At 39.9% G+C, this 144179-nt stretch overlaps 1 protein-coding gene across 2 annotated transcripts; it reads left to right on the forward strand.

Moving 5' to 3' along the window:
* Nucleotides 1-499: 499 nt before the first annotated feature.
* On the forward strand, nucleotides 500-92778 carry LOC126470335 (alpha-1,3-mannosyl-glycoprotein 2-beta-N-acetylglucosaminyltransferase). Of its 2 annotated transcripts, none has more exons than XM_050098123.1 (12): nucleotides 500-638; nucleotides 1742-1870; nucleotides 10263-10374; nucleotides 14724-14809; nucleotides 16491-16718; nucleotides 16961-17099; nucleotides 44963-45191; nucleotides 45316-45420; nucleotides 45568-45658; nucleotides 51504-51674; nucleotides 69732-69862; nucleotides 87194-92778. In XM_050098123.1, exons 2-11 carry the CDS (start codon nucleotides 1763-1765, stop codon nucleotides 69843-69845), a joined length of 1383 nt encoding a protein of 460 aa, XP_049954080.1. In that variant the 5' UTR covers nucleotides 500-638; nucleotides 1742-1762; the 3' UTR covers nucleotides 69846-69862; nucleotides 87194-92778. The 2 variants fall into 2 exon arrangements, with proteins under 2 accessions (XP_049954080.1, XP_049954079.1); XM_050098122.1 differs by having other exon boundaries at nucleotides 562-1376.
* The last annotated feature ends 51401 nt before the right edge of the window (nucleotides 92779-144179 follow it).

Consider the following 144179-nt stretch of genomic DNA (forward strand, 5'->3'; position numbering starts at 1 on the left):
TGAGTCAAGTCACGCATAATTTTTAAAATATGAAACAAATATTGATGTGATTTGATTTCTATCCGTTTTCTTGTTTATACAGTTAGCAAGTAGCATTAAGTGGGCCGATGATTTCCGATTTTTGTAAAAATATCGTGCTTTTGGGCTAAAGTAAAACGTAAAATGGAAAAAGAAATACGTAAAATGAAATATCGTGCGCTGAATTGATTTTCTTTTCGTATTGCTAATCCAGTTCCCGGACTGAAGACCCAAACACTTTAGTAAATATCTGTCTGAAAAAATCCAGTGTTGTTATTATTGTTGTAGCTCCGCCTCAAATAAGAAATAATGTTTAGGTCAATGGTATTAAGGTGAATCATGAACTTTACTGCACACATAATATGGAATGTAAAAAATTGTGTTCTGCGTTAGCGTATAAATTGTTTACGTATGATAAATCAAAATATTAGGTACCAGACTACCAGTGGTAACTTGTTTACAAATACACTCGGTGTGATCTTGTTCAAGTTCTTCATCTGTGCACGATGTTGTTAGTGTTTAGATGAACTGCTTTGAGACGTCAGCAGTAGATATGCACACGTACTATAGTTTTGTGCGTACGCGGAAAAGTAACGCGTTTGACGCATAAACTGGCAGGCGTAAGTATTTTTTTCTGTTCACAGCTGATTTGCACGTATATGGCAAAGGCAATAAATAACGGGAAGACAAAGTTCGAGCGCCAGTACAATCTTTCCGGCCCATAGTTACCGAAGAAGGATGCGCTACACAGTGTATGCAGTTGGAAATAACAGATGACAGCGTTTTTTGTTAGCAGTACCTGTCATTCGGTTTCACCTGCTTTTATTCTATACAACGTTTAATGCATCGGAACTGTTTTGGTACTTCGTGTTCCACTTCTGCAGTTGCGTGAGACATGACTTTCCGTCAATATTGTTGTTCGTCCAATCTTTCAAATTGACAATGTTTGTTGTATTTCAATGAAATATATGCCAACAACACCGAAGTGAACCGTGTGCAGATACTTCGACCACGCTTTTCTGTCCTCGAACGTGAGTTGTGATCTGTCAAAAAGTCCCATACGTGTTACATTGCACCCGGGTATGTTAACAGAACATGTTTTCGATCTACGACGAATGCTGAAGGAATGGAAGAAGAGGAAAGTTGTGAAGATATCTGTTGAAACCGGCAGTATTCTCAGTCACCGAAATGAGGTCTCCGAGAAAATTTCAACACTTTTACAACCTGGCATCCTGGATATCGTACACAAACCGCATGCAAGAATTGAATGTTGCACGATGCATACTTTGTAGCTTTCCTGCTTGAACGTTGTTACGACAGTTTCTTCAGAGCTCAAACTCTTGTTTGTGTCGTTAAAGGTTAGTTGTTGTAGTTCTTGTATTAAGTATCGAAACCTTTATTCCCAGTCAATGTGTTGATCCTCTTTGCATAATGTTGCTTGAAGATGTAGCAAATGGAACTGTACATATAGCATTAGCAAAAGGTTTGAATCAAGATTTGTTGCTGTTTTGGTGTATAATTCTGTGAAGTAATGTAGTATTTATGTACATTAGGTGCTTATACTTATGTTGTCAGTAGCAGGCTTCTTTTATTTCGTGTAATTCATTTTGTAGTGCATACGATTATTAGTTGATGGTATCAGAATTGCAAGTGACACCTCCAAAGAAATTTATGCGACTTTTTCACAAGTAAATTTGGTTGTGGTTTTTATATTATGTTTCAGATGATGTGACGACAAATTGCCATGCGCAAAAATCAATTCTTTGCATTTGTGTTTGTGTCCTTTTGTTTGTGGACTGTAGTGACATATTATCTGTTCCAACACCGACCTCTCGGAACGCGCTTCCCAGATGTAAGTATTGCATTGATTTAGTAATAACATTGTGTTCTTGCTATGAAAAATTTCTATGCTTTGATATGTCTGTGCTTGTTATGTGTTCAGTGTTTGTACTTTTTGATAACTTCAGTGTTATAGCTTTGGTGGATGTCTCCATGCTTTACATTCTTGATACTGACCCCATATGGTGTGGGCATTTTATGAAACACACATGGCAACCTGTTATGACAGTGCCTGTGGCACCCCATACAGTTATTGTGAGAAGTGTTGTAGCACAGTCGTTAGCTTAGGCTTGGAAGGTGGGTTCACTTTCTAAATGATATAGGGATTGTAGGAATCTGCCTAAATAACCATCATGTAAATGAAAACAAAAGTGGATTGTAAATTTAAAATACTGAGGCTTACTCTCTCATATTGGTACAATAGAGAGAACTGTGTATCATTATAAATTTGACATGATGTAAAACTCTCCTTCCTTGCCAAACTGAACTACCTTTTTTTTTTAAAAAAAAAAAAAATAGTGATCTCAGAAGTTCTGAGATTGTCCCTTTCCTGCCCTCCATCCATTAGTAGTGCAGTAGGCATAAGCATAGTTCATGTTATTAAAAGTGGGTTGTAGATGTTTTGAAATTGTAATATTGATAGTTAAGAAAAATCTTGTTACTATGTAGTGGTCATGTCCTTTGGTATGATAAAAGTAAAGTTGTGAGGTCATGCAGAAGTCGTTACTCCAGCACTATTTCAAAATAACAAAAATATGAAAATCATAATATTTACATATCAAAAGCTGTATAGTTAAGTGTCTTTATTGTGATGAGGGGGGGGGGGGGGGAGAGAGAAAATTTTAACCTAATGAAACATCACAATCATGCCTTTTTCCATTAAAACAGTGGAAAGTCCATTCTTTTTCATTGTGCCCATTGCAACTTAATGCCTCCTCTACTACATCACTATTATTCAAATCTACATTTAAGTTGATAAGAATTGCCGGGTCGACAGAAGCGTCCGATCCTACGCGTCGGCTTTGACCCGTGACGTAAGGGTGTTGTGTGTGACGTCATGACGGCGCGGAGTTTGGTTTGAGTGTGGCTGTCTCCAGTTCTGTTTTATCTTATTTTATTTACTTTTCTGATCTGTTCGTTCTATCTCGTGAGATTTTTTTAAATTTAAAAACACTTATTACTTATTTTAATTATCTGTTTCCTCCAATTTCCGTTTTAGTTTATTATATTTATCTTTCTGACCTGTTTGTTCTATCCCGTGAGATTTTTTTTTTTTTTTAAGACAGAAAACACTAATCAGCTACTGAAGCATCTTTATCTTCTATGGGTTGCAGGGGTTACGACCTCTGGGGAGGTGAGTGGGTATTCATGCATGGCTGTCTTCACTTACACGTTGTAGCTACGCAAGGCGTCTAAATTTGTTTATATTTAGTTTGCCCCCCCATCCAGAACACCCCATTTCCCGTGCTTGTCCCGTTAGTGTCATTAGGCTTGTTGTGGAAAGTGTGTGTGTTTGTTTTTGTTTCCGCCATATTTGTGACGTCATGGGTCAAAGCAGACGGGCGGGATCGGACGCTTCCGTATTTCCGAATTGCCAACATCCACATACCCATTTGTGGAGTGCATTTATGTTGCAGTTCATGAGTTTGTACACAACAAGTTGATTACAGACATTATGGTGGTACTTGGTACCAGTATCTTTGATATGAAATTTTATTCCTTTCATCTGTAGGAGAGAGACTGTATTCAAAGGAAGCTTTCACAGAATTATTTACTGTTTTAAACTATCCAAACCATTATGTTTCAATTGGAGTGTACAGGTGATGTACAAATGTTTGTCTGTTCACACAAATGGAGACACAGCTATGTATGTAGATTAAAGCAAAAGCCATTTCATTACAGGACCATATGTGCAATTTTTGGTACTTGTCTTTACATTGTACCCTGAAACTGACTAGACTTTTGTTTGTTTGTGATGCTGTAAAGTGACACAGAATTACCTTTTTTAAAAAAATTTGGAACTATCTGTGCTCACAATCACTTTATAACAAGTAAATGCATCATGTCGGCTTAAAAACTGAAATGAGAAGTCTTTCTGATAACACAGGAGAAAATATTTTGTACCTAAAGGGTGATGCAGTGGAGCTGTGCAGATAACATGAAAAGAAAAACAGGAAAGTTGGACTTTGTTCGAGTAACTCTGGAAATTGGGATAAAGTTACATTTTGAGTAGTAAGGCCATTCCATGCCAAGTTGTCTAACTTCGGGAAAAGGTTCCCACGTGGCAGTCACCGATTTTGCTGACTTTCTGTGTGAACATTTGCCCATGTTCCCAGTGAGCATTGGTAAAGTTTCACTTTGATCAGTATAATATTTCCAGAGACAGCCATTTGTTTGACTCCATAGTGCAGCTATGTAAAAGTACTGCCCTGAGTTTTCAGCAAATTTGAGCATATTGTCATCTCTGGCAATATTTTCTTGAAAGAGACAAAACTAGGCCATCTTGTACAACTCATTGCACTCTATTAATGAAAACAATAAAAAAACTATTTCTTGAGCAATTTTCATATGGATCATTTGAAGCAAAGTGGGCTGAAAAAAAAGAGACTCTTGAAAAAATGTGTAGTTTAGCTTTTTATACCTCCGGAAGTAATTGTGGGATAAACCTGACTGAAACTTTGCAAGTTATAACTCGCCAATACAAGGTTTTAGAATATAAAATTTCATTCCCCTACTGCTTTCCAACAGTTTACAAATTGAGGGCAAATTTGAATATTTTTGTAAAAATGTCAAAAATGGCTGCTTGTAGCCTGTCTTTTGAAAAGGGGGGGGGGGGGGAAGGGGTCTCTCCTGAAAACTTTTTCAAAATGTTTTCATCAGAATGGACATGTTCTTAAAAACTAAATTTGCTTTTGCAATGCAAGTATATAAAGCCCTAAAACACGACAACAAGATGGAGGTGTACTTAAAATATGCCCATATTCCACTGGTCCTCAAATTAAATCTGACATTTTTTATTGTTCTACAGCTGTTTAGTACTTTTTGGGGGAAGGTAATGCTAAAGTTCTTCACGAGGTGGAAGTGGGAAGTGAGATTGAGTTGGAAAAACAACAACTGATCTTGACACATTTCAGCCTGTTTTTCTGCTATGATAACCACTGAATCAAACTGGTTATGCACTTCACAATTTAACTGTAACTACCAAGGTGCTGGACATTATGGTATTAAAATTGTTGCATAACAAGTGCAACAGACATTGTATAAAGTGCCTTCAAGTTTTACACCACTGTCACATTAAGTTTTGAGGAAGTTCATAATAGTCTAACTGACATTTTTAGTAAAGACTCTTGTTATAGAGAATTTTGAGTATGTCTTTTTTATTGTGAAATGCTGTTGGCATGCTTGTTTAATTTCAGTGTATAAAGTATAACATATTTTTCTTCATATAGTTTGTGGTTTATGTGATGTGATTAAAAATTATTTAAATATGTTGTTATGGTCCATGGTGGCTTAACAACTTCAGGCTGTTTTTCAGGTCAGAAAACTCGTGCATCCCCGTTACCATTGGGGCAATGCACAATAGTTGTGCATCAGCAGTAGCCACCAGTGGATTTCTTTACCACTGGATCCCAAGCCTGATGATTCATTTCTTTGTGTGTCAGAGGACAGGAGAGGCTTGTGGCTACAGACTTGAGTGGAAATTTTTAGGCCTTCATTTTGTGCACGCTTGTTCTGATAGGCCACGCTGCTTACTTTGAATTCGGTTGGGATTATGGAAGTGTCCGATTCCACCCGTCTGCTTTGACCCCTGATGTTATCAATGTGGCAGAAATGGCTTTTCTGAGCGTCTCCAATATGGCGCCTATGATGGCACTACATACACACAGCAACAAACACGAAAATACGTATAAATAAGACAATAACATCTCTCTCCCAAAATAAAATCATAGTAACGGGACAACTGCGGGAAACTGGGATTTTTGGGAGGGGCCAAGCTAAATATAACAGAAAAAAAAACCACCAAGATCCCAAAACACACAAAATGATGAAAAAAATAATGAAAATCTACAGGAATCGGACACTTCCCTTGAACTATATAGGTCAACCGCAGCTGATTATACCAAAACACCAACGCCTACAGCAAAAACTACGGAAATTGGAATCAGACATTTCGCTTGACCACAGCTTACAATACCAAACCATCAATACCTACATATAAAACTACGAAAATTGGAATCGGTCTTTTCCCATGACCTATATAGGTCAACCATAACTATTGATACGAAAAAATCAATACCTACAACTACAAAAAACAAAACCAAAACCATGCAAAAATTCAAAAGTCAAACACCCTTGCGTAAATTGAGACGCATTCAATACACAATAAATACACAAAACGTTACAGCTCGAGAAAAATAGACCCAAAAAAACAATTATTTACCATCAAAAAATTGCGGCGCTGCCGAGTAGATCAGACATCCCAAAACACACACACACACACACACACACACACACACACACACACCCCTGCAAACACAACCAACTTATAAACTGCATGCTGTAATGACATCACACCACAAAACCCTTACGTCATGAGTCAAAGCAGACTTGTGGAATCGGACATTTCCATTGACCCCTTCCACTGACATTTGCACAGTGGGGAGAGAGAGAGAGAGAGAGAGAGAGAGAGAGAGAGAGAGAACTGTTCATGATTGTCAATAAATGCTGCACACTGTTGTGTCCAGCAAAAAATCTATGGGTCCTTCACATACCATCTGCAGAAAGTCAAGGCAATAGTTGTGAACGTGTGCCCACAACAGTACTATGAACTCCAGCCACAATTCAACTGGCAGTTCAACTTATATTGGTCTCTCCTGTGCAATCAGGTCAGTCCATGAGTGATAAGAATGGCATACCACTTTGCAGTGCCATTAAAGATCAGTTTCTCTGCGGTATCTTTGAGTATCCTGCTGTGGCAATTAAAAAGACTTACTTCTTCATACACACTTCCTGCTGGAAATCTTGTGATATTACATCTTCTTGTAGCTGATGTCTGAACCACTGTTATCTTCAGGTATATGAGAATGTAGGTGTAACTGTTGTTCAGACAGCTCTTCACACATAAGAATGACATGTGTTCAGTGTTTGCAACTCTTTGTGAGTGCTGGGAGTGGTTTGTTTCGAGTGTGCATGGCCCCACATCTGTTATTGACATCTGCTATTGGATAGAAATAGAGAATAATTGATACAGAATTCTGAAAGTCTTCTGTAAGTACAGTAGATTTCTCAATACCACATGGTACTACTGACATACAGTAAAATGTAACAAATGCAGAAAATATGATTAACTGCATGTACATGGAAAAATTTTTGAAAACTTGATACCATCATGCAACTTTCTGCTCTTCTCTCAATTGCTTTGAGTGTCAGTTGACACACAATATTTGAAGGGAAATCTTTCTGAGTACAGTCATGCTGCATATCTGCATCAACCTTGCTGTATGCATGCAACAGATCTTTTGGCACACGGTACATTGTCGACTATGATTTGAGCCCGGAATATGCAAATTAAAGTTCAGGCTTTGTCGGTCCATCTTTGGTAATTAGTAATGTGTTCCATACCTACTTATCAGGACACTGGAGTCACTCTAATGAAACTTCAGTACTCTACAATGCCCAAACCATTAATTTATGAGCATGGGTTCTCTCTTGGAAGAATAACCCCTCAACCTAATATGCCTATCTAGTGTCACTTTTACACATCCTCTATGGAAACAATTCTTAATCAAAGGTTTCATCATATTGACTGTACCTACTTGTAATGTGCATTGTGAAGCTCGCTGCTTGCTAAAAGCTCATTAGTTTGTGTATTAATTACATCTGAATGTGGTGTTTCCAGCTAACTAATTTTTTTTTTATGTTTTGTAGGTGCCCAGGCTGTCAAACACAAATTCATAAGAAACCGATGCCCCATAATACAAATTTTCCACATGGAAGCTTCAAGTAGCCCAATCAAATGTGAATGATGATTGAAATGTATGACGTATTTGTCGAGGAAACAGTTGCTGCTGCAATTTGTTACCCATTATTGCTACACTTCTTGGTATAAAACTATGCCAAGTGAAGAAAGAGAATGGGTAAAAAATTGCTGGAACTGTGACAGTCGTGGAGATGATTAAACTAGAACAAAAGTTAGTGATACTAATGAAGGAAATCATAAAGGGAAATAATAAGCACGAAACAAGTATCCCATTAAAAGTTGACCAAAATTATGCAGAAAGTAGCTGAAGAAAAATACAGTTAGTAAGTTGATGGTATGTGATTTGTGGAATCACAGACTGAATAAGCATTTAAAATGGAGGAAAGAAAGAAATTGCCTCCAAATAAATCAAATGCCGTACTAAAATGTGACATTTCAGTGTGTAAGTTCAGTGTTATAACTGGAAACAACTCTGTAATTATATTTTTGAGTAATATTCTGCAACAAATTCGATATGGAGTTGCATGAATGTTTGAACTGTTCACGGTATATAGGCTAAGTAATTTACTGGGTAGACTGATCAAGCAACTGTCATAGTATTAGTGAAGAAGTAGAGGAATTGGCATGTCTACCTTCTGGTTTGTGTTAGTAGTGTAGTGCTACTTTTGGTCAAAGGGGTCTTGTATCAAATGTTTCAGTTGCCATATAATTTTTGTTCTGGTAATTACAGGGCGTGACAATTGTTTCAGTTCTTTTCGCTGACATTTGCTCAGTGAAGAAGAGTGAATTTTATAGAACCAATGTGGCAGTCAGTCTTAGTGTTGCATGAGAAAATTGTTCATCTCATATATTCAGTACCCCTCCAGATTCCAGCTATAAATTACTGTAAAACATTTGGAGAGAGAGGTTGGTGAGGGGGGGGGGGGGTCCATTCTACAGAATAATAGCAACCCTAGAATTCTTTGGAAAATCCAGCCACAAACATGGAAAAAATAAACAGGATATCCATGTGCGTAACTCCCCGCAGCTGTGTGGCAAGCATAACAGATGTAAATAATGTACATTTTTGAAGCTAAAATGGCAAGTTATTAAGAGAAAGCAAGAGAAAAGTGTACAGGGATGGGACGCTCCTCAAAAACATATGATTTAAACACAGTTCGCTTCGTAGCAGAAGTGTAGCTCATGTTCATGTTCTACAGCTAGAGTAGAGCACAGTGCAGGTTTCAGCCTGCCTACCCCTGCCTTGCAGCCTGCTCATATGGTACATGTGCCAGCCCAGCTGTCTCACTGCACTGTGAAGCTGAGGGCAAGCTGCTGGTCCAGCCCAGTGGGATGACATGCTTTGTCAACTAGTCACTTCCTCAGCCCACTGAAGTTACTCATTGGATCAACCTGTTGCCTCTACTGCAGTTCATTCTGCATGCCTCTACAATGCCCTGAATTTATCCTTGTGTATTATTATTTCAATTAACTGTACAGTTTTACGTGGGCAGCAGTTTAAGTGAATGTTTGAGCTTCACTCTAGTGTCAGTTTATCCAGTCTTTTCATATCCACCCAGTCACATTATCTACATAGATAGCTCTTTTTATGCTCAGAAGAGAGTATATAATACCAACAATAATCACAGAATATCTTTCCCTTGGATAGACTCTTTAAGTCTACTTATTAACAATCCAAATAGTGCATATCAAGAATATCATACATTGATGGAGTTAAAGACACCACATTTTTGTATTGTGGAATTACTGATAGTCACAATGTAAGAAACCAGTGACACACAGTAGGAATCAAGTATGACACAATCTCATATTTTCTCCCCATAAGTTTTGGGATGTTGCAGATAAACATAAGATGTTCTGCAGCACATGCAGTGAGCTAGAGTGATTAGTCTGTAACCAGCAAGCACAGCATAGTGTACTGTTGAGTTGGTGGGTTGGATACTATCCTGCCACCTATGGTGTGGTAAGCTGCACTTGGCCCACAACTGTAGCGTGTGAGTCTGTATGTGCCATTGCATGTTTTATGGGCAAGACAGCTTGAAACCTAAACTGTGCACAACTCTAGCATCAGCCTCTCACTCTTTGAAAGCACTGGAAAATTTGAAAGCTGAAGCAACTGTGCACCATAAACTGCATGTGACGTACATTTTTGTGATCTTGTGTATATGATAAATTGTAATATAACCTTTATACTCATAATTGTGATTTGACTCAGAATCCATATGCTTAGTAAAATTAGGAGCGAGGATGAGAATAGTGTGTCATGTCATTTGTGTATGATTAATTTTGAATATAAAGATGTTTGATACTTCTTATATCTGAGCTGTTTTCTAACAACTATAAATTGGTGCACACATACGTTCGTGCACACGTATGTAAATCAGTAAATACATGAAGAGATCATAGCCTTATGATTCTGTTGCAGAAGGCATCTGTTGTAGAGGACCCTTTAGCAAGACTGGAAAAAAAGTTGAAGGAACATTTAAAAGCCAACAAAAACTTATTCAGAGAAATACAGGAATTTGTTTTTAAGGAAGGTAACAATATTTTTTTTATCTCAAATATTTGAAGGCTTCATATTGTTGTGATTTTAAATATTTAGCTAAGGTTTGAAGAAATCACAAATATCCATTTGATTCTCAAGTTTTAAAGAAAAACGTATTTAAGTTGACATTTACATAATTATTGTTGTTCAAATAATATTGTTTTTAATAATTAGTATAAATAATAATAATAATAATAATAATAATAAATATTTTTATAATCTTCAAATTTCATATATTTTGCATTGCTTAAATATGAGAATGTTTGCAATACTAATCAACAATATTAATTACAAAGTTGTACTACAAAATGGGGGTCAAGAGATATGAAAAGCCAAGCTAATTAGAGAGATTGTTGTATAACTAACATGAAATCTTGAAATGTAACATATCCCATAGGCATGTGGAAATAGATTATACTACTGGAGCAAGATGGGAAACTGTCCCACAGAGGTAGAGATCAGGAGGACGAATTGGATACAGAACAGTGACAGATGTTCCTGTCTCATCACTTTCTTTCGTACAATACCATATTGCCATCAGTGATAGGACTTGCTTGTGTTGTAAATACTCCCCACCCACCTTCCTCCTCCTCTTCCTCCCCTACTGCTGTCACTTTTTCCTATATTGCTGTCACACCTAACATTTTGTGCCTGACTGTTTCTCACCACATCTTGTATATCTTTACTGTTTTGTTAATATTCAGGACTTCTTGATCAGGGTAACTGGTCCAATCTGAGAATCTCATTTGTTTCCATTTACATTGCCTTATATCCATTTGCTTGCGGCATTTTTGAGAGGCTTTCTTGAGTGTTGTTTGACATGCTTCTTTTTTATATCCAAAAATATGAACGGGAATAGAAAAAAAGAGCTACAGGGTTTGAATGTAAGCTTGGAAAAGTGTTCATAGAACTTATTTTAAATTCGTAATCTAGCTGCTAAACTTCCACACTAACAAAAGAAGAGTGGTAGCTTGGTTTCTTCTAATACCTGCTTATTCAGTGAAGCATTTTTAAAGGTACTTGGTATGTGGACATCTACCCTGTTGCCAAGGTTTTACAGGCTGCAGATGGCTGTTAACCAAACATCCAAACCATTATCTAGTTGGACATTGGTTTTCATAAATCAAGGGAAAATACCATGAATAATAACTTGTGAAGTTGTTGTATTGAACATTTTAAAAGTATCACTCTTGAACTCAAAATACAGCATAAATAAAATGTGAAAGCAGTTTCCAAAACAAAGAAAATATGTTTGAACTTAAAAAATGTTTGAAATTTACAGATGGATATGTTTGTTTTATAAAAAAAACTAACAGTATCAGTAGGGGATTTTTTTTTTTTTTTTTTGGGGGGGGGGGTTGTTTACCATTACCATGAGCAGCAAATACTAAGAAGCTGGCATCAATGGTAGTGGCATAAGAGAGCAGTTTTTATTGTACTGTCGTGGGCCCACTCTTGCCTGGGATTAAAATTTTATGAGAAATGGGTGTCACTCATCCTGCAGGCCACTCTTAGTATGACAATGAGCTAATGAGGAGTGTGTGAGCAACAAAATACCACCAAAGAACTCCCCAAACTTAATAGAATTTGGGTCAGATTATTGAGTTGGCTACTTCGTGCACAGAATTGTTCATTGTTGAAGATATGAGTTCACAAGATGTGCCCTGTTGCTCAAGTGTCATAAATTTATTAGTTATTGTACTGGCATAAATATCAACATAAGCATGACAGTTGTTATTTGCATACAACTGCCTTGTCACAGTTACACGTGGAAAGAAGTGGATGTTTTTGCATCTACTTGCTTCCCTTACACAGACAATATCTCACGTGAAGAAATCTGTATCACAGATATTGGATGGGTGATAATAAAATATTGCTTCTAGTCAAACTGAAACACAAATATTGTCATTTCACAGTTAGAAGTTAGACTCATTTGTATAGTGAATGGTCCTCTCCATTGATGCACAGTTGAGTGGAATTGTTGACATACAACTGCAAATACTGCTTCCTGTGATGAGTGATGCACACGTGGCTGTCTTATAAGCATGTCTTCTAAGTAGAGTACTCGGTGATACAATCCATCAGACTTCTTGTAACAAGAGCAGATCACGATTAAAACCACATAACAGCAAATATTAGTCACTGGTTAATGTCGTAGACATTGGCTGAACTTTTCGGATGCCAACCCTATGTTTAGAAATTGATGCTGTAGTTTATCAACAGCACAAGGATAAGCATTTAATTGACTCTCCACACCTGTCCAAGTTTGTTGTGTCTCTAACATCTTGGTGGCCCTTAATCATAGTTGAAATCATAAATGTAGATTCTACCAAGTTATTTCTCTCTGGTAGACTCCCTCCCTATTGTAGCACTGACTGTCATTCTACTCTGTAATATACTACAGGGTTATTACAAATGATTGAAGCGATTTCACAGCTCTACAAAAACTTTATTATTTGAGATATTTTCACAATGCTTTGCACACACATACAAAAACTCAAAAAGCTTTTTAGGCATTCACAAATGTTCGATATGTGCCCCTTTAGTGATTTGGCAGACATCAAGCCGATAATCAAGTTCCTCCCACACTCGGCGCAGCATGTCCCCATCAATGAGTTCGAAAGCATCGTTGACGCGAGCTCGCAGTTCTGGCATGTTTCTTGGTAGAGGAGGTTTAAACACTGAATCTTTCACATAACCCCACACAAAGAAATCGCATGGGGTTAAATCGGGAGAGCGTGGAGGCCATGACATGAATTGCTGATCATGATCTCCACCACACCTTATCCATCGGTTTTCCAATCTCCTGTTTAAGAAATGCCGAACATCATGATGGAAGTGCAGTGGAGCACCATCCTGTTGAAAGGTGAAGTCGGCGCTGTCGGTCTCCAGTTGTGGCATGAGCCAATTTTCCAGCATGTTCAGATACACGTGTCCTGTAACATTTTTTTCCCAGAAGAAAAAGGGGCCGTAAACTTTAAACCGTGAGATTGCACAAAACACGTTAACTTTTGGTGAATTGCGAATTTGCTGCACGATTGCATGAGGATTCTCTACCGCCCAGATTCGCACATTGTGTTTGTTCACTTCACCATTACGAAAAAATGTTGCTTCATCACTGAAAACAAGTTTCGCACTGAACGCATCCTCTTCCATGAGCTGTTGCAACCGCACTGAAAATTCAAAGCGTTTGACTTTGCCATCGGGTGTCAGGGCTTGTAGCAATTGTAAACGGTAAGGCTTCTCCTTTAGCCTTTTCCATAAGATTTTCCAAACCGTTGGCTGTGGTATGTTTAGCTCCCTGCTGCTTGCTTTATTCGTCGACTTCCGCGGGCTACGCGTGAAACTTGCCCGCACGCGTTCAACCATTTCTTCGCTCACTGCAGGCTGACCCGTTGATTTCCCCTTACAGAGGCATCCAGAAGCTTTAAACTGTGCATACCATTGCCGAATGGAGTTAGCAGTTGGTGGATCTTTGTTGAACTTCGTCCTGAAGTGTCGTTGCACTGTTATGACTGACTGATGTGAGTGCATTTCAAGCACGACATACGCTTTCTCGGCTCCTGTCGCCATTTTGTCTCACTGCGCTCTCGAGCGCTCTGGCGGCAGAAACCTGAAGTGTGGCTTCAGCCGAACAAAACTTTGAGTTTTTCTACGTATCTGTAGTGTTTCGTGACCATATGTCAATGAATGGAGCTACAGTGATTTTATGAAATCGCTTCAATCATTTGTAATAGTCCTGTATTCCATTATCTGTTACGTACCAGTGATAAAAGCAGATTGCAATATCACCAGTTGAGTTGTGATGGTTTGGCACAACGTGATGCTAATAACAATATACTCAAAATTTGTAGCAATCAGTACATGCTTATACTGTTTTTGTGTTTTGTTTTCAATTTTTGAACTCTGTTTACATTTTTTTGTCTGTCTTGAAATGCACCTATAATTTTTACATTACCCTGAAAACTTTACACAGTATGTAAAACATGTAAAGGTCCAGACTTCCATCAATGGTGCTATTTATTTCTGTTTTTTGTAGCATACGGCTGCTTCCTGAAACAATAATGATAATTGCATGCCATGTGCATTTTATTACATAACACAATGCCATTTTAAATATGGGCATAAACCCACATTGCATAGAATTACACATTTTTGTGAATCGTAGTGGCATAAGAGGGCAGTTTTTATTGCACTGTCATGGGCCCACTCTTGCCTGGAATTAAAATTTTATAATGAAGCAACACAATAAATCACTCGTCATATTTGTGCTTCTTTCATAAGTTACTGAAGAAGTGTCTCTTTATCTCAGCAATATATAAAAATGTCGTAATTTTTTAGCTGCAAACAACCACATTGGAGAAAACTCACTTGTTGGGAATGAAGCTCAGAATGAAGTCCTGGGAAGTCGACAGAAGAATAGCAAGGTTGGTTTCACATTGGCACAGGTGATTTTAGAACACGGATTCAGATTCTAGGTATCTTGTGTATGTTAATTTACTAGTTTTTCATCAGTAGTCTTCTTTTATATGAAGTTAATAGTTTTTGCTACATAGTCCATTTTTTTCTAAATTAGTTGCGAAGCAAGCAATTGAATTTTGTAGGTCATGTTTCATTTTATTATAATGAATTCTTTCAGTTTTCTGAACAAAACTATACTAATTATGGAACAAACGTTAGTGATAAGCCACTAATGTGATTTAAACTGCAATTCTGACCTGTGAATGGTTAAAAAAAATTGAAAAATATTTGATCTGTTGTAAAATCAATTTGAAGTCAAAATTGTGTATTCACTCTAACTTTGGATGAAAAAGAAGCTAGTAATGTGATAGTTAAAAGCTTAAACTCTCCTTTTACTGACAAGACTGGTGTCTTTCTCCTAGATGACAGAGACAGAGATTCTCTCTCTTATATAATATCCAAAAATTATTTGCAACAATGACTGGCTCGTTATTCGAAGTTGAGGCATGTTATGTTTTCCAGTTTCTGTGAGCCCTTTATGTAATTGCATAAGAAGCAGAACATTTTCTTATATGGTGTTGAATCATACATGTGACAAAGTTATAATGAAGTATGTCGTTATAAATAGCATGTTGTAATTAAAATGTATGTGATATTTTGTCATGTGGAACTGGTATGGAATCATTAAACATGCACACTGGAAAGACAAAGACACAGAGAGAATCATTTTATAATTTTATCGTACACCATTCATGAACGAAACAAAGAGGTGACCAAATGATGCTGGTACCAGGTACCTTTAATTGTATGCTGGGAATTGGCTTGTGGTGTATAAACGTGTCAAATGCATATGTTGGACAAGTTTTATTTCAACTTGATCCCTATCTAAAACTCTTTTTAAGTGAAATGACAGAACAAAGTTTTACATAAAAGACCAATTGAGTGTCATGACGAATTTCTGTGTGGGCTATTGTAATATATTCAGGACATAATTTTTCTTTAATTATTTGAGGAATTTTGTTATTGACAAGAAATTGAAAACTTTGGCAAGCATTTTGTATAGCTGTAGTTGGGAAGGAAATGACTTACACTTTGTAACAAGGTGTGTGTAAAGTAGACTAGTGGTAAATAAATAGAAAGTATACCACATAATTTTAATCTTCTATCAGCTATCTGTAATGAGCATACAGCTGTTCATTTAAAATATGTGCCAAAAATAATGTCATCCCAAAATAACTGACCTGTTTCAGGGTTTTTCACAGTTGCATCATTATTTTTCATATTTTTAACATCAGTGTTATGGTTTCTATACAGAGAGCTTAGCTTAATGATAATTATACCTTTGGATATGCACAGAATGTTAAGCATTTGATGATTGTTACTAAATCTGTCTTCTCATTTCTGTCTGCATGATACTTGTAAAGTAGTTTGTACTTTCCTAATGAAGAATCTTATTTTACGCGTCCTGTAGTGGAAATGGTACAGTGCACGTAATGCATGGTTTAATAATTCATATAATAATTATCTGTTTGTGAGCTTCACAATTTAGAATTGTATGTCTGCCTGCATGGAAAAGCTTTAGTTACATATTTCTTTTATATTAAGATCTAACTTGACTGAATAAGGCTAACTCCGTTGCTGTTCTAGGTTGAACAGTTGAAAGATATTGCGCAACAGAAACTACCAAATGGTGGCCCTGTCATTGCTATAGTTGTGTTTGCGTGCAATCGTATTACCGTCAGCAAGTGTATTGATCAGTTGGTGCGTTACCGTCCATCACGCCATCAGTTTCCTATCATTGTGAGCCAAGATTGTCGCCATAAAGCCACAGCTGATGTTATTGATTCATATAGCAATGAAGTTTTTCATATAGAGGTAAATTACTTTCTCATCTTTGTTGTGTGCTGATTATTATATACAATATTTAATATCTCATTATGTTATTCAAATTGTAAAAAATCTTCGGAAACAAATGTATGTACCTTTTATTAGTATTTACCCTTTTATTTGGCATTCCATCTTTGTTGAAAAGTGTCAGTGTTGGTGTATTATTGTATTGTGTTGTTGACTAAACACACTGGCCAGTTAATTTAAAGTTTTGTTCAACTTTATCTTAGCAACCTGATCAGTCAGAGATTGAAGTACCTCCAAAGGAGAAAAAGTTTCGAGGTTATTTCAACATAGCACGGCATTACGGTTGGGCTCTAAACGAAACATTTTTCAGATTTGGGTTCAACACAGTCATCATTGTGGAAGGTAACATATTGCATTATTACTCACCTTCTTTTTTTTCTGTCTTTTCTTCTTTTGCAATGTTCAATGTAGTTTGTGTTCTTTACAGTCTGTGGACAAAAGAGTATATTGTGGGACTTGACTGCAGCTTCAACTGGATAAATAACTAAGGCATAACTAAAAACTGCATTTGTTATTTTTACTGAAAGCACATCGTCACAGCCACTGTAGTGTGAATGCAAAACATTTCCACCATATCTGATCTGTATATTAAGTTTATTTTTGAGCTACATAATTCCTCTTGAACTTTTTCATGCATATCACTATTAGCACTCGCAAGGACACAGATAGTGTGAACCCAGTGCTAAACAGAAATAAATGATTGTGTTTGATATTTATACCTCTCAGGTGTTTGTCAGAGAATGGTCTGCTATGAGTCTGGAATAGTTTGATAATTTTTATCGTTTTGTCGGTCTCTGTGTCTTCACTAACAATGGATATCAGTATCAGATGAATCCGTCAAAAAAGTGTACAGGCTGTACGAGGGAGCAGTAAAGGTGATGCCCGGAGGAGCAGGTGTAGGTACCTCCTGGTTGTTTTTTTTTTTTTTTTTTTTTCCCTACTGGTATTCTCGCTTTACACCTTAGTCTCCAGAAGTAGGAAGCTGTCGGCCTGTGTGTGTCAAGCTGAACCTGGCAAACTGTTCCATTAGACACTGCTGTCTGTCACATGTATGCACAATGCATTACAAAGCAGTCACTTGAAAATTATATGATACCCAAATTCAGAAGATAGCACATTGCAATAAATATTTTATAGCTGGAAGTAAACAATCATTTATTTAAACATTATTATGGCTGTGAAATCACCTGGAGGTATTGCTTTTGGGTGGGGGGGGGGGGGAGTTAACAGCTTTGGGGAGGGAAATAAATATGAAATATAACATTTTATGCAATTTATTGCTGTTTAATTGTCATGTTCTGTAGGCCTGGTATCTGAGAAACCGTTTGAAGCAGTGAGAAAGCTTTTAATTAGCTTTTCTCAGATACCTTCATTCAGAAAGGTGTTTCTTTTTTTTTTTTCCCCAGCTTGGCATACATACTTCATCCAGTCTTCCACCACAATGTAATCAGTAGCTTTCTCAAGTAAATTCAGCACATCTTTCATTTTGATGTACAATTTCTGGATCATAAATTTTCTGTTGGACAATATTGACAGTGATGAGGGGGGAAACCTCGTACATCTACATCTACATTTATACTCCGCAAGCCACCCAACGGTGTGTGGCGGAGGACACTTTACGTGCCACTGTCATTACCTCCCTTTCCTGTTCCAGTCGCGTATGGTTCGCGGGAAGAACGACTGTCTGAAAGCCTCCATGCGCGCTCTAATCTCTCTAATTTTACATTCGTGGTCTCCTCGGGAGGTATAAGTAGGGGGAAGCAATATATTCGATACCTCATCCAGAAACGCACCCTCTCGAAACCTGGCGAGCAAGCTACACCGCGATGCAGAGCGCCTCTCTTGCAGAGTCTGCCACTTGAGTTTGCTAAACATCTCCGTAACACTTTCACGGTTACCAAATAACCCTGTGACGAAACGCGCCGCTCTTCTTTGGATCTTCTTCTATCTCCTCCGTCAACCCGATATGGTACGGATCCCACACTGATGAGCAACAGTCAAGTATAGGTTGAACAAGTGTTTTGTAAGCCACCTCCTTTGTTGATGGACTACATTTTCTAAGGACTCTCCCAATGAATCTCAACCTGGTACCCGCCTTACCAACAATTAATTTTATATGATCATTGCACTTCAAATCGTTCCGCACGCATACTCCCAGATATTTTACAGAAATAACTGCTACCAGTGTTCGTTCCGCTATCATATAATCATACAATAAAGGATCCTTCTTTCTATGTATTCACAATACATTACATTTGTCTATGTTAAGGGTCAGTTGCCACTCCCTGCACCAAGTGCCTATCCGCTGCAGATCTTCCTGCATTTCGCTACAATTTTCTAATGCTGCAACTTCTCTGTATACTACAGCATCATCCGCGAAAAGCCGCATGGAACTTCCGACACTATCTACTAGATCATTTATATATATTGTGAAAAGCAATGGTCCTATAACACTCCCCTGTGGCACGCCAGAGGTTACTTTAACGTCTGTAGACGTCTCTCCATTGATTACAACATGCTGTGTTCTGTTTGCTAAAAACTCTTCAATCCAGCCACACAGCTGGTCTGATATTCTGTAGGCTCTTACTTTGTTTATCAGGCGACAGTGCGGAACTGTATCGAACGCCTTCCAGAAGCCAAGGAAAATAGCATCTACCTGGGAGCATGTATCTAATATTTTCTGGGTCTCATGAACAAATAAAGCGAGTTGGGTCTCACACGATCGCTGTTTCTGGAATCCATGTTGATTCCTACAGAGTAGATTCTGGGTTTCCAAAAACGACATGATATGCGAGCAAAAAACATGTTCTAATATTCTACAACAGATCGACGTCAGAGATATAGGTCTATAGTTTTGCACATCTGCTCGACGACACTTCTTGAAGACTGGGACTACCTGTGCTCTTTTTCCAATCATTTGGAACCTTACGTTCCTCTAGAGACTTGAGGTACACGGCTGTTAGAATGGGGGGCAAGTTCTTTCGCGTACTCTGTGTAGAATCGAATTGGTATCCCGTCAGGTCCAGTGGACTTTCCTCTGTTGAGTGATTTCAGTTGCTTTTCTATTCCTTGGACACTTATTCATGGCCCATTTCTGTTACTATGCTGTCAGGTTCAAATTTATTGTAAAAGTGCGCATGACTTCCTCCAACTCTGACTTTGCATAGCAACCCAAGCTTGAAACAAGTTTCTCTTCAAGCCACTTTGCAATTTCTTCCTTCTTTGTATTTGACTTAAGAATTTTCTCCTTTCTTCTTAAATGCTAACAAACATGTAGATGACACAGTTCCCTTCTAAGCCACATAATAAATCTAGCTGGGCTCACATTCAGGACAGCGATTCAAATGCCTGTCTGGCCATCTAGATTTTGATTTTCCATGATTTCCCTATATTGTTTAAGGGAAATGCCAGGATGGTTCCTTTGACAGGACACATCCAATTTCCTTCTTATCCTTCCCAAGTTGATGCTTGTACTGTCTCCAATGACATCTTCAGTCGAACATTAGACCCTAACCTTTCTTTCTTCCGATAAGGGAAATGCATCTATATTTCAATTCAGCTACCTATTTCTGAACTGTTGAAAATGAAGCATCACACTTTCTATTATATTTCGCCAGCTTTGGATAAGTTTCAGCAGGGTAAAAAAAAAAAAAAAAAAAAAAATTTTAGGGCAGTTTGGTTTTCCAGTTTATTTATTTGAACAAAGTACACACTAAAAACTACTTGAAAATGCCTTATGAACAAAAATTCTCTGCAGATCTGTTTAAAATGTGAATTAATTCATATCAGTGCCAAAAACATTCCAGGTGGAATGTTTTTCTCCGTGTTCTCATACTATATGAAAATAATCCTTTATTGCATTGCATTGCTGTTAATATGTTCATATACTGCTAGTAGCATATACGTACTACTTTATTAGTTTTCATTATGTTGACCATTCACAACTGTCTTATCACTTACAGTTTTAATGTGAATGTCACATCACATCTTTGTGCCAGAAGTCTGTACTACTGTTTAGTGTGAGCAGAAAACTCTGCGCAAACCCTGGGGATTTATGTGCTGGAGGCAGTATGTCCTATTGCATCAGCTGACTGTTGCCATACTGCGGGCAATTGCACTGGCTAACTGACAACATCGCCCCTTTCCACACTCACTTGTACTTTGTTGTCAATCACTTTGTTATTCTGATCCAGGTACAGAGTATAAATTTTGTCATGTATTTGTAACATGGCTGGAGGTGTTCCTTTAGCTATATACAGCTTGCAGATTTGAGATTTTCCTCTTCCAGTCTTGCTGGAAACTCCACTAGAGTAAAAGCAGTCCATACTGCTGCTACAACATCTGTTGCAGCAAATGTGTGATAGTATGATGATCGTGCTGTAATGCTTGTATGTGTCAACATAACTTAACCAATCTTCACTCTTCCACAGCTTCAACAGCATTTCTCCCATACACTTCACATGACCTTCCTGGCTGTCGACCTCCACCTCTCTGATGTCTCCATCCATACCTCTGTCAATATAAAGTCCACTAATTACCATCAGTAAGTACATTTTGACAGCTGTCATCCCTTCCACACCAAAAAATTACTCCCATACAACCTGGCCACCTGTGGATGGTCTACCTGCAATGACAAGAATTCCCTTGCCCAGTATGTGAAAGGACTCACAAAGGCCATCACATAGAGGCACTATCTCTCGAACCTAGCCTGCAAACAGATTTCATGCACCATATCCTAACACACCCCTAATCCTTTCATCACCCCAAAGAACCAGCTGCAGAGGATCCTGCCCTCCCACCCCCCTCCTCCCGGTCTCATCACCCAGTATCATTCTGGACTGAAGCCACTGAACCATGTCCTTTACCATGTTTTGACTATCTATCATTGTGCCCAGAAATCAGAAATGAGGGGCACCCTACCTCTGCTAAAGTGGTATTCTACCACCAGCCTATCCTACACACCACCATAGTCCATCCATATGCCACTTCCACTTCCAACCCTTTGCCACAGGGGTCATATGCCTGTGGAGGACCCAGGTGAAAGACTCGACAGATTTATGCAACTAGCACATCCTACTCTTGTCCCGTCATAGGTTTATCCTATCCCATCAGAGGCAGGTCCACCTGTGAAAGCAGCCATGATGTATACCAGATCTGCTGCACTTTCTTCACAGCATTTTGTGTGGGCATGACCACCAACCACCTATTCACCAGAATGAATGGTCACCAGGAAGATGTAGCTCGCTCAGTTTTAGTGGGTGCCTCACAACCTATGCCTTCTGAATCCCCCCTCCCCCAGCACCAGCGTTTCTGAGCTACAAAGATAGGTGTTATACCTACAACACATCCGTCATTCCCTCAGTCATCCTGGTCTTATTCTCCGCTAGCATCCTGCACAGACACACTCTCCCAACACTCTCCCCTTCCTCTGTTTGGTCACCAGTTTCCAATCGACTCCACCATGTCATCGTCAGTGTAGATTGCATGAACACACCAGTTCCAGTAACCTTGTGTCTTCTTATGCACCTGCCGCCTCATTCCAAGCCATCAGCCATGCTTCCCACCCCCCCCCCCCACCCCCCCTCACTCCTTGCCTCTTTCCTCCCCTAACCATGTGCCTGTCAGTGACTTGACACTTCTACTGTTTAGTGAGATGTTTTTTTTTTTATTTCTAAATTATTTACATGTGTCTGGCAATGAGTTAGGTTAAAGAGAGAGAGAGAGAGAGAGAGAGAGAGAGAGAGAGAGGGAAATATCTAAGAGGAGCTGTAAAGCTCACAGGTCTAGTCAGTCAGAATGAGTCAAGCTAAAGAAAGGTGTGTATCATAAAAAAAGCTTATTGTTAGTATTGAGAGGTCCAATTGCATGGCAAGTCAAGAAACGTATTGCATTTTCATACATTTCATACATACATCTCACTTAAAAATTGTAACAGTAAAGTTGAGAGGAGATGTGGCATATGTGGAGCTATACTGAGTGCCGTACTTTCCATTCAGCATCCATGAATGATACTGAGACTGTAAAATTGTCATTTTATTGCAATGTGTATTGCATATAGGGATACAGTGTGTTCACTTTACCTTCCATGAGGTAAATCTGTAGACAGGTAGCTCTTGTTAATTTTACCAAATTACAACGCTCCATGTTATATACTTAAGAGCAATGCTCATATAATGTGCTGTGCTGGTTTACAATATTTTACCCTGGGAATAAAACTGTGCAGAGGTTTATTGCACATCTTTTGAAAACAGTGTGAAGAACACTTTCTAAAATGGTTGTAGGTTCTTATTGTATGTACTCTACAGTTAATTAAACTCCAATTTATGTATCCACTGTGGCACACAAATAGTAGACTCTGCCGAAAAGGCTCTTGGAATGCATGAGCCCAGTCATCTAGTCATGTTAGAGATCCACTTGTCCCTTTCTAAATGGAAGAATTTTGCATAACAGCTACAAGAAATTTTATAGCATTTCTGGATTACAAGTCTGCAGTGTCATAATGTAATTTTAACCAAAAAAGTGACTGTCAAATGTTCCTAGAAATATAAATGATTCTGATAATTCTATGTATGTATGAATATTGTTGTGCTGATGCAGGTGTCTCCCAGTAAAACCCATGTACTGAGACAGGTGCAACCTTATTTTGCAGATTTTGTTTGTGATCCCTGCCGTGTCGTGTGAGGCCTGCTTTTAGCAAGACAGCCATAAACCCTTCAAACAGGCAACCATAAAATTGGTGTCTGCCAGCAGGATCAATATTACTCCCCTTCATACCTATAAAATACCATGATGTTCTAAAATAAATTACAGAAGCAAATATTTGCTACATTACTCATCCTTTTGAACTGCTTTTAGTGAGTAGATAACAGAGCAATTGATGCTGTGTGTTGCAATACAAGCCTAGCCACCTAGCCCACTCTTTTGCCTGCTATATACCTCCTGTAGTGTTGTGTTGATTGAAACAGCACTGAATGCAGCTCATGTTCACTGTCTCAGATGATATATTTCACTCCTGAGAACTTACAAAGCCACCTATGGTGCCCCCTCTATTTTTACACTCAATGAAAATACAATGAACTCTCATAGTGGAAGAGGAATTATTGATAAACTGAGAAGAAGTAAGAAGCCTGAACAACAAGTAACAGCTTCCATCATTGGCAGAATAGTATATTACTTCTGACCAGTGACACACAATAAAGAAAAAAAAAGGTACAGATGAGGTGAGACTGAACAGCTAAAAACACAAGAAGTTAGACGAGTAGCTGTCTGAGGTCACTCATTGTTGTTCTTCTTCAGTCTTCTGTCACCTATCTTCCAACAGGTCAGCATATATCCTTGTACAGTGATGGTTACTGTCTGCCACACATGCACCGTACCAAAATTACAGGCAGCAATTGAGCCACTACCAACACATTTGCAGTACTGGCTAACCCCAGGAAAGCAATGAACAATGGAGGCTACACGATAGACCCACAAGGGTGGAACTCTAACTTTTCAGCAGGGCTGATGTTTGAAAGCTCAAGGAACCTCCTAAGAACTCTGGATGATAGGTATGTCTCTTGGTAGGATTCCCTTGAGGTGCTTTTCCATTGCCAGCCTTCAAGAAAAATTGCACTTCCAATCTTTTCCTCATTCCTCAGAGTACCACAGTCTTTATAGTAACTGAGCAACAGCTTTGAAAAAACTGATAGGAGCAGCTTGAGCTCTTGGTTACGGCTCACAAATGACAAGTTCTAAACATGCATTGGAGAAGACTGACACTACAGGTGTGTGAGCCTAAAAGTTCTAAAGCCATACGTATCATTCCCAGTCACGTCCAGGATTTATTTATGCCTCTTTATGTGACTAACCTCTGATAACTTTATGTGCGATGCGTGCTAAGTTGATTGTTGTTCAGACACCATCTTAAACCCTATATCTTTACATAACACATTAGATAATAGGGTTCATACATCAAGAGAAGAGAAAACCATTCCTAATAAACTATTTTAGCATTCAAACTAACAACTGGCTGAATGATGCCTCCCTTTCAATGTGGAAAGGGTAGTTTCTATAGAAGGGGTACTACAAAATATATGAAGCCTGTTGATTATATAGTTCCTGCTCTGATGTTTTTAATGGGCAAGAAGGAAAATGATTCTGTGGAAGACGAATAAAAATAAGACATAGCCCTATCTTCAAAGTCGGTAAGAGGTCTTTACTCTATAGTAGTACTGTGCTGAGAAATAAATACTATAAGCGTCCTCTGTGGAATGAGAGAGATCAGTTGCCACAGAGAAGCACCACATCGTATGCTCCATACTACTGACATTACTTTTTCATCGACAAGAATGCAGCATGTCAGAAATGGTCACAATGTGCAGCCATTTAGAATCTACATTTGTTCACAGTTTGCCATCTTTATGTCCATTGCTAATGTTTATTGTAAATCATCCTGGAAACTTGTTATTCGTTACACCATTCCTTAAAGAAGTATCTGCAATGATGTAGTATAATACTTTGACTTCCACCAAGCTAATTGTCTGTGTTTATCTCAGTCGTTTCTAGCATATTTACTGTCTTAACATTTCTCATTATTGTACCTTGATCCCTTCAATTGCACAGAAACCTGTTTCTGTTGCCTTTGCGTAGCAATTTCAGTCTTCATGCAGTTTGCAATTTTAGAAAACAGCTGAAATGTAAATTGAACAAATCATCATCTACCATTCTGAAACTGTATTCAGATGATGAGGTTATTGGCACAAATATTTGAGGTAGTGGTCGAGGCTTATAGAAATGTGGCAACAAAGTGAACCTTGTGGAAAATTTTACATGTATTTAATGTATGGGTATCGTGGAAATGATGTCTGCCACAATAACAATAAAGTATTAGACTACAGGCGGTATAGAGCAGGCAAAAGAGTGGGCTAGGCTTATATTGCATCGTACAGCATCAATTGTTCTGTTATCTAGTCGTTAAAAGCAGTTTAAAAGGATGATTAATGTAGCAGATATTTGCTTCTGTAATTTATTTTAGAATATCATGGAATTTTGTAGGTATGAAGGGGAGTAATATTGATCCTGTGGCGGACACCAATTTTATGGTTGCCTTTTTGAAGCGTCAATGGCTGTCTTGCTAAAAGCACGCCTCACGCAACATGGCAGGGATCACAAACAAAATCTGCAAAACAAAAAATGGGATTGCACCTGTCTCAGTACAAATATCTCAATCTTTCAAGAGGAGACTGATGTCTGTTTTCTTCTTAGGCAGTGGTGAAAACATATTCCTTTACTCTCAAGAAATTATGGTACAAAGAATAATGCCTCTTTCCTCCACTTACAAAGCCTGGAATTGGCTGTCAGTCTGATGGGTACCAGGGGCACTTGGGAATTTAGGAAATGAGTTAGTGGATGTGCTAGCCACAGTGCTGTACACCCTGCATGCTATAGCCTTATGTTAGTGGGAAGACCGAAAATAAACTGTGGCTGGGAAAATCAGCTATTTGGCTATGGTGTACCACCTCCTGTTCCACTGAAGTGTGATGAAGTCCTGTTCAATTGACAACAGATTGGCATGTAGCACATGGTTTCCTCCTCTGGTGAGAGGACCCACCATTGTGTAATACTTGTGCTGTACAGATTTCAGTATGCCATCTTCTATAAATGTATTTTATATTGAAACAAGTGAACAAAGGCTAGTTTACAAACTGATCTGTCCTCTATTTTAGTGAATGATGAGAGGAACATGGTAAGACATTTAAAATTTCATTAAGTGTTTGACTTGCTCCTTAAATTATGTGGGAGAAGGTTTTAATGTGTTGTCAGGGTAACTACCTCATCCAGGAGTTTGCTTCCTTAAAAAGAAATAACACTAAAAAACCACACAGTCCTTGTTTGTGCTTTACTATTTTTCCTGTTATTCTACAGTACAATTAGGATGTTAACAATGTATTTTAAAATTGACAGTTTTACATTCTGTGTGATTGGGTATAAGTGGTTAGGTGGGTGTGTGGAAAATGGAGGAGTGTAAGTTTGCAGTTCTAAGTGAGTTTGTAGTTTATGAGCTTTTAGTTTTACCAGTTTTAAACACATTCATCTCAGATTGCTTTAAAAGGGCTGCTAATGAATTTGAAGTCAAATCCCCTAAACATACATAAGTGACCTTGTGTGCAAACTTTCTTCGTACTAGGTAGCTCATAACTGATAACCAGGACCTGATAAATAGTTGGCAAAATGTGCTAATGCACAATGCCTTCTAACCCTGTGGTTCATCTTCTGGTGCGTTCACAGTCAGAACATTCTTTTACTTTGACTGTTGCCTACTTTTATAACTATTATCAAAAAACTTCTAAATTATTACTTGTGTAACAAATAAGTCTAAAAGATACTTTAATGACATTTATATGTACAGCTGCAAGTACACCTACTACAAATATTCACAGCTCCCCATCCCATTTTTCTCCCCATTTATCAGCATATCACTTAAACTGTTATATATGTATGTAGTTTTTCTTTCTATGAAAGCAATCACAGAAAACATGTCAAAGATGCACAATAGAATCATTGAAATCTCTTTTGTAAAAGCACTCTGACACAATTAGAGGAAAAACATTTTATTAGTACAATCTGTTCTCATACCGGGTGCATCCCTAGGTGATGGATAGGGTAAGGCTCTCCAGATATACATGGCTGGTGGGAAATAAAATACAACCCATGGACAAACACAAAAATCAAAATCCAAAGATGGCTGTCCCCAGATTTGACAGACTTTGGTCAGCATCTGTCCCCAAGGTTGGGGGGGGGGGGGGCTGAGAAAAATCTCCAGGGCTAACAACCATGGTTTTAAACCAGTTGTTCTAACAATAGGAGTCACTCCACACATAATATTACCAATCATTGAAGAGTGTGATGTGAAACAAAGTGTGCGAGTTGACAGTTGGATTCTGTGGAGCCTGCAGAATTTGAGAGGCTATTTGGAGTGTCTTGGAATATCAAGCAAGATTAAGTATAGGAAACCAAGTTACATAGCTACTTTCAATACAAATTCTCTTCTAAAAACTAGAAAATTAAAACACCTTACAGACACCCTCAAGAGCACAAAATTCTCATAACAGCAGTACAAAAAACCAGATTTGTAGATGAAAACAGTTTTTATTCTGGAGGCTTCAGAATATACAAAGTAAAGGTAGGCAAAACAAATTATGAAAAACAGACTGCATCTTGGAACTGACTTCATAATAGACAAAAATATTTTGGACTCCATTATCAACTTTGAATCTCAATCCAAAAGACTCTCCAACTTACCTTCAAGTCTGCTAATAAGTATATACCATCGTGAATGCACATGCCCCATAAATATGACAGTCGAAAAGACAAATGAAAGGTGGAATGTTTTTGGGACCAGTTCAGTGATGATTTGCAGAAAATCCCAGAAAAACACAATGCCCTACTTTTGGGATGCTTCAGCACCTAGGTAGGGAAGGAGAAGAAATGCAAACAAATTTCTGGAGACTACCCAACACATAACAGAACCAACCAAAATGACATCAGACTGATAGAATTATGCCAAGCACACAACATGATTCTGAAATCTACAGCCTTTAAAAAGCTACCTTGAAAACAAGGAACACGGGTCTCACCAAACCCACACGTAGATGAATTCCAACTTGATCACATGACAATCAAACTGAATTTCCATAAAGAAATACGAAATTTCAAAATCCTTAGAGCAGCCACTCTAGATCCTGATCATTACCTTTCTAAAATAAAACTCAAAATCATCCCTAAAAGGAAAAAGGCAACCAGTTACCCCAAAAGAAGAAAATATGATCCAGAAAAGATAACACTCCAACGAGTTTCCCCTCACAACTAAAGACACACAAAGTCAAAACTGGGATGAAATGGAAGAAAGCCTAATAAGTAGAGCCAAACAATTAGCGCCCATAATCAAAGTCGGAAACAATGCCTGGTGGACAGAAGAATGTGATAGACTGCTTGAACTAAGAAGAAAAGCATGGCAACAGTGAAAGTCACAGAAGAGTGAACAGAACAGACAAAACTTGAATATAAAATTAGTGATGAAAAAATCAAAAGAATAAAAGAAGCCCAATAAGACCACCTCCTCTTTCAGGTCAATGATGACTTCACCAAAAACAACACAAAGAACTTGCTTTTTTAAAAAAAAAGCAAAAAAAAAAAACCAAATACAGTTCACTTACTCTACAGCTCCAAAACAAAAATGGAAATACTGCTCACAACAACAGGGATATTTGCAAAATATTGGCAGAGTATTTGAGAAACCTTCTTAACTCTAAAGAACCCATAGAAAAAATGGATCTCAACAATAACCAGTCCTAAATCTGAACCACCCTCCACTGAGAAACTACAGTCAGTCATCTCAAATCCTAAAAACTGTAAAGCCTTGGGAGGAAACCAAATCACAGCTGAACTTTATTGAAATGAAATGTCAACAAAAATGCCATAGACTCTCTCTGAAACATCTTTGAAGAAATCTGGGCAAATGAAAGAATCCCATATGAATGGAAGACAGCTCTCATCCACCCATTCCATAAGAAAGGGTCCAAAACAGATCCCAACAACTACAGAGGGATCTCATTCCTAGATGTAACATACAAGATATTCTCTAAAGTCCTACTAAACAGGGCAGAACTGCAGTTAGTCCATCAACTTGGAGAATACCAAGCAGGTTTCAGGAAAGGGAAATCCTGCCCAGAAGAAATCCTAAACCTTAAAGACCTTATGCCCTACCAAAAAGCAAGAGCAAAATCATATGTTATCACTTTAATTGACTTTCAGAAAGCATACGAATCAGTAGACTGGGAATCTCTCATCTCTTTAATAAAACAAATAAACCTAGACAACAAAATCTCAATTTTAATCAGAGAAACACATAACAAACACATACTTCAAAGTCAGATTCCTGTGAAAAGTCTCCAACCCTTTTGTGGTTAAAATTGTTGTATGACAAGGAGATGGACTCTCTCCACTGCTACTTAACTGTGCCGTTTAAAAGTAATCAGAGAGTGGAACATGAAGATCCATAATGGAATCTGACTAGGAACAAAAAACAAAAGCATCAAAGTCAATTATCTAGCCTTTGCAGATGATGGCCGTAATTAGCCAAGACCTGGGAAGAAGCCAAAGAACAGACCCTCAAACTACAAAAAACAAGCTGAACAAATAGGTGTCTCATAATCTAATTTGAAAAGACCAAGATAACGACAAACATAAAAAAAACCACCAAAACATTTTAAAGTGGGAGAACAAAAAATTGAAATCATCAAAGAATTCAAATATCTTGGAGAATGGATCAGCTGGAATGCCTATGAGAAAAAGGCAATGAATCTAGAAGAAGTAAATTCGAACTGGCCTTTCAACTCACCAAAAACACATATAACAAAAAGTCCCTGTCATGGAATGCAAAAATAAGACAATACAACACAGTAATCAAACCGGAAGCCCTGTATGCAGCCGAAACATAGTCAGACACAATCCATGGCCTAGTTGAAATGTCAGAAATCAAAGAAAGGAAGATATTTAAAAAAAATCCTTGGCCCCAGGTTCCACAACAACGAACTGATTGAAATCAAGTATGAAACCCTTTACCAAAGTACCAAAAAATTTTCAGCCGTAGTGAGGAAAAGGAGAATTGATTTTTATAGACACATCTTCAGAATGAACTCAAATAGATTAAAAAAAGAAAAGTTGTCTACTTACACAAAAAAAAAAATAATTGGTGTAAGGAAATGGAGGACGACTTGGAGAACTACAAATTACAGAAAATATGCTTGTGGAGGAAAAGGGGGCAGAAAAAAAGGCAAGCAAGAAAGAGAAGTTCCAAGTCAAAATGAAAACCAAACAAACAATTCAAATCACTGAAAAAGAAAGGAAAGCAAAATCAGAAAGAATGAACCAATAGTGGGATAATTGAAAGGCACAGAACATTAAAAACTGATTTAACATACCCAAAGTAGGGTGAAATGATGATAGTAGTAGTAGTACAATCTGTTTCTAGTGTGTTTACAGAAATATTTTTGTGTAATAGTTTTATGAAATCCCTACACCTACATCTACACTTAAAACTTTGCAAACACACTGTGAAGCGTGTTGCAGATGATTCTTTCCATTGTACCAGTTATTAGGGCTTCTTCCCATCCCATTCACATAGGGAGTACAAGAAGATGACTGTTTGAATGGCTCCATGTGTTCTGTAATTAATCCAATCTTGTCATTGTGATCCGTATGGGAGTGATATGTAAGGGGTCGTAGTATATTCCTCAATTCATCACTGAAAGATTGTTCCTGAAACATTGTAAATAGACTTGCTCTGGATAGTTTGTGTGTGTCTTCCAGTGTACATCAGTTCAGTTTCTTCAGTATTTCTGTGTCTCACTGCCACAGGTCAAACAAACCTGGGACCATTCATGCTACCCTTCTCTGTATGCAGTCAGTATCGTCTGTTAGCCCTATTTGGTACAGGTGACATACAGTTCAGCAGTATTCTAGTAGTAGTGATTTGTAAGTAACCTCTTCTGTAGACTGACTGCATTTCCCTAGTATTCTACCAATAAACCATAGTCTGCTACCTACTTTACCCACAATATAACCTTTTCTGTGGCACTAGGAAGGAATTTAAATTTAAATTTTCTGGAGGATAGTTACTGAAGATCCATACTAGTATCTTACCACTTCTTATAATCTGATTCCCTTAGTACAATTCCCAACCAGGGTTATGGGTACCAGCAGCACTGCTATTGATAACATTTTCATAGATACTACCACATTAGCAAATCGTAGTATAAATCCAATATTTAATGACCTTTCAGATCATGATGCCCAGTTGCTTACATTTAATATAGTGGGATCTGATTCAACTAATAACAGGAAGTGGGAAATTATACGAATAATAAATGAAACAGGAATTGAAGGTATAAAAAGCTGTTTGAAGAATACAAACTGGAAAGATGTATACAATTCACCCGGGATAAATGCAAAATAGTCATTTGAAAACTGCTGCCCTAAGAAAGTAATCATAGCAAATAGATTAAATGTTTCAAAACCTTGGCTTACAAATGGAATAAAAGTATCTTGCAAAACAAAGAGAAGACTGTACTTAATGTCAAGGGAAAATGATGACTACAGAGCTAAGTCACATTACAAATTATATTGTAAAATTCTAAACAAAGTAATCAGAACCTCAAAATGTATTTATTTTCAAGAAAAAATAAATGCCTGTAATAACAAGATAAAAACTATATGGAACATAGCAAAAAGTGAAACAGGAAAAACTAATCAGGCAAATGAGGAAATTATGTTAAATGTAAATAATGAGTTGATTAGAGATGCCTCAAAAATTGCAGACACTTTCAACAACTTTTTCCTTTCAGTAGCAGACAGCTTAGGTTTGCATAGTTCCTTAGCAGACAGCTTAAAATATTTAGAAAATGCATTTCCGCAGAAGTTTGACAAAATTCAACTATAACCTACCTCACCGAAAGAGATTTCTAATATTATTAGCTCTCTTAAAAACAAATGTTCCAGTGGTTATGATGAAATCAGCACTACCATAATTAAATGTTGCTCCTCAGAACTTTATGACAGATTGAATTACTTATGTAATGAATCCCTCCACTGTGGTACTTTTCTAACTAGGTCTCAATATGCTATTGTCAAACCATTACACAAAAAAGGAGACAAATCATCAGTGGAAAACTTCTTTCCCATTTCATTATTGGCAATATTTTCAAAAATGCTTGAAAGGGTTATGTACAATAGACTTTATAAACACTTAGTACAGAAAAATATTCTCATTTGCAATCAGTTTGGATTTTGGAAAGGACTGTCAACTGATCAAGCTATATTCACTTTTACAGATGATATATTAGAATCAATAAATCAAAAGTTATTACACTTGGAATATTCTGTGATCTGGTTAAAGCTTTTGATTGTGTTAAGCATGATATCCTTATACAAAAGTTAAAATATTATGGGATAACAAGAGTAGCAGGCTCATGGTTCTGTGTGTGTGTGTGTGTGTGTGTGTGTGTGTGTGTGTCAGGCTTACCACATAACAATAGTCATTCAAAATATGGACAAGGGGTGCCCCTAGGGCTCTATTCCAGGTCCCATGTTGTTCTACATCTACATCTACATCGATACTCCGCAAGCCACCCAACGGTGTGTGGCGGAGGGCACTTTACGTGCCACTGTCATTACCTCCCTTTCCTGTTCCAGTCGCGTATGGTTCGCGGGAAGAACGACTGTCTGAAAGCCTCCGTGCGCGCTCTAATCTCTCTAATTTTACATTCGTGATCTCCTCGGGAGGTATAAGTAGGGGGAAGCAATATATTCGATACCTCATCCAGAAACGCACCCTCTCGAAACCTGGCGAGCAAGCTACACCGCGATGCAGAGCGCCTCTCTTGCAGAGTCAGCCACTTGAGTTTATTAAACATCTCCGTAACGCTATCACGGTTACCAAATAACCCGGTGACAAAACGCGCCGCTCTTCTTTGGATCTTCTCTATCTACTCCGTCAACCCGACCTGGTACGGATCCCACACTGATGAGCAATACTCAAGTATATGTCGAACGAGTGTTTTGTAAGCCACCTCCTTTGTTGATGGACTACATTTTGTAAGCACTCTCCCAATGAATCTCAACCTGGTACCCGCCTTACCAACAATTAATTTTATATGATCATTCCACTTCAAATCGTTCCGTACGCACACTCCCAGATATTTTACAGAAGTAACTGCTACCAGTGTTTGTCCCGCTATCATATAATCATACAATAAAGGATCCTTCTTTCTATGTATTCGCAATACATTACATTTGTCTATGTTAAGGGTCAGTTGCCACTCCCTGCACCAAGTGCCTATCCGCTGCAGATCTTCCTGTATTTCGCTACAATTTTCTAATGCAGCAACTTCTCTGTATACTACAGCATCATCCGCGAAAAGCCGCATGGAACTTCCGACACTATCTACTAGGTCATTTATATATATTGTGAAAAGCAATGGTCCCATAACACTCCCCTGTGGCACGCCAGAGGTTACTTTAACGTCTGTAGACGTCTCTCCATTGATAACAACATGCTGTGTTCTGTTTGCTAAAAACTCTTCAATCCAGCCACACAGCTGGTCTGATATTCCGTAGGCTCTTACTTTGTTTATCAGGCGACAGTGCGGAACTGTATCGAACGCCTTCCGGAAGTCAAGAAAAATAGCATCTACCTGGGAGCCTGTATCTAATATTTTCTGGGTCTCATGAACAAATAAGGCGAGTTGGGTCTCACACGATTGCTGTTTCCGGAATCCATGTTGATTCCTACATAGTAGATTCTGGGTTTCCAGAAATGACATGATACGCGAGCAAAAAACATGTTCTAAAATTCTACAAGAGATCGACGTAAGAGATATAGGTCTATAGTTTTGCGCATCTGCTCGACGACCCTTCTTGAAGACTGGGACTATCTGTGCTCTTTTTCAATCATTTGGAACCCTCCGTTCCTCTAGAGACTTGCGGTACACGGCTGTTAGAAGGGGGGCAAGTTCTTTCGCGTACTCAGTGTAGAATCGAATTGGTATCCCGTCAGGTCCAGTGGACTTTCCTCTATTGAGTGATTCCAGTTGCTTTTCTATTCCTTGGACACTTATTTCGATGTCAGCCATTTTTTCGTTTGTGCGAGGATTTAGAGAAGGAACTGCAGTGCGGTCTTCCTCTGTGAAACAGCTTTGGAAAAAGGTGTTTAGTATTTCAGCTTTACGCGTGTCATCCTCTGTTTCAATGCCATCATCATCCCGTAGTGTCTGGATATGCTGTTTCGAGCCACTTACTGATGTAACGTAAGACTAGAACTTCCTAGGATTTTCTGTCAAGTCGGTACATAGAATTTTACTTTCGAATTCAATGAACGCTTCACGCATAGCCCTCCTTACGCTAACTTTGACATCGTTTAGCTTCTGTTTGTCTGAGAGGTTTTGGCTGCGTTTAAACTTGGAGTGGAGCTCTCTTTGCTTTCGCAGTAGTTTCCTAACTTTGTTGTTGTACCACGGTGGATTTTTCCCGTCCCTCACAGTTTTACTCGGCACGTACCTGTCTAAAACGCATTTTACGATTGCCTTGAACTTTTTCCATAAACACTCAACATTGTCAGTGTCGGAACAGAAATTTTCGTTTTGATTTGTTAGGTAGTCTGAAATCTGCCTTCTATTACTCTTGCTAAACAGATAAACCTTCCTCCCTTTTTTTATATTCCTATTAACTTCCATATTCAGGGATGCTGCAACGGCCTTATGATCACTGATTCCCTGTTCTGTACTTACAGAGTCGAAAAGTTCGGGTCTGTTTGTTATCAGTAGGTCCAAAGGTCCAAGATGTTATCTCCACGAGTCGGTTCTCTGTTTAATTGCTCGAGGTAATTTTCGGATAGTGCACTCAGTATAATGTCACTCGATGCTCTGTCCCTACCACCCGTCCTAAACATCTGAGTGTCCCAGTCTATATCTGGTAAATTGAAATCTCCACCTATTCCTATTCCTATTGTTCCTATTATATATTAATGACCTTCCATATGCAGTGTCACAAAATGCAAATTTTGTCTTATTTGCAGATGATACAAGTATTGGTATAAAAAACAGTACCTGTGAGCTCACTGAGCAATCAGCTAATGAAATATCTGTATCAATGGGTGTTTCACAGCAAATGGATTGTCACTGAATTTTGACAAGACCCAATACATATAGTTTAGTACCTCACAAAGAATACCTGGCCCTATAAGTATAATGTATTCAAACAATGAAATTAAAGCTGTAGACAGTGTCAAATTTTTAAGGCTACAAATTGACCACAACCTAAATTGGAAAACTCACACTCTAGACTTAATGAAACGCCATAGTTGAGCAACATTTACAGTACGCATGATAGCACAAATAGGTGATTTAAAATGAAGAAGTTATTTTATTCAGCCTACTTCCTTTCACTAGTGAGTTATGGAATCATCTTTTGGGGAAACTCATCTCACAAAGAGAACATTTTCAAAACTCAGAAACGAGTCATTAGAATTACATTTGGTGTCAGTCCTAGATCATCATGCAGAGACCTCTTTAAAAGAACTGGTATTCTAACTACTACTTCTCAGTAAATATACTCATTGATGTCTTTTGTCATTTCCAACATGTCTGTTTTTACAACAAAAAATGCAAAACATGATTATAATACCAGATCCAAAAACAATCTGTATAAGGACTATAAAAGCTTAACATTAGTACAAAAACGAGTCAAATACATGGGTACTCATATAGTCAATAACTTATCAAAGCATATCAAAGGTCTTGTAAGTGATAAAGATTGGTTTCAGAGTGAATTAAAGAACTTCCTGGTGGCCAACTCCTTCTACTCCATCGATGAATATCTTCACAATGATTATAGCTCATAACTCTGTCTGCATTAGAATTGAACAATATCCATATATCTGAGGAAAAAAAGAAAAAAACCTTTGACTCTTTCCATATCGCAGAGACTTCTCTCCAAGGGATCCATGGAAAAGATAAATGTAATGTAAGGTAAGGAGGGCAGGCCCATTGCTGAGACCGTCTTTTACTCCCAAGAAAAATCTGCAGTACTCATGTAATGGCAGGCTGAGTGGACCTGGGGTTGTCCTGGAGAAACTGGAACGAGGAAAATTAATTGCTTTTATCTGGTATTGAACCTGGGACCTCCAGAGCTAGAGTCTAGTGTTCAACCCTTTTTTTATCTTATTTCGTCTATATTGTTCATTGAATTTGTTCGTGGCAGACGTCCGATGACACTAGTTCATGTTGTTCATTGATCCGTTCACTCAGTTTATTACTAGCTAAACCCTCTGACCGAACTCGCTGAGCTACCGTGCCGGCTACCCACTAGACCACAATGGCCTCATGAGCCTATGTGGTAGCTCCATTTTGTACACCTACAATCAGAATCCAGTTGTGATTCATTAATACTGTAGTCAAAGGATACTACATTTTTTCAGTTGTGAAGTGCACAGTTTTACACGTCTGGATGTTTAAAGAAAGTTGCTAGTCGTTGCATCTCTTTGAATTCTTACTAGATCCTACTGAATATTTGTGAGACTTTTTTCAAACACTACTTCATTGTAGATAAATGCATCATCTGTGAAAAGTCTGAGGTTACTATTAACATTGTCCACAAGGTCATTAATCTACAACAGGAACAGCGAGGATCTAAATGTACTTCCCTGACATACACGCACGCGTTAGTTAGTCAGTGAATCACCATCCATGTTAACATGCTGTGTCCTCCCTACCAAGAAATCTTCAGTCCAATCACAGATTTAGTTTGATAGCCCACACAGTCATGCATTTTATAATAAGCATAGATGTGTTACCAAGTCAATAGATTTTCAGAAATAGAGAAATACTGCATCTACTTGACTGCATTGATCCATGGCTTTCAAGAATTCATGTGACAAAAGTGCAAGTTGGGTTTCACCCGATCGAGGTTTTCGAAATGCATGCTGGTTGACATGATTGATGTCATTATGTTTGCATTTGTGTAGGATGTGGAGTGGGGTTGATGTCAGCATTGGAAAGGTGTATAAAAGTAAAAGAGCTACCTAGAAATATTTGGATTTATTCGAAATGATGGTATACAGAGAGGGCTCATCCTGGGGAGTGGAAGTTACAGGGTGGCTGCCAGTCTCAGATTGGGGCCTGATTATGGGAATAGGCAGTTCACAGAGTGCAGAGCCAGAGGCTCTGCCTCCCAAGAGAGATTTCTGCTCTAGTCAAGGTCTGGATTACAAGAGAATCAAGTGACTGTGTTTTGCTCTCCAGAACTCTCCAATGACCAAACATTATTCCCTCCTCCCCATGCTCCAGCATGGTTGAAGGCATCTCCTGTTAGTGGCTTTAACTGGACAGAACTGTCTTGGTTCTGAAAGGCAGGCAGCTTGGGTCACATAGGCATGACAAAAGTTTATGTTGAGAGAAAACTTATTCCTCAAGGAATATGCAGTTTTTTGTGTTGTCTAACAAATATTAGTCTCGTTGCTACATAGTTTAACCAAAAGCTAAAAACATAAAATACATTGTCAACATAACAAAATACTTAATTCTGTGAAAATCGCTGTATTTGGGTGACAATTATAATGAATCAACATCTGAAGCAAATCGGCTGCCATGAATGTCTTCTTGGGGGGCTCCAAAAGTATGGGAATTGCATGGGGAGAGATCAGGACTGCATGGAGAATGTGTAAGGGCTTCCCAGCCAAACTTCTGCAGCGTACTCTATACCACCTTGGCACCATGTGGGCAGGCCCACACATTTGACGAACCTGCCACACCTGGGTACAATAATGGTTCCATAGGCAACCACAAACATTTTTCCATGAAGGAATTGACCATCTTGTCTCACAGTGGAGCAAATGTATTAACAGATATGGCAATTACTTTTGAAATAATAAACAGTTTACTTACTTTTTATCCATCATCTTATATTCATTTGAATGCCTCTTATAACAGTCGAACAATAACACAATGCTCTGTAAAACTGAAGGATGGGATCGATAAAGTACCATAACATATTAACTACTCTGTGGAAAAGATTGAAAGTAGAGGAGTTTGTTGCCAGAGGTGTCCAATTCGTGCACAGAAAGCTGGATTACGGGAGTGGCCCCACAACATGGGGCAGTAGAAGGAGCAGGAAAAGGCAGTATTTGTCAGTCAGCAAGCAGTCACAGTGCACTGTGGTGGTGTTCCTCACGACATGGCCTCGAGACAACGTTTGGATACCTTCACATGGGGAAGTATTATTGGAAAACTGGAAGAAGGATAAAGTGTAATGTGTGTAGACGGGAATTTGGTATTGGTTTCAGCATTGTTTCACATGCATGTGGAGCATTCTGAACCCGAGGTATTACTGCTCACAGGAAAGGAGGTGGTCGACCATGGTCAACTACAGCAGCAGACGACTGCTACATAGTGCAGCAGGCAAGAAGGGACCCACAACAAACAGTGGATGCAATTGGAAACACATTTAATAAGGCTGCAGGCCATGCAATCTCATGCTCCCCAGTGACATAGTGAGTGCATGGGGGTGATCTCTGTACCCGACAACCAGTATCATAGTGTTCAATTACACCCGTACATCAGCAGCACTGTTTGAATGATGCCAGGAGCATAGAGACTGGACCAATGAGGAGTAGTCACATCTTCATCTCAGATGAGAGCAGATTAAGCCCAGATAGTGAATCTTGGTGTACCTTCATATGGCAAGAGGTGGGAACATGCAGGGCACCCAAGAATGTTGTCGAACAAGATGATTTTGGTGGCCAAAGTGTTAGGGTGTATGGAGGAATAATGTTATATGGACATGCTGACATTTAAATATTTGAACATGGTCCTCTCAACTGTCAATGTGATTGTGACACTGTACTCCTTTCCCATATGAGTCTTTTCAGTAGAGCATTTGACCCCGAGTTCATTTATATACACCGAAGAGCCAAAGAAACTGGTACACGTGCTTAATATCATGTAGGGACTCTACGAGCATGCAGAAGTGCTGCAACTAGGTGTGGCATGGACTCAACTAATGTCTGAAGTAGTGCTGGAGGGAACTGACACCATGAATCTTGCAGGGCTGTCCATAAATCCGTAAGAGTACAAGGGGTGGAGATCTCTTCTGAACAGCATGTTGCAAGGCATCCCAGATACGCTCAATAATGTTCATGTCTGGGGAGTTTGGTGGCCAGCAGAAGGGTTTAAACTCGGAAGTGTGTTCCTGGAGCCACTCTGTAGGAATTCTGGATGTGTGGGGTGTCGCATTGTCCTGATGGAGTTTCTCAAGTCCGTTGGAATGCGCAATGGACGTGAATGGATGCAGGTGATCATACACGATACTTGTCAGAGTTGTATCTAGATCTATCAGGGATCGCATATCACTCCAAACTGCACACACCCCACACTATTACGGAGCCTTCACCAGCTTGAACATTCCCCTGCTAACACGCAGGATCCATGGATTCATGAAGTTGTCTCCATACCCATACATGTCCATCAACTTGATACAATTTGAAACAAGAGTCATACGACCAGGAAACTTATTTCCAGTGATCAACAGTCCAATGTCGATGCTGACGAGCCCAGGCGAGAAGCAAAGTTTTGTGTCATGCAGTCATCAAGGGTACATGAGTGGGCCTTCAGCTACGAAAGCCCATATGGATGATGTTTTGTTGAATGGTTCGCACGCTGACACTTGTTGATGACCCAGCATTGAAATCTGCAGCAATTTGTGCAAGGGTTGCACTTCTGTCACGTTGAACTATTCTTTGCAGTTGTCATTGCTCCCATTCTTGCAGGATCTTTTTCTAGCTGCAACAGTGTCAGAGATTTGATGTTTTACTGGATTCCTGATATTCACGGTACACTTGTGAAAGGATCGTACACAAAAATACTCACTTCATCACTACCTCAGAGGTGCTGTGTCCCATTGCTTGTGTGCTGGCTATAACACCGTGTTCAAACTCACTTAAATCTTGATAAGCTACCATTGTAGCAGCAGTAACTGATCTAACAACCGTGCCAGACACTTGTTGTCTTATATAGGCATTGTCACCGCAGTGCCATATTCTGCCTGTATACATATCACTGTATTTGAATATGCATGCCTATTCCAGTTTCTTTGGCATCTCAGGGTAGATGCAGTATTACTTACCTGCATTGAACATGGAGTAGTTCTTGGAACAAGGGGATATTTGGCGAGTGGAGTGGCCTGCCTGTTCCCCCAACTTAAATCCCATCGAGCACATGTGGGATGCACTAGGGAGATGCATTGTGGCACCTCCATGTGCACTAATGCGGAGGAATGGAATGCCCTGCCACAAGAACTCTCTACCATCCTTGGTGGCGTATGGAAGCACATTGCAGAGCATGCACTGCCACCCGTGGTGATCACATGTCTTATTATGAGCCATGTTGCGCCTTTTGTTATATCCAGGAGACCATCGTGAATTTTGGTGACGTCAGTGTAAATATTGACTCTCAATAAAAGCATTATTTCTGTTTGCCTCATTGTGTATTTCTTTCAGTTACTTTCTGTATCATACTGCAGCAGTTCTTCGTATAATGGTCCATGTTTCATAAAGCCTGGCAGTGATGCATCATGCAAAAGTTACTTTTGTCCTTAAATTTTGCACACTGTTGTATATGAGCTCTGGAAACAACAATGGAAGAAAATCTTTGCAGCAGTTTATGTAGTACTTCTTTGACATGTTTGCTGTGAACATCACTCAATAATTGGAAAACAGTATACATATTTAAGTTTTGGGACATTAAAAGAGTATAAAAACAAAGCTGCCACTCTTCAGAATGAGTACTTTGTGCTGCGCATTTAAAGTATATTGGGTTGAAATGGTTTCATTACTATGGAACTGTTTGTTTTTCTTTTTACCCTGAACTTTGTCTTCACACCTTGCAAGTTTAATCAAAATTAGTAGACTCTGTGACAGTGGAAGATCTGTTCACTGCAGACATTTTCTAGCATTACCAGAAAATGTCAGGCACTACATCTGACACAAAAGCAATGTTACTTACACTGCAAATTGGGTATTTAGCAGATATGTTTTATTAACAGTCGTTGACATCCAAGAGTATGAATCTTGTGCATGCACGCGCACATGCGCACACACGCACTGATTCATTTTGATGAAACTTCTTGCACTGTAAGGACATAGAACACAAGCAAAAACCATTGTGCAGTAATATGGCATGACAAGTATTTTCTTGCTTCCATGGTTCTCGGATGTACTGCCAAATCCAACTGTCGAAAGTCCATGATAATTTGGCAGACAGCTGTCCTTCCACCATCGGGTGGTGGTGATGGAATGAAATGTCTTCTGCGAGCTTGCGGTATTTATACCTGCTAATCCAGAAGTCAGGCCCTGCCGGCCCTGATTGTGGGGGGTGCATGCAGCTACGATGGTGGAGGGGAGAGCATCAGTTGCCATCCACGCACCATCTCTGTGCATCTTGCGTCCAGGTGTCACTTTTTGCTTTCATGGTGCTTAGTATTAGCTCCATGTCCCTACTGATTAAATTGTCAGTCATTATAATTTCAATTGCCTCTTTGAAAATGGAAAAATGCAAATGAAGTCCCATGCTTAATGACAGAGCGTAGGGGAATTATGTGGGAGACCCACACCCCCGTACTAGGCAAGGTCCTAATGGACGTGGTTTGCCGTTGCCTTCCTCCAACCATAATGGGGATGAATGATGATGATGAAGATGACACAACACCCAGCCATCTCGGGGCAGGTGAAAATCCCTGACCACACCGTGAATTGAACCCAAGACCACATGCTCAGGAAGCGAGATTGCTACCGCGAGACCATGAGCTGCAGACTCTTTGAAAATACAGTCTCAAAATTGATTGATAGTAGCCAGGGCTTTCATTTACTTGTAATGTGTTTTATGTGCATTTTCAGTGCAGTGTTCTGCTATTGCAGACTTATTGGGCTGCAGTGTATGGATGTGGCACTCGTGTACTATAGGTCGATCTTCAGTCGTGCAGATTGTTTGCCCAATGTAAGTTTTAGCCTCATTCCCACAAAACTTGGTACACCCATGCTTTTTTTGGAGACCCAGATCATCTTTCGCTGTCCCTAATAAAGCTCATGTTTTGACTGGCAGGTGGAAAACTGTTATTATGTGGTGTTTACACATTAGTCTGCCAGTTTTTGACAAAATAAAATGCCAGTTTTCTGCCCGCCAGCCAAAACACAAGCTTTATTAGGAACAGAGAAATATGACCTTGGTCTCAGAATAACAGGGATGTGCCAGGTTCTGTGGGAATGGAAAAGACGTTGGGGAAGATATTGCACAAATAATCCATGCAACTGAAGATCGATGTATAGGATGTGAGTGCCGCACCTGCTTGCTTCAGCCCAAAAGTGTGCAATAGCAGAATACTACATTTAAAATGGATATAAAATGAATTAACAGTAAACAAAAGTGCTAGCTACCTCTGATAAATGGTGGGACTTCATTTTCTAAGAGGCAATTGAAATTCATGTGACTGATTATTTAATCAACAAAGACACTGGTTTCCGAATGAACAATGGATGGGAGCCACTGTTGCAGCTGCACACAGCCCCACACCAAGCATGGCACAGTGCCCGCGAGACCTAAACTCTGGACTGGCAGGTATAAATACTTTGAGCCTGCACAAGACATTTCATTCCATCAGCACCACCTGATGAGGGTGGAACAGTTGTCTGCCAAAATGTCATGAATTTTGGGTGATTGGATCTGGCAGTATACCTAGAACCATGGAAGAAGCATGTAGCTGGGAAAGCCGCAGATCACAAATATTTTCTTAATAATGTGAGCAGTTTCACTTTTATTTTGACAAAGTAATATTTTAAAGTAGTTTTTTAGAAATTTAGGAATTGTGGTAACAGGCTTTGAAATGCTCAACGACCTAAGTAATAGTATGTTATGATTCTAAGGAGCACCTGAGGATTGTTGATGCATTTTGCTTTAATAAATAAAACACTTTGTAACCAGATCCTCATATTCCATCACGTAGATAAACTAGTTAACATTAAAAAAGACATTATATTCTATGTTGTACGTCAATTGGATTCATTCTTACAACAGCTAAGTGAGTGGGACAGCTGAAAGAATGTTTGAGCTAAGCACATTCGTTAGCATGACAGATTGGCCTTATAATCACTATAAGTGATTACTGATTAACTTCCTTAGAGAAAAAGAAGTGGAAAAAGTTTTTCATTCAATTGGGGAGCAAGTGTGATTTATGTTCCATGCTCTTCTTCATTTTTGGATGATAGGAACCTGTACAATCTTCTTTTCCATTAATTTTGCCATGGTTATTTGAGGAAAGAAATACCAGAAATTCTAACTTTCCAGTCTATTCCTCCAGTTACAGTTACAAGTAACTGACTTAGCGACAACTGTTGTGTTGGAAAGAGAGAACTTTTGTCACTGCAACATATGAAATAGTTCAGTATAATTTGTGAGTGGGATATTGTCAGAGATTGTAGTCACTGCTGAGATCATACCAAGTAAGGTAGTTCAGGATTAATACATTGGAATCCCTTTAATGAGGAATGGGGTTCAAATTGCAGTCTGGCAATGTAGGTTTTGGTTAATTGTGATTTCTCTAATTTAAGACAAATTTGGGCGTGGGTCCATGAGAAAGACAAGATCAGTTTCCTGCCACATCCTTGTCCTTGCTCTGCCCTCACTGCAAATAAGATTTTAACCCATAATCTTCCTTACTTCATGCTTTTCAGGCTTCATGCTGTCACAGGGTTTTTCACATGCTTCCCTGTCAAGGTTGACCACAGAGTACCCTAATTCAGGTAAACCACTGCATCCTGATCAGCTATCATAGACACTAATGTGTTTGTAATGTTGTGCTATTGACCATCACAAATTTTAACTATGGATAGGTGGGATACAGTGCACCAAATAACAATTCACTGGACAGCAAAAAGTGGTTGAGCAACCATACCACCTAGAACTTGCAAGGGGATACAGAAACCACTGTCCTACATGTGCATCCCTTCTTGCTGCATACAAAAGAGCAGAAAAATTAGTATTTGTGTGCAGGACTACTGCCATTGAATATTAGAAGCATGGGAAAAATCAGTTATTTTGATAACTCATATTTCATATTGGCACAGAGTATGGGTATGTTGAAAATTACATGAGGTGAATCACCCAGCTTGCAAACAGAGAATCATTCAGGCGGAGGATGAAAGTATTCTCATGTGGAGGATGTTTACACGGGATGATTAAGGGACCTTTGATAAATGTCATAGTCTTCTATTGGTGAATGGCGAAGGAGCCTACAGACTCATAATGTGCGTCCATTTATTCACCTATGAAACCCTGCAGCCAGTCTGTACCTACAGTAAGATAGTGCACTACCCTATTATTTCTGCATTATTTGATTTCAGAATGGTTTGAGGAACACTCCATAGACATAAGGATGCTTGCGTTCTTTTTTATCTTTGTATTTTAGTTTCTTGGTAACTTCTGTGGATAACTTCTGTGTCAGGATACATTTACAAAGTGGTGTTAAACATGGTATTAGTTTTTTATAAAAAATGTAGTTTTATGAAAAAATACATTGAGAATTGTCCATAGCTTTTACTTTAACATATGCACTTTGTATTGCAGATGATCTCGATGTTGCTCCAGATTTTTTTGAGTATTTCTTGGGTACTTACTCACTTTTGCACATGGATCCTACCTTGTGGTGTGTGTCAGCCTGGAATGATAATGGAAAGGCTGGTCTTGTAAATGAATCTGCCCCTGATCTCTTGTACCGTACAGACTTCTTCCCAGGTCTGGGATGGATGTTGACCAAAGAACTGTGGAAAGAACTGGCTCCAAAATGGCCACTGTCGTAAGTTCTTTTTCCTCTATTCATCTTTGCAAGCTATCTGAGACAAACACATTTAAGAAATGACAACTATGATTTGATTTAGGTTTTGAAATTGTAATGGAGTTTGAACTATTTAATTTTTCAGTTACTGGGATGACTGGGTCAGGCAACCTGATCAGCGAAGAAATAGGGCCTGTATTCGGCCAGAAATATCTCGAACGAGGACATTTGGCAAAGTTGGAGTTAGCAAGTATGTTGTAATAATTATATGCTTCTGTTTGGGTTATCTCAAAAGTGTGTTCTATTTCTTTTTTCTGAAAAATTTAGTTTTACTGTAGTGTTACACTTACAACATGAGCAATTAATATTATTATTTTTCTGTGTTATTATTTTTCAGTGGCCACTTCTATGAAAAACATTTGAAATACATTAAACTTAATGAAAAGTTTGTGCCTTTTACTAAGATGAATTTGAACTACCTCTTAAAGGTAAGATATTTCACCAATATTACTATTTCCCTGACACTAGATCTTAGCAAAATATGTACTGTATGGCATAACAAAATGTGTAAACTGCAGGTAACGTACTTCACTCCTTAGGGAAAATAGTGCCCTAGAATATTTAATGGTGAAATCCCAATGAGTGTGACTCTGTCAAGACTGAAAAAAAAATCCAGTTATATATACACATGAACCTGCAAAAAGCATATCAGTATTCAAAAACACCTGCTGTTGTCCTGAACTGACATGTAAAATGAATCAGTTAGTTACATGTTTCATAGACCATTTGGATGATTCTTTGACTTGAAATTATGTGGAATGAGTCAGTTTACAGGATATGTGTGCATGATTAGTATTAACATTAATGAACACATTACTTATTTTTGGTCACTCTCTCTCTCTCTCTCTCTCTCTCTCTCTCTCTCTCTCTCTGTCTTCCTACCTGTCCTACCTACCTACCTACCAATCTTTTCTGACTACCAGTGTTTAAATAGAAAATCATTGGTGGAACAGTGGAATAGATGTCCAGCAGAAGTGATGTTTACTTAGATTTAAAATTTGCTTTGCTACCTGTTAGACATTTTATGGTATTGGGCAAATGATAAAAAGTTTTTATTCTGCACATTGAACTCCTTTCTGAGCCTCACATAGCGTTGATGTTGAATTATAAACGTTATTTTTCCCTCTAGTGCTGTAGGTATGGATATCACTGATCTTGTCAAATTGTGATGGATTATTTATGACACATTTCATTAGTAAATATATGTATTGTGATGGCGGAGTTAAAATGCCTAACTCCTTGTAGAGGTGTCTACACGACATCCATGGGTAAACACCACATATTAGTCTTATTGCTCGCTTTTGTGCAATCAGTACTTTCGTCCTGAGTCGTGACTTACACCAGAAAATTATTCCATAATACACTATCGAGTGGAAATATGCAAAAATATTTCAGGAGCTTAATTCATTTCTTTCGGAGGCTAGCAGTTATACAAAGAGCAAAAGTAGCTGAACTTATTGTTTGAGAAGCTCAGTACTATGCTTCTTTCAGTTAAAGTTTTCATCAGTATGAACACCCAAAAATTTGGGAGCACTCTTCATGATTTACTGACTCCTATTCATGTGCAACATCAATTGTTGTATGGCTACTTGTTGTACAGAACTGAATATAGTGTGTTCTTTTGAAAGTTAGGGAAAGTCCATGTTCAGAGAACCAGTTAATAATTTTTTGGGAAACATCATTAAAAATGTCTTCTGTTGCTTTCTCTCTAATGCGATTTATTATACCACTAGTATCATTCCATTTGATGAATGTTAAGTGGAAGGACTTTCACACATATAAAGAATGGGAATGGACCCAAAATTGAGCACTTTGGGAATTCCTTTGATTTCTCCCTGGTCATAAAAATTTTCTCCACTGCCAGCATTTTTTGAATTATTCAGCTTTATTTTTGTTTTATTTGTTAAGTGTGATTCAGCTAACTGTGCGTAAAACCATCAATTCTGTAAAACTTCAGTTTTTCCCAGAGAGAAAATTCCTTGGAAAGAGTACAAAGAATACCAAATGGGGATATTTTGTTACTTAAGGCTTGTACTGTTTTATGAGTGAATGTATAAATAGTATTCTCAGTTGAGAAACCCTTCTGGAATCCAAACTGTAATATGTTAAGTAAATTGTTTATACTTAAGTATGAGACTACTCTGAAGTTCATTACTTTTTTGAATGTTTTGGAAAAAAGATGTTAGTAAGGAAATTGGAAATTGGTGGTAAGGTCTTATTGGACCAAACTGCAGAGGTCATCGGTCCCTAAGCCTAGGCACTACTTATTCTAACTTAAACTAACTTACGCTATGGACAACACATGCACCCATTCCCGAGGGAGGACTCAAACCTCCAAGGGGGGGAGCCCCATGGACCATAACAAGGCGCCTAAGACCACGTGGCTATCCCGCCTGGCTGTTAGTAAGTAAACTGGAGAATAATTATCTAAGTTTGCTGTACCATCTTCCCTATGAAGAGGTTTAACAGTTGTGTATTTTAATGTGTCTGGAAAAATTCCCTGTGCCAGTGATGCATTACATATATCACTAAGGACATTACTTATTAAGTTGGAACACATTTTCATAATTCTGTTTGAAAGTCCATCATCAACACGTGAGCTTTTGTTTTTTTAGAATTTTGTAATTCTATTAATTTCAGTGAGGAATTTTGGTGCTATGAATAGTCGCTTAAAGTTTTGTTGACTGACATTAATGTATTCTATTGCTTCTTCAGCTGAACCATTTAATTCTATTTTTGCTGCTACATATAGGAAGTGGTTGTTAAAAATACTTGCAGCTTTTGAATTATCAGTCACAACATTGTCATTTACTTTAATTGTTACAGTATCTTGTACACTGACAGGCTGTTCTTTCCCCTGTTTCACAGTATCCCATATAGTTTTAATCTTATTATCTGGTTTATTTATTTCTGTCAGGATGTAGATACATCTGGACGTTTTAATGACCTTCCTTAAAATACTACAGTATTTTTATGTAGTATGCAAATGATACCAGATGTTGACATACTCTAGCCTTTATATAAATCTCCCTTTTCCTCTTAAATGAGATTTAAATTCCCTTAGTGAACTACTGCTGTCTTTTTTCTTTTTATTTTGTTTTTGTGTTTTGTTTTTATGGATCTTATGGATAACTTTTTAGGAAAGCAGCTTTCAACTGTTGACACACATTTACTATTGAATCAGTCTCTTTCTGTGTATACCTTATCCCCTACCACTTCTTTAAACATACTTTTAAAATATTGCATCGTGTTTTCATTAATAAGCCTCCGTGCTTTGTATGAACCTGCCTCAGGGCTATAAGGTATCATATTGTTTATTTCCATCAATTGTGCATCATGATCAGATAATCTATTAACAATTGCGTACACATTAATTGTTTCTGCCTGAGCACTGCATATAAAAATGGTAACAATCAGTGTCCAGCTATCTTGCTGCATACAAGTTGGAAAATTGACTACTGAAATGAGATTGAAACACCCAAACAATGATTCTAGTTCATCATTCCTGTACATATCTTTTAAAAAATCTACATTGAAATCTCCACAAACTATTAACTGTTTCTTCTTGTCTGACAGGTAGCTCAATGGTGCATCTAGATGTTTCATAAATAACTAAAAGTTTCCTAGAGCAGTTCTGTAGACTGTTGCAATTCAGAAGGTGGTGTGACAATCAGTCATCATATTGTTGGACCCTGCTTACTGGTTTCATCTCTTTTTGCTAAATGACACTTAAAATTCCCCAGGGTACTTTGTATATTCCTCATGGAATTAATTGTGCATTTATTTAGTAGAACAGTCTGGGCAACCTTGGCATATGGAGCTCCTCGATTTCAGTATGTTATAAAAAAAAAAGTGTGTATATTGTGTACAGAGATCTGTCAGTTTGTCGCACCTCAGTATGTCATGTGAGAAAGATCTGCCAGTCTTTGTCGTGGCATCATGAGGGTTGTCTTGATTGTGGTACAACCTTTTGCCAAACGTATGAGTGCTTTCTGTGACTTCCAAACAATATTAAAGATCTTGTACATTGCAACTGACTAATCTTCTCCTCTTGTCCTTACCTTGTAGAAAACATTAGTAAACCCTTCTTGAGTTAATACGTTGATTTGTACATTGAGCTAAAGAACATATTTTCTCACAATTACATTGCTGTATGCACTGAAAACAACATGAAACATGTATAGTGTAGATTGGCATAATTTACCTTTAACATTTCATAAAGCATAAGCCCTCATCAGCCAGAAGCACTTCATGTCTTGAAAGTTTCACTTTTCATTCTAAAAGTATAAGCTTGGAAGAATTTCGATTTTCAAGAAAATCTTAGTTTTTGTTTCATCTGACCTGTTTAGATTTTTAAATTGTGATTCAAAACAATTTAGAATCAGTTTTGAATTTAACTAGAACAAGTACATTTAATTTACTTTCTTAAATAATAGGTGGAAGTTGAATAGATTTTAAGAAATATGTTTGCCTGAAAATTGGCAAAAATGTAACTGTATGAAATTACTGATCTGAAAGATAAAACTTCTGAGCAGTGGAGGAGTTCATGAAGGATGTGACAAGAATGGAGTTCATAGAGGTTATGATTGATTCCTCAGGATATAAGCAGTCAAAGGAAAATGAACATCAGTTCTTTCTATGGATTCCAAGTAATGAATGTCTTTTTTATAGTAATGAGAAATATTTTTTTAAGTTTCAGTCCATAGTTTGCAAAAACAAATATAATGGTAATCAGTTGTCCTAGGTTACATATAAATAATTCAAGGAATAGCAATTCTCTGAATAATTCACCAAAAGTTGAGGTGGAGCGGTTGTGTTGAGTGGAGTGGGCGAAGGGAGAAAGGAGGTGAGGAGTAGGAGGGAGGGAGGGAGGGAGGGGGGTGGGGAGAGAGAGAGAGGGGGGGGGGGGCAGAAGGTACTGGGATAAGAATATAGCTCCTGTGAGCTCATTCTGGCTGCAGAGAATCTTGTATTTTCCATATAGCACAGGTTGTGAAGCAGCCATAGAAAGCCAGCATTTGTGTGTAACACTTGATAGTCGACACTTCTCTTGGTCACAGTTTTGTGGTGACCATTCGTATGGGTGGACAGCTGATTGGTGGTCGCTCCCACATAAAATGCTATGCAGAAATTACAGCAGAGCTATTGTATGACATGACTTTTTGCTCGGGTGGACTTACTTCTGATAGCATGGGCCTGTAACAGGATTGGAGAAGATGTACTGGGTGGATTTATTGGACAGGTCTTGCCTGGGACTTCCACAGTGGCATGACACATGTGACAGTGGTTCTCTTCAGATGGTGCCAGTTGTTACATGTACTCACTGCCTGAACTCCAACCGGTCTGGTTGCCCACCCTTAATCACTCATGACTTGGAAACATGAGAGATCATATGGTCTAGGATACTGTGCAGATTGGGTGGATGGTGGACTACCACTTTGGGTGGGAGGGGGGATTTGGCAGGAAGGGCTCTGGGTAGGATATTCCTCATTTCCAGGCATGATATAAGCAGCTGAAGCCCTAGTCTTGTTGAGATGCAATGTAGGCATGTTGTAACCAAGTGGAACAATGTGTGAAACTATTTTTAAAACCAAGGTTTTTTGTATGAGGATTACGATTAGTTTTTGACCTAGCAAGTTCATATCTAATGATATTCAGAAAACCATTGTGTATATTCTTTTCTTTTGCCAGTTTTGTTAATAACAACGTTTAGTTTAGTCACATTAGGAACTTCATTGTCCATCAGCTTGCCACTTTATAGTCAGTATGAGTGAGTCTCTTGAGAGAGAGAGAGAGAGAGAGAGAGAGAGAGAGAGAGAGAGTGAGTGAGAGTGCAGAGATGATTTCGATATTTTGTTTGGTGAGAAGAGTACCTCTGCATTGTATTGGGTGCTACTTTTAAGCAGGTATTTAAAACCTGCCTTTACTCAGTAATACTTCATGTGTTCATTTTCTGTTCCCATAGTTTCTGTTGTTGCTTTGGTAAAGTTAAATAAAAATCAAAATAAATTATTTGGTATTTATTTACTTGTTATCTCTGAGTCAACAGCTGTCTGTTCTTTTGAGTCTTGAAAGCCAAAGATTATGGTGCTCTCTGCATCCCCTTATGGTGTTCTCCTCTGATTACACATGTCGTTTTAGGAAGTTTAATAACTGTTTTGTTGCACTAAAATACATTGTATTATAAGTTTCACGTTTCTGGTGGTTATATTACTTTGTTACTTTTTTATGGCTATATTGTGAGGCACTTCCGTATATTAATATTTTTTACAGGATAATTATGATGTCCAGTTTGTAAAGGAAGTGTATGGCAGCCCAGTTGTAACTTATCAAGAACTAAAGAATGGGCCCATAGTACATGATGGACCAGTACGAATACCATATTACACGAAGGATAGTTACAAGAGGACAGCAAAATTACTCGGATTAATGGATGATTTTAGAGTGAGTGACTTATTTTCACCATATATGATGTATTTATCTGGTTTGTGTTACTCGGCAAGGCAAAGTGGACATCTGGCTGTTGCAAGAATTAACTTGATCATGTGATGAGGTACAATTGCATTCCAATTCAAAGTAGCACTTGTTATCTTGCAGTGAGAGCATAAATTTTGATTTTGGAAAACAGCTTTGTGGGAAGCCATGACAACTTTCTGTTAACGTCATTCATTAATGACAATGAGAATGAGGTATTGGTGATAGTGGCAGCAGAGAAGGCAACAGAAGGTGCAAGCAAATGTTGATAAACAAAATTGAAGGAAGTCAGTGGTGTGCAAATTACAGAAGGTGGGACGTGACACTGAGTGGCGCAGCATTCAAGTATTTGCTGTAAAGTAGAATAAGTAAACTGCACACAATAAATATTTCAGTGATGATATAGGTAAATGTGTTATTAAACAGCAATTTTTGCAATACAAAATACCACAGTTGCAAAAAAACTCACAGCTCCCCCCCCCCCTCCCCCCCCCCCCCCCCCCCCTCACGACTGAGAAAAAGCTGTTTCATCTACGGGATTTGCTTCTAAAAGTTTCCACAATAACTAAGTCATTATGTGCAGATGGGAGAATGTACCAGCCGAAAGACCATTCTGCAGTAGACTTTTTATGAAAACTTAACATATTAGAATTAAAGTGGTCAGTGATTCATTCAGACTAACTGTGGATTCATAAGAACTGCACTGTGAATATTGCAAAGTGACTGTGTCGAAGAGTGTTGGCTAACAATAGTGCTGGTCAACATTTCATTGTTATGAATGCACAGTTTCATTTTTTGTTCACTTCTCAATTGCTATAACAGGAAAACAGATTATCATGTAGAAATAGAGAGAGAAAAAATTAAAGATACATAGAAGCAAGGAAAGCCATTATACTGAAGTAGCACCAGCCCACTGCTGTTTAACAAACATAAACATATTCCATAGTAGGCTGTAATGAATAAAAATCACATTATACCGTACAACAGACCACATTTATGTTTATTAAACATCTGGAGGCTGTGGATCCCCACAAATACAAAAGAAATTTTAATCACTGCTGTTTTTTCCACTGGCAAAATTTTGCAAGAAAGTTGTTCCCTACCTACTTCTGCCTTACCGTACAGATTTAAATCCCAAAGATCTGGTCTGCAGTCTTGCAAACAATAAGCTCTGTAGTTGTAATAAAATCAGGCATCTCACTCTCTAAGTTGAAAGAATAAAGGCTATCATCTTTGCTACTAATAAATGAATGTCATGCATTACGGATGGTGTGTGTGCCAATACTTTTACATGCCACTGGCTGGATGCACAATGCCAGTGCTGCAGTCTGGCAAGTGGACTAGGTTGGGGTGGGGGTTGTGTCAAGTGGGATGGGTAGAGGAGAAAGGTGGGAGGTAGGTGGGGGTGGGTGGATAGTGGTTTGGAGGGAGGCAGCAGGTTTGCGTGCTGAAGGTTTTGGGGTGGGTGTGTGGTTGGGGGTGGGGAGAGGGAGGTATGTGCACGGGCAAGGCATGTGATGCATGGGTGTCAGAGCTGGTGGGGAGAGGCACCCGCTGAAGGTGACATGAGGATGTCAATTGGGAGCAGGTAGTGGAGCGGAGAAAGGGGGAACTCTTGGGTGGAGTGTGTGGGACAGTGAGTTACTGGAGACTGAGGCCAGGACAATCTGTATAGTTCAAAGAAGCTGTTGGTGGAGGGAAGGATCCAGGTCTTGTGAAGCTGCCACTGAAATTGAGCATTTTATGCTCAGCTGCATATCGTGCCAGCAGGCTGTCAAATTTGTTCTTGTTAGTTGTCCAGTTTAGCTACTTACTGCAGATTTGTTTCTTTGCATACAGCTTAGTAGATAATCTGTTCAGAGAAAGTAATTTTGTTGTATATAGAAATGCTTACGTAACGCCCACTTCTGATGAAATTGGTGAGGATTTTTTTTTTAAACAAATAACATTAGCATAAAATAGAAGATATTCGGGTACATATATAGCTAATTATTCTCCTAATATGTCAAAAAGTTTTGAGAGTTTTGTACTTTATCTTGATTTGAGAAAGATGGGCTTTCATTTATACTGTCGCACTGTGTCCAGTATTTCAAGAAGCTGGGCCTCATGAGGTAACATACTTTCATACTCATGAGTCAAGAGATGTTAGAAATCCACACATCATGAAATGCAGTGATAATATGTGCACTAGAAGGTGCCCTGGGAACATAGCGACTTGTTTCATTATGATGGAGATTGATACTGTGGAAGGAACCATCCAACTTTTATTGTGGTAACACCTCACATTGCTAGACAAATGCTCTTTGTGGCCCATGGTGGTGGTCCAACCCTTCAGCTCAGTTTCTTTCACGTATAATCAAAGTCTGGGGAGCAAGGCGGCCACTCTAGATGTGTTAAGTCTGTATGTCTGTATATTGCAAGTACGTGTGCACCATGTCAGTACTGAATGGTTATGCCTGTAGACTGCTACTGTTACAGTATCTCCAGAAAACAGGTGTAGCAATGTACATGCCACTGCCTTGGACAAGAACACTGGGATTGAAATATCACCTTTTCCATTACATCACCCCTGTATGAACCAGATGTACTTATAATGACAGTAGCTTTCAGTGCTTTTGTATCTACATAGGGCGTGACAATGCTGCGAAACAGTTACTGTCAGCACAAATGTAACTGTAATAGTAGATGGTAGCTCAACCAAATAGCCAGGGAGCTAAACCCCAGAAGAGGAAACAAAACTTGACGTGCAAGTCAATCTATGGGGGAGAACTGATGGGTACGGCTTATCACTGCCGATAGGGAACATCAGAATCAATGGTTCTGCCCGTACAATACTTTGCACACACCTTCCATGACAGAGTGCCACATTGCTCTGCCATGAGACTCATACTCGCTCATCTAATTCCATATTAATGGTTGCTGGCAGGGATACTAAATACTGCCATCCTTTAAGGACACACAGGGTTGAAAATAGCCCCATTTGTGCCATGACCTCTATTAAACTGGAGAGGGCGTGACATTCCCCGGCATTGAATCTATCCCTGAAGTAAGCAATGCTGATGCCTCTGGAGTGGTGGAAAATTGTGAAAGCTGACGTAATGGCTATTCCATCTGCATCATTAGGGGTAAGGCCACAGCCACGGGTGAGTGGGGGAAGGAGGTACTGGTTCCAGTTCCATGGGCTCCGCAGCTGGAATTACAGTAGTGTTTGTCGCCAGTGTCCTATTCTGCAGGCAAAAGTAGGACAGTGGAGAGCGTAGTGGGGATTGCAGTGGGCATGCATGCTGCCACACTCTGGAGCCTCCTACTGAGAGAACACCATGAACGACCCCATCGTCCAAATGGCACAGAGGTGGTGGCACTGTGGGTCCAACAGATTGCAGATGAAACTGATTGGAATGATGGGTCAGCTGCTCCAAACTGATATCCACGACAAACAAATGCTGAGCCTTGTGGCTCACCACTATACCAGGGAGCCACCCCTCCTGGCAACCGAAAGACCTTATGTGGCATACCCATCAGGAAAGCTCTGTGGGCCGCGACAGTCTGGGGCATGCAACTTGGTTTGCAACAAAGCGAAAAGACCCCAAGGCGGGTGCCCATGTGGATGCTCCTACTGAGTTCAGCCATTTCCTGGTGTTGCCCAGTGCGTGATGAAAAAACTAGACACTGCATTATTGTGGAACAAGGCAGATGTGGACTTCATCTGGGTCTTGAGCGTTCAGTAGAAGCACTCCGCCATTGAGTTGGAAGCTGGGTGAAACAGGTCAGTAGTCAGATGCTGGATACTATTGCAAATGCAGAAATCTTCAAACTCCTGTGGCTCAAATTGCCAACCATTATCAAATACAAGGGTCTAAGGGGAGTCCTCTGTAGTAATAATGAAAGGCAGTGGATGAATGGTAGCTGTTGACATTTTGGAACTCAATTTGCCAACATCCAGGAAATTGGACAAATCATCTACTATCAATAACCACATGCTTCCCAAAAAGGAACCCATAAAATGGAGATGCACCCTCTCCAAACGATGCTCTGGGACTGACCAAGGGAAAAACTGGAACTGCGACCCAGTGTAGTTCTGTGCACAGGTCACATAAGTCCACACCAGATGTTCAGTATCATGATCAATTGCTGGACAGTAGATGGGACACTCTGCCAAAGCCTTCATACGAGACGTACCCCAGTACAATGCACTCCACAATTGGTGTATTAGAGGATGCAATGCTGGAGTGACAACCACTTGACAGCTTTGCTCCTCCATGGCAAACATGAAACACCATTGGAATATGTTCAGGTGCCCATGTAGGACAAAAAAGTAGGCCACACTGACCCCACTACCATAGGGATGTCCTTGGGTAATCCGTTCTGGACTGTCGAAACAAATTTCCTAAAAAGTTGGGCAGTGGATGCAGTGGTCATGAGCTCCTGTGCTGTCAAAGGAAAATCAAGCAATGTCTTCTCCAAGGTATCATCCAATGTGAAAATGAGAGCCTTCTGCCAGTTGAACTCTGAATTTGGTTTCACTGGAAACTGTGATAATGCATCCGCATTAGCATGCTGGATGGTGGACATGTAATGAATGTCATAGTGATAATTACTGGGAAAGAGCACCACCACTACAATCTGTAGGTATCCTATCCATTAGCTTGGAATGAGGGTTGAATAAGAAAACCAGCAGCTTGTAGTTGATGATAAGTAGGAACTTCACTCCATACAAGAAAATGGAAAAATTTTTCAATGCAAAAATGATAGCCAAGGTGTACTTTTCCACCTGTGAATAATTATGTTGTGCCATTGAAAGTGTCTTCAGTGGGTAAGCAATAGGCTGCTCAGTGCCATCTGGGTTCCAATGTGAGAGGATCACACTATGCCATTCTGGGATGCGTTGGTGGCCAGAGTTAATGGTTTATCCTGCATAAAAGAAGCCAAAACACAAACAGAGCACAAACACTCCTTGAGGGACTGAAAAGCCTGTAACATTCCATGAATATTAAAAATCTGACATCTGTTTGGTGAAGCCAGTTAAGAGGAAGGCAGATGTTCGAGGTCTAAAAAGTATGGGATATCCTTCAGGTGTTGTGCTTGTTTGTAGGCATGAGGCCATCTTTACTAAGCACATAACCCAAAAAATGCATTGTAGGGAAATAAACTACATTTTTCTGACTTCCAACGAAGTCTGTTCTCCAGGAAGTGTTGGAAAGTTGCATAAAGATTTCATAAATGCTCCTCTTGTGTAGAGCCTGTGACTTACATGTCACTGAGGTAATTTACAAGACAGGGAATGTCCTAAATCAACTGCTCCAAATACCATTGATAAATTCCTGCCACAGATGAAATTCCAAAAGGCAAGCGATTAAACTGGTAAAGCCCAAAGATCTTGTGAACCACAAAGAAACTCTGAGAACCAGTGCCCAACGGCAACTGGAGGCAAATGTCAGGCAAATCGATGCCTGAAAAATATTGGTTCCCTGACAACTTCTTGAATGCCTCCTGATGCGGAATACCATATGAGTCAGCAACACATTGCATGTTGGCTCTTCGTTGACAAATGCCACAGAGGTGCATCGACCCATCCGGTTTCTGAATCGCCAACAAAAGAGTGCCCATTGACTTGATGAAATAGGAGAAACAATTCTGAGGCCCTGCCAATGTTGCGACTTGACCCTGACCACATTTCGCATGGCAAAGAGAATAGGTTGGGGGTAACAAAGTTTAGGTGTTATTGACAGCTTAAGCATGATGAGTGTCTCAAAATTTTCTGCCCAATCCAAGTTATTCTCAAACAGTTTATCATGTAGCTGTAGTAGAGATTCCAAATCTTGAAAGGTGACCAATTGAAATGCTAAGTGTATGTCAGTCTGGAAGCCAAAAACAGAAGTGGTGTTTAACCCAAAAAATATTTTGCACCAACAGTGAATTAACCACTTACTACACAAGTTGCCATTCCAAATTCTTATAGCATGCTGATACAGAGAATTGCTTCCTCAAAGGAATACACTGTTTGCTATAACACACAACTTGACATTGTGCCATTGCAGTGCAGGACAGCCCCAGAGCCAGTACGTGTCTAGTCTAATGAGGCTGACAGTTGCTCCCATATCTTGCTGAAATTCAATAGATCAGTCATCCATGACCAGTGTTAGCAGAACACACTGGGGGCAAAGCTAGTAGGGTTTCAGAAACAGCTTCTAAGTCCAGGGAAAACACTGGTCCCTCTGAGAGCCATCCTGTGGCCTGTCAACTGTGACAAACTGATGCAAAATGGCCGACTTTCCAACATATCCCACACACAGCATTTAAATACAAACCCATGTAATATGGACCACATGGCAATTGGGGCAGCACCGCCAAATTGCCCATTGAGTGGATTCAGATGTGGAGGGATGCCTAGAACCCAAAAAACTTTGCGAGTGAGGATAATGACTCTTCAACTTATGTGTACCCTCCAGGCTTTCTGTGGGCAAAGTCAGGGAACACCATGATAGCACCATGCTCAAATCATCAATGGCACATCAAAGAGTGGCTCATCAGAAGATACAGTCACATGGCCAACACTACAGTGTACCAGGGGCTGTGTACCACACATGGCTAACTTCCACACGTGCCAATTGTTGGAAAGTACATCCCTTTCCACAAAGTTTATGTGATTCGGTGATCTGTGTAATTTCGCTGAAGGAGGTGTCTGACTAGCCAGTGCCTTAGTTCAGACTTTAGTGCCAGGTGCTATCCAAACAATCATGTACCTAATTAGCAAGTCCATGTAAGGTAACACATTGGGGACACTCGAACTGATACTTGCACAACAGACCTTGCAGGCCAGCAATCCAGGCCGCTTATGATTGCCCGGGGCACTTGTGGTGCTGGTTCAACTGCAACCGTACTGCCACCACATGGGTTTGATATCCAAAATATTGTGACAACAGCCGACAAGAGCTCATCAAAGTTACGTTTCTCGTGCTTCGTGGAGGGTTTCAAATTTTGCCTGATTTTGTAGAACCCCACACTACTTGACAATAATGATGTGGCCTTATCAGTGGTATTGAAGATAAATCCTACCTGGCAGTGAAGCGCCAACTGGTGCAGATAATTCACCCACCAATCTGCAGAGTCATTGGAACCGGCGAATAGCAGTAGGGGAGAAGGCTTCCCTTCAGGTGTCTGGCCCACTAGCGGCATGTTGTGAGAGTGGAGCAAGTCTACAGTCTGTTTGAGTAGTTCCTGCATCTGGTCCTGCTGTAACTTTTGTTGCTGCACCTACTCCTGCCAGCATCGCAAAAATGTCAGGTCCATGGTGGCTACAAAGTAACACTAGGGGGGGAAAAAAAAAAGTTCACACACACACACACACACACACACACACACACACACACACAGGAATGTCCTATGACACCACTTCTGTATCTGCACATATAATGAGAACATCTTTCCATGCTTTTGTATCTGCACAGGGTGTGACAACCCCATGAAACGCTTGCTGTCAGTACAAATGTAACTATACTATCCAATGGTGGCTCAACAACAAAGCTGGAGATATGAACCCTGGAAGAGGGAATGAAATTTGATGGGTGAGTCACTCTACAGGAGAACAGAGTGTCCAAACATCACACAGAGTTGAGCATGGAGATAAATACAGGCATGATCAATGTGACTGACTGAACACTTGTCACATGGAAACAGAGCAAAAGCCAGGTGCGAGGTAGTTGAAATAAGCATAACTGATGGGCGTGGCATATAGCTGCTGGCAGGTGAACACCTGGGTCAGTTGTCTTGCCCATACAATGCTTGACATGTGCTGTCCATGGCAGCATGCCATGCTACTTTGCCATGTGACCCAATCCAGCTCACTTGCTCCCATAACGATGTCCACTGGCGGGGATACTAAGCTTGCTAAACTGGTACTCATCCATCAACAGGACTCTACTCCAGTGTCCTTGTGTCCATTCATGGTGAGAATTTGCTGATTAGAGTAGATTAGATACACATTTTATTCCATAGATCCATAGTGAGGAGACGTTGAATGCTTCATAAACAAGAATACGTAATACACATTTATAAAAAAAAAAAAAAGATGTGTTAATGTTTATTCAACAATGCCTAAGTGACATGCTCCATGGAAAAGAATCGCAGGACGGAGGAGGAGTTGTGTGACATAAATGAAAATTGGTTGTTGCGTTTCTGCATCTGAAAGATTGTTTCAATTCAGATTTCACGCCAGTCACACGAGAGTGGCTCAGGTAGTGCCGCTATGAAGATGACGATCATATTTGCTTTAAATACATGCTGTAATGGTCATGAGCGGTAGCTACCTTTGAGATTGGATGACTTGATGTGAGTCGAGAAAGTCTTTAAGGTGATGAAGATGCCGTTATCACCATTTCACTCAGTTTGTACAAGGTCTTGTAATAGAGCTTTAAGAAGCTGGATGTTCTTTCTGCAATACTACAGAAAGACGTGGCAAGAATGTAACCACTGTACACGATTGCTGGCAGTGGTGGCCACGAGAATGTATGATCGCAAGAAGACCAAGATCCGGAGACCACATGGCACTACTGAGAGGGAAGTCCATTATGTTCAGTGTATGGCTCTGGTGCATATTAATTTGCATCTGGAGCAGCAATTTGAGCAGCAGTTGGCATCACAGTGACACAACGGACTGTTACAAATTGGTTACTTCAAGGACAGATTCGAACCAGACACCCTGTAGTGTTCATTCCATTGGCACCCAACCACCTTCATTTGGGACTTCAGTGATGTCTAGTGAGAGTTCATTGGATGGCAGGGTGGAGGTCTTATGTTTTCTGATGAAAGCTGGTTCTGCCTCAGTGCCAGTGATGGCCATGTATTGGTTAGGAGGAGGCTAGTTGAGGACCTGCAACCAACCTGTCTGCATGTTAGACACACTAGACCTACAATTGGAGTTATGGTCTGGGGTACAATTTCGTTATTATCCCACGCATCCTGACTGCAAATTTGTATGTCAGTCTTGTGATATGACTTGTTGAGCTGCCATTTATGGGCAGCATTCCAGGGGATGTTTTCCAGCAGGATAACGCTCATCCACATACCGCTAATTTAACCCAACATGCTCTACGGGGTGTCAGCATGTTGCCTTTGCCTGCTTGAACACCAGCTCTGTCTCCAGTTGAGTGCATATGGGACATCAGACAACTCCAGTGTCATCCACAAGTAGCATTAACCATACCTGTATTGACCAATCAAGTGCAACAGGCGTGGAACTACATCCTCGGAACTGACATGTGGCACCTATACAATAAAATGCATGCTTGTATTCAACATTCTGGCAGTTACACCGCTTTTTAATGTACCAGCATTTCACATTTGCTGTGGCTTATCTCATGCTGACATTAACCTGTTATCTTGCAATGTTAATCACTTAAGTATGTTATCTAGACAAATTTACTCCAGAAATTTCATTACTGTATGTTTTGGTGCCGCAGTTTTTTCCCCTTAAGTGTATTTTCATTTAAGAAGTAATAACAAACTTGTCACAAATCTCATAAATGTTTAATACACTGTGCTGGCTATGATAATCCCTAGGCTATTGTAGCTGCACATCACCATTCAGAAAATCAGTTTATGACACTTATTCATGTTGATCACATTACTGCACTATTTGCAGAAATCAGATCTTGTGTAACACTGTATTTGACATTATTATTAATGTATACATGAAGCAGTTCTACTAAGAAATTTGTCAGTGTAGTAGAAGTTGCCCACTAATAAGTACTGTAGGCTCCTATTATACTGAACTTTATTAGAAGTTAAATTGTTGTATGGCTGCTGACAAGTTGTTGAAAATGTGTATTTCTGAATAATCAACACATTTCTCTACCAAAGTAAGTGATTTTAAATTGCTATGGAAATTAGTCTTATTTTAGTATTGATTCAATGAACTGAGGTGTTAGTTTGCAAAAGAGATACATTATTTGACATACTTTATTAAGGAAGAAATATATTCTACATCTACATACATACTCTGAAAGCCAGTGTATGGTTCATGAAAGTACCTTGCACCGCTACTACTTATTTCCTTTCTTGTTGCTTTCGAAAATAGAGTGAGGGAAAAATGACGCATTGCTATTTGAAATGTATGTTGATGGCGGTGGAATCTGCAGTCAACTTCAAATGTCAGTTATAAAAATTCCCTCAACAGTTTTTCACCAAAGTAACATCATTTCCCCTCTGCATTTGAGATTAGAAAGCAATTCTGTAATACTCACTTGGTGACTGAACCTACCAGTAACAAATCTAGATGCAAACCTCAGAATTCTCATATTTCTTCTGTTGATCTGACCCAATGGAAATCCCAGAAACTGAAACAGTAGTGAAGAATGGATCACACTAGTGTTCTATACACGGTCTCCTTTACAGGTGAACCACACTTTCCTAAAATTCTCCCAGTTAACTGAAGTCAGCCGTTTGCTTTCTCTACTACTGTCCTTACATGCTCATTATTGGGAAGCTGTATTTAGTATCTCTAGTACCTTGAATAGGCCTCTGTTGGACATTCTTGAATTCACCACACACACAATGCAAACTACGTGCTTGGCCTGGTGAGTTACCCCAAAAAATCATCCCATATGATATTATGCAGTGAAAGTACGCAAGCTTTTTTAATTTTTGTGCCTAATGTGTCTGTCATCATCTGCATTGTAAATAAAGACATGTTTAGGTGCTGCAGCAGTTGCTCCCAACTGAATTCCTCATGAGTTATGAATTCAACACTGTCAACCTTTTCTATCTGATAGTCATCATATTTTATACATATTCTGGAAAGAAACATCTTAAAACTTATGAGGTGAATATGGTGTGTCTGTTCAGTGTTGAGTGACAAAGGGTTGGCTGGGAACCTTTCGTTGTTCATGAAAATTTCATGAGCCAATCCTCCTAAAACTAGGTTTGGCTGTTGCAATTTTTGTGTCATCGGAAAACAGAATAAACTCAACATCTAGTAATGTTAAAGATCAAAGATAATTAACATACACAAGAGAAAATAATGGCCCTAAGGTAGAATCTTGTGGGGACACTCCATGTAATTTGTTTTCAGTTGGCTGCTAACAAATAGCTTAATACAAAACTCTTTCCTGTTCACACCCCTATGTTTCCTGCCGGACACATATGATATGAATCATGTGTGACATTTGCTGTTACACCGTAACATCACCATTTGCTTAAAAGGATATTGTCACATCGTAGCTACAATAGGGTCCAAACCTGAAAACGGTCATTGACGAAGTACAACACTTTGTACTGAAAGCACGTTTCTTACGAACACCAGTGTACAGCCAGAACAAAACTGAACTCATGGACGGAGAGTGCCACTGTTTATACAAACACTGAATAATACAGAATGTACAAACATTCCAAATGTACAAACATTCCAAATGTACAAACATTCCAAATGTAATTTATTTCAAGAAGCTTCAGAAATGATAAATACTAAATAGCAAATAACTACAGGTGGTTAGGTTTGTGCCAGTTACCAGCAGCACACCAGCCAGTGGTGCTAATCGCTACACTGCAGTGTGTACACCACAGCTCGTGACATAGCTACCTTTCCTGGAGAAACAGAGACTGCTTGCTCCAGAATTCCTCATTGAAAATGACAACAGTGCCTTGGATCTAGATCTTGTCAGGGCTGAGCAGCTGCCACCAGCTGCCCAGTATTGCGGCTGCAGAGGGCACTCGTAGTACTGAGTTGCTGAAGGTGTGGCTCAGTGGGTGTGCTCTAATGGATCTGCTGGATCCCACATGACCGCTATCGGCATTGCATGGAAACTTGCTGTTCCATTGCCAATTGTGTGATGTGGCAGTAAGATGGTATTAATATGTGAGACCCCAGAAACATAATCCAGGCATAAATAAGTTATGTTAAGACTTCAAAAAGTTTTGAAAGTGGATATATCACTGTGATGTAGCAGAAGCACTTTAAATATGGTGTGTGATTATTGAAAGGAGCAATACAGCAATGCGTAAAGCTATTATTTATGGTGATTATGAGATTAATAAAAACTGATTGTTGTCTTGCATAACTGTTCTCTGTGTGCCAGAGATCTTTGGGAGAGGACTGCAAACACCAACATGCCTCCCACAGCATCTCAAATATCCTATGTGTGATTCAGATGATCCTCATAATGATGACCATTCTGTGCACTATGTTTCTTGATGTTGAAGACGTTTGCTTTCCAGATGAACCCTGTGTGGTGAAGCATTGTTGTCCTGTACTATAGAATAGTCACCTATTAGACTGAAATAAATGTTACATAATTCATGTCAAGTCTACACAGTCACAGTACCATTTAGAAAGACATCTAATGACATACTGCCTCCCACAGAGGCAAAGTTTCTTTTAAAACCATTCCTTTCACAGATATTTGTCAGATAATAATTGGTTCTGGCTTAGCATAATGTCCTCCATTGGTCAGATATCCAGTGCCCATTTTGGTGTGTCCACTGCAGATCTTCAGCAAGCTGTGAATGCACTCGTGTAGTTAATTGTGTCATATACATATCAGCTTCATGAAGTCTTCTCAAAACAGTAGTTAATGATATAATCCTTTTGGTGGCTGAAGCAAGGTTTGACCAGTGTTTAGGCGGGCTTTATTTAGCTCATGTTCCTTTCCTTGTGTAACTCCAAATATTGATTTTTGGTGCCTTTCATAGCCAGTGGCCATTCTTGTCTGAACCTCATGGTTGTTGAATGTATATTATAACTTGTTGCTACTGTCTTATAAATAAGAGAAGGACAAATACTATGGATATTTATACATGTGGTCACCTCTGTCGGAGTTTGACATTCATTCATTATGCCAATGCCCATTCCCCTACTTCCCCAAAAATTGCACTTTTTCTTATAAATGATACTGTGGTGCCATTAAATCAGGTTTGCTTGCATTCACAAGCATGTTGTTTTCTGCTATGTATGAATGATGCCAGCAAATTTTACAGACATTGATTTGGCTATACTACTATTCCTCAAAAAGGACGACCTGATGGGAGAGAGAGCTAGAGGAAGCGTATGTAATTTCCTCAGTACCGACTACCACTCCTCGCCTCTGTCACTTACAATGACTTTACAAGCAGTTGCTGTATCAGTGCATGTCTGTCATCTGTTGACAATATGTTTCTTTTACTTTCATCTTGTGCATACTTGCATAAATGTGGGACAGAGCACTCACTTTTGTACAGCAACTGGGTCGTTCTCTGCCATTGATCTCTCACTTTGCTCTCCAGCTCTTGCTCACACTGCTCAATGGGAAGTGGTTGATGTCTTGCGTGGAAGTGATCACTTCCCGATCTAGATTCACCTGCCAGATGGGGTGGAACCCGAAATGAAACTGCCATGATGGGTGCTGGGCAGAGCTGACTGGACATTTTATAGCCAGTTGGTCCAGTCTGAACATTGTGTGAATGCCGAGGCATGTTGTTGTTGTTGTTGTTGTTGTTGTTGTTGTTGTTGTTGTTGTGGTCTTCAGTCCTGAGACTGGTTTGATGCAGCTCTCCATGCTACTCTATCCTGTGGAAGCTTGGGCATGCGTGGATCATATTACCAAAATGATCCTCCGCACTGCTGCAGCATCCATTCCACAGTCCACGCAACAACAGAGGAGGCAACCTATCCCTTGGTGGAGTGCCGAATGCTGCTCTGCAATCAGGACCAAGTGTGCAGCTCTGTGTAGTTTCAAGTATCGGCCAACTGCAGAAAATCTTGCAGCCTTTCAGGTGGTAAGGGCAAAGTGTCGCTGAATTATTTGAGAGAGCAAGAAAAGGTCGTGGCAACAGTTCCTGAACACCATTAATCGTTTGAAAAAGTTCTATTGTGTGAGAGGCCACCAGGAGAATTTCTGGGAGAGGAAGCAGGTGCCCCATGGCTGCTGTAATGGGGAACGGCACTCTCCAAACCAATCCATGAGGCATTGCCCAGACTATGATGGCGTATTTTGCTACAGTTACTACAACAGCCAATCAGGATCCATGTTTCCAGTTTGGACTTCCAGTCCACCTCTGATGAAGATTGAAACTGCCCATTTTCCATGTGGGAGCTGGATCCTTCATTGTCTGTGGCTTGTGACACATCCCCTGGTCATGACAGAATCCATTAAAGTATGCTCCGGTACCTCACAAGGTGAAAGAAAGATATCCTCCTCGCACTTTTTAATGCCATTTGGGCATAAGGTCACTTTCCCGAATTGTGGCGTGAGGCAATTTTAATTCCTCTTTTAAAACATGGGAAACACTGTACATGCTCAAGTAGTTACCATAGTGTTGCCCTTAGTAGCTGCATGGGAAAGTCTGTGGAGTGGATAGTCAACTGCTGCCTTGTCTGGATCTTTAGAATCCAGGTAACTCCTTAGTCACTTTCAGTGTGAGTTCAGTAGGTATCGCTCCACCTCTGACAATCTTGCCCACCTGGAGGCACCTATACAACAGGCTTTCCTATGCCGGCATCACCTTGTAGGCATATTTTTTGACATTGAGAAGGCCTGTGATACTACTTCGAGGCATCTTGTCCTGGAGCAACATCATGAATGGGGTTTTTGTGGTTGTCTTCCCATGTTTGTTCAGCCCTTCCTCTCACCATGATATTTTAGGTACCGAGCCTGATTGCTTTGAGAAGGAGAACGGTGTCCCTCAGGGCAGTGTTTTAAGTGTGACTGCCTTTGCCATAGCTATTAATAGCATTATGTCCATAGTGAAAAGCCCTGTCCAGTGTTCCTTGTTTGTGGATGACTTCTCTGTATTTTTCTCTTCTTCAAGCCTCGCAATGACAACATGTCAGGACCGATGGCCTTCGTAGTCTGGTCCCTTCAACCCCCCACAAACCAACCGACAACACGTCAGTTGCAACAAGCTCTTCGACATTTGGATGAATGGATGCAGAAAACTGGTTTTACGTTTTCTACCGAGAAATCTGTGTGGGTTCTTTTTAACCATTCTCATTCCATTTTAAACTTTCCTGGATAGAGGATGAGGGACACTGTCCTTATTTTAAAGATACAGTGAGGTTTCTGGGTCTGATATTTGACTCTAAGCTTACGTTGGTTGTTACCACATCTTAAGGACCTGAAAAAATGGTCACTTACAGCTTTAAGTATTTTAAAACGTCTTAGCCACAGTACGTGGGGAGCAGATATGACTTGTCTGCTCCTGTTTTACAGGGCATTTGTGCGATCTCAGCTCGATTATGAGTGCACAGTGTATGGGTTTGGAAGACTTTCTTATTTAAAGATGTTGGACCTAGTGCACCATGGAGGGATTCGGTGGGCCACTGGGGCATTCAGAACAAGCCCCACACCTAGCCTCTGTGCAGAGGCTAGTGAACCACCACTTGACATCAGGCAAGGGCTACCTACCATGCGCCAGGTATATAATTACTGCCCATACCTTACACACCCACCCACCTACCATACCATTGCTCAGCCTCCACTGGAAAGACTTTTTCGTAACCAGCAACAGTCAGTGAGGCCCAATGGGATTCGTGCACAGGATTTCCTTCTAGAGATGGTGTGGCCAGTTTTCATGTTTTACATCGCAATGGGAGCAGATTTCCACCTTGGCTTCTCCAGAGGCCCAGGCTTATTTTAGACTTGATGAATTTTAAGGAAGATTGTATGTCAGATTTTACATTTCAATCTCTCTTTTTTAACATTTTAGATATACATCTAGGTTTCACAGTAGTGTACACTGATGGCTCCAAACAAGGGAATTCCCTCGGCTGCTCTGTCGTGTTCCCCAACTATGTCACCAGGATTTGCCTTCCTGTCGAGTATACTATTTTCTCAGCGGAGCTCCATGCAATCCTGAAGGCACTGGAGCAGATGCGTCGTATTTGGGGCAAACAGTTTTTCATTTACTCAGATTCCCCCTAGTGTCTTACAATTGTTACAGAACCTGTACCCAGCTGAGGGGTTGGTCCGGCTGATATATTGACCAACTGTACTTCCTCCAATGGTAGGGTAAGCATGTGTCATTCTGCTGGATGCAAGGTCATGTAAGGATATGGGGAAATGAAGAGGCTGATCGGGCTGCCAAGGAGGCCTACAGAGGACAGGACGTGGCACAGTGTCCCATTCCCTTGCAGGCTGTTGTTTCTACACTGCACAGGGAGTGCATGCAGTTGTGGGATGAGGAATGGCTGGCAGTGATAGCCAATAAGCTGCTTTTAGTGAAGTCAACAACCTGACTGTGGCGTTCCTCCTGCCAGTTTCTCAGGTGGAATGAAGTGACCCTCACGCGTCCTAGAATTGAGCACTAGCTTTTTACTACTACGAGACAATCCCCCATTTTGTGATGCTTGTGGCGTGCACATCTCTACTCACCACATTTTAATGGAGTGCATTTTATATTGTGATGCAAGGGCAGAAGCAAATATTGGGGGGATCTACTCTCTATTTTAGCTGATGATGAGAGGAGTGTGACTAAGGTTTTAAAGTTTTGTTATGTGTCTGGACTCTGGCCTAAACTTTAAGGCTAGAGGTTTTAGTGAGTTGCAGGGTGCCTGGCTTCTCCTTTTTTTATTCTTGTGGTCAGCCATCCTTGTCCATCTGCTGTATTGTTATAGCTCCTTAACCACTTTCTTCCTGTGTCATTAATGTTTTACCACTGATGCAATACTTCCTTCCATGGTTCTGTGCAGGTGTGCCCATAGTTTTCCAACTTTTGTTACCTACATTTTACGTGCTGTTTTATCTTCCTGTTTTGTGTATTTTACTGACACTCGTCTCAATCTGTTTTCATGCAGGTGCTAAAGACCTTGCTGCTGTGTGCCCATACAAATATGTCCATATCGAGAGAGCTTCACTACAGCAAAAGTGTGTCACAAAATACAAGGAGCATGCCAAAATGACAGTTATTGAAAGATATTCATCACACAAATAAACAAAAATATAAAAGTGCAATTTCAAAGCCATTAGGTCATCTCTTGGGTTGACTGATGAGTCCAAAGAGGACTCATCCCTGGAGGTAATGGAGTAAGAAGTCTGTGGAAGGGAACCAACAAGTCCCTCCTCTAAACCCACAACTGCCATGTATCTGTAATCTCGGAAGGAAGAAAAGGCAAATGTAGAAAAAATGTCGCAAATAAAGTGGCTCTCATAATGCAGTGGAACCTAGATAGTTCAGGCTCCGTATGAACCAATTGAAAATTTTGACAGGGGGCAGACCACTGTGCCTGTGTCTACAAAAGACTGGTGCCCTGTATCTTGGGTTACTGCTTGCACTCAAGGAGAGAGGGCAATTGCAACTCATGTTTTTGCCTTGACATTTCACCAGAAGATGATGAGTGTGACTGTAGCTCTCTGCAGAAATTTACCTGGGAGGGCAGGGCGGGGGGTGGTATAAATGAGTTGGTCTTTGGTCTGTTTAGAGATGTTATGCCACAAGAATTAAATTTTGGCAGTTACACAAAAAGTTATATACTGGAGACGTGAAAGTTATCCATGGTGTATGACAATTATGTAATGACTAAAACCTCTGTACTCCAGACTCAAGGTTGAGGGGTTGGGGGGGGGGGGGGGGGGGGTAAGGATGACATGCCCCTCCTTGTGGATACCTGTTAGAATAACATTTTGAAGCATAACAGTTTTACACTGCCATTCAGCTGGTTACCTGAACAGTTTTCATGAATGTTTATATATCTAAATAGAGCCACTCTTCTGCCTTTGGCTTTTCAATACTTTGACCAGTATCATATCTGAACATATTGTTTTTTATCTAATACTTTTTATTTACAATTTTTATTCTTTGGTTTGTATTTGTAATATAATAATGAAAACACTATAGCTTAGTATCTGTTACTTATATTTTAGCTTTATGGTTTTGATATTTGTCGTTGCTCACTACCAGCATATTTAATAAATGTTCAGAGAAATCTTAACTCATTTTCCTTCTTAGTTATATTTATTGAATGAGTGGCTGCCTGAACATAAAGTTTTTAGTTATTTATTGGAATTTATTTCCAGACAGATATTTGAAGGTTTGTTAATGCACTTAACTATGTTTATACAGAGTGGTGTCCCACGTACTGGATATCGTGGTGTTGTGAGCTTCATGTACAAAGGCAGGAGAGTATATTTAGCACCAAATGCCAACTGGAAAAGTTACGATCCAACATGGAGCTAGCATAGGGGAGACTGTAGGTGAGTGTGGAATATATAATTACTTAAATGAATATCATTTGACTCTGATATTGAATTCACATTGTCAGAGAATCTGTATGTCTGACGTACTACATTTTGAAGCTGAAGCAGTCATAAGTGAAGCTGAAGGCTATGCAGGCTGGGTTTGATAGGCCATGCTATGGAATCCTAAGCAGGAATGGAACAGGTTGTATAATATAAGAGACAGGGAGACCAGAAGAGGTGAGGAGCATTCATCAAACTCTTTATTAGAGAGCTTCTGCCATATAATGATTGCAAGTGACCACATGGCAGTGCTGAAAATGATAAAGCTCTTCAGCTGTCCTTTCAACACTGTGATATTGGTGTTGTGTCATGGAATTTTTTGAAGGAAGGTGAATTGAAATTTGAGGTGCTGTATTGTGGGAAGGTTACATTGGGATGCTTATGTGGCAGTGGGTGGTCAGTCTTGATTGGCAGGGATTGGGAGCAAGAACACACAAGGTTTTTTGTTAGTATGTCAGTTGGGAGGATGACAGAAATGTTTCTACTGTACATTGTGAGAAAAGGTAATCGCGCCTGTAACAAATACAACATTATTGTGTGAAGCTAAAAATGATTTTTGGAGATGACTGAAACGTCTTTAAAGCACAGGATATGGAAGTAAGCATTGTAAAAAACTGTAAATGGGGTAATAGGCATCTAACAAAATAATACATAATAAAACTTGGGATGGTAGAGTTCAGGCTCATTCTGTGCACCTGACGTCACACACTCTCCGGCAGCCAGTGTGCATTCAGTAGTGTTTTCAGTGTTCTGCTGTGAATGTAGTAGCCAATGTGAATGTTTTACATGATCGTAATGAGTTATTTAGTGAATTTTTATTCCATTAGTTGCAAGTTGTCATGGGAGATGATTGGGATAAGTGATAAATTCTATTTAAGCAAATGAGGGACATAGTTTGCAGGATATGAGCTTTCTTCAAGCACAAAGCCCCTGTTTGCATGTACCACAACTCTTACTTGGCACTGGCAACACTGCATGCCGCAGCCATGCATCGACCTGCACAGACCACCATTGTTCACAAATCGGACTATAAGAGCCCTTTGCCTTTTTTCTCTTGTGTTTTTGTTGATATTTCCAATTTTGTGTTTGCAGTGTATAGATAGAGCCAGCCCAAACAAAATTTATTTAGTATGTTTATATGTTTAAACTTTCCATCATTGTTGGGGCTATGTGGACTGCAGTCATATAATTTATTGGGAAAAAAGGAAAAACTGTCTCAGGTTGCAATCAATGTTCTAAATTTTATTATACCATGATTGATTTCAAGGCTTCTTGTGTCCTCATAAGATGTAACTGATGCATATACATCAAATTGTTGTGTGATATGTTCATCTTTGGACCATATCTTACTGACATCAGTTGTCCTTCAACAGTGTGTTTTGGCAAACCAAGGACACACTGTACCACGCACGAAAAGAAACCCTTACTACTGAGGATGTAATTTTTTGACTGGTTTTATAAGCCCTTGGTTTGGTGGTGCAAATTATTGAAGGACAACTAACATCAATGAGACATTGTCCTGTGATGTAACAAATATGTTAAATTGTGGTGTAATGAAATGAAGAGAGTTTAATTGCACTCTGAGGCAGTTTCTTATTTTTTCTTAACTGCTCATGGGTATTGCATGTGATGCCCAATGTTGAAGATAAAACTTGTTTTGGTTATTATAACAAACAAGTTGTTGCCTTAAATTATGGTTTTATGTCTATCAACTGATGGAGCGACCTCAGATTGGTCTATTGTTATATTCATTTGAAGGATAATTATTGACAGTTTAGCACTGCACAGCATGGTTAGTGCTAGATGCAATCAATATTCTTAATGTTTTCTCTCTGTCTCAGTAAATATCCTTGCACTGAATTATGACACCAGACCAAGTTCAGGTTTTAGTATTAATTTAACACACCAAATTACAATTAACACAGCATTTTGTTTGAAATGAAAATCAAAATTACTTTTTCAGTTGACACTGGGTGTCACTTGAAACATATGAACAGTTTTTGTTATGTACAACACAAAAAAACATTTAAAACAGATTTAGAAACCTTGGAGAAGTCGCCTGTTGACTCTTGGCAGGGAAACCTGTTACATGATCAAAAGTAGGCATATTATCTGAGATGAGTGAAAGAGATTGAGTGGAATGTAACAAGTCAAAATTCATACGCTAGATAGTTACTTAATCCTATGACTATATCATTTTGTTACTTAGAGAGATTGTCCTTGCAAGACTGAACACATCTTATCATCTTGCTGGAAATAATAGGATGTATCTTAAATATTGTTGAGAAATAAACTTTATTAGCAGATGCCCGAATATATTTGTAGTACTGGATGGAAGCCTGTAAAAGAAGTATATCAGACATTAAATTAATTAGATCATGTGCAGTATGAATAAGTTATAATGTGTGTTACTTAAGCAGGAGAACCTTTTAGGCCAGGTGCTCATATGCTGTTAACATATGAAGCACTAACCTGTGAAACAAGGAGATGACCAGACTCAGGGACCGAGCGGGGTGGCGCAGTGGTTAGACACTGGACTCGCATTCGGGAGGACGACGGTTCAATCCCGCGTCCGGCCATCCTGATTTAGGTTTTCCGTGATTTCCCTAAATCGCTCCAGGCAAATGCCGGGATGGTTCCTCTGAAAGGGCACGGCTGACTTCCTTCCCCATCCTTCCCTAATCCGATGAGACCGATGACCACGCTGTCTGGTCTCCTTCCCCAAAACCAACCAACCAACCAGACTCAGGTTAAATCCATGTGCCTGACAAATGATGCTTGGCCTGTTACACTTGCCATTCAGAATGTGATGTGGTTTCCTACAACAATTTAGGCAACTACATGGCTGCTTCCACAGTTCATATACATTAGGCATAAATAGTTGAAATTTAGAAACCCATGACACACACAGACAAATGTCTCTCTTTTTTTCTTCTCACCTGTTCCCTCGAATACTTCCCCTTCGTACTTTTTTATATCCTCCATGTTGTGCATTTTTACTGCATTTCACTTAAAGAATGAGCATAGGTTTGGATTGAACACAGCCATCCACAAAAATTAAGTGCCTTTGTACAGGACTCTTCTATTACAAAAATGATGGTATTTTTTCCAAAACATGCACTGATCAGAAAAGTTACAGGTCCACACAAAATATCTTGATAAGTTTTGGGGTGAATATGTGCCTGGTTCAGTTTTGGATACATCTACTCAGCATCCTCATGCCCGCGGAGTGTTCTTCAAACCATTCTGACACAATTGCTTAATTACTTTGTTGAAGGTATTTCTCATCTGTGGGGTACGCCAAGAAAACACCCAAATGTACTTGATTGGACAGTAGATTTTGTATAATGTGCCAGTAAGAGGTGATTATAGGTGTTTCAAGGATACCATTTCATCCCTTGCAAGTACTTTTTGTGTATGAATACCTCTACACAGGGCTGAACAGTGACCTGTTGGCAAATGGGATGTCTTCTACTCATGGGTTTTGAGTTACTTTGACACTGTCATCCACTATGTACCACCTTGTGATAGGATTTATCAGTTCATATGAGCCTTTTTTGATGCTTTTGGTATTCAATGGCAGTGTTTTGTGCTCATGCTATTCCCTCTGCTCTGCTTTATGTAGTAATCATAGGTAGACATTACAGAGAGAGGGTTCTAGATGGTATGACTGCTCACTGGTTGTGCAGCATTCAATTGACAGGGGATTTGCTCCACTGAGATCGATGTATGTACTATTAAAATCCAAATAGTCATTGGCAACCCCAGTCATCAACATGCGGCCCACAGAAGTTGACAGTGCAGCAGTGGCAGTTCATCAAGGTATGGTACACCTGTCAACTTCAAAAAGGGACCAGCATATTGTACAGATTTAAAAAAAAAAAAAAAAAAAAAAAAAAAAAAAGTGATTAGATTTTACAAAAGGAATAGCCTGTGCAAAATACTTGCACATAAACAGACAGTGAATATTTGACCTCTGTTGTGAATAGTATGATAGACAGAGGGAAACTCATCAACAAAGGACCAGTGACTGTAGCCCATAAAGATATTATTGATGTAGGTAACACCAGATTTCATTCTGCTGCAGTAATGAGGAAAAAATTTAACTGATTTTTTCATGGGAACTATTGACCCATTCATAGTATTTCCATGATATAACATCAAGAAAGGGCTGCCATTTTTGCTGATTAGATATCATCACTGTCCAAACCTTTCATAATAAGGATGTGAAAACCACATTAAAAAGCTTCGTGACTGGATAACAATTCTTTTTTAAATTGGTATAGGATAATTTACTGCCGATAGTGCAAATTGGTTGCTTACCAAGACACACTCCAGACAGCTGGACTAAGTGTAACTCACTGATACAAAGACTGGCTGACTATGAAACAAGAATATTGACTGAAGCCTTGAAGGCTGTGCTGGCATGTCATCAGCACCAAATAGGACGGAACTGGGAGGAAACTCACGTGTAGACTTTAGTGTGAATGAGAGCATAAATAACAATATTACAGATGACACTTCTTGGCAAATTAAAACTGTGCACCGGATCAGGACTCAATCCTGAGACCTTTGTATTTCATGGGCAAGTGCTCTACTGTCTGAGCTATCCAAACACAACTAGTGACGTGCCCTCACAGCTTTACTTCCATCAGTACCTCATCTCTTTCCTTCCAAACTTTACAGAAGTTCTCCTGCATAACTTGCAGGACTGGCACTCATGGAATAAAGGATGTTGTGGAGAGGTGGCTTAGCCACAACCTGGGGAATTGTTTCGAGAATGAATTTTTACTCTGCAGCATTGTGTGCACTGCTACGGCAGAAGAACTTTTGTGATGTTCAACATTCTGTACCTAGTTATTAAACAATTTCGTAAATGACCCAGCTGAGAGAACAAAGTGAGGCAGTGCAGTTGTTGGCACACTGGACGTACATTCGGGAGGATGACTGTTCAAACCCTCATCTGGCCATCCTGATTTAGGTTTTCTGTGATTTCCCCAATTGTGTAAGGCAGATACTGGGATGGCTCCTACAAAAAGTCACATCTGATTTCCATCCCTATCAGTCCCCAATCTGAGCTTGTACTCCATCTCTAATGACCACATTGTTGAAAGAGCATTAAATACTAATCTCCTCATCGTCAGAGAGACACCAAGCTCATGGAGCTATGCAATAAATGTATGTGAGTATTGCTATAAGTGTCCAGGTGCAGAAAGATACTATCAAAGAACAATGAGTTCTAAAGAAAAAAAAATTTTCCGATCGTATTTCCCTCAGAAACATTGTACATAATAGCTTTATAGATTGTGTTGTATTAACTTTAGTAATACACACACACACACACACACACACACACACACACACACACACACACAAAAACCACTGTCTTGCTACAGAGGTTGGACACACTTGATGGGAGAAGCAATCTGGGTGGTGTGTATAAGGAGGAGGCTGGGGCAGGGAGACGGAGGGAAAGCATGGTAGGAGTGGGGAACTATAAAGTGCTGCTTATGGGAGCACACAGGGACATTGTGGGGACAGGGTAAAGCAGGTAGGTGCAGTCAGGGGCCAGACTGGGAGGACAGGGGTGGGAGGTCAGGGAGTGGAAAAGGAGAGAAGTAAAGATTCTGTGATGCATTGGTGGAATAGAAGACTGTGTAGTGCTGTAGTGGGAGCAGGGAAGGGGATTGGTGGGTGAAGGACAGTGACTAACGAAGGTTGAGTCCAGGATTGGGGGGTGGGCATTACTGGAACGTCAATGTTTTGCAGGGAGAGCACCCACGTGCGCAATTCGGAAAAGCTGGTGTTGGCAGGAAGGATCCAGATGGTGCAGCCTGCAAAGCAGTCACTGAAGTGAAGAACATTGCATCGAGCAGTGTGCTGAGCATTTGAATGTTCTAGCTGTCTCTCGGCCACAATTTGTTGGTGGCCATTCATGCGGACAGACAGCTTGTTGGTTGCCACGCTTATGTAGAATGCAGCTCAGTGGTTGCAGCTTAGCTTGAGGATATTGTGTGGATTTGGTGGGCAGCGGAATACTACTGTGAGAGGGGTGGGAAGAAGAACATGTAGGATATTCCTCATTTCAGAGCACGACAAGAGGCAGTCAAAACCCTGGTGGAGAGTGCGATTCAGTTGCTCCAGTCTTGAGTCATGAGATGAATACTCCTTTGTGGCCAGAGAGTAGGGCTTTGGGAGCTGGTGGGTGACTGAAGAGATAAAGCATGGGAGATCTCTTTCTGTACGAGGTTGGGAGGGTAATTTCATTCTGTGAAGGCTTCAGTGAGACCCTTGGTCTATTTTGAGAGGGACTGCTCATCACCACAGATGCAACAGACATGGGTGGCTAGGCTGTGTGGAAGGGACTTCAGAGTCTGGAATGAGTGGTAGCTGTCGAAGTGGAGGTATTGTTGGTGGTTGGTAGGTTTGATATGTACGGAGCTACTAATGTAGCCATCTTTGAGGTGGAGGTCAGCATAGAGGAAGGTGGCTTGTTCGGTTGAGGAGGACCAGCTGAAGTGAATGGGGGAGAAGGTGTCCTCACCTTCAATCCAGATCACAAAGATGTGAACCTGAACCAGGTGATGGGTTTAGGGTTCTGGATGGTTAGGAAGGATTCTTCTAGGTGGCCCATGTATAGGTTTGCATAGGATGGTGCAATGCAGGGGTGCTCATTGCCGTACCATGTTGTTGTTTGTAGGTGAAGCCTGAAAATTCCATATTATCAAAACCATTCTCAGAAGTGCTAGAGGAAGTTTTCAGATTCTTAAACTGGGAAAAAGGAGGAGGAATGAGTTACATGAACATATTTGAACCACCACTCTTTCACTTAGTGTGAGTTAACCTAACTGCAAAACCGTATTCTATACTTGGAGTCGTATTGAAGGAAGTTAATTTGATTGCTGTAGAGCTGATATTATGGGAAATATTCCATTGATGTACACTGGGCAACATTTAACTAATGTGCTTTTTCCCTTATTTATCATCAATGTAGACAATATGATGGGCAGTTCCATTTCTCATGGGAAATAACTTTTACAAGTAGGCACTTTCACTGTGCTAATTATCAGTATGGCAGTGGCAGAATATTTACAGTAAACAGTCACAGCTAGACTCCGACACAACGTACAGCTGAGCATATTGACTTCAGTATGTACATAAGCTATCAGTACACCATGTCTTATGATAGGTGACACAAATAAACAAATGTTCCCTAAAACACTGTATTGTTCAGTATTGGCTCGAAGTAAAATTCATAATGTTTAATACAGTTCAGATGCTAATTGATCACACAGGTATACTGAATGTGTGATTACTGGCAACAAACATCCACATATATGTTAACTGAGTACATAATTGCAGAACACAGCCAAGATGTTGCTCATAAAATAAGTGGGCACAGGCTTCTACACAATACTAACTAGCTTCAAGTTCCTGAACTTTTGCATAGAAGTTGCCTCTAAGATTACCAGGTGCAGACTGAGGATTTTGGGGTGAGGTAGGAGTTATAAAGACTAGTGTATGAACACTGTCGTATTTTGGTTACTACATAATCATTTGGAAAACAGATAGGTTACATTTTGTTAATGGATGAGCTGTATGTAAAGATAGTAATTTGGTACAGAGCCGAGTGGATGGTCTGAATCAGAGGTTCAGACAGTCCTGCGACCATGTAGGCTGCAGATTCCTCGACTTGCGCCATAGGGTGGTGGGGTTTCGGGTTCCACTAAATAGGTCAGGTGTCCACTAGACACAGGAGGCAGCTACACGGGTAGCAGGGGCTGTGTGGTGTGGGCTGGGTGGTTTTTTAGGTTATACGGTCTGGGAAAAGATCAAAAAGGGCTCCAGTCTCAAAGGGTACCGGGTAAAGAAACGACGAGAATCGACCAAGCAACAGTCGGTATTGTAGTTGTAAATTGTGGTAGCTGTGTAGGAAAAGTACCAGAGCTTCAAGCGCTGATAGAAAGCACTGAAGCTGAAATAATTATAGGAACAGAAAGCTGGCTAAAGCCGGAGATAAATTCTGCCAAAATTTTTACAGAGGTGCAAACCGTGTTCAGAAAGGATAGATTAAATAAGGTAGGTGGTGGAGTGTTTGTGCCTGTTGGTAGAAGTTTATCTTCTAGTGAAGTTGAAATAAATAGTTCCTGCAAATTACTGTGGGTAGAGGTTATACTCAACAGCTGTACCAAAATAATAATTGACTCCTTCTACTGACCTCCCGACTCAGATGATATGATAGCTGAACGCTTCAAAGAAAATTTGAATCTCATTACAAATAAGTACCCCATCCATACAGTTATAATTGGTGGAGACTTCAATCTACCCTCGATTTGTTGGCGAAAATACATGTTCAAAGCCGGTGGTAGACAGAAAACTTCTTCCGTAATTGTACTAAATGGTTGCAAAAACACACTTGACCTCTTAGCCACAAATATTCCTGATCTAATAGAGAGCGTCATGACGGATACAGGGATTAGTGAACACAAGGTCATTGTACTGAGGCTCAAAACCATATCAACCAAAACCACTAAAAATAAACGCAAAATATACCTATTTAAAGCAGCAGACAAAAATTTGCTTGATGCCTTCCTAAGAGAGAGTCTCCATTCCTTCCTAGCTAATTATATAAGTGTAGACCAGATATGACTCAAATTCAAAGATACAGTATCAACAGCAATAGATATATTCATACCACATAAGTTAATAAGAGATGGGACTGATCCACCATGGTACACAAAACACGTCAGAACACTGTTGCAGAAGCAACAAAAAAAGCATGCCAAATTCAGAAGAACGCAAAATCCCTAAGACTAGCTAAGTTTCACAGAAGCTCGAAATTTAGTGCGGATGTCAGTGCGAGATGCTTTTAATAGTTTCCACAATGAAATATTGTCTCAAAATATGGTAGAAAACACCAAGAGATTCTGGTCGTATGTAAAGTACACCAGTGGCAAAAAACAGTCAATACCGTAACTGCGCGATGGCAATGGAAATGTCACCGATGATGGTGCCACTAAAGTGGAGTTACTAAATACAGTTTTCCTTCGTTCCTTCACGAAAGAAGACAAAGTAAATATTCCAGAATTCGAAACCAGAACAGCTGTTAGCATGAGTGACATAAAAGTAGATATCTTAGGTGTTGCGAAACAACTCAAATCACTTAAGAAAGGCAAGTCTTCCGGTCCAGATGGTATACCAATCAGGTTCCTCTCAGAGTATGCAGATACAATAGCGCCTTTCTTATCACTCATATACAACCACTCACTTGGTGAAAGGTCTGTACCTAAGAGACTGGAAAGTAGCACAGGTCACACCAATATTCAAGAAGGGAAATAGGAGTAACCCACTAAATTACAGACCCATATCACTGACCTCAATTTGCAGTTGGGTTTTGGAGCATATACTGTACTCGAACATTATGAATCACCTTGAAGAAAATGATTTATTGATACATAACCAACATGGATTCAGAAAATATCATTCTTGTGCAACACAGCTAGCTCTTTATTCCCATGAAGTAATGAGTGCTGTCGACAAGGGATCTCAGATCAATTCCATATTCCTAGATTTCCAGAAGGCTTTTGATACCATTCCTCACAAGCGACTATTAATCAAATTGCATGCATATGGAGTATCGTCTCAGTTGTGTGTCTGGATTTGAGGTCACTTTCCATAGTGATAGACAGTAAATCATCGAGTAGAACAGAAGTGATATCTGGCGTTCCGCAAGGTAGTGTCATAGACCCTCTGCTATGATCTAGGTGATAATCTGAGCAGCCACCCTTAGATTGTTTGCAGATGACGCTGTAATTTACTGTCTAGTAAAATCATCAGACGATAAATTCCAATTACAAAATGATCTAGAGAGAATTTCTGTATGGTGCGAAAAGTAGCAATTATCACTAAACAAAGAAAAGTGTGGTGCTGTCATCCACATGGGTACTAAAAGAAATCCGATAAATTTTGGGTATACAATAAATAACAGAAATCTAAGGGCTGCCAATTTGACTAAATACATAGGAATTACAATTACGAGCAACTTAAATTAGAAAGATCACGTGGATAATATTGTGGGGAGGGCGAAACAAAGACTGCACTTTGTTGGCAGAACGCTTAGAAGATGCGACAAACCCACTAAAGAGACAGCCTACATTAGACTTGTCTATCCTCTCCTGGAATATTGCTGAGCGGTATGGGATCCTTACCAGGTAGAATTGACGGAGGACATTGAAAAAGTGCAAAGAAGGGCTGCTCGTTTTGTGTTATTGCACAGTAGGGGTGAGAGTGTCACTGATATGATATGCAAGTTGGGGTGGCAGTCACTGAAACAAAGGCGGTTTTCTTTGCGGCAAGATCTATTTATGAAATTTCAATCATTAACTTTCTCTTCTGAATGCATAAATATTTTGTTGACACCCACCTATAAGGGGAGAAATGATAATCATAATAAAATAAGAGAAATCAGAGCTTGAACGGAAAGATTTAGGTGTTCCTTTTTCCCACGCGCCATTCGAGAGTGGAATGATAGAGAAGTAGTATGAAAATGGTTTGATTAACCCTCTGCCAGGCACTTAAGTGCGAATTGCAGAGCAACGATGTAGATGTAGATATGTGGTGAGTTAATAAAATGTAGGAGGGTGTGTTGAAAATTAATGCCACCAAATTTTTTATGTGAAAACTCTGCACCTTTTTTAAAAATAAAACAAACATTATTAACATTCTACATCTTGATTCTTCATGTACACATATTTGTAGCCCTCTAACACCACTGTGCTCCAAATTGTAGTGTGTAACACGGCAGTGTGTAATGCAACTATGTTGGTGCCTGAGAAACAGCATGCTGTAATCAAGTTTCTAATTTGAAGAGTTCATCCACACTTGGAGCAACCTCCCATTCAGCATGACAATGCCAGACCATACACAAGTGCTGCGACATCTGCAACAGTCTGATGCCTTGGGTTCCCTGTCAGTGATTACCCTCCATAAAGTTCCGACTTGGCCCCATCCAATTTGCATCTGTTTCCAAAACATAAAGAACACCTTCAAGGGCTTCACTTTGTTAGTGATGAAGTGGTGCAAGCAGAGGGAAACACTGAACAGTGACAGTATCAACAAATTGGTCTCTTGGGAGAAATGTGTTCATCACCAGAGTGACTATTTGGAGAAATGAATATGTAAACATGAAGAATAAAGATTTAGAATATCAATAACATTCATTTTATATAAAAAGCCTTAATAGTTATAACAAAAAAAGAAGAAAAAAATTGGAGACATTACTTTTCAGAACATCCTCGTAAAAGTTCATGTAACCATTTTATATGTCAACATTGGGAACAATCATTTACTAGTACATACACCATTTACAGACTTTTAAGCATTTATGCACATTTATAATTATTTGCTTGATTGATTAAGGGTGGTAGGCAGACGAATGGGCTGACTTGGATCAGGAAAGGCACCACAGGACATTTTAATTTCCACTGTCTATAATTTTACAAATAAATTCATAAAACTTTGTCAATATGACCAGGAGGGATTCAGGATTCACACTCATAGCAGTGGAAGTCCAGAAATAAAATAATTTTTTTTTACATGTGAAATTTCATCATTTTTTTCATTTACTATTGGCTGCATTTGTTGCTATAGGTATACTTTTCTTCATAAGTAAGAGATATTCTTCAATGAATTTTGCACAATATACAAACCACACTTACAGGTGTGTGAAACTCTAGAATTTATTTAATTTTTTCTCAATTTTTACCACAGTTTTTAATGGATTTGGAAAATTCTAGAGTTTTGCGTTAAGGAGTTTGTGTTTAATAAGCATACCAAGTTTGAAAGTGATAGGATATTTATTTTGGATGTTACATTTACCTAAGCACAGAAATTTGTTTTTTGCTGAAAATGGCTGTTACAGTTTCTGCTTGTATTTGGCATTCTTTTAGTACAGCCCAACACCATAAGCAGGTTCTTTTTCATTTTCTAAATCAGTTTTCTTTCTTTTCACATTCCTATGATGCATTCTTCTTGATTTTATCACCTCCAAAAATGATTTATCTGCTTCCACTACAAGCTCTCCGTCTATAGCATACAAAGCTTTGATGCAATGCACTCTGGGCTTAATTCCCATTTTCTTTAAAACATATTTCCTGCTTTGCACACCATCAGTAAAACATTAAACTCCATCGTAAACACCAATAGCAAGTGCATTTCTTCCCACAAAAATGGCTTTTGGCAATCTATCCCATACACATTGGTTAAAACTTTCATTTGGATTTTGGGTACCACCATGAAGACATTTATTCAATAATTTTTCATTTGCAAGGTCCCTGAATATAGGTTTGATGGCTTCCATTACAGCAGTTGGTAGAGAATTCCTGTGATGATATTCTTCACCACCAGCAATTGACCTTTGGTACACACACACACACACACACACACACACACACACACACACACACACACACACACCAATATTCACTGCCTTTTGGGCACAAGTTGTGGGTAGGGTTATAATCTGTGGACATTTTGCGGAAGTTTAAGGCCCAAACTGCTTGCTTCATATTTTTCAAGTCCCCTGTGTTCCTTCTTATTGCCAGGCCATAATATGTCTGTAGCTTGTCAATTTCTGCATCCGTCAGTCGCCCTCTCCCTTTTATTCCCTTCCCATCAGGTAATTTTTTTCGTAACAAATTTTGTCTCAACCTTCCAAGTCTAGTGCCAAGTCTTTTCTGTACACATCCCACACATTCTAACTTCTGCACAATAGTCTCAGCTCTATATGGATCACATTTCTGAAACTCAAGGAAAGCTTTGCTATCACCATCACCAAGACACTTCACATATCACAGGCCACGGGAGGCAACAGATCTGGTAAACTGCCCTTCCACTTGAGCTTTTATAGTTCATATTATATTGATCATCTGGAATCCCTTTCACGCAGCTATTACAAAATTTGCTCAACATTTCAGCATCTAGTACTTTGCTAGTGTCAGCAGATGTTGTAACACCACCATTCAATGAAGTGTGCCCTCTTTTTTGCCAGGTACCATCAAAAGTGGCCACTATGGCCCTGTCACCATCATTTTCGATAATAGATTCTTCTGCAACACTGTTCATTGATGATTCTGCAACTTGCTGGAGAAGGTGAAGGATTCAGCACATGCCATATGCTACTCTCAAATTCATTCATAACCTTTGTTTATGATTTTAGATGTTGTGCAAGATGCACAAATGTTGCATTTGCTGCATATCACAGATATGTTCATACCAAGGCGTTTCCTGGCACTCTCATCTTCCACCACAGAAACACACTTCAAATGAAAGCAATGCTTGCAGATAACATTGTCCAATATTAACTGTGACAGTATGTTAACATCAACAATAATATGACATGAATGTTCAGATTCACAGCCTCCATTTCGATTTGCACAAAAAATAAGTTTCCTTCTTGAAGTACTCGGCAGTGGTTTTTTTACTGGCTCTGAGAGGTTGCAGTCTTGAGACACTGGTGTAACATTTGTGATAGCCCCCTTTACTGTGTATCTGTTGCCCTGGTGACGTTGATTACGGTTGAAGCAATGAATTCTAGGCATCTTGTGCGATAATTTGCCACAAATGAACACAAAACAACACAGCCAAATGAAAATTGTTTCGAAATTCACACCACCACACTGCAAGCTTTTCAAAACAGAGAACAAACAAAATCAATGATCAAAACAATGCACGTCGATAGCAGCAGAGAAAGTATCGATATCAATAGTCTTTTGTTTCACGTATGACAATCTCTGGCACAAATATAAACATTCGAATTCTACAGAGCAGAATACACTTATGAACGACAGAAGAATGCTGTGCAAAGGGGTGTGATTCTGCATCTTGGTACACTTAAGACCAAATAACATGCCTTATAATCTCTCAAATATATATGTTTTATACATCAAACTATTCAGGAAGATGTGCACTACAAAATAGGCATATTTTTGAAAAATTGGATTTTTTAAAAATTTTTGACGTCCTACTCCTCTTAATGGAGGATGTTATTCATGCCAGCAGAGTTTGAGCACTAAAAGTACAGTGATAAAAGCTGTAATGTAACAAGTACAATGGCTAAATTCACAATGGAAACTCTAGGTGCTTCCAAAATTTAATGTTAATTGTCTCATAAGATAATTAGTTTCAATTAAAATTATGTTACTATAGTGTTTGGATGCCAGTCTTTCTAATGAGTAGTACCTATGTATCTAAGTGACTGATTAGTTCATACAAAATCTATCCTTACAGGTCTTTATGATAAGTTCAATTATTCATTACTTTTAATTAATAAAGTTTCCAATACAACTAAATATGCTGTTGGAACCAGTTGACCAACAATTATCATAGGAAAAATTGAGTTAGCAAGAAATATAGTGCGATAGTGTGAATAGTGTTTGGACAGATTTGGGCATTTACTACTCGTACCCAATGATTGTAACTAACTTCAAAATGGAAAAAAAAAAATGAATTATTAGTAGAAGTGCCATAAGAACAGATGGAAAGATTCTAGATTGCTCTGTTTCAAGATAACATGCTGTTTACCTCTAGGGGAGGTAAGATAAACTTAAACAATGAGTGGAAGAATGTAATAGAGTATGTTTGGAAGTAGGCCTGAGAATCAGTTATAATTTGACAAAACCAATATACAGTTAACAGTTGAGTATAAAGTAGTACAAAGTGACTCTGAAGTCATGTAACCAGTTGATGACCTGATATGTAAAGCAGTTTAAGATAACAACTGGATGGACAGGAAAGAAAAAAAGATTTGGGGTGTTTTTCATAAACTACATCGAGCATAAACTCAAATTCATCACAGTGCTCTTCAGATCTCTGTAGTGTGATTCTGGGACTATGATATAGATAGGTGTCCTTAAAAATAAAGTGACTGGTGAGGAAGGAGTCTGTCAGAGAGAGATGTACATGATCAACAATGATATTAACATTAGAGCTGGTCAGTGGATTCAGTTATCCATTGAGTAATGTGGAGTACCAGGTACTGTGTGCCCACTGGTTACTTTTGGTGCTGCTGTAGATGCAGATGAGAAGTCTGGGTCCAGCCAGAGCAAATAAAATGACAGCTACTTGACTTAAATATAGCTAGATAGCTGATTTGGTTAATGGATGAGTAAATTAGAGCTACCAACTAGTGTGCTCCCTGCAGTTATCTGCAAGAGGCAGTGGGGAAAGAGATGAGGCAGTCATTTGACAAAAGACAGCAGATGGGCATTGACACTATTTTCTCATATGCTGAATGTATTGAACAGAGAGAAGCATGTATATTGAAATTTATATTGATTTGCAGATTCTTCTTGATCAAGTCTGAGAATATTATTCCATCTCTAACTGAAAAATAATAATTTTTCTACGTGTGAAATATAAAAATGGTTGTATGGCAGTTTTTTGAGAAAGAAGAGCACCAAAAACAAACTATGTAGCCTGTGTGGGGTCCTGAGACACAAGTGGAGGAAAGTGTAGTCTCCACAATTATGTAAAGAAATGTTACAAAAATTATAATAGTGATGAGGGGCCAAGAAAATAATGAAATATTGAAGTACGAAAAATGAATATATGTATGTGAAAATTTCTGAAGATATTTGTGAATAAATTATTTAGTAAAAATGTATTTATTGTTAAGTTTTCCTATTATTCCTATGGTGGGTTGAATATGCACCACCTGGAATCTGACGTTTCTCTCCAGAATAAAATCCTTCGCCAAGAAAGACATGTCCATTTTGTAGATTTGAGCAAAGTGCAAAAATTTATTTAATTTATACTGATCACAAAATATTTAGTATGATAGTCTTATAAATTTGTATGAGTAGATGAATTTTAGGACTGCAGTGATTTTTATTAATGTATAATTAGTTGACAATGTACTAACTTACTGAGAATGCATAAAGAGCAGCAGAAGTTGTCTACAGCTATTTTTTTGAAACCAACAAACAGCACAGTTTAATTTAAAACAGAAGAAAAAGTTTGATACCTGTATCTTAGTGGTTAATATGGTTATGATAACACACTATTTTTGAGGCCATAGTGACAAATTATCATTATATTTAGCATATCAAAAAGTATGTAAAGTGAAATAGATGCCTGGCCATGTATGTGGGATTTGGGGAAACAATGCTACCCTGGGGCCACAGAGGCTGTGTGTTTGAAATTCCCTCACTCCCCATTCAACCAGAGCTACTTGGAGTCTCCAACTGAAATGGCACAGAAGCTCTGCCTCTGTAAAAGTTGCCCCATGCTAAATGACTTAAACCACAGCTCTTATGATGTTTTGTGTAACAACCACAGATCTTAAAGAGGCCCATATAAAAATCCTTGGTAGTGTAGCAATACAGCTCCTACATATGTACATGTGTCTTGAAGGCATTCTCATGAAAGCCATGTGTCTACTGACTATCAACAAGCTGGCACAAAACAAATCATTTCCAGTGTTCTACAGACAAATCACAATATTCCCATGCATGCTCCATTTGTATCTGAGATTAATTAATTAATTAATTAATTCATCCATCCATCATATTCTGTGGTCCACATCAAGAAGAAACACCTTCAGGGATGTGGAATGTGTCAAGGTATACATTAACATGAGAAGAAGACACCACAGAAAGATAATCTGTGTACTGTATTAACAATAAACTCTCGCTCCACAGCTTAGTGATATTCATGCTTATGCTATCTAAAATTAGTTGAGTAAATTAATAAGAAAGCTGCTACTTTGACAAAAGCTGTTGCCTCCTCAGTTTTATTACACAGCTGTTGTTTATTGCTATTAGTAGCTAAGATTACGATGCTGTTTTTCAGAGAGAACTTTTTTACATCTATAAATACTGAGTGCTCTTTATATTACATTATTACTTTTCTTACAGCTTTATAACAAACACTGAAATTTTCAGTCTGAGTCTAGAGTCTAGATACTCTGATAATTTGCTGAAAAAGTGGATAATGGGGTACATTTAAATTTGCTTTTGTAGTGGTAGGGATTCACAATTTCTTACTTTATGGTAGAACTTTTGTATATCTTATAGACCTGATAATGACATAGGTTAAACAATAATAGACATACAGGTTGTCATTTGCCACATTTCACCTTGCTCTGAAGGCACATGTTACTCTATCACATGCTCTCCACTTGACCTTGGAGTGCTCATTGTTCTGCTTAATCTGTGTATGACTGCTGACTACATAATTTGAATCCATTATGTAGATACATACTTATAAAAGTAAAAATTTTGTTTGCAGGTGGCTGGTTTATAGAGAAAATTGTGGTCGACAATAAAGTCCACCTCCAGGTCTTGACGTGGCTTCTCAGAGCTGATGCTGTTTCTTCCGAGAATTATACTGTGGTGGTGATCTGCTTGCAGGCAGTAGATGAAGAATGTTGAACAGAGCCTAAATGATTGTTTTGTAAATTTAAAAGCAATGTGCTGGGGAGACAAGTAAATAAATAATTAAAAAATGGCATGTGGTTCATGCTTTGTGGAGCTAAAAGCTTGTGATATGTAATGCGAAATTGTCACTCAGACCATATATGTGCTGTCATTCTCTCTATTAAACCAGTCTCTGTTTTGCAGAACAAGCTGTTTTCAGAATCTGGTTATTCCTAGACCCTGTGGGTTGCTATTTATTTATGAGTTTTGTAATGACGGAATTTCAGTGATACACTACTTAGGTACATCATTAACCTGCCATTTTGCTTTAGTGGGGTAGCTTATTTTCTAATAGAAAACTTGTGTCACAATAGTAGAGTCATCTGTACTTACATTAAATTTGAATGTACTATGAAGTAAGGGAGAGAAACGGGGTGGGCTGGGAGATTGCGAAAGGTTTTAGCAAAGTGTGTTAATATTTTAAAATAGATTGTAAGTATTTTGGCATTGAGTTTTTTTTAATTCACTTATGAAATAAGGTATGAACTACATTGTAACTTTTGCAGAAGTATTTAATGATGTGTCATTTGACAAAATTGATGTCTGAGTTAAAGATTTCTCTCTGCAAGTCAAAAATCGATTTTGGCATTTTGTGTTTAACTGTAACCATAACCTCAGTTTCTGATTTCGAGAATCTGATGTGCTTCTTCATGATAAATAATGTGAAACTTTTTTTAATAGCCTTTGATGTCCACCAGAAAACTGACTAAAACTCTTTGCCATATACTGCATTTAAAATCTACTGATGTACGTGTCATATTACCTTTGCTGCACGAGAGGCTGCTGGTCAGCTCTATAATCTGATCTATGTATGTGAAAATACAACATGTAAATGTCATCTCTTATACTGAGTGATTCCATGAATTGATAGTACAACAGATCTAACAAACTGATTTATCTTTTTCAGTTTGTGCTGTAATTTACAATGTAGCTTTTTTTAGGGGTATTTGAGTACAAAAGATAACCATACAGTCTCACTTTATATCCAGAAACTTTACCGATCGGTATGGCTTGCTAAATATGTAAATCAGTATGATTATCCTTCGATGAAACCACACCACATGTATTTTTGAATACATTAGACGCTCCTTCTGTTCGCCTTCCCTCCTCCTTACCCTCGTGCCCCCCCCCCCCCCCTCCCCCCTCCATATCTCACTGTAATTCATACTGGCCCCCTGCCTCCTCTCCTTCGTGTCTCCATTCCACTCATGTTGCTGCTTAATTCCTTCAAGTCTCCCTGTTCTTTTTCACATTTCATATATGTAGAAGACCAAAACAGTCAATAGACCAGTTAGGCTGCACTGCAGTTTTTGGTCTTTATTTTTTTGCAAGCTTTGGGACTAATTTGAGTAGTGCTATTAATGTGGGTCATACAGGAAGCCTGTGCATTACATTAAAGTATCATACTTCTTAATGAGCACTGCTACAGGGATATTCAAACTTTGATGTAAAATGCGTAATCCACTAAAGGCCTTTTGATTGGGTGTCAGTTTACCTAGGAATTGTAAATATTTTAAATTAATGTCAGCACATAAAGAAAAGCAAAACATTCTTTGTTTGCTATTATTCTGGATAGTTACAGAAGTTCTGCTTGTTGTCAGAGGTACAAAGGTGTCATAGTAATGTTTCTAAATGCATCTGCCAATTGGAACAGTTACTTGCTGAAAGGGTCCTCTCAAAATTAAAACAGAACATTTTGAGCAGAGTTCTTTTCTACTACATGATGGTGTTGTACAGGAATCCTTGCTTTCCTTCATTTGGCAGGAGGAAATGTACAATGTGATAAGAATGTGAAGGAGAAGAAGAGAAAGGAAATGTCATATTTTGGCACACATTTCATGTACTAGTAAGCATTCAGACTGGGTCGCTGAGTGCGTGATATCATTACACACACACACACACACACACACACACACACACACACACACTCACTCACACTCACACTCACTAAAACTTGATGTAAAGAAATTGAATTGAAAACTTTATTTGGCAAGAGAGACAACAAATCTCATTTGTATATGGAGTGTAATGATTAAGGTAATAACTACAGTTCCAGTGGCAACACATCAGTTCTAGAATGCGTAGTGATGCACACAACAGGAGATTGATAGATTCCTTGGTGATTTTTTTACAGATCTGACACAGGCATCATTAATACAATAGGAACTCTGTAGCTGAATAAAGATAGTGGCAAACTATATCTCTCCATGTAAGGAATGAGACCTTCAATGAATCACATTCTAAATCTTTAGCCGTGTTGTAGTTTGAACAGAAACAGTATGTCCCATACTGATTTTTGTAGTGCCACTGAGAATTCTTCCCTTCGTCAATGATATAATTTTTTGTTGTCATTTTCCACTCTTGAGCACTTTTTTTTTTCATTGTGGCTAACAAGACTGACATGAAGAACTAACCAAAGCTCATGTCAGACACAGAGAAAATTATTAAAACTAACAAGAAATAACAGCAGACTGTTCAAAGTAAATGTCAATTAATAGAAATTGCAGGAGCAAATATTGAAAAATATGTTCACTACGCTCACTAAGAGATGGCAGCTTGGAAAGGCATGGAAAACGGTGGGAGATACTGTGTTAATTGTTGGATAAAATTGTCACAAAAGTGCAGCAAAGGGTAATATGCAAACTTCATAGTAATTCATTTGTTACCTGTCTTGTGGTTTAAGTATACTTAATGGTACAACATTATATGTTTGCTTGTTTGGTTTGGTGCAATATAGTAGTTGATAAGCTATTATTTTTCAGGTAGTAGTACTTTTAAATTTAAAATTAGCTACAGAAAACTTCCATGACGTTATCCTTTTATGGATGGAAAAGGAAACATTTTTATTTCATCAGTGTTACCAAGTGTGGGGTGAATATTTGCACTGTTAAACATCACTTTCAGTTTTTAAGAAAATGTATGTCGCACCTAGAGAAATAAGCTTATCACTTTTTGACTGTGACCACCCATGTTCATTTATTTGGTAGTGGTACTGTGCACAACACGTGGTGTTACAGTTCCTTATTGTGTAATATAATTTTTGCGTTGCATATCAAAATCATTCCTAGCCATGTATGCACACACATGATGGTGAGACATTATTCCCTTTTAAGCTCAGAAATTGTCTTCTCTTATGTTTACTTTTATTCCCCTGTACTAATATTGAATGTGTATCACATCATTGTGTGTGCTCTCATGTTCTGGTCATAGTAGTGCATTTACAGCTACTTTGTTCATCTTGACAATAGGTCTAGTGAAAACTGGTAAAACATAAGACTGGTCTGTTCAGTAGCAGTACTTTGCAAAATGAAGACTTTATTAAATTGTTATTGGTTATTATTTTTGTGTCTGAATTTGCAGTTGTGCTATAGGTGGTTGGTTTTGTGTGTGTGTGTGTGTGTGTGTGTGTGTGTGTGTGTGTGTGTGTGTGTGTGTTTGTAAGTTTCCATGAAAACTGTGCAAATATGTTATAAATATTGGGTTATATTGTATTATATTATGAATGGTGAATTATGGCCCATTAATAACATGCTGAAAGAAAACACAGGAAGAAAAGAAAATTGCAGCAAACATCACATATAAAGTTTCCTAATTCATTCAGATTTTAAATATTGTTGCTGAAAGAAAGCAGCTTAAAGAATCACAGAACACACAATTGTTGAGGTTCATTTACCATCCTTATAATCTGCCCACTGTAAATTGCTCCTTCCTCTCTTTACTTCTAATGACATGATCTATTTCAGGTTATCTGTTTGTTACAATTACTTATGGGTGTTCCTGGAATGGTTTGTTACCTTTTACATCACTCCTTGTTAATTACCTAATTTTATAAATGATGGATAAATCTCTGTGTTCCGTGTCACCATCTCTTTATATATTCTCTTTTTGGCATTCAGATGTCCATCACAAAAATGGACATTGTTAATACTGCAGTGATTGAGCTACTTTCACCTCTTTCTCCTCTCTGCCAGTTCTTAATGACAAAAATTGTGTTGCTAGGCATTAGTAAATATATTGTTTGTTTACCATCCATATATCACCATTTAGTATTGGAAATGCAAAGTACTCTTACAATAACTTTTAGAGCTGCTTTAACATCTCATGTAATTGACGTTTATGGAGAATATTCTGATGATGATCATCAGCGGTATTCAGTACTTTTTTTTCCATACTGATTGAGGAATATCTTTGTAGATTTTCATTTGTCATTTTATAATTTGTATGCTTGTCCAGTATTTTTGGAAATTGTCATTTTCTTGGAAAAGTGGACCACTAGTGTGAAGAATTGTATGTGTGTACTATGATTCAGGTCACCACCTTTAAACTTTGGGTTAAGTGTTGCATTAAAATTTGATACTAGGTAATAGCCAGTGCTGTTGGTCATAGCCACCACTGTATTTGTGAAACATTGTTTCAGTCATGTTTATTAACAATCTTTCTTGCTACAAGAACAGCAGAGCTATGTTTCTTGAGTGATAGTTCCTTGTGAAGTTTTCTGTTACCAGCAATGTCATCAGACAGGTGTCTGCTGTTTGTATGTTTAGCAAGTGCAAAACTTCCAAAACAAGAATATAAATTCTTGTGTGACATATCATTTTCACAGCTGCTATAATGAATTTCTTGTTGGTTATCATTGCATAAATTTATTTTTCTAAAAATTGTTATTGTAAATAAAATGAATACATTAATTATCGAAAACCTTATATAAATAGGTTACTGATGATCTCATGTTGCTTGCTGAGTTTTTGTTATGTTATCCTTTTCACTAAGTAATTATTGTTTCCCTTTGATTAACGGCTCAGATATTTAATTGTTGGTCTAAAATTGTGTGTAAGTTTATCCAGTCAAATTTATAACAATGTATTGTGTTTACATAATTCTTCATTGTTTTTTTGTGTGTGATTTGTTTTTGTAATGTGTGAGAGAGATCCTGCATATAAAGAAAGAAATGCTGCAGTTATGAAAAGCAATATTTAGGTAACTTCTGCTGTGTTATTATTTGATGATCATATTAATTTGTGTGCTGTTGGATATTATAAATGTGTTTTACGTTATGTTAAAGATAAAAACAAGATGATTAAAATTATCTTGTTTAGCTCCAGGAAATAAAATGTTGGAGGAGCTACAAAGCTTGTAGAATTTTAAGGTGAAGCAGTGTTTCTTTTACCTTTTTTCCATAATTTTGTGGGGAAGGAACATTATATTTATTACCATAACAGTAAATGCTGTGGGCCATTGTACAAGTCACTTGTCATTCATTCAAGGCACTTAACTTAAGAATCTTTACTGCAGTGATCACTGTGTGTGTGTTTGGAGAAACTACATTTGTGAATGAATTAGTCGGATGATATATCCACTGTGTGTGAAGTGAATCAGAAATAAAACAGTTCATGGTAATTTTTTTACTCAGTTTTATTTGTGTCCTTTATCCTCTCATCCACATCAGTTTATTTATTAGTATTTAAGATTCAGTGCTATTGATGACCTCAAGGGTCATCTGGTGTAATTAGTAAATCATGTTTCATAGATAACATTAACAATAAATGTTATGTGTACAGCAAGTCGTGGAACAGCTATTGCACACACTTCTAAAACCAATATGTTTGTATGGCTACACATTGTCTGTTGACATGCTTCTAACTAACTACCAATTTTTAATCAAGCCCCTAAGGCTGTGAGAAGCAACTTCAGTCTGATTTTAAAAATAATTCTGCTGCCCGTCAGAATGTCATTTCCATTGGTAGATTGCAAAGAGTTTTATAGATCTGGGTTTCTTGCGTATTTGTACCAACATTACATTCACTAAAAGGTAACCCTGTCAATTTTCCTTCTAATATTGTGTTTGTAAATACTGTTCAAATTCTAATAGGTTCTTGATAAAAAATTTCATCAGTGATTAAATATACTCAGAGTGTGGCTAATGATTTTTTAAAGAAAATGTATGTGGAGAACCCCACACAATGGTATCTATCGGTTTTCTCTATATTGCTTCAAAAACACTGAACTAAATAAGATTATTTATTCTCTCCTAAATAAGATATACTTTTTCCACTTTGTAGCTTTTGGTTCCATAGCATGTCTGCAAACATTTGTGTAGGGCATTGGAGACTTTGATACATTTAAAAATAAAATAGTTCTGTACAATGTACTACATTATCAGAAAAAACTGACTTAAAGAAAGTGATGCCGGAGGATATGAGATTGTTAAATTCATCATCAGGAAGAGTATAATTAAGAATAGTGTCAACAACAGTCAGCAAATTGTTCTGTACATGTTGGTTGAAGTAACTCATCCCCCCCCCCCCCCCCCCAAGTCTCTCTCTCTCTCTCTCTCTCTCTCCCTCTCTCCCTCTCTCTCTCTGAGAGAATAAATTGTAAGGGATTTAGTTTTTTATTTTTGTGAAAGTTTCTGTTGTGCAGGAAAATAGGGTCCATGGTCAGTCCAGAATTTCCAGTTTTAGAAGTGAGAGGATAACTGCAGAATATTTTATGATGTCATTCATGTCTTTCCAGTTAGAACAGTAGGGGACCTTAACTGTCAATGGTAATCCACTTGAAAGTTAATATGTTCTTTGGAGTGTCTTATGCCTACATTAATGGGCTACCTTGTATTGTTGGGTAGAGCAAGAAGGAATATACTTTTTTCTGTGTAGTAGATGTATGATGTTTTGAAATACACACATACAGTATGTTTGAAAAGCTCCCCGTATTCTTACAAAAACTATTATGGTCAGCAACAGAAAAAAAATATAAACTTCTGCCTGGAAACGAAAACTAGGTTATATGTGGGCCAACCTGTGGAAACTGCAGATGGTGTTCCATTTGGTTACTACCTCTTTTTCACATCATCCAGTTCTCTTCCAATAATCTTGAACTTGGTGTGTGTGGTTTGTATCTATGTCAGAGACCAATGAATGTCTTTAAATTACATATAGCCATAAATCTAAAGGCTTTAGGTCATATTAACAGGGAGCCATTTCTGCTTTCTCTTCAGTGGATCTGTCATCAATTAAAAGTTTTGGTGTGCTACCATCGTCTGAGATGTTGAAAGTGTAATTGTGTTGTGTCATGCATAAATCACCCTGTGCAAGGATAGCATTCTCTGCTGTGAACAAATTGTTGACAATGTGTCCATTAAAGTATACTTACCAACAAGTTAGTGACCCACTATTCCTTTGCTTCTGTGCACGTGTTACTGAGAGTGCTTCCTAGTACACTGCAGAAGTTTAACTGGGAGGCTTTTTACATATCCTCCATATAGCTCAGATTTCTCTCCATGTGATTTCCATATTTTTGGAGCCCTAAAGAAAGACATTTGTGACTGTCTATTTGCTTTGGATGAAGAGGGGCAAGCCATGGTACAACCACAGTTCCATAGGTAACTGCAAACATTTTCACATGAAGGCATTGATCATCTTGTCTCTCAGTGGGATACATATGTTAACTGTTATGATGATTACTCTTGAAATAATAAATAGTTCAACAACTTCTTTTCCATGTGTCTCATTTTCATTTGCATGTTGATGCCCACAGCAGCTGAAATTCTTCACACAGTTGTTAAAGGAATATTTTCTATTCTTTGAACACTCACTCCCTGCAATGGAACTGAGTTATGTCAGTTGTGACCCTTTCTCCCTGCTGCAAATGACCCAGTGTCTGCAAGTCACTGAAATAAATTGCTTAACTTTTTTTTTCTAATGGCATGCAGTGTTGTGGATTTAAATTAGTGTGTATGACAGACAATACTGCTATTTCCCTGAATTCCATTTCAGTCAGTGTTTCTGTTTTTACAATACACAGAACTGTTAACATTGTTCTGATACCAACACAACCTCAGTTAGATACATATGGAATGGTTCTTGTACGAAGGGGTATACAAAAGAAACCAAACTTTTTTTTAACTTATTTAGTCACATTTTAAACACAAACCTTGAATCCCCTTCAAAGTACTCTTCACTTGCCCAAATTCAGTTGTCTAATCCTTTATTCCATTTTTCAAAACATTGTTTAAATTCATGACAGCACCTCCGTCATTTTTTTCTGTACCTCAGCAACATCAGCAAAACAGTTTCCTTTCGCGTCTGTTTTTGTTCTAGGAAGCAAAAAGTTCAGGTGAGTATGGAGGGATGGAGGGGGGGGGGAGGGGGAGGAACAGGGGTCATAACATTTCTGATAAAACCAATCACCCAACTGCCACAAATCAGGCCACTTCCACCTCACATTGTTGTGCAGTCTTTCCAAAACTTCCAAGTAGAAAGCCTGATTAACTGTCTGACCCTGCAGAACAAACTCTGAATGGACGACTCCTCTCACATCGAAATAACAAATCAGCATTGTTTTAATTTGTAATTTCACCTGACGAGCCTTCTTGGGGTGATGCGAACTTGAAGTCTTCCACTGGCTTCATTGTTCTTTTGATTCAGTATTGTTCTTCATCTATGATAACTTTTGAAAAAATGTTTGAATCATTTTTGGACTCTTCTTTCAAAGCACAGCATGTTTCCATATGACCTTTTCATTCAGCTGTTGTGGCATGAACTTGGCAGCCACCATTTTCATTCCCAAATCCTCTGTCATAATTTGCTGCACTGAACTCCAAGTTACACCCAACAGCTCCACAATTTCTTCAGTGGTCTGTTGTTGATCTTAGTTGATGATTGTATGAATGTTTTCAGTATTTTCATGTGTTCAGTTTGTGGAAGGACAACCAGAATGAGGTTTGTCATCAAGCGGATCGAAGGCTTCCATCCAGTCACTCACTGATCAGTCTGGCCTGGAACGGAAGACAGCAAAACGACAGCTGAAATTTTAAATTTAGCATTTGAGAAATCTTTCACGCAGGAGGATCATACAAACATACTGCCGTTTGAGTCTTGTACAGATTTCTGTATGGAGGACATAGTGATAGACATCCCTGGGGTTGTGAAGCAGCTGAATGGGTTGAAAATAAATAAATCGCCAGGTCCTGATGGGATTCCAATTCGGTTTTACAGAGAGTACTCTACTGCATTGGCTCCTTACTTAGCTTGCATTTATTGCGAATCTCTTGCCCAACATAAAGTGCCGAGCAACTGGAAAGAAGTGCAGGTGACGCCTGTATATAAGAAGGGTAGAAAGACGGATCCTCAAAATTACAGACCAATATCCTTAACATCGGTTTGTTGCAGGATTCTCGAACATATTCTCAGTTCGAATACAATGAATTTCCTTGAGACAGAGAAGTTGCTGTCCATGCATCAGCACGGCTTTAGAAACCATCGCTCCTGCAAAACGCAACTCGCCCTTTTTTCACATGATATCTTGCGAACCATGGGTGAAAGGTATCAGACGGATGCCATATTCCTTGACTTCCGGAAAGCGTTTCACTCGGTGCCCCACTGCAGACTCCTAACTAAGGTACAAGCATATGGGTTTGGTTACCAAGTATGTGAGTGGCTTGAAGACTTCTTAAGTAATAGAACCCAATATGTTGTCCTCGTTGGTGAGTGTTCACCGGAGGTGAGGGTATCATCTGGAGTGCCCCAGGGAAGTGTGGTAGGTCTGCTGTTGTTTTCTATCTACATAAATTATCTTTTGGACAGGGTGGATAGCAATGTGCGGCTGTTTGCTGATGCTGCTGTGGTGTACGGGAAGGTGTCGTCATTAAGTGACTGTAGGAGGATACAAGATGACTTGGACAGGATTTGTGATTTGTGTAAAGAATGGCAGCTAACTCTAAACATAGATAAATGTAAATTAATGCAGATGAATAGGAAAAAGAATCCTGTAATGTTTGAATACTCCATTAGTAGTGTAGCACTTGCACAGTCATGTCGATTAAATATTTGAGCATAACATTGCAGAGCAATATGAAGTGGGACAAGCATGCAATGGCAGTTGTGGGGAAGGCGGATAGTCGTCTTTGGTTCATTGGTAGAATTTTAGGAAGGAGATCGCTTATAAAACACTAATATGACCTATTCTTGAGTACTGCTAGAGCGTTTGGGATCCCTATCCAGGTTGGATTGAGGGAGGACATAGAAGCAATTCAGATGCGGGCTGCTAGATTTGTTACTGGTAGGTTTGATCATCACGCGAGTGTTACAGAAATGCTTCAGGAACTCGGGTGGGAGTCTCTAGAGGAAAGGAGGCGTTCTTTTCATGAATCGCTACTGAGGAAATTTAGAGAACCAGCATTTGAGGCTGACTGCAGTACAATTTTACTGCCGCCAACTTACATTTAGCGGAAAGACTACAAAGATAAGATGAGAGAGATTAGGACCCGTACAGAGGCATGTAGGCAGTCATTTTTCCCTCATTCTGTTTGGGAGTGGAACAGGGAGATAAGATGCTAGTTGTGGTACGAGGTACCCTCCGCCACACACTGTATGGTGGATTGCGGAGTATGTATGTAGATGTAGATGTAGATGTAGAACTGACACTTCAGTATTTTTGAAATGGGAAAACCACTCAAACGTTTGAGTTTTCCCCATAGCATTGTCCTTGTAAGCTGTTTGTTACATTTCAAGAGTTTCTGTTCAACTTTTGTGAGCATAAATCAGAATTTCACTGCAGTATGCTGTTCATGAAAATCAAACATTTCAAAAACGACAATAACAAAAAACAGTTGTCACTATAAACTCTGCCAAAACTACTACTGAACTCCTTCAGTGATGACACCAGGCATACTGACACTAGGTGCCCCTAGTGGCAAAACATGGTACTACAAAAGCTGTGACAACCAAAAAATTAGTTGAGTTTCATTTGGGTATTCCCTTGTAGAAGACAGTTGGTACAAATGCTGTAACTGATATTAATATGAAACTCAATTTACAAAATACACCCAGCTTAACCAAGTACACAATCAGCACCAAATTTCAGCAGGAAGCCCCACTAAATACAGAAATTTTGACTCTAAGTACAGAAATTTTGCAGTGCAAGTGTAACTGCCCATATTTGAAAAGGTATTTTTTTTCCTTCCTAACTTTTACCAGCAACCTCCCATTAGAGTACGAGAAACCTTTTAAACATCATGGTTTTGTGCATAAAGGAATAGAACAGTTGATTAACGTAAAGTAAGAGATGAAATAAAATTAAGAAATATGACAGATGTGTTGCATGAACTAGAACTTTGATTCAAAAGTGATTCTACACATTTAATCTGGAGACCGCTGCTGATTAGCACAGAAACCCTTGTCATTAACATGTTGACTGCTGTATGTATAGCAGTGGATGTTTCACCGGCAGACACATGGCATCAAGTGTGATGCTGTGCTGTGGCCAGCGGCACCATTGTGACAATCAGCATGTTAATATAGCAAGTCCGGCAATGCTTCGCAATAGCTAAATATGTGTTTGAATCAGATATATGTCCTAATCTCCTTCTTCCCCATCTCCCTGTCCATCTCCTTGTCCTCCTTCCTCAACTCTCTGAATCCTCCTCCTGCTCCTTTGTCCATTTCATCCTTCCCCTCCCCCCACCTCTATCCATTCCCCCCTTCCTCCCATCCATTTCCTTCCTCCCACCCTGATCACTTCCTCCCCCCCTTCTCTGTTCATCTCCTCTTCCCCCTTTGTGACCTTGAGCCTTGTTTATTGTTACTGCGAAGAAAACCTTGATTGGGAACTGCAAGTTGCTTAGAATGAGTGGGTAAATCTGTTGGGATCATTGGTATACGGTGTACGAGAGAGACCCTCTCCTGCTGCTGGATGGGTAAGGATAGTAGCTTCAATGACAGTATTTTGCATAGTTTTAATTTTCTTTCTTGCAGTTGATCTTAACAGAAAATCTGTTATAGGTGTTTACAAATATATATGCTCTATGTCTGTTGGAATATTTGTGTGAGTTTTGTGTAAAAATTTGAAGTAAATCTGTCAAGAACTTTTTGATATTTGTGCTAACAAGGTTTCTGTGTTATATATTATATATATTAGGAAAACAAATAATCTATGCCCATCCAAATATTTATTAGAGCATCATGTAAAAATATGAAGTAAATAAGTCAAGGACTTTTCGAGATTTTTGCTAAGAATGTTTCCCTTTTATATATTATATATACTTATACATTGCATGTATTAAAAATATGTAGCTCATGTCTGTCGAAACATTTATTAGAATATCATGTAAAATTCTGAAATAAGTTGGTCAACAACTTTTTGGGATTTTTAGTAACAATTTTAAACAATGTCTCATCTTTATGCAGCAGTATAAATATGTAGTTGAGAAATATGTCTAATATGAGAGAAAAAGTTACTGTAAATCACACACGCTCACTTTGTGTTATAGTTTTTCACTTGAAGCTGTCTGAGAATTGCAGCCCATTACTGAATATGCTATAAATAAAATATTTCCTGTATTCAGTATGTATCTAACTACTCCTAATTTATACTGCTTACAGGCATTTTATCCATGTAAATATGCATCTGTGACTGTGACTTTGAGAAATCTAACAGGAATCCATCATGTAAGTTGGCTGAGAAACAGACCTGTAACAGAGTTACCAGTTTTACTCTGGCACCTATTGTACAAAGTTTCATAGCCCACTTTCATTAAACATTTTGTTTAAAGAAGGGTCAAAATAGGAACCAAAAGTCACTTAGTTTGCAAATTATCAGGGAGGGATCAGTCATAAGTATCATCTCTCCCTGATTCCTGTAGTCTGATTTTTGATGACATTATAACTGTGAAATTCACAAATATACGTCTACTGTTTATTGCTGTAGGAGGAATGTTATACTAAATTGCTGTATTCTACTGTTTCATATGACTATTGAAGTTAGCAAAAAGCTGTAAGGAGGAGTGCATAGTTCTTTCTTTTTAGTACATTTTCCCACATGTTAATTTATGGTACCTGAAGAACCTAGTTTGACATAGTACCTACAAAAAATCTCATTAGCACTTGAGGTTTTATTAAAATCAGTGTTTCTCCTACATATTTGTGGGTGTACAGTAGTCGATTTGTATTGATGTTATACGCTACTGGTTACTGGCTTTTGGTCCATAATGTCACAGAAATATAACCAGTCTTAGGTTATCATGTGCTACATACAAGGGTTGAATAAAATCATTATTTTAGTGCTGACAGGGTTCACAAGGGCGACATTCAGTTCTGCAATGACTTTTGCAGCTGTCGTCCTCTAATTTTTTGTCACAATCTTGTTCAATGACTGTCATGATCACAAAACACACACTTTTGTCTGCATTGTCATGTTTTTCTGCTTTCCCTGTATGTGGTATAAATCTTCAATATGGTGCCTCTTGAGACACCAAATGCTTTGGCTCCTTTGGTTACGGAAGAACCCACCATATGAGCACCAGCAATTTGCCCACCTTCAAATTCACTTAGCTCTGAAATAATGCACTCATAACTACACAGAGCACTGTTCTGACCATGACTGGTGCTTGCAACATATTGAGGATATTGCACAGGTGCCATTCATGGTCAAAAGCAACAGCAAAACCTGTAGGCTAGGCAAGCATTTGCATTTATGGTCCAGCATTCATTTCTCCGAATGTTTCCTTAGTTTTGTCCAGCCCCTTTATTTTTACTCAACCAACAGCATTCCCTTCTTGTACTTCACTTCTCATGATGATCTTTAGTTTTAAGTGCTGAGACTGAGAATTGCGGACAAACTAAAGCTATGCTTGAGTGCAAAAATGAGTGTCATAATTGTGGCTCTGAAGCATCATTTTCATCAGGATACAATACTGTCTTATGAAAATTTTTGTGTTATTCAGAGAAAAGTTCTACTCTGTGTGTGTGTGTGTGTGTGTGTGTGTGTGTGTGTGTGTGTGTGTGTGTGAGTTGGCAGAATAATTAAAGATTTTTTATGCAGAATAATCTATATCCCTTTGTATACTTCAGATGTCACTGTGTTTCACTTACTTGACGTAGTAATGTGAAAAATGTGTAAGATGTATGAAGGATCTGAAAATAAAAACATAAATATTAATTACAAAATACAGCAGGTATGCATAAGACAATAGTAAGGACAGATAAACATTTGTTCTCATCAACATAGCAGACAATGTGGAATAATGGTAATGTAGATACTAATTTTTTAATGTAGAATCTTCATTATTGGTGAGTAAAATGAAATCTTGGATTCCAGAAGCTCAAGAATTTAGTTACAGTTTGTGTATTCTATATGGTATTACTGTCTTCAGTAGCTGATGATGACTGTTATGCCTCTGTAGGCACTGTAAAAATGATATTTTAAGTTTCTTCACCAGAAAGTGATTTGCGTGCTTATGATTATGTTTGAATCCAAAACCTTTGAGTATGATCAGTTGCTTAGCTATCAATAATCCTCTTGCAGCACAATTTTATAGATGGTATGAATAGTAAGAAATGGCAATAAGAAAAAGAGTTTTCAACAGTGAACATACTTATCTCTAATTTACTGTAATGTTTTATGGTAGGTGTTCTGTACTTTCTTCTGTGTGATTTTGTTTGGTTTTATGTGAGAGGTAGGGTGTAAAAGTCCTGAATGGGACCTGTGATGATTCTTATCTTCCATGAACAACCCAAAAATGTAGTGTAAAGATATGAATGACATTCTTTATGTTCTTAGTTTCAAACATGATTTCAGCCAGTGTTTCACATTTGTACAAGGACCTGAAGAGTAAGGCATGACATATTCAGCCTACAAGTGACTGAAATATGGAGATGAATTATATTTAAACTAGAATTATTCTTGCATTGTATATAGTGAACAAAATAGCAAATTGATTACAGTGGAATACATGTTGGCTTGGCTTGTCAAAAGTCATACTGTGACGTGTGACTATCATCAATAGCAAAAACAATGAGCAATTAATTATTATCAAGTTTTTCCCAAAGCAAGGTATCAAAATTACTGTAATTTTTAAAATGCTCACCATATTTGAAGAACTAATATTTCTGAGAGGAAATCAATAATTAGAAGTATTGTAAGATATGAAGCAATGGAAGTAAATTCTACCAGAATTTGCCATGCACAAGGGAACAAGAGCAAATTACCAAGTGAGGTGATGAAGCTATAAAGACACTGGACATGCATTTGTGAAGAGGATGGCCACTCTGATGTAAGTTTCCTGCAGTTTCACGAAATCATTTAAGGGGAATTTAAGGATGATTCCTTTGAAAGAGCACAGCCAATTTTGTCCCTAATCCAACCCCAAACTCTTATACTACAAAGCTCTATTGATTTTCCATGGCACTGATTTCAGGCACTGCTAATCAATGAAAATAAGCTGTTAGAGAATGCACCTGGCTATCATTCAAGGCAATACATACAGAAAATAGTGTTTTTACTTTGAGAAAGAAACTTTCCCCCTTTCTCAACATTGTATTGAGTAATGGAGAAGTGATGAAAACTGTGGTGTCTCTACAGTCTTCTTCTGACCCGACCCCATTTCCCCTTTTGCTCTATACCCATTATATTAATTGGCTTCCAATTAATTGGCTCATCAGTGAAGTAAATGCTGGCTATTGCAGTAACATTAGCGGTCAACCAACAGCTCAAGGGAATGATTTGGGTAATGTGCTCACTGTGCCTTTTGAGACTGGACTACTGCATTGTGGATACACTGGATGTGATGTTATGTCCACATGTTGCACTGATCAAGTGTTCATACTTTTCCAGTCCACCGTAAAGGTAGAACATACGACACAGCAACTTCTGTTTTAGAAACTATTACTTTGCAAGTTCTGCATTTGTCAACATACAGGATGTTCCAAAACTATTTGTTCAAATTAATACAGGAGATATAGAACATCAAAACAAATATATTTGGATAAGGAAAATATGGTCTCTGAAGTCAACTTGTGATGTTAAGGAATATTTTGTTAGTGCCAATGATGTAAGCTTTTGTGTTGGTGTCAGTTAGTGGGATTGTGTACTGATGTTCGAAAACTGCTCTGTATATGGATGGTTGTCTGTACCAGTTGTGTGTACCTCTGAATGTTAGACAAAGAATCTACTTCCAGCTTGATGTAGTGCCCGGCCACCCAGGGCACCTGACCTCACATGTCTGGATTTCTTCATCTGGGGACACATGAAGTAGGTGGTCTATGAAACTGTTGTGGAAACGGAAGAAGACCTCATCTCTAGAATTGCTGTCATTGCTGGTACTATTGCAAACATGCCAGGAATCTTGAAACTGACAATGTACTCCATGTGTGCACACAATGGTCACATGTTTGAGCATTCCCAGTGAATGACACTACTTAATTAGGATGGTAAACTACCTCCTGTGCAAATCATCTCTTGCATCAGAAACTGCTGCCAGGGATGATATGTATATTTGTTTTGATGTTCTCCTGTATTAATCTGGATGAATAGTTTCAGGACACTTTGTATATTGTTTCAAGCAAATGTTTAGTTTTATGCCAAATAATACCTGATTCATGAGTCTTGTAAATCATTGTTTGTTGCAAGATATTGTTCCTTCAGTAACTTGTGCATCTGTTGCCTTTAAATTCATTAGCCATCAAACATTGTTGTATTCAAATGCAGAACTTTACAGATAAATAACCTAAATGAGTTTTAGAACACATGCATCTCTTTATTTTAAAATCATTTAAATTCTCTTTTAACTGTATGAGCTGGGGTACTTCTTAGTTAGTAAATCACAGTTTGATTTTGAAAAGAGTTACTCAGTACAGAACATGATTTACATATTCAATCTACAAACACTACACAGAAATAGGTTTTGTTTCCTTTGTCTTGCACAAGACATTTAACTGTGTCAGTCATTACATTTCACTAGATAAACTGAGGTTCGTTGAAAGTGACAGTGCACGAAATAGTTACAATATGCTACGTTTAATGAGAAAATGTATGTGCTCATTCATCATGTTATACAGATCCGATCAGGGATGTGGAATGAAATGGAGTGTACATTAACAATTACAAACAAATAACAAAAGCTTCATCTGTTCACTATACAACAATAAAATATCATTATATTGCTTGATAAAGTACTTTTGTTAGCCAAATGTAGCCTAGTTAATGACAAGAAAGCCTGCTATCCCAAGAAAAGCTACTGCTTCCTCAGTTATATTATGTATTTTCTGACGGACGTCTACTGATGGCTTCATACAGTAAGTTTTACCTTCAAGTAATTCAATTAAAGGAAACAGGAGAAAGTAGGCTCACTCTGGTGAAATCATAAATATTGCCCCTCAGGGTTTCATATTGGAACTGCTACTGTTCCATATAAGTGAACAACTTCTCTATTACCAAAACAACAATCACAGCTAGTCCTTTTTGTAAACGAGTCAAATATCACAATCTGTCTCAAAGGACATAAAACTGTACAGGAAATGATAAGTAACATTTTTTAATGAATGACTAGGTAATTCTATAGAGTTCTTTTCCATGATTTTGGGTGGATACTGTATATTTAGTTCTGCAAAACAATGAGTCAGACATCACTGATAAGTATAGTACAACATCAGTAATAATTATTTGCATTCAACTACTTTAATAGTTATCTTCTTTGATTTTTGGCTTCTTTTTTCCCACAGTCGCACATATACAAGTTGTATAGTTGTTTGTCGTCTTTAGGACCTGTAATAAGAGTCTTATTCAGACCAGACACATTTAGCTGAAAATGCTTTAAAATAAAGTGAAACATGTCTGGTCTGAATAAGACTTTTATTACAGTTGCTAAAGATGGCAATTAACTTACACAACTTTAATAGTACGAGGGTCAGTCAAAAAGTAATGCCTCCTATTTTTTTTTCTACGTTTAATTGTCAGGAAATTTAAATGCAATTACATAGGTTGAAAACCACAACATTGAGGATCATTTTGTCATTTTTCAATGTAATCTCCGCCCATCTCTACAGTTTTGGTCCATCTTTGAACAAGGGCATGTATCCCAGCACGGTAAAAATCACAGCTCTGCTTCCTAAGCCATTGACGCACGGATGTTTTGACGGCCTCCTCATCTTCAAAATGAATCCCACGATGAGCTTCTTTTAGTGGCCCGAACAGATGGAAGTCTGATGGTGCCAGGTCAGGGCTGTATGGGGGATGAGGCAAAACTTCCCATCCAATTTTGACAATCTCGTCAGAGGTGTGACGACTGGTGTGTGGTCTTGCATTGTCATGCAAAAGAAGAACATCTGCCATTGATTTTGTTGGGCGAACTCGCTGAAGTCGTGCTTTAAGTTTGTTGAGGGTTGTGACGTATTGAACAGAATTTATTGTGCATCCCTGCTCCAAAAAATCAACGAGAATCACACCCTCTGTATCCCAGAAAACTGTTGCCATAACTTTCCCTGCCGATCGCACAGTTTTGAATTTTTTCTTCCTCGGCGAGCTTGTGTGACGCCACTCCATTGACTGCCTCTTTGATTCGGGTTCAAAAAAATGCACCCATGTTTCGTCCCCGGTCACAATTTTTTTCAGAAACTCATCTCCCTCCAAACGGAAACGCTGCAAGTGTTGGGAGGCTATTGTTTTCCTTGCCTCTTTATTCTGATCGGTTAACATTATTGGAACCCACCGTGCACAAACTTTTGAGTACCCCAATTGTTTAATAATCGTGATCACACTGCCTTTACTAAGAGAAATAATGCGACACACTTCATCTGCAGTCACCCGACGGTCACCACGAATGATGTCATCAACTTGCTGAATGTTGTGTGGAGTCACTGCACTCACCGGCCTGCCGCTCCACTTTTCGTCAGTCAACGGTGTTTGCCCTTCAGCTTCCTTACAACGACGAACCCATCGTCTAACAGTGCTGACATCCACTGTCACAACACCATACACCTTCTTCAGTCTTTCATGAATGCGTATGGGCGTTTCACCTTCTGCATTCAAGAATTCAATCACACAACGCTGTCTCAAACGAACATCGATGTCGGCCATCTTACAAACTTCTGCTGTGCTGCCACCTGTTGACACAGAAAGTTACTACTGCAGTGGATTGCAGAAGAAGGTTTGAGGAATGGCGCCAAATTCAAATTTTTCACTTAACTTAATTTCTTTAAGTAGAAAAAAAATGGGAGGCATTACTTTTTGACTGACCCTCGTACTTGACACAGTTGAAAGTATAGTCGAATTGTATCAAGTACTATTAAGGTGACTGACTGTAAATAATTATTACTGATACATCATGTGCAAAAAATGGATTTATTTAAGTTCATCAGGAATAGACCAGAACTTTCTAATTAGACTTTACATACAGATGAGAATTTTAATTGAAAAAAAGGTTATGCTGAAGCTTCTGAAATAACTAGATTGAAGAAGTTTTGCATGTCATATATTTGAAAATATGAAAGACAAACAAGTCAGTGAATTGACATATTTGAATTTATAATTTATTAAAATAAATCATTTTTCACTATTGTGACTTCGTAGGCTTTCCTGGCATAATAAGTCATGAAAGTCTCTTCGGGTTTGCTGCTGGATCCTAAAATCAACTTGACTCGATATTTCGGTGATCCAACTGGTCACCATCTTCAGGAGAATGCTGTTTCGCTGACAAGTACCGCTGAGGACTGATGCCAGATTGCAAATCAAAATCCTATATAGGCTACTGTTAAGTACATGGCACATGCGCCGCCCATCACAGTTGCTGTCTCCAAGACTGGGAGGTGGCGCCGCCCTTAGTAGAACATTGGTGGCAATAATATATCACACTCAGGGCCACACTGAAGAATGTTCAATTTTGATGTGGGATAGTACAGGATTCCATGTCCTGCTAAGAGGAAACCCATTGTCTCTGTTAACCGTGGGATAACATCTCTTCTGCAGAGAGGGCAGCCATTTGTTCCCTTAGGAATGATGATGAAGAAGTAGTTTTACCAGCTGACGAGGGGAATGCCATGGTTGTAATGACGCAGGATGGTTATGTCCTAAAAATGGATTTACTACTCAATGACCCAGCATATAGGAGACTGTCTAGTGACCCCACAGAAAGGATTAAACACAAGAAACTTTCACAGTTGAAAAAGATTTTGTTGTCTGAAGATTTACATAAGAAACTTCATTCTAGTGCTGCCGTTCCACCTAGGTTGTATGGTCTGCCTAAGTTGCATAACGAAGAGGTTCCTCTATGCCCTATTGTTAGTAATTTGGGTGCACCCTCTTATAACCTGGCGAAGTATTTATCATCTGTTCTCAGTCCGTATATTGGCAAGTGTGAACACCGTATTTTCAATTCAGTGGATTTTATTTGACGATTGAAATCTCTGAAGCTGAGGCCTTCAGATCTATTAGTGAGTTTTGATGTGGTATCTCTGTTTACATGAGTACCTCTGGAAGAGTCCCTTAGTTTGATTAGTGAAAAACTGGATGAAGAGTTGCTGAAGCTTTGTCATCATGTGCTGACATCCACGTAATTTTTATTTAACGGCAACATTTTTTAACAGAATGACGGAGTGGCTACAGGTAGTCCTTTATCACCCACAATCACCAGTTTATTTATGGAGGACTTTGAGGATTTGGCACGGAGGACTTCAGCTTTGCAACCAACATGCTTCTGGAGATATGTGGATGATACCTTTCTCATCTGGTCACATGGACGTGATGCTCTTAATACATTTTTGGACCATTTCAGCTGTCTTCATCCCCACATTAAATTTACCATGGAGGTTGAAAGTAATGGGATGCTTCCAGTTTTAGACGTTATGGTTTGTAAAAAACCAGATGGAACTTTGGGACACTGTGTTCACGCCGACACACACAGATTGGTATCTGCATTCTAAGAGTTGTCATCCATCACACCAACGCAGTGGCGTCCTTAGGACTTTGGTAAGCAGAGCATGTGCCATTTGCGACATGGACAGCTTAACCCAAGAACTTGCGCATTTGACAGCTGTTTTTAAGGAAAATGGATACTCCGAGAAGCAGATTCATCAGGCTATGGAGTTTGGACCATCACTAGAGGTGAATGAAAAGGAACATAGATCAGTTGCCTTTATTCCTTATGCTGGAAGCATATCGTTTAAGATTGGATGAATTTTAAGGAATTTTAGCATTAAGAGTGTGTTCTGTCCATCTTCTAAGATTAGGGCACTACTGGGCTCTGTGAAAGATGATTTGGGGCTTAGGAAACCCAGTGTATACAAAATTCTGTGTCAATGTGGGAAGGCTTATGTTGGTCGTTCGATTTGTGCAGTTCATGACAGGTGTGTGGAACATTGTTGTCATACGAGGCTACAACAGCCAGAAAAATCAGCAGTAGCAGACAACTGCTTAAATGAGGGACATGGTATGAAATTTGACAAAAATGTGGTAGTTGCCAACATTTCAGGTTTTTGGAACAGTGTCTATGAAGAGGCAATTGAAATTAGGTTGGCGGATAATTTAATTAACAGAGACAATGGGTTTAATCTTAGCAGGATGTGGAATCCTGTACTATCCCACATCAAAACTGAATGTTCCTCAGTGCGGCCCTGAGTGCGATATATCATTGCTGCCAGTGTTCTTCTAAGGGAAGCGCCAACTCCCATCTTGGAGACAGCAACAGTGATGGGCAGCGCACGTGCTGCGTGCTGAATGGTCGCCTATATAGGATGTCGATTTGCAGCCTGGTGTCAGTTCTCAGTGGGACTCATCAGCGAAGCAGCATTCTCCTGAGGATGGTGACGAGTTGGATTGCTGAAATATCAAGTCAAGTTGATTTTAGGATCTGGCAGCAATCCTGAAGAGACTTTCATGATTTTTCACTATTTCGTATGCCACTGGTGATTTATACAGGGTGTCGCAGGAGGAATGGTCAACATTCAGGGATATGAGAGGAATAAGTGCAAACAAAAAAATTTAATAAAAGTGGATTCTACAGCCCATACCTCAAGAGTTCTGAGCACTTCATCTTTGATATTGTGAAACAAACTTCTTCTACTGCAGGCTCTTTGTTTCCATATTTTTCAAGGAAGTAGAATGGACCAAAACAAGAAAAACTTGTTTAGTAAACATGTGCTCTAAAATGCATCCATAAAGAGCTATGAGCACTTGCTCAGTAGAAGAGATGTGTTTCATAGTAGCGAGGATGAACAAGTGCTCATGGCTCTTAAGGTATGCACTTTAGGGTTCATGTTTAATGGATGTTATCTTACTTCTTTTCATTCACACTACCACATCTCAGAATTTGGAAAGGGAAGAGCTTGCAGTAGAAGAGTTTTATTTTACAGCATTGTAGATTAAGTACTCATAGCTCTTAACATATGCATTTTGGAGCCCATGTTTACCAGATTTTTTTGTTTTGAGTGATCATTCCTGTCATATCTCTGAATACTGACCATTCCTTCTGGGCCACCCTGTAGATGTGCAGCATGTGCACATGTATAGAACTGAATTCCTTTAAACACCCTTGAAACTGACTCATTCTACATCATTATAAACTCTTTTGCACCTGATCTGTGACATATGAAATCAGGACCAGTTCAAAAACATTTTTCTAAGCAAGTGACTTATCAGAATGAGATTTTCACTCTGCACCAGAGTGTGCACTGATGTGAAACTTCCTGGCAGATTAAAACTGTGTGCCAGACCGAGACTCGAACTCAGGACCTTTGCCTTCCGCAGCCAGGTGCTCTACCAACTGAGCTACTCAAGCACAACTCACACCCCATCCTCACAGCTTTACTTCTGCCAGTACCTCGTCTCCTACCTTCCAAACTTTACAGAAGCTCTCCTGCGATCCTTGCAGAAAGAACACTCCTGAAAGAACGGCTATAGCAGAGACATGGCTTAGCCACAGCCTGGGTTGATGTTTCCAGAATGAGATTTTCACTCTGCAGTGGAGAATGCGCTGATATGAAACTTCCTGGCAGATTAAGTGACTTATCATTTGGTGCACCCATTTCTCCCATTTCCTGTCACAGACTTTCACCCATGTTAGTTTTCACAAATAATTGTGATACACACTGTATAAAAATCTTGCACTTTGTCACCGTTGGGATCCCTCTTAGCTTGGTGCCCCAAGTGGCCACTACTAGTTGTGATGCATCCTGTATAAAAGTCTTACAGCTGTGGTGCCTCTGGCAATCCTCTCAGTTTGGTGCCTGAAGTGGCAGCTTTTTCTGCTTGAGGCTTAAAGTAACCCTGTGTGAACTACCTAAATTCAAAGACTAGACCTTACTTGTGACTATAACTACATTATGAATAGTACTGCAGCATCCTAACATAGTTATGATATAAAAAGCATTGTCATGTCAACAAATTGAGAGGTGTTCTGAATATACACTCCTGGACACCGGTGTGTCAGACCCACCATACTTGCTCCGGACACTGCGAGAGGGCTGTACAAGCAATGATCACACGCACGGCACAGCGGACACACCAGGAACCGCAGTGTTGGCTGTCGAATGGCGCTAGCTGCGCAGCATTTGTGCACCACCGCCGTCAGTGTCAGCCCGTTTGCCGTGGCATACGGAGCTCCATCGCAGTCTTTAACCCTGGTAGCATGCCGCGACAGCGTGGACGTGAACCGTATGTGCAGTTGACGGACTTTGAGCGAGGGCGTATAGTGGGCATGCGGGAGGCCGGGTGGACGTACCGCCGAATTGCTCAACACGTGGGGCGTGAGGTCTCCACAGTACATTGATGTTGTCGCCAGTGGTCGGCGGAAGGTGCACGTGCCCGTCGACCTGGGACCGGACCGCAGCGACGCATGGATGCACGCCAAGACCGTAGGATCCTACGCAGTGCCGTAGGGGACCGCACCGCCACTTCCCAGCAAATTAGGGACACTGTTGCTCCTGGGGTATCGGCGAGGACCATTCGCAACCGTCTCCATGAAGCTGGGCTACGGTCCCGCACATTGTTAGGCCGTCTGCCGCTCACGCCCCAACATCGTGCAGCCCGCCTCCAGTGGTGTCGCGACAGGCGTGAATGGAGGGACGAATGGAGACGTGTCGTCTTTAGCGATGAGAGTCGCTTCTGCCTTGGTGCCAATGATGGTCGTATGCGTGTTTGGCGCCGTGCAGGTGAGCGCCACAATCAGGACTGCATATGACCGAGGCACACAGGGCCAACACCCGGCATCATGGTGTGGGGAGCAATCTCCTACACTGGCCGTACACTACTGGTGATCGTCGAGGGGACACTGAATAGTGCACGGTACATCCAAACCGTCATCGAACCCATCGTTCTACCACTCCTAGACCGGCAAGGGAACTTGCTGTTCCAACAGGACAATGCACGTCCGCATGTATCCTGTGCCACCCAACGTGCTCTAGAAGGTGTAAGTCAACTACCCTGGCCAGCAAGATCTCCGGATCTGTCCCCCATTGAGCATGTTTGGGACTGGATGAAGCGTCGTCTCACGCGGTCTGCACGTCCAGCACGAACGCTGGTCCAACTGAGGCGCCAGGTGGAAATGGCATGGCAAGCCATTCCACAGGACTACATCCAGCATCTCTATGATCGTCTCCATGGGAGAATAGCAGCCTGCATTGCTGTGAAAGGTGGATATACACTGTACTAGTGCCGACATTGTGCATGCTCTGTTGCCTGTGTCTATGTGCCTGTGGTTCTGTCAGTGTGATCATGTGATGTATCTGACCCCAGGAATGTGTCAATAAAGTTTCCCCTTCCTGGGACAATGAATTCACGGTGTTCTTATTTCAATTTCCAGGAGTGTATGTAAGCACAGGCTAATCTTAACTAGCAATGGTTCATATCCTAGACATTGAAACCAATGAAATTGGATATAAACTGCTGATCATTCAATTATTTCCTCCAAAGGAAACCACAGTACACTTAGGGAAAACGTATATACTTAAACCAAAGATGTAATTTTTTAGGGATTCCTCCAAGGTTTAGTCAAAATACAATGTCTGTGAGTGAAATCAATCTTTACTGGAGATTTTCATATCTAGACAAAGGCGCAAATATGTAAACTCCATCAATATTTTAATGAGCATTTGTCACTGCCAACATCATACTCTGAAGTGTTTATGAACTGTCCCCCTTACCTTGAGATGAAATTCTGTTGGTGAAATTTGTGTAGATGGAGATGAAGGTGAAGTTTGTCAGGCCATGAAATATGATCACTGGACATAACCTAAGTAGTTTATTAATGTCAGGGTGAATGGTTTCAACTTAAGAGAGAGAAAGGGAAACACAAAGAAATATGAAAGAAGAGAAAGACATGAACATTTTGTACCATCTTTGACCAGTGATACAAAGGCAGACTACTACTAACCACTGGTATAAGACTGAGAGACCACCCTCCAAGCATGCACACACCTGTGGAGCTGGTGGGTTGTGGCATACAATGAAAAGACTGATAGGTCTACAGTTTTTTTTCTCTTTTGTTCTCTTTTCTTGTGAAGTTAAATATTTACTGTGTTGTTCCAGTTCTGAGAATTCAGCAGCATACAGGCCATGAAGTATGATCACTGGACACAAAACAAAATAGTTCAGCTCCCTATTACTGGTGTGGAAATCTTGTATGTTGGACAACTATTTCTATTCTAAGATGAATTTTTAAAATGAAAATCTAGTTTCATGTGTAATTTAGATGAAAAGGACTCTTTTACTGTTAAATTTAAGATTGTTTCACAACTGACATGAGTAGAGTCAGACACTACTGTGTTTATTTTCATTAAATTTGAGTCACTGTGCTCTTTATTAATCTGTTAATGGCTATCAAGTAGCCATACATGGAAACAAATCATATATACTGAACCAATTTTCTCCCTGCAGTGGAGTGTGCACTCACATGAAATTTCCTGGCGGATTAGGTATAGCTAAGTTGGCAGAGCATTTTCCACTGAAAGGCAAAGCCTTTGGATTCAAGTCCTGGTGCAGCGCACAGTTTTATTCTGCCAGTATGTTTTAAAAATTATATCTTCATAGCCAAAGGAATTGTTGCTCATAACTTCATTAGCAATCACACAAACGAGCTTATGAATATTGAGTTAAATAATGTGTAAGTCTAGTTGACAGCTGTGAATCATTGTGGAACTGTTGGTGCAAATTTTTGGATGCAGGAAACATCAACATCCCACTATTCCTGCCACAAATCACACATTTCTTCCAGATTGTGTGGATACTATTTTGCATACTTGGTGAATTGTTCTTGATAATCTCAGAGGTTTCCAGTAAGGCACATTGTGGGCAATTGAATATGTATGATTTTGGCATGAATTTCTTCTTAAAGGCTTCCTGAAGTCTGTGGTAAAAACAAATCCAAATGTCACTCACATTTGGGCAGAAATGTGGTTTGCCACTTTCTTCCCTAGATGATCTTCCATACACCCAAAGCCATTCACTCCCTTTCATCACTCCATCATAATGGTATTTCACCCCATGTTCCACTTGGTGAACAAGATGCGTTCTGTTCTATATCATCTTCATGGACTCTCTTGACACTAGCATACATTCATCACACAACTTCCATCAGTTTCTCTTTTCATTTCATGATATACACAGGTACCTTCACCTGTATTGTGTTACTTTGATACACAAGGTGACTTTTCTTTGTGATCTTGTATTGAATGTCAAGTCCTGCTGTAGTGACTAGGTCAGATGTTTGATAAATGTATATTATCTCAGTCAGTCTCTGGCAAGACCAAATAACACATTCCAGTGGCAAAATCCAATTTATAATGTAGCCTTCAATGCTGGCCTTCACAATTTTTGCAATATGAAGGATGATGTTCATGCATATCGCATTGCCAGGGGTAAGGATGTGTTTCAGTGGATACTCATGTGGATGCAGTGCCTACCTCCATCACAAGTGTGGTTTTGCATGAGCTGGAGCATACGTTCTCTATTCCTGGTGTTGGAAGCTATTTTCATCTTAACTATTTAGTCAGAAAAAGGAGAAAAGGTTGTGGCTATAGATCCTCACCACCAAATCATGTGTCAGTTTCCTGTCTTATTTTCCAAAACTCTCCTCATTGCCTGATAATGCAAGGGCTGAGAGATTGCTGATGGAGATAAATGGAAAAACAAAGCTCAGCAGCTGTTTGAAAGAGTAAGTTATGTGCTAACAGAGGTTTCCACTCTCCCTCCTTCACTGTTAACAACACAAATATGACATTGCACTCTGTTTTCACTCATATACACTAAACAGAACACTTAATGTGTGGCACTTGCACCACATAGACAGACAGAGCTAATGTGTGTGGAGGAATAAATTATTTCCAATTACATGAACTAAATTTCACTCTCCCAGCCAAGAGTGACATATTTTTTTGTGACTTTGCCAACTGCCTAATAATTCTCTGAGAATGCCCATGATTTTCCTCTGTCTGAGGATGAGAGGGTGAACAAAGCAATATATACTGGTATGTGAAAAATTATGTGACATTGCTGGATTATTTAAAAAATGATAGATACATTGTTGTCATTTTGTCAGGTTAATATACCGGGTGTTCAAAAAGTCAGTATAAATTTGAAAACTTAATAAACCACGGAATAATGTAGATAGAGAGGTAAAAATTGACACACATGCTTGGAATGGCATGGGGTTTTATTAAAAAAAAAACGTTCTCACAAAATGTCCGACAGATGGCACTGGACAGCAAAACATCAGTGACTGCACGTTACAATCATGTATAAAAGGAGCTGTAATGAGAGAGAGAATCAGATGCACCAGCAGTCGCAGCATGTTGACGTTACCTGAAAAGGCGCTTTTAGTGAAGATGTATTATCAGAATGGGGAATGTGCTAGTTCAGCACTACAATCCTATTGCCATAGGAAGGGGATTCGAACGGGTAAAGGTCCGTTGACAAATGCAACTGTGGCGAGAATGATTTCAAAGTTCAATGCCACGGGTTGTTTAGACGATAGACGCCGTAGTGGCCGATGGAGCACAAGGTGTAATGCTGCTGAGACAGTTCAGGAAGAAATGGAGACTGTAGCGGGCTCGTCTATGCATGGGGAAGATAGTGCTCGTGCGGTCGCATGTCGCACCGGCATTCCATACACTATTGTTTGGTTGGCACTTAGGCGTACCCTCCGATGCTATCTGTGCAAAATCCATTGGCATCATGAACTGTTACCTGGGGATTTAGTGAAGCGGAGGGCATTTGGGGTGTGGGCATTTCAAAAGGTGGCAGAAGATGATGATTGGTTGAGTAATGTGTTGTGGACCGACGAAGCTCATTTCATGCTCCGAGGGTCTGTCAACGCCCACAGTTGCAGAATTTGGGCTACAGAAAATCCTAGAACTGTTGTGGAAACTCCATTGCATGACAAGAAAGTCACGATATGGGTTGGATTTATCACATCTATCATTATCGGGCCTTTTTTCTTCGAGGAAATGCATGATTCTGCTTTTGTAGCTGCTACCGTGATGGGTGAGAGGTACGCCGATATGTTACAGAATCGGGCCATCCCCACCCTGGCTGATAAACACCTGCTGGTACGTATGATGTTTATGCAGGATGGCGCTCCACCCCATATTGCTAGACGCGTGAAAGATCTCTTGCGTGCGTCGTTTGGTGCTGATCGTGTGCTCAGCTGCCACTTTCGTCATGCTTGGCCTCCCAGGTCCCCAGATCCCAGTCCATGCGATTATTGGCTTTGGAGTTACCTGAAGTTGCAAGTGTATTGTGATCGACCAACATCTCTAGGGATGCTGAAAGACAACATCCGATGCCAGTGCTTCACCATAACTCCGAACATGCTTTACAGTGCTGTTCACAACATTATTCCTTGACTACAGCTATTGTTGAGGAATGATGGTGGACATATTGAGCATTTCCCGTAAGGAACATCACCTTTCTTTGTCTTACTTTGTTATGCTAATTATTGCTATTCTGATCAGATGAAGTGCCATCTGTCGGACATTTTTTGAACTTTTGTATTTTTTTGGTTCTAATAAAACCCCATGTCATTCCAAGCATGTGTGCCAATTTGCACCTTTCTATCTACATTATTCCGTGATTTATTCAGTTTTCAAATTTATACTGACTTTTTGATCACCCAGTACTTAAAAATATTGAAATTTATGTTGGGTACAGGTGAACTGAAAATGTATAAAAGGTAACCAGTGGGGCAATTATCCTCACTGAAATATTCAAGAAGTTGGTGTCTGTTTAGCTTTATTATAGAGAAAATTTCTGTAAACATAATACCTCTAAAGGTGGTTATAGTTATTACAGGACACACCTGATTATGCAGCAAATCAACTTTGAGTGCTGGGTTAGTTTACATTTCCACTTAGAAATATCATTGTTCCAACTTTGTGCCAGCCCTTTGTTGAAGCAAGTGGCCATGATGCAGACCAATCAGTCTAGATGATGCCATGTAGGCAAACAGCAGTGCATAGTCTGTCAGATGAAGTCAAGCATTGTTAATGTGTCCTCCCTACAATGACACAATGTGAGAAATCTGAAAGCTAGGTATCCAACTCTGTCAGCAATTAATTTCTTCACATACCAGCCTTAAGCTAAAACTAAAATGCCTTTGTTATATTATGAGATTCCAATCCTCAATGTTACTGTAGTTCACCTTGCTTGATGTGGCCAAATATGCTGTGTTTCAGGTGACACTAATGACCACCTTTAAGGTCAGGAGTGGAATGACAAGGTGGTGAGGTACTAGCCATCATGTACTCTACTGATTACCATTGTTCTGCTGGTGCTATGAGACTTTGATCATTCTCTCTCTCTCTCTCTCTCTCTCTCTCTCTCTCTCTCTCTCTCTCTCTGTGTGTGTGTGTGTGTTCTTCCTATTGACATTTGACGTGACCGAACGAGTTATAAGTGGCACAAAAGACGGATGGTTCACACACGGGTGATGTTGGAGTTATGGGAATATTTTAGACCATTGTGGAGAGGAGACACATGAAAGAGGAAATGCTGATGTTATCCACACTCATGTCCGTCCCCAGCAGCTGAGTGGTCAGTGTGACAGAATGTCAATCCTAAAGGCCTGGGTTCGATTCCCGGCTGATTCAGAGACTTTCTCCACTCAGGGACTGGGTGTTGTGTTGTCCTAATCATCATCATTTCATCCCCATCACACACAAGTCGCCAAAGTGGCGTCAAATCAAAAGACCTGCACCCAGCGAATGGTCTACCCAATGGGAGGCCCAAGTCACATGACATTTACATTTACATCCACAATCGTTGTTGCAAACACAGCTTGCAACATTTAGCTTCACTGTGCAATTATGATACAACTACTGCTAGGTTTCAGCAGTAATGAAAAACAAGACAGTCAATGTGAAGTGTTCTGGACCAAACCAATATGTGACAAAGGGGCCCAGCCACCACCTTTCCTTGTCCCACTTATAACTCGGTCTCATCTTTTTCATGTATTTCAGCAACAAGATCAATTGTCACCCTTTTAAATTCAGACACTGAATCTTGAAGAGTATGCTCAGTTATAATCAAGGAAACATCACTATTTCAGGCTAGTGAACTTTTATTGGTTGGCTACTTGTTAAGTCACCCAACAGCCAGTGCAACCACCACACCACACTAACACTTTAAAATGAGCTCACCTACTGGATGTGTGGAGAGGGGTATTGGCCCTTCAATGATGGGAATGCAGGTAGGGGTGAAAGCATTCTTACAGTGCTGAAAATATGCTTTTTATGCAGATGACATGCTATGACAGAGATGTGACATGGAAATAGAACAAGGGTTTTGCGATAGCACATTTTAAAGATTTTCATTTTCAAATCTGACACAATACAGTCGCAACAACTACATATACTACTCCCACATAAACTTTGCACCACACACTGAAGATTGTAAAGAGTGGCACCAGAGATGAGGCATGAAGCACCTGAGCTTTCTTTCAAATTTACATTTTACACAGTGTAAAGAAATTCACTGAGCCAACTTCTAATAAGGTTGTAACGTCAGTTGGGGAAGTAAACTCATTTTTTTCACAGCTCTGATTCTCTCATCAAGCCTAAAGTAACACTTTGACAGTGGTGAGCACATGAAATGCAGCTTGTAAGAAAAGTGTCAAACAATGACATTAATAGTTACAAAGTTCATCATTAAGCAGATGTTTGCGTTTATGCTCATGATTTAACCACTTAGCTGCTGTGATGTTTTTGGTTTAATTCAACATGATCATCAATTTTTGCTTTTTTCTAGGTGACCACAAAGGATGACTCTCAAAAATGTGTATTTTGAACATATAGTTTGTGGCTGCAGCAAGTCTGAAAATAGCTCGATTACCTTATACCAGTTTCGATTTTTTTATGAGTTTTTACCAGCTGTTTCAATCTGTGGCATTTTAAGAACTGATGAAATTCATTACCACAAATTATTGTATAAACATTGCATTGTGCATTTAATTTCCTTCACTTAGACAGATTTTATACAAAATATTAGTGAGGATTTCCATTTTTAATTGTATACGCCAGTTACACATGTTTTTAGGGGGATTTTAACTTATTCTTCAATTCTGAATTTTCCTCAATTTTGGGCTTTTTAAGTATGGACGGCACAGAAATGTAAAGTAAGGGTTTTGCTGTAATCGCTACTGGAGTACCACAGGAGTTTATATTGAGTGTGCTCTTGTTCTTCTTACACAGGGTGGTCAGAAACAGTCTGAAAAGCTTGTAATGATATTGAATGGCAAGCTGTACTGAGAAATAACTGTTAAGAAAAAAAATCAATATGTAGTGCTGTTTACAATTGAATTAGTATCGAAGTTAGGCAATCAGGCTCAAATTCAAGTGGGTCACCAGGTACTGTTAGTGTCAGTTATTCCCATAGTGTAGATGATAGCACAAGAGATTGCTCGGGCTTTGACTCAGGTTCAATCCTCACTGCTGTCCTACATCCAATTTTTGTATTGCTTTCCTGTTTGGTTATAGAAAACCAAACAAATAACACATTTGGTGATACCATCTTTGATGGGCTGCTTGTATTTGTGTGTGCAATGGCCTGACTGGTTAACGTCAATGCTATTTAACTCAGAAACAGCATAATGTGTAGTATTCATTTCTTAACAATAATGTTTCACCACAATCTATCCTGCATAAGCCTTACAAGGTTTTCAGACTGTTGCTGACCAACCCTTATACAAATGATCTATGATTGTATATCCATAAATATCTTTGGTGGTGATACAAGTATTCTAATCAGCCCTGATGGAGAAAGTTGAACACATGAAAATGTAATATAATATTGATGTCCCATGAAAATTATGAAAACTTGATATGAGCATTTGTCAGGAATGCATTTCTTCAAATAATAGTGCTGAACTAAAACTGACACATGACCCTTCTTTCTGTCCAGAGCTTCCAACTCTCTGTGATTGTAGTTTGTCACTCAGGAAGTGGACAAATATTCTGTGTTGCAGATGTCACCAATGGTCACATTTAAGTGTAGGAAAGGTACTGACCATCAGATACCCCACTGTCTACCATCAGTCAACTAAAGTGAGTAGCTATGAGATTTACTCTTTACACACATTATATGATCATTCTCTCTCTCTCTCTCTCTCTCTCTCTCTCTCTCTCTCTCTCTCTCTCGCATTTGCTATTACTTTTTATGTGCAGCAGATTGTGTTACTTAACAGTGTACCTTGGTAAGTGTTTCCAAAGACAGAGTGCAGTAGGAAGCAGCTCGGATCTGTAGTGGGTACTGCAGCCTCATCATGGTGATGATGACAGACTGCTTCAAGGCAGCATTGCACTCTGGCCACCCACTGCTGTACACTGCCAGCATGAGTTCTTCACTCTGTCACACAACATTTAGAGGAATATATCAGTACATAAAAGAGATGATGTCACCAGATGTGTCATTTCTTTGGTTTGCTAAAACCAAACAGGAGAGTGATACAAAAATTGGACTTGAGTCACTATTAAGGATTGAACTCAAGCCAAAGGCTGAGCATTCTTGTGTGCTATCATCTACACTATGAGAGTAACTGATATACATCAGGAATGTACCATAGTATACCCTAGGAGCTGAAATACACACACATCAAAAAAGTTTTGCATCACCTCAGTACCCAGAACTCCTGAAGATAGACGTTGACTGTGGCTATTGTATCACAGACACAGCTCCTTTGTCTGTTCAGAGATGGCACTAGACCCACCCAAAGATGTAAACAACCATGCATGAGCAGCACCTATTAGACAGAGGGGGTCCGACAGACGATCAGTTCCAGTCATTCTACCAGAAAGGAGGTATATGGCTCATGTTGTCTGTAGTTCAACCATGCCCAGACAGTCAGTACCATGGTTTGATCATATCTCATTGTTACTTTGTGCCAAAGGGCTCTCAACACTGGAAGTGTCCAGGCATCTCTGAATGAACCAAAGTGATGTTGTTTGGACATGGAGGAGATACAGAGAGACAGGGACTGTCAATGACATGCCTCGCTCAGGCTGCCCAAGGGTTACTACTGCAGTAGATGACCACTACCTATGGATTATGGCTCGGAGATGCCCTGACAGCAACAGCACCATGTTGAACAATGCTTTCCGTGCAACCACAGGACATTGTGTTACAACTCAAACTGTGAACAATAGGCTGCAAGATGCACAACTTCACTCTCGATGTCCATGGTGAGGTCCATCTTTGCAACCATGACACCATGCAGTGCGGTACAGATGGGCCCAACAACATGCCAAATCGACCACTGAGGATTGGCATCATGTTCTCTTCACTGATGAGTGTCGCATATGCCTTCCACCAGACAATCATCGGAGACATGTTTTGAGGCAACCCGGTCAGGCCAAACACCTTAGATACACTGCAAGTGCAGCAAGGTGGAGGTTACCTGCTGTTTTGGGGTGGCATTATGTGGGGTTGACATATACCGCTGATGGTCATGCAAGGCGCCGTAACGGCTGTACGAGATGTGAGTGCCATCCTCCAACCGATAGTGCAACCACATTGTCAGCATATTGGCGAGGCATTCATCTCCATGGAGGACAATTTGAACCCCCATTGTGCGCATCTTGTGAATGACTTCCTTCAGGATAATGACATCGCTTGAGTAGAGTGGCCAGTACAGATGTGAACCCTATCAAACATGTCTGGAATAAACTGTAAAGGGCTGTTTATGGATGATATGACCCACCAACCACTCTGAGGGATCTATGGCGAATCACCGTTGAGGAATGGGACAATCTGGACCAACAGTGCCTTGATGAACATATGGATAGTATGCTATGATGAATACAGGCATGCATCAATGCAAGAGGACATGCTACTGGATAGTGGTACCGGTGTGTACGGCAATCTGGTCCACCACCTCTGAAGGTCTTGCTGTATGGTGGTACAACATGCAATGTGTTGTTTTCGTGAGCAATAAAAAGGGCGGAAATAAAGTTTATGTTCATCTCTATTCCAATTTTCTGTACAGGTTCCGGAACTCTCGGAACCGAGGTGATGCAAAACTTTTTTTTGATGTGTGTAGTTCTGTTTGCTGGAGATGTTCAACACTTAAAAGTGTAAAATTACATTGAAAATTATTAATTAGTTCTCTGCAAATGGACTGTCACTGAACTCGCATAAAACACAAGATATCAAAATATTGACTTACTTTTTCTATTTTCATCCACTAATGTCTTATGGAATCATATTCTGGAGCAATTCTTCATTGAGGAAGAAAATATTTGCTGCACAAAATGGTTTAATAAAGTCAATATGCAGGTGTAGCTCAGTGACATGATAAGTAAGCACTAGACTACAAATCCAAAGACTGGGGTTTGATACCCAGAGATTGAAGTGACAAGGAAATATAAAGTGGAAATAGTAGGACAATTCTTAGCTACTCCAGGATGTAAGAAGACAATTATGAATTTCCAGACATATTCTGAGATGCTGCCACATCTCAGTTATCCTAATGGCAGGAAGAACACATTTCCCCAGCTGAGCTGTGTCTTGAGTGTCTTGTACAAGGGGCATTCGATGAGTAATGCAACACTTTTTTCCTGATCCTATCCTATCCTTTTGGCTACAAAACCCTATTTTTAAACATGATCTCTGTTCAATGCAACGGTTTTACACCATCATATTGGGAGGGCCTGTATGTCTACACGGTACCCCTCTACTGGTCAATGTCTGAGCCAAAATCTTGCTGCATCAATAATCTCCCCATCATTCAGGTACTGCTTCCTTCATTGGACCAAACAGATGAAAGTCAGAAGGCGCAAGATCCAGGCTGTAAGGTGGGTGAGGAAGAACAGTCCATTGAAGTTTTATGAGTTCCTCTCAGGTTCTCAGGCTTGTGTGAGGTCTTGCACTGCCAAGAAGAAAGAGAAGCTTGTCTGAATTTCTGGGGTGACGAACATGTTGAAATCATTTTTTCAATTTCCTAAGGTTAAGGATAGCACAATATAATTCAGAGTTGGTCATTGCACCATGAGGGAGGACATCAAACAGAATAACCCCTTCAGAGTACCAGGGAACCATGCAAGAAGTTCTGCACAGATGGTTCTTCATTGCTCTTCACGGTCTTCTGGTGGGCATCGAGGAACACAATGGACACACACCTTTGAGCACACCAACTAGTGGACGAGGGTGTCAGCAATACCAACAGAAATGTCCAGTTGTGCAACAAGGTGCTTGGCTCTGATCTGTCAGTCACCTCAAATGAGAATGTCCACATGTTTCAACACTGCAAGAGTCACAGCTGTGTGTGACTGCCTAGCACACGAGAGATCAGACGGGTTTGTGCCACCTTGTTGCAATGATGATTGATGCCTCGCCATGCTTTTGTTCACTGCCAGGTCTTCGTAGATATTCTGCAAGCGCCTATGAATAACTGTGACACTCTGGTTTTCTGCCAAAAGAAACTCAATAACAGATACCATTTTGAAGGCTACATATAGCACTGCCACCTATTGATGAAATTATAGCAGCTGAAGCAGGAATATTCCACGATGTCCCACAACAAATTCCGCAATTTTTGAACCAAAATTGGCTGAGAAAAGAAAATGTGTTGCATTGATTATTGAATGCCACTCATACTTGCACTTCTAGGTTACACCACATCTGCCGCCAAGTGGACCCAATAAGGCCAATGAGTTTTATTTGCATTTCTGTAACTATTGGTGGGATCTAAAGCACAGTTACGAATAATATTCATATTCACCAGATGGAACCTGTCAAAAGGTCAATGAGAGATTCTTTTAACGAATTTTAAAGCAATATTTTATCTGCAGATTCTAAAAATAACCCAAAAAAATTTTGGTCGTACGTGCAATCTATGAACGCTACAAATAATGCAATCCCTTGGAGATATAACGGATGATGATAAACAGAAGGCCGAAATTTTAAATCTAGCTTTCAAAAACTCGTTTACGGTAGATGACTGCAACACCATTCCCCCTTTCAATTATCGAACAAACGCAAGGATGGCTGACATAGTGTTTAGTGTATCTGGGATTGTAAAACAGTCAAGATCCTTAGACGCCAGGAAGGCATCTGGCCCAGACGGTATCCTCGTAAGATTTTATGTTGACTATGCTACAAATATAGCACCATTCTTATCCATCCTCTATCAGAGATCATTGGAACAGCGGAACGTTCCATGGGACTGGAAGAAGGCCCAGGTCATTGCAATCTATAAAAACGGTAGAAAATCGGATGCACATAATTACTGGCCAATTTCACTGACATCGATTTGTTGTAAAATCATGGAACATATTTTGTGTTCAGACATAATGACCTTTCTAGACTCTGAGTGGCTCATCTGCAGAAACCAGCACGGTTTTAGGGATCAGCGGTCATGCATGATATACAACAGGTTCTAGATACCGGCTGCCAGGTTGATGCCATATTCCTCGACTTTCGAAAGGCGTTCGACTCAGTTCCACACTGTCACTTGCTCCAAAAAGTGCGCGCTTACGGTCTCTCCGATGACATATTCGATTGAATACAAAGTTTTCTAACAGACAGGGAACAGTATGTCGTCCTGAATGGGGAGACTTTAACAGAAACAAGTATAACATGAGGTGTGCCCCAGGGCAACGTAATAGGTCCGCTGCTTTTTACGATTTACATAAACGATCTGACTGATGGTATTGCCAGCGGCATTAGACTGTTTGCCGATAGTGCTGTAGTCTACAGGAAAGTAGTATCACACGAAAGTTGTAAACAAAACAATGAGGATTTGCAGAAAATACATGCGTGGTGTAATGACTGGCAGTTATCCCTCAATATTAGTAAGTGTAATCTACTGCGTATAACAAAGCGAAAATCCCCATTAATATACGAGTACAATTAATATACGAGCGCCCAGTCTTTGGAAGCGGTACATCTGTCAAGTATCTGGGTGTGACTATTAGAAATGATCTCAAATGGAACGATCAGATTACACAAGTAACGGGCAAGGCGAACTCTAGATTGCAGTTTATCGGTATAATCCTGAAGAGATGCAGTCCTTCAACAAAGGAAATTGCTTACAATACTTCAGTTCGTCTAGCCTTAGAGTATTGTTCGTCTGTATGGGACCCTTACCAGTTGGGTCTGATTCAAGAGATTGAGAAGGTCCAAAGAAGAGCGGAAAGATTCGTGACTGGCACATTTAGCCATCGTGAGAGCGTTACAAATCTTATAGAAAGTATGAAGTGGGACACACTTGCAGATAGACGACGCGCTAAATGGAAGGGGCTGCTCACTAAATTTCAAAATCCGATCTTCGCTGAGGATGTAGAGCATACATAGGGTGTTTATAAATGAACATCGGGCTTTTAACGCTTAATAATATTTATTATATTAATCTTACAGTTATAAATGGTCTGTCAAATGAAAGAGCAACTCAAAAAGATTACCAAGGGCCTTATAAATGTTCAAGTCTATAGCCGAGTTCTTCCCAAACATTGATAAGTGTGTCTTCAGTGATTGTAGCAACAGCTGCTTCAATACGGTTTCTTAATTCAGGGAGGTCTGCTGGTAGCGGAGGCACGTAAACACGATCCTTGATGAAGGCTCAAAGGAAAAACTCTCATGGCGTTATGTCGGGTGAACGTGGAGGCCATGCAAAGCAAGCGCTATCATTGAGCCCCTTGTGTTTGGGAAGAACAGTATTATTGAAAATTTGTTTAGGTTGTGATCTATGTTGTTGGAAAATGCGAAATATTAAACTAACTCAAATGTTGTGCGACTGTATTGCCATTAAAATGCCATGGATTCACAATTTTCCCCTCCTCACTCTCAGACAGAGTTCTGTGGGAAATCTGCAGACAGGATGAGCGCTACGGCACTCGTGCCAGGGCACAGCTCGTCAGCTGAGTTCTCGGTCACCTCTGGTGTAGATGGTGAAATACGAGGGTTTCCCAGAAAGTAATGCACCGCATTTTTTTTTTTTTTTGAAAAAGTCTTTACTTAGCATAATAAGAATTATACGCACAAATGAATGGTGTTTTATCTACACACCCAATTTTCCCACGTAATCTACATCCCGTTCTACAGCCTTCCTCGAGTGCGAAACAAGGGCGTGTATGCCCTGTCGGTGCCAAGCCTTATCCTGGTGGTGGAGCCAGTGTTTCACTTTGTGAATCACCTCCTCATCGTCCTAAAAATGTTTTCCACGAATGGCATCCTGCCGGCCGGTGTGGCCGAGCGGTTCTAGGCGCTACAGTCTGGAACCACGCGACCGCTACGGTCGCAGGTTCGAATCCTGCCTCGGGCATGGATGTGTGTGATGTCCTTAGGTTAGTTAGGTTTAAGTAGTTGTAAGTTCTAGGGGACTGGTGACCTTAGAAGTTAAGTCGCATAGTGCTCAGAGCCATTTGAACCATTTTTTTGAATGGCATCCTTTAATGGCCCAAACAAGTGGAAGTCCGAGGAGGTTAGGTCAGGGCTGTAGGGTGGGTACGGTAACACTGTCCAACCTTCTTTTTCGATGTGTTCAGCAGTCCTCACACTTGTATGGGGCCAAGCGTTATCGTGTTGCGGCAAAACATCTCCTGGGTTGCTGTGGCGCCGAAGTCGCCGGAAGCGCGTCTTGAGTTTTGTTAATGGGTTGACATATGCTTCTGAATTACTGGTACCGCCTCTTGGCATCACATCAATGAGAATCACACCTTCACAGTCCCAGAACACACTGATCATGACCTTACGGAAGCAGTTGGTTTGAATTTTTTCTTCTGCGGAGAGCGGGAATGGCGCCATTCATAGACCAAGGCTTCACAACACACGTGCTCGCGGAGCAAGCTGTGAGCAGCAAGGCGCGAGCAAGGAGCAGCGCGAGCACGCTACCCCCACTACCGGACCAGAGCGGAGAGTGGGGAGAGTCACGTGGGGCACACAACAGCTGCCGCCAGTCAATGTAAATCCGCCACTACCTGCAGGGATATCACTCACGAATTATTACTGTGACATATGAAACAAATAGAGGAGAATGTACACGTGCCACATAATTTTATTAGCTTAGTGTACGCCTCTACATTCGTATTAATTTGTGAACTGTTACACAATAAAAGGTGTCACTCAAGTGTGGGATTCTCTGTTATCTTGTACTTTTTGCCCTTTACAATTGCGTCTATGTTCGGAGTAATTGTTCTTGTGCATCGTAGGCGCAGCGTGCAGTTTAAATTTCGATCAGACAATGCGTTTCTCAGGCGCGTCTTGTTACATTTCATTGCAGAGAACAGTTATTCACAAACATACATGGAACCGAAAATTGATATTATTGTAGCCGCCAGTTTGTGCAAATGAGGAAATCTATCCTGAGGGAAGTGTCTGTAAAATTCCAAAATGTTTTTCTTGTTCTGAAATTTGTCTCTGTATTCTCTGTCACACTGCAGGTCAATAATTTCTAGTTGCAGCTCAGGACGAATCTCTTCAATATTCGCTGAATATGGAGAGGAGAACAGATCAGAATCACTGTCTAGTGCTGTCAGATCTTGAAAGCGTTGATCAAATTCTTCCTTAAGAGCAACTAAACTATGTGAATAACGTTCACAGCAATGTGCACTTAGAATCTTGCAACAGTAGCTTGCAGTCAGCATCAAAACACAGTACAAAGAAAAGACGTCTTGAAGATCCTTTCCAACATCTCGAAAATGCTGTCGATGCATTAAGGTCAATTACAAATAAGCCTGACGAGGAGGATGAAGTTGCCAGTTTTTGCAAGAGAATTACGAACGGAAATTGCCAGAAGAATATAACATAGAACTGATGGAGGAAATCCAGTGCCTAATTTCCCATAAGCGGAAGCTTTTCTTGGCCGAACGCCAAAAGAAAGACAGGTCCATTCAGAACATTCAGTTGCTGCCAAGGAAATACCAGGTGCGGAAGAAGGGCTGTCACAGTCAGAAGCTATCACCTTATACTTTGATGCCACAATGAATTAAGTTAAATTGCAATGGTGTGCTATTACTGCAAATGTATTTTTTTGATCTTTGATAACAATATTGAAAAAATAATCAAACAGTGTTATGCTTTACCTTCATGTGTTCTGCAAGTCCCATGTAGATGGCATTACAAACAGTTGGAAAAAATTTGGCAATTGTGGACTTAGGAACACGATACAGGTATTGTAGTAAAGAATATGAATCGTCACTTGCCAGGAAACGCAATGTAATTTGTAACTTTAGCTCTGGCGACAACGCTTCACGCATTACAGTATCTTTTTTCCTTATTGCATTGCTCGCTGTATTTAAAAGATACGTGAACTGGTCTGGTGTCAGTCGGAGGTGATTAAAATAACTTCTTGGGTCGTCCACTACAATTTCTTTCAACAATGACGTCTTTTCTTGATCCGCTCGCGAGCCCAAACACGTTTCTTAATTTTATTAACTTTTTCCTTGTGCAGCGATTTCACGCAAAGAAGCATTAACTCCGGCACAAGTCGCACAGCTGCCAAAACTTTCATTTTAGACAAGAATATACGGCACTCACAAACGATGAAACTGAAGTGTACACAGATGGCGACATATACGAAACCATTTACATGCAACTCTTTTCCCTCGTGATGACTGGGTGTTGTGTGATGTCCTTAGGTTAGTTAGGTTTAAGTAGTTCTAAGTTCTAGGGGACTGATGACCATAGATCTGATGACCATAGATGTTAAGTCCCATAGTGCTTAGAGCCATTTGAACCATTTGAGCCCAACTCGTTTCACGCAACGAGTGGCGCAAGCCAGTGTCGTCGTGTAAACTAGCCTTTACGGAAGTGATGTATTGTATCCAACGCTCCCTGTCTGTTGCGCTCCATTTTTTCCACGCACTTAGAAAAAAACACTAGGTGGTGCTAGGCTCCAAGTACGTGCTGCTGCAAGGCGGCTCCTACAGCTGCCTGTCTCGTGTCCACCATTAATGCCACCAGCGCGTTATACTGTAGGTGTGCGAGGAGCACCGCCTGAGCTGTATATTTCTTGAACACCACCAGTTGTTCTTGACTTCACTTCACTTTGTTCCTGTGGACAGTATATATTCCTTTCGACAACTCCCTGAGGGGCGGCTGCAGTTCCATTGCATTCTGTAAGTGCCTTCTGTACTAATTAAGCATTCCAACGAATAGCACAGATATCAGTATGTCTGTGGTATAGGCACGTTGCGAATGTTTTCAACCCTCTCAGGCATTGGAGCTATGCCCCCTGTTGACACATTAAAGCCGAGAAAAATCACATTGCTTTTCTCCAAGACGAATTTGTTTTTGTTGATGACAACCTTATCTTTGCATAGGCATTGGAAAAGCTGTCTGAGGTGGTTCTCGTGCTGCCCTAGTGACTCCGAAAACACTAGAATATCGAATTCAAAATGGTTCAAATGGCTCTGAGCACTATGGGACTTAACATCTGTGGTCATCAGTCCCCTAGAACTTAGAACTACTTAAATCTAACTAACCTAAGGACATCACACACATCCATGCCCGAGGCAGGATTCGAACCTGCGACCGTAGCAGTCGCGCGGTTCCGGACTGATGGCCTAGAACCGCTAGACCACCGCGGCCGGCACTAGAATATCGCCCACGTAACAAAATACAAAAGCAATGTCGCCTAGAACCTGGTGAATAAAATACTGCCTTGTTCGTGGCGCATTTTTCAAACGGTATGGCGTGAAGCGGTACCCGAACAGGTTGAATGGCGTAGCGGTTGCTGTCTGCGGGCGCAAGTGGTGTTTGTGAACAGGTCTTTTCACGATCAATGACGCTGGACGCTTTCGCAATAGCGTTGACGAAATCCATTACCTGGGGAATAGGATATCTGTCTGGTACAGTTCTAGTGTTCTGAAGTCACTGCACAAACGCCATGTACTGTTCCGCTTTAACACTGTGTGTCACGACGAGGCCCACTGGCTATCTGAAGGTGCCATCATACCCTCTTAGAGCTAATCATTAATGCCTTCTTGAGCAGCTGTAAATTTTTCGGGTTAGGCAGCGTGGCTTTGCCATCATCAGTGGTTCAGGCGATGTTCGAATGAAATGCATAGTATTGTGTTTGACCTAGTGCCTTTCCTTTTCTACTGACTTAATCTCTAGAAGTTCTTCTATGATATTGTTCGAGTTCTGGTTGCATTGTATTGATTCTACTGTTGCTAATGACAGGAGCCGTCCATTGTGTAGATCTGCTGCTAGTAGAAAATGGTGGAGAAAGATTCTCTCTGTCATAGGATCAGTAACTTTCGTGACCATGAAGGTCCACCAGAACTTCATCTCCAAGTGAGTTACAAATTCAACTGCTTCCTCCAATAAGTGTCAATAAGAGATCTGTTACCTTCCATCAAAAGGTATGATCTTGCAGAATCGCCTGTACTGAAACTGTGATGCAGGAGCACACTGAGATCACATTTGGTTCCTGTTAACCTATCTACCACAAATAGTCTTTTGAAGTCGTTTCCAGGCGACTGTGTAAAATCAATTCTCCACAGTTGTCGGGACAACTCGCTGTGGGAGGCTCCCATACTCTTTCAATATTCGAAGTATACTTCTTCGAAGCTTAAGTTCTCAAAATCTGCCATAAAGGTTAAGCAATGGGGTCTCTTGTTTATTAGTTTTGGAGCTCCATCTATGAATGTTGTGTTGGAGCCTGGAATGGGAGTGAACTTCGTCTTGTGAATATTAACATTAATCCTGTCCTGATGAGACGTCCGTGGCAATTGCCTCCATTTTGTTTGAGATGGATCTGAGCTGATCAGTTGCAGTAGATGCCAAAGCCACTAGTGTCCTGTTTGTTGATTGCCTTCCGTGTGTACTGTCAGATCTGTCAAGACAGTCGCATTAAAGGGAAGCTTCTATGACTGGACATCTCCCTGCATGGTGCAACTGGCTACACTCCACGGGCATGAACGCAAGTGTATGTCTTGAGAATTCCCAGTGCGGTAGCTACAGTAGGAGGATACAGAGTAGGGCAACTATTTAAAAGACAACGATAGCCACCGACGTCATTTAGTGGCCATCAGAAGCGTCTGGGTAACTGCAGGGTACTACACAATTTCTACATCTATATCTATATCTACATCTACATCTACATACATACTCCGCAACTCACCATACGGTGCGTGGCGGAGGGTACCTCGTACCACAACTAGCATCTTATCTCCCAGTTCCACTCCCAAACAGAACGAGGGAAAAATGACTGCCTATATGCCTCTGTACGAGCCCTAATCTCTCTTATCTTATCTTTGTGGTCTTTCTGCGAAATGTAAGTTAGCGGCAGTAAAACTGTACTGCAGTCAGCCTCAAATGCCGGTTCTCTAAATTTCCTCAGCAGCGATTCACGAAAAGAACGCCTCATTTCCTCTAGAGACTCCCACCAGAGTTCCTGAAGCACTTCCGTAACACTCGCGTGATGATCAAACCTACCAGTAACAAATCTAGCAGCCCGCCTCTGAATTGCTTCTATGTCCTCCCTCAATCCAACCTGATAGGGATCCCAAACGCTCGAGCAGTACTCAAGAATAGGTCGTATTAGTGTTTTATAAGCAGTCTCCTTTACAGATGAACCACATCTTCCCAAAATTCTACCAATGAACCGAAGACGACTATCCGCCTTCCCCACAACTGCCATTACATGCTTGTCCCACTTCATATCGCTCTGCAATGTTACGCCCAAATATTTAGTCGCCGTGACTGTGTCAAGCGCTACACTACTAATGGAGTATTCAAACATTACGGGATTCTTTTTCCTATTCGTCTGCATTAATTTACATTTATCTATATTTAGAGTTAGCTGCCATTCTTTACATCAATCACAAATCCTGTCCAATTCATCTTGTATCCTCCTACAGTCACTCAACGACGACACCTTCCCGTACACCACAGCATTATCAGCAAACAGCCCTATTAAAAAGATCATTTATGTAGATAGAAAACAGCCGGTCGAAGTGGCCGTGCGGTTAAAGGCGCTGCAGTCTGGAACCGCAAGACCGCTACGGTCGCAGGTTCGAATCCTGCCTCGGGCATGGATGTTTGTGATGTCCTTAGGTTAGTTAGGTTTAACTAGTTCTAAGTTCTAGGGGACTAATGACCTCAGCAGTTGAGTCCCATAGTGCTCAGAGCCATTTGAACCATTTTTTAGATAGAAAACAACAGCGGACCTACCACACTTCTCTGGGGCACTCCAGATGATACCCTCACCTCCGATGAACACTCACCATCGAGGACAACGTACTGGGTTCCATTGAGATTTGGTTCCGATTCGTTGGTGAAACCAGCAGCAGCTGAATTTCTCAACATATCTCTTGTCATGCTGATCGTGGAGGTGGGATGTTTTATGCTACTTAGTCTGCATTGCACGCTTCTAAGTGTTACAGCTTGTGCGCTCGGCCCTTTCACCCGCACAGCCAGTTGATCTGTGGTTGTCGAGTGTGCGCTGCTTAGAATGCGTGGCTCAGGGCCACTGGGCGGCTCCGCTCCTAGCATGCACTGTTTGGGGCTGTCGGTCCTGTAGTATTTTGCTTCTGTGCTGCCAGCGTTGTACCGCAAACAACATGCAACAGCTCATGCCTGATCCGCTACACACCAGTTGGTAACTCTGTGTCTTAGTGTTTGCAGGGAGCCGTTAGACCCACAACATCTGTAAGGAATTTTCTGGTAACAAATCCGTCCTCGCCAGTGACCTAAGCTCTTACAATAGTTGTTTGGGCGATCTGTTCTCCAATTGTTCGTCTGTAAACTGTATTTAGGGCAATAGTGCGAAATGCTTGATAAGCCAGTTTTTTAAGGCAATGTAACTATTCATTAGCAGCACTTCCTCTGCTTGGACAGTTTCAGTTTCGCTAAAGTGGGCAATGTTTCCATAGCGCTCTTGATGCATTGCTGATTGAAAATTCTTTCAGCCTGAGCGAAACATAGCTCCAGTCTCTTAGCCCAGAATGAAGGCAATTTGAAATGGCTGCTTTGTGCTGGGCGGCGTCATATGTTGCGTGGGATGCTGATCTGTTGATGTACCTGCCTTGGAATTGTAGTGTACCGACCATATTCGATCATAAATACACAAAGGAGAAAAAAGATTGCAGCAAAGCCATTCACAGGTGAGTGAGGATGATATGCCATACAAAACGCAACACGGCTGTCGCGCGTTGCGAGGCGAGCCGCCCAGGCAAGGTGAACTAATAGTTATCACAACAACACTGAAGCGGGAGAAGGTGGATACCTTTCTACACCAGCAACGACGGAAGAGCTAGTATACGTGCTCGTGAGCATGTAAATACCTAGCCACTTTTTGCTGAAATCGTCTTGTTTTAGTATCGCAGCACTGCCAGCACAGGGCTGTGAGATTTGGAGCGCCACCTGGAATGCTGCACAATGTCCACAGTTTGACCTCGCACTAGGGCCGCCTGCCCTGAGACACGAGACGTAGAACTGCTGCCATTGCAGAGCCTACGGATCCCTGGGACACACCACCCCGGCCAGAGAACTACTGCAGTAGGTGGCGGTTACTCCTCATCTCCCATTCCCGCCAGCAGAGCAGCGCTAGAGAGAGACACAGGTTGCAGCTTGGCCATCGTCGCCTTGGTTGCCAACTCCGGGGAAGTTCGCTGACAGAAGCAGTGGCGTTGCACCACCGCTCGGCCACGCCACGCTCCGTCAACGTTGCAATACACACACACACACACACACACACACACACACACAGGAGGCAACTGGATGTTCATCCGTTATGCTGCTGCTTGTAGTAAATCATGGTGGAGAGCAAGGAAGTTTGAAAAGCACAAAACGATCTCTCTGACTCCAGCTCTCTTCATTGGTGTCAGGATACTGACGTAGCGTTTTTAAAACAAAGAGATGGTAGAGAAGCGCGACTACCTTGCTTTTTGTAAGGTGAATGTTGTTACAAGTAAAGGTCAGTAGATTTGTCGCACATCAGAGATAATGGGAGTCACGATTGGTTAGTACCTATTAGATGTGCACAATTTAACTTAGATGGTCATTCAGCACCGTGTACAGAATCAATATCAGTGGTATGTTTCACATGTAAACACTAAAGGCGTGTGGCTAGGCAATGCCGAAGATCGAAATGGTTAATGATTAGACGTAAGAACTACGTTAATGTATTTTACTTGCGTTTCAGAATGAGTGTCGGGAAGGACAAGGCTTCTGCAGAGTCAGAGACATTAGATATGGTAGAACTGGAGACAGTTTGCATATTATCAGAAAGGTTAGCACAGTTGACTGCAGTTAATAAAGAGCTACGTGATCTAGTGGAGTCGCAATCGGCACAGTGAGGTACAGATTTGTCAGCCGCAAGTTTAGTTGCTCCTTTCTCCGGTGAATCAAATGAGGATATGAAAGCATTTGTGGAAGATCTTAAGAAATTAACAGAGATGGCAGGGTGGTCTGATGTGGAACTTTTAAGGATAGCAAAGTTGAGATTAAAAGGAGAAGCAAAAACTTACACTGATAAGCCATAACATTATGACCACTGCCCACCGCAACGCTGCATGCCGCCTGGTGGCATTGTGGATATGTAATGTTGGGCTGCAAATAGAGAAATTCGTTGAGATAAGAGACTTTGACAAAGGGCAGATTACTATTATGCAGAGCCTGTGAACGAGTATCTCGTAAACGGAGAAGCTGGTCGAATGTTCACGTGCTACTGTCGTGAGCATTTACAGAAAAAGGTAGGACAGTGAAACTACCACTAGGCGCTAAATGGTTGGACGTCCAAGACTCGTCACAGAACGTGGGGTTCGGAGTCTTGTATGCCCTGTAAAGTAGGATAGATAGTGATCTGTGGCATCTCTGCCGAAAGAGCACAATGCTTGTGCACTCACGCACAATTGTTTCAGAGCACATCGTTCATCGTACATTGTTGAACATGGTGCTCTGCAGCAGACCACTCATATCTGTTCACACGCTGACCCAATGGCATCATCAATTACGACTGCAGTCGGCACGAGGTCATCGGCATTCGACCGTCGATCAATGGAAACATATCGGCTCTTTGAGTGGATCACATTCTTGTTCCACTAGGTCGGTGGTCGCCTCCACAAACGCTGTCATCGAGGTGAACGGGTGCTCGAAAAGTGCAGCGCGCCACACACACACTGGCTGATGGGGGCAGTGTTACGCTATGGGAGACATTCTCCCGCACTCGCGTGGGACCTATAGTGGTAATCGAAGATATGCTGACAGCTGCAAACCACCAGCATACCTTCATGTTTGATGTCTTCCCCGACAGTGATGTCATCTTTCATCAGTATAATTGTCCATGTTTTGGAGCCAGAACCATGCTACAGTGGGTTGAGGATCATTATAGTGAACTCACGTTGATGTCTTGGCGACCAAATTTGCCTGATTTAAATCCTATGGAAGCCACCTGGCTCGCAATCGAGGGCCACCACTATGTATGCAAATCAGCAACCCGTAAGCAGGTGGTCATACTGTTTTGGCTCATTGGTGTATGTGGGGTATATAGAGGCTCTCAAGGGAACCAGAATGACTGAGGAATTTAAGGAGGGGTTAGTCCAGAGGTATACAAAGAAGGACAGTGCCAGACATTTTAGGGGACAGTTGGGCATGGTAATAATAAGCATGTAGAGGGTGGAAGAATTTACAGACAGAATAAGGAAGATCAATGGGTGTACTTAAGAACCGGGACAACATGATTTTATGAAAGGCTGAGAAGAGGGCGCTTGACTCATTCTTGAGAGGACTACCTTCATAGATCTCAGGAAGGCTACAGACAAGGGTGTCCAATTGATTTATGCACAGCTCTCAGATTAGCAGAAGAATGTGAAGACATTGACATGTCAACCAGAGTAGAGGTTAGATAGGATATGTTTTCAACCAATGTAAGTTATTATAGGTGTGGACAAATGGTTCAAATGGCTCTGAGCACTATGGGACTTAACATCTGAGGTCATAAGTCCCCTAGAACGTAGAACTACTTAAACCTAACTAACCTAAGGACATCACACACATCCATGCCTGAGGCAGGATTCGAACCTGCGACCGTAGCAGTCGTGGGGTTCTGGACTGATGCGCCTAGAGCTGCTCGGTCACAGCGGCCAGCAGGTGTGGACAAATGGGCATGTAAGGAGACAATGTCACCAGCTTGGGACAATGGGACAATATGAGTAAAGGCAGAGGCCACAGTAGTTTCAGAAGAAGGGGATTGGGAAAGAACCAGATGTTAAACGCCAAAGGGAATCGAAGGTCCACCTAAGGTCATTCCCTGTGAAGTTAGATGCTATGGTGTCATATGCAGAGGTGCATTGTGTGGTCAGAGGAATAGTAGGAAAGAGGAGTTTCAGGATATTGTTGGACACAGGAGCAAATGTGTCGGTTGCAAGTGGGGATCTGGTGTAAAATGGAACCCATCACAATACAGATTACGTGGAATGGAGGATAAAGATGTCATGCCGTTTGGCTCGGTGGATGTAGATTTTTGCCCGGATATGGTGCAGTTCAAACAATGTGTAGAGATTGTGTCACACGCGAGTGAGAGCCATGACATGATTCTGGGGTTGAATTTCTTGTATCAACATTGTGCCAAAATACATCTTTGGCAGCATATGATGGACGTTGGTGGGAAAATGTTTCATTTGGGTGAAACTGCTGCCAGTGTGGCAATGTCACAAGGTGAGTCTATCACGAACGATAAACCATTTAAACTGTGAACCATCACACTAAGACATGATTCACACAATTATGTACCTAAGGATACTGGGAAATCGCTTTAGGTTAACACTGAGTCTAGCTTACCAGTAGGAATTTTGTGTGTGGTGAAACTGTTGGAAGTAAATAAAGTATTGAATCAGGCAGGTTGCTTGGTGAAGAGAAGTGTTGTACGTCTATGAGAGATAAGTGGTGATAAAATGGTACCTGTGTATGTGGATAATTTCAGTGCTGAGGGTTTATGGTTAATGGAGGGGTTGTTGATCTCTAACGTGGGTATCCTGGAGGAGGAATACTGGGACACAAGAGGTATCGGCCATGGACGATCGCCAAACGCTACCGAAACTGCATTACGAGGGAAAGTAAAGCACCTAAAGCGAAGTGATAGGGAATGGATGGAAAGTTACTTTTGGAATTTAGGTTTTTTTTTTTTTTTTTTTCAAAAGGGCCATTACCAGCTGCGCATATTATGCAGTAGTGGATACCAACAGGAAACGAATCAATAGTTTGCCTCAAACCATATAGAACACTGAGAATTTTGCAACTGATTGTGGAAGAATTTATCGATCAGTAGCTGAAGGATGTGATTACTGAGGGGAGTAATGGCTCATGGGGGGCTGAAATTGTCGTCGTGCCCAAGAAGTCAGCGGATGGATCACAAAAGTGTAGGTTTTGGTAGGATTATTGACATCTTAATACTAAAATTATAACAGATGCCTATCCTTTGCCGAACATTATAGAAACCATAGTTTATCTGACCCAGTGCAAGCATTTTTCAACTATGGCTACCATAACCTAGAAGTCACTCCAGAAGATGGCCATAAACGGCATTTTCTTCACCGCTGGGTCATTATAAGTATAGGAGAATGCCTTTTAGATTAAACAACATACCTGCAGCGTTTCAGGGAGTTTTAGACGGAGTCCTCAGAGGACTGAAACCATGTCAATGCGTGGTCTATCTTGACGATATAATCGCCTATGCGAGTTAAATAGAATAGCACATTCAATGTTTGAGGGATGTATTTCTGAGATTGAGGGCAGAGAATTTAACGTTGAGCACAGAAAAGTGCAATTTCGGTGTTGGAAATATTGACATTCCTTGGTCACATAATTAGTAAGGATGAGATTAATTAAAGCTATACGTGAATGGCTGTGCCTGAGTCAGTGAAGGAACTACAATTATTCCACGTTGCAAGTTATTACCACAGGTTTGTAAAGGAATTTGTGGGTGTTGCCAGATTGTTGATACTATTACCGAAGAAAGGTGCAAAATTTATTTGGTCAGAGGATTGTCAATGTGCTTTTGAAAAACTGAAAGAAGCTTTGACATCAAGTCTGATCTTAACGTTCCCAGATTTCAATAAGGAATCCATTCTGTCATGCGGTGCATCCAACCATGTGCTTGGTTGTGTGTTGTCTCAAGAAGAACAGGGTGTAGAGCACCTGACAGCTTTTATGCACCAAGGCAACTGAAGTCAGCAGAGAGGAAATATTCCATGATGGAAAAAGAGATGTTGAGCCATATCTGTGGAATCACATCCTTCAAGTATTATCTCTACAAGGAAAAGTTTCAAATGATAATGCATCACGCAGTATTGAAATGATGCTCGGGCTGGAGGACCCATTTGGTAGGTTGACATTATGGGTGGTATGATTGAGTGAGTCTGATTTTGAAGTCATACGGAAACCTGGACAGAAACATGGGAATGCAGACAGCTTAATTAGGAAAGTAGGAGGTTGCAAATAGGTGGTAATGATGTTAAGGCGTCGCAGACAGCGCAGATGATGGATGACGAGTATAAGCAGTGTAGTAAACAACCGAAATTTTGTATGCAGGATGGCTTGCTGTGCAGAGAAAGTTCGAACAATGAGTAGCAGTGTCAGGGAAACTAAGGAATAGAGTGGTACAGGAGATACACGATCACGTGTTAACAGAACATGGAGGATGTAGGGCTACCAGCAGGAGAGTAGAGGAGAGGTATTAGTGAAAGAACAGGAAGATGGACGTGAACCAGTTATGTGCAGAATAGAATATGGTGCGGCAGAGTGCAGATTTGTGTTGAATGAGAGTACCCTTGCAGAGATTACCTGAAGCATTAGCACTGTTTGAATTTCATGGGACTGATGTCTTAGATCCTTTCAACAAAATACCTGCGGGAAATAAATACATACACACCCATGATTATCGATCATTTTTCGAGATCTATGGAAATGATTGCAAGGTCAAATCAACACGGAGCAACAGTGGCACTTTAAAAAGGCTGATAAAAATGCTCTTAACGCCTTTTTAAGATACAGTTTCCACTCCATCCGATCTGATCACGTAAGCGTAGAAAAGATGTGGAATGATTTCAAAGAGAGAGTATCGACGGCAATTCAGAGATATATACCACATAAATTAATAAGTGATGGTACTGATCCCCCCATGGTACACAATACGGGTCAGATCGCTGTTGCAGAAGCAACGAAAAAAACATGCCAAATTTAAAATAACGCAAATTCCCCAAGATCGGCAAAGTTTTGCAGAAGTTCGAAATATAACGCGTACTTCAATGAGAGATGCCTTTAATAATTTCCACAACGAAATTCTGTCTCGGAATCTGGCAGAAAACCCGAAGAGATTCTGGTCATACATAAAACACAACAGTGGCAAGACATAATTAATACCTTCACTGCGCGATAACAACGGTGATGTCACTGATGACAGTGCCACTAAAGCAGAGTTATTACACACGGTCTTCCGAGACTCCTTCACCAAAGGAGACGAAGTAAATATTCTTGAATTCCAATCAAGGACAACCGCCAAGGCGAGAAACATAGAAGTAGATATCCTCGGTGTAGCAAAGCAGCTTAAATCACTTAAAAAAAAGCAAGGCTTCCGGTCCAGATTGCATACCAGTCAGGTTCCTCTCAGAGTATGCTCATACAATAGCTCCATATTTAGCAATTATATACAACCGCTCGCTCATAGAAAGACTCACCTAAAGACTGGAAAATTGTTCAAGTCACACTAACACTCAAAAAGGGAAGTAGGAGTAATCCGTTGAATTACAGGCCCATATCACAAACGTCGATTTGCAGTAGGGTTTTGGAACATATACTGTATTCGAACATTCTGAAGTACTTCGAAGAAAACGATTTATTGACACGTAGTCAGCAGGGATTCAGAAAACATCGTTCATGTGAAACACAACTAGCTCTCATGAAGTAATGAGTGCTATCGACAGGGGATGTAAGATTGGTTCCATATTTTTAGATTTTCATAAGGCTTTCGACACTGTTCCTCACATGCGTCTTCTAACCAAACTGCGTGCCTATGGAATATCGTGCTGTCATTTACCGTCTTGTAAAGTCATCAGATGACCAAAATGAATTGCAAAGTGATTTAAGTAAGATATCTGTATGGCGCGTAAAGTGGCAATTGACCCTGAATAAAGAAAAGTGTGAAGTTATTCACATGAGTACTAAAAGAAATCCGCTAAATTTCGATTACGTGATAAGTCACACAAATCTGAAGGCTGTAAATTCAACTAAATACTTAGGAATTACAATTACAAAATACCTAAATTGGAACGATCACATAGATAATGTTGTGGGTAGAGCAAACCAAACACTGCAATTCATTGGCAAAACACTTAGAAGGTGCAACAGGTCTACTAAAAAGACTGCTTACACCACGCTTGTCCGCCCTGTTCTGGACTATTGCTGTGCGGTATGGGATCCGCATCAGGTGAGAATGACGGATGACATCGAAAAAGTTCAAAGAAGGGCTGCTCGTTTTGTACTATCGCGAAATAAGGGAGATAGTGCCACAAACATGATACGTGAATTGTAGTGGCATTCATTAAAACAAAGGCGTTTTTCGTTGTGACGGGATCTTTTCATGAAATTTCAATCACCAGTTTTCTCCTCCGATTGCGAAAACATTCTGTTGTCACCCACCAACATAGGGAAAAATGATCAACACGATAAAATAAGAAAAATCAGGGCTCACACAGAAAAATTTAAGTGATCATTTTTCTCACGCGTCGTTCGAGAGTGGAACGGTAGAGAGACAACTCGAAGGTGGTTCACTGAACCCTCTGTCAGGCACATTAATGTGAATAGCAGAGTAATCGCGTAGATGTAGATATTACTGTTTAAGGATAGAGAGACGCTCCAAGGGGCCGGGTCTTATTAACAGAGAGGGTAATGTAGCGCAAAGACCATATTCGGTCAGAAACGCGAAAAATAGGAAGTACAGCAGAGCCAGCCACAGGCGAGTGCGAATGTTATGTCTGACAGAAACACTGGCGTTAAACCACCGCTCTGTCAGCTTTGCAGGACGTCAGACACACACACACACACACACACACACACACACACACATACGCACGAGGCAACTGGATGCCTCACCCACACTTCCGCTACTTGAAATGATTCATGGTGGAGAGATGTAATAAAGGAATCTGAAAAGCAGAAAACAATCTCTCAGACTCCGGCCTTCTTCGGAATGCTATACCGTATGATTTTCTTGATGTGTGTCCTCCAGCTTGCCTTCGCTCCCTCTTTGAGATTATTCATTTCCTATATTCATTTGCAGGGTCATCGCTGTAAGATTTTTATGTTCATGTAGTAGACAGACACTAAAGCGATTATGTAGAGATGGTTTCTGAATACACACATTCATTTTACTTTACTTTACAGCACATGAAAACTTCTTACTACAAGCTTAGGGTGCGCGATACGTACGTAAATACAAAAACCACATACACAGAAAAACATCGCACATAATTTGTGGTTTGTTCCTTCGCGACTGATCGGTTGATCCTGAAGTCGCTACACTGTAAAGTTATGAGAAGATAACTTTTCGTTCCTTTGTCCCGTATAAACATAATAAACAATTTCCCTGGGTGCTTTGTTTGCAGTATCCTGAAAGCCAAAAACGACAGTAAATTCAGATCAAGGAAATTAAGTTGACTTAAAAACTCTTTATGAATTGAATCCAGCATTTGATTATTGGACTTGTCAGTCTGCAGTATGCTTAAGGAGAGAAACTAAAGTGACAAGTAGAGGCCTGCGAAACAGAGTGTGAGGTTGAATTTCTACGAATTGCTTTGCAGTTGGATATATTTTCTCTCAATTTCCCGCTAGTTTCATACTAGTGAAGCCGCTAGGCTATCAGAATATTCATCTGAGACTTGTCAAGGTCTAATTGTTAGAACAGACTGCTATTAATTGTTTGAAAAAGAAATTGCAGTTTATATCGACAGCTAAACTGTTGCAGATGGATTTGTTACGCAAGAGACTAGCAGAGTAAAGAAAAACAAGGCAATATGTGATGTTACATTAGAGGCGACTTCCATCAATCGGGACTTTAATTTGTTGACATTAAGGATTTTATAACTGTTCCTGTAGCACCGTTCTTATGATAATTTCTCAATAATGTATTTTTCAGTAGCAACGGAACAGTTCCTTATTTGAATCTTCCTGGCAGATTAAAACTGTGTGCCCGACCGAGACTCGAATTCGGGACCTTTGCCTTTCGCGGGCAAAGGTCCCGAGTTCCAGTCTCGGTCGGGCACACAGTTTTAATCTGCCAGGAAGTTTCATATCAGCGCACACTCCGCTGCAGAGTGAAAATCTCATTCGGGAGTTCCTTATTTATTCACTGCAATCGTCACAAAAATGCGAAGTGTCTAATAGATGGCGGAAAAAACTCTTTCTTACATCAGGCACACCTGCTAAAAGAAAAATTAATATATTCATGCACTTCTCAGAAATTACTAGTTTTATTTAAGCAGAACTAGAGTAGAGTAACGAACGGCCGTAGCCGTTGTTCTGTATATTGTTTTGTGTAACAGGTACACTTTACCAAATTCGTAAAATGTGGTGATGTAAACTGACAATGCAGAAATACATACTAAAATGGTTCAAATGTTTCTGAGCACTATGGGACTCAACATCGGAGGTCATCAGTCCCCTAGAACTTAGAACTAATTAAACCTAACTAACCTAAGGACATCACACACAGCCATGCCCGAGACAGGATTCGAACCTGCGACCGTAGCGGTCGCGCGGTTCCAGACTGAAGCGCCTAGAACCGCTCGGCCACTACCGCCGGCTGAAATACATACTGTTTACTGTTTTACAATACTGTTCCGTTGATAAACCTGAAAACACAAAGAGCTATTAAAAAGTGTATTGTCCGACAATTTTCTGAAAAATGCTTTACATTGCTGAAAAAAAATTATCGAGAGGCTGAGTCACAACGTTAGTTGTAGGTGGAACCCAAATACATTAATCCACTGATACTTATCACTGGCATTGTTCTATGTGATTGTGTCGTTCCATTTATCGCCTTCACAAGTGACTCTGTCTTTTTTCGCTCTAGATGAGCAAGTGTGGTTAGCACACGGTTCTTGCACTAAACCTGACTGCCTTTAGAGAGTGAATTTTTGGGAAAAACAAGAAGCTTCGTTTTCACATCAGCTATGAATTTCTCTATAGTATTGTCTATTTATGATATCTCTTCTACATGTTTACTTGAGATAAACTTCATAGATTTGCCTCTTCCTTTTCGTATAGTTTCCTGAATCTTCTTAACCAGGTCAAAGAATCAGTAATGTTCATCTTACTTGTAGTTCAGAGCACCCAGTCATAGATCTCCCTCAGTAACAGTGCACTGACTCTCATGAGCAGCTCTAAATTTTTCGAATAGTTTTTCTTTCACACTTTTGCGCGTTTCTTTTTGGCGCATGTTTCATATTTTGTCTAAATCTTTCTCCTGTTCAGATTTTACGAACCGAATCCGGCTTTGCACATTGCTTGAGTTTATGTGTATTCTCCTCCCCTCCCTTAATCAAAATTCAGTCTTTTCTTTGTCACTGAAAGCTAATATTGTAAAAAATGGTTCAAATGGCTCTAAGCACTATGGGACTTCACATCTTAGGTCATCAGTCCCCTAGACTTAGAATTACTTAAACCTAACTAACCTAAGGACATCATACACATCCATGCCTGACGCAGGTTTCGAACCTGCGACCGTAGTAGCAGCGCGGTTCCGGACTGAAGCGCCTAGAACCGCTCTGTCACAGCGGCCAGCGCTAATTTTGTACATGTTTTCTTTGGGCTTGGAGTGTAGTTTATTTTTGTTCTGGACTTTAGTTAGTACAAAAATAATCGATCGAACTACAATTCATGGAATATTTCATCTTTGCAAGGTTGGAAAAATTAATTGAATTCCACATTATTGTGAAACTCCGGAACCTGCACAAAGACAGATACTATTAGCAACCACTGCTAATTGTTACGGATTTTAAATGAGTTGCAAATCCGAGAGAATAGCAGCTGTGAACAATTGTGTCAGAGGAACTATCAACGGAAACTCAAATTCACTTTACAAATTACGACTGCGATGTGCCTTGTTATCTGTATACCGATGCGCCGTCAACCAAGGATATACGCCTGACGTGTTGCGCATACGCTGTCTACTACAGCTCTGGCAGGGGCATAAATTTCTCCAGCCGCCTCGAAAGTTACGAATTTGATAATTTCAATTTAAAAAAAGATACTTGCGTTGTGGCTTAACAGTTAAAATTTTGACATTTCGTTTCTTTTGGTGTATTCTTCCTGTGTAAAAAATTTCAGGGCAGGTTTCGACACATCGGATTGGACCGTCCCCTTGTCAGTTAGAGGAGACGCCCAGGGTGCCCTGATGCAGCATCAGTCAGCACACAGTATGCATTGGCTCTGACAAGGGCGATGCTGCGAGGAAAAGGTATGCTGGAAGATGCTGTGGAGACTTATTTGCCGCAGTCGCCGAGGTTCCAGGCAGCAACACCCCTGCCCAAGAAGACTGAATGATTGTAAAGGGCATTTGCAGTGGTGGAAATCAGTAAAAGACACGCAGTTATTTGTGGAAAAACATATTTACT

This window comes from Schistocerca serialis, chromosome 3 (assembly GCF_023864345.2).
Source record: "Schistocerca serialis cubense isolate TAMUIC-IGC-003099 chromosome 3, iqSchSeri2.2, whole genome shotgun sequence".
NCBI lineage: Eukaryota > Metazoa > Arthropoda > Insecta > Orthoptera > Acrididae > Schistocerca > Schistocerca serialis.

Bases quoted from the DNA above. Each gene is read 5' to 3' on its own strand.
- LOC126470335 (XM_050098123.1), top strand. From the start codon at position 1,763: ATGCGCAAAAATCAATTCTTTGCATTTGTGTTTGTGTCCTTTTGTTTG. The intron at 1,871-10,262 runs GTAAGTATTGCA...ATTCTGTTGCAG, and splicing joins TCGGAACGCGCTTCCCAGAT to AAGGCATCTGTTGTAGAGGA. The intron at 45,421-45,567 runs GTATGTTGTAAT...ATTATTTTTCAG, and splicing joins GGCAAAGTTGGAGTTAGCAA to TGGCCACTTCTATGAAAAAC.